Source organism: Lygodium microphyllum, chromosome 3 (assembly GCF_053477565.2).
Source record: "Lygodium microphyllum isolate KBCC chromosome 3, Lygodium_microphyllum_v1.1.10, whole genome shotgun sequence".
Lineage (NCBI taxonomy): Eukaryota > Viridiplantae > Streptophyta > Polypodiopsida > Schizaeales > Lygodiaceae > Lygodium > Lygodium microphyllum.
In genome coordinates, this window is record NC_141137.1 from 170,760,370 (window position 1) to 170,904,548 (window position 144,179).

The 144,179-nt window shown below is 43.4% G+C and overlaps 2 protein-coding genes across 2 annotated transcripts; one reads left to right on the forward strand and one right to left on the reverse strand.

Annotated features, from left to right (window-relative positions):
- The first annotated feature begins 1,615 nt into the window (after nt 1-1,615).
- Nucleotides 1,616-2,265, forward strand: LOC148039170 (histone H4). Its single transcript, XM_087675061.1, has one exon. The coding sequence runs from the start codon at nt 1,716-1,718 to the stop codon at nt 2,025-2,027; it is 312 nt and encodes a 103-aa protein (XP_087531187.1). The 5' UTR covers nt 1,616-1,715; the 3' UTR covers nt 2,028-2,265.
- Nucleotides 2,266-11,939: 9,674 nt separating this feature from the next.
- Nucleotides 11,940-80,050, reverse strand: LOC148039171 (Acyl transferase/acyl hydrolase/lysophospholipase superfamily protein). Its single transcript, XM_087675062.1, has 7 exons — nt 79,220-80,050; nt 78,774-78,917; nt 23,432-23,504; nt 14,896-15,001; nt 12,923-13,019; nt 12,725-12,823; nt 11,940-12,636 (listed from the first exon to the last, which is right to left on the reverse strand). Exons 1-7 carry the CDS (start codon nt 79,880-79,882, stop codon nt 12,511-12,513), a joined length of 1,308 nt encoding a protein of 435 aa, XP_087531188.1. The 5' UTR covers nt 79,883-80,050; the 3' UTR covers nt 11,940-12,510.
- Between the last annotated feature and the right edge of the window lie 64,129 nt (nt 80,051-144,179).

A 144,179-nucleotide genomic window follows, 5' to 3' on the forward strand; every position in this document is an offset into this window, starting at 1 on the left:
ATGTAGACCTAGCAAGTGTGGCTTGCATCTCTTACCATGCTATATAGCACTTGTTTTCTTACATTAGAGGAGAAACCCCTGACATTCCAAGAACAAAAGTTAATCTTTGTGGACGCCCTCATCTTCTTGGTGGAACGAATATAATTAAGCCAGCATCTCATGATCCCTGATTGGGGCATACAATTTTGATCCACCAATAGCATCATTGCGAGGTGCTTGAGAGAAGGTTTCGTCCTATGCTTCTTAGCATGACCCTTGTTAGGGGAAGACTTAGGATTGATATTCTCTTTTTATTAAGATTGGTAGCCTACTTCTCAGTTTGTGTGGTGGTCCCTTTGCCTTGTTGTGCCCCTCCCTTAGGGGCTACCATCCCTAGATTCGTCTGATTATGCTTTCCATACAAAACACCCATTAGCCTTGAAAAGATAGTGGCATTTGGGAAGGTAGCAAACTTTGACACTAAGGATGACGATCTCCAGGCTACTTGCATCTTTGAGATGTGATCAGTGAAGGGGAGTACAACACTTTTACCAATGTCGTAGCGATGTCTATAGCCTCCTCCACCAGCTAAGGGGGTAGATCAATGAGCTTGATATAGACAAGATAGTCACAAGCAAGGATACCATCCAGTGAGAATGACAACAACCAAGGGAGGATATAGACTAGATTACCTTTGAAGTTGATCACAGATGCCAATACCCAATCTCATTCAACCTTAGAGCCAAGAAGAGTAAGATAGAACCTTTTGCCCACAAACTTATCTTGAACCAAAGATGCTTTATCTTGTTGGTGAAGTCCTGCTTTTGACATGCGGCCTCCCCATGAAGTACACCTTGGTAACTATAAGGGTAGCATAGCGATGGCACACACGATTGAAGGCTAGAGAAATGGAAGCTCTATGAACCCGCGAGTGCTCTTGGGCCATTGGCCTTGCAGGCATGATTGTACCTTTGTTGGTCATCCTTCAATGCCTTCTTGATCTCAGACATATCAAAATCATAGATTGGAGAGCTTGCTTGTAATGGAGTGTTATTGTGTCTTGCACGTTGTGCATCTCCTCTGTGTGCTGCCTCTTGCTTAGCGAGACCTACATATGTTTTTGGCCACTACATGTCGCATTCAAATCACTTAGACCATAATTGATAGTCAGTTGCTTTGTTGACGAGGCGGCCAGGTTGGAGAGGTAATCCATGTTGTAGACCTCTCTCCAAGATAGTGCTTCAATCGATCAAAGTCAAAGCTCCATCTTTTCTTCCCACTTGGGTGTGTCCAAACATGCACATTTTGCAAATCCAACCATCTGTTGACACGTCAGCTCAGTAACCTTGCATTTTGCATGCTCCTTTGGACGGCCAAGCGTGTGTGTAACAACTACCTAGGTACCCTTGAGGAGGTAGCCTTTGCTTTGCTTTTGCAGGAAGAGAGAGGGGCGGGGGGAGAGGAACGTATTGTATTTGGTTTTTGTTCGGTGCGGAACTTGTGTTTATGCGTGTGTTTTCTGGGGTGCCATTTGGATCGATCCAGGGAGAAGAAAAAAGAACCGTCGATAACTACGGGATCGAACGGTAGGAAACGATCGCCGTAAGGCAAGAGGACTATATAAATGCCAGGAGCTTCCGTCTGTGAAGCACGTGATTGTTAAGTCGTTCTCACATTCCATTCGCACAGAAGTGTCAAGCAGATTCAGTCGCAGACGCAACTGCAGATAGACAGCCATGTCTGGAAGGGGCAAAGGAGGCAAGGGGCTTGGCAAAGGAGGTGCGAAGCGCCACCGCAAGGTCCTTCGCGACAATATCCAGGGTATCACCAAGCCTGCCATCCGCCGGCTTGCTCGCAGGGGCGGTGTGAAGCGTATCAGTGGCCTCATCTACGAAGAAACTCGTGGAGTCCTCAAGATCTTTCTGGAGAATGTTATCCGTGACGCTGTCACATACACTGAGCATGCCCGCCGCAAGACTGTCACAGCCATGGACGTTGTCTATGCCCTCAAGCGCCAGGGAAGGACCCTGTACGGCTTTGGTGGCTAGAGCCCCCTGCCTCTCATGAGTGTTTTACGCTTCTTCCAAGGTGTTTTTCAACACCACCTCTGTTCTGTGAATTGTGTCACCTTTGATTACAAACGTAGGTTGGGTTGCCGCTCTCTGTAATTGAGCCGTCTGCTAGCGGTGAGAGCCATCCGAAGTTGGGTGTGGTGGTGGACCTGCTTTTGGGGTAGTTCCGAACGATGCTAATTGTGCTTGTAAAAGGACTTTCTTCAGTTTTGCAGACTATGTTTGTTCAGTAAGGTGCCCCTTGTCTGGGTTCATGTTTAAGGGTCTCAGTATACTATCTGGTTGTCTTGGATGTGATTAGTCACACGATCGTACTTTACTATTAACGCTGGAAGCTGCTTGATTGAGGGCCTTAGCAGAGCATTGCCGTGTCCAGTGTGGGCGGTGCTCTTCTTATATTCTGTGGAGGTCCTTTCCGATTATTGGGCAGGGGCTGTGTGGGGGGCGTTATTGGGGTAATTTCTCTGTTTCAGGCTTAAGGGTACTATTCGTTCAGCAAATTGTGGTTGGGGTCAATTTGAGATTTTAGCCTCGCTGGCAAAGCTGTATATGTGAAGCATTACTTGTTGTGGTGGGCAGAGTTGTGTGGTTGTATGTAGGTTATCACTGTTAAGGTGTCTCTTGAGTGCATCACCATTCTTGAGTTGGAACGATTTTATTTTCTGTGCAGTGCCTAGTTCTATGGTTATCGGTGACCATTTAATTCTGTTTTAATTGGAGTCGCTCTGGTTGTTAGGTGTGACCTGTTGGATTTTTATTGGTCATACGAGCTGTATGCTGACCTCCAGTGGTCCTCCCCTGTTAATAGTACTGTACTGTGAAGAAGGAATCCGGTGGCACATTCCTAATGATGAGGGGAGTAATTCGTAGACTCAATGCTCGTTAGGTGGCTCTGCTCCATCTTCATGATTCTTAGAGACTTGAATCTCGATTAGTGACACCTAGATTATGAATCGAGTGATACTTCAAAGGTGTTTTTAAAGGTGGGGATGGATGTAAGGGACCTAGTAAGTGTGCAGATGGATTTAGAGAAATCGGTAGGTTGGTGTGGAGGTGGGTGGATGTATGGGTTTCAGCAAGTTTGCAGAGATTTGGATATGTGAGTAGGTTGATTTGAGTACCTGGCATTTCTCTATAAATCTGAGCCTGCGGAGAGTAATCAAATGTTGGGTGATCTCCTGAGCAAAAACCTTTAAAAGCTACGAAGAGAGAAAATGTTGATACCTGCAGCACTCGAGAAGGCAATGATGGCTGGTGTGAGGTTGATTACAGGGCAACTCGAGTACATGGAATTAAGTTTAGCTTGGAAGGTACCTCGCATCCGTGAAGATTGATGATGCGTTGACGGCTATTCTACTTGGAAAGCAACCCTGTTTTTTTATGCTCAATGCTTCGATGAGTAAATGAAATTGCAGTCAGTCTCTGACGGAAGTGTTTATACAAATTATATTAGCATGTCACTTAGAAGCTTGATTCAAATTTTCCTTGCTTGCAAGCTTGCAATCTCTTTTGAAAGTGACGGTAAACGCCCTTGTAAAGTCGTCCAGAAGGTAGATGCTTCTTGTTTGTTCTCTTTAGAAGAGGGGGTGTCACATTGTTCTGTATGAAGGGAGGAATCTGGCAAGGTTAGAAATAAGCGATTAGTATTTTCATTCTGAACGTCAGTCATTCGGATTGTTAAGGAGTATGAATGGAGTGCACATTTTGTAGTTGCATGGTATATCACTCAAATGCGTTGTTTTTGTTGAGGACTGAGGTACTGGTGTCTAAACGGTTCATAGGCACCCTCCTCTCACATGAAGAAGTTGAGTTAGGTTCAGAGTGTAGTTCGTTCATCTTTGGTCGTTGGTCTTGATGAACTCTTACCTTCCTTTGACATGAAGGGGTGAAGTTAGATCTTCCACACTACCATATCATATCATATGGTTAAATATGCATGTAGATGAGACTGAACACAATAGTAGAGTCGGCATGTTATTGTTCCTCTTTTCAGGCCACGTGAAAAGTCAATAAATTATAATGTGTACTGCCCTTTCACCTTGATCGCCAAGAACCTCCGTTCTGTAAATTAAATGGTGTAAGGGACTATGGCCTAAGGGAATAGGCAAAGGTTATAACACCTTCAAGAGAAGGGCGGAATCTTTGTCTCTACTAACTTTCAAATGTATAAGATGGATCATGTATGTTTAGTTTTGTCTCTACTAACTTTCAAGTATACAAGATGGATTATGCATGTTCAGCCTTAAGTTTGATGAGCAAACAACAATGCGCTTTGTGAGGCATGTCCACAGTATCCTAAGTTCACTTGAAGGATCTAGGTGCCATTTATCCCTTGTTAATGGCTTTGGTAGATACACATGCATATCCTTTTTTATGCACAAGGATAAAGTCCTAAATTTTTCCAAAAAGAGGTAGAAAGAGTTCAATCTACATTGTTTAAGATTGGATAGATTACATTAGACAATGGATGAGTGGTTGCTGGAAATAGAATCAAAAGACAGGTAGGTTATAATGCTTGTATTCTCCACAATTGAGTGTAGTGGAAAGAAAAGTACTTTTGCTTGAAAGAAAAGTACTTTTGCTTTCGAGGCAAACATTTGCCCAACTCTTCATGGGAAGTTGTGGAAATAGCCACTCCAATGCATGCTACCCTGTGGGAAACGCTTTGCAGAAGTAAATTGAATATTACCGGCATCAAATTTTGCTTGTATTGCGTATGTTTGTGGCTTGATAAAACCCAAGCAGCAACTTGGGTCCAAAAATGTATCTTCATTGGCTATGCTCTAGAATTAAAAGTGTACAAACTCTATAATCTTGTTTGTGATGAATTTGCATTATGGTTTACTCAACCAAGACTCGTTATTCAAATTGGTCCTTACGCAAGCTCAATTGCCAACAAAACCTATAATTTTGTCAAGGCCGTTGACGACACCTATTTTTAAGTTGTAATGTACAAAATCTTTGGAGGCAGCTACATAAAAAAGACCGATCTATTTCTTGAAAGTAGTAGAAATCCTGGTTGAAAGAGGGGAGAGCAATTCTAGGAAAGGGGAAGGAGAAAGTGTTGATCATCTACAACCAATTGATTTAGTGAGCCTCTACAAATTAATGATAAAAATAGGGGATATGCAAAAACAACTTTTTGAGCTTACCAAGGAAAAAGCCACACATGAAGTCATCACTACAAGTGAGGAGAAAGGCAACATCCGACAAAATCCACCAAGAATACAAAAGAGCAGCCCATAGGACTAAACACAAAAGGTAGATTATGGAGCCTTGGAAGAGCTATGTGAAGAACTCTAAAGGGATAATGCACTTAAAGAAGTCCTTGGACATATGAATTGAGAAATAGTCCATCTCATTCCATAGGCATTGTCATTGAGGTGGATAGATAAAGGAAAGGCAATAACAATTTATTAGAATCTTGGGCCCTCTAATATTGAGATCGACTCCTTTGAATCCAATAGTTTTTGCGAAGCTAAGCCAAATGTAAATCTTCTATAGTTGATTAAGTTGTCTCTAGGAGTATGCAACGAATTTAAGAAGATTCTATGTACTAGGTATATCATTGAGCCCTTGGGAATAGCACAAGTAGAAGATGATTGATTTGAGCATAGTGAAAAGCATTGTCCGAGGGTAGCAACATATGTTGATGGAATATTAGTGGACCATGCTATTGTGGACATAAGATTCTCTGTCAACATTATGAGTTCAAAATTGATGGAGAGATTGGGATTAGAAATAAAAAAGATTGAATGCAAAATGGCAATCCTATATGTAAGTACAACTAGAATTAGATAAAATAGATATAAGCCTCCACTTGCAAGAGCTTAATCCAACAATAATGCATCTCAATAACAAATATCTTGAAAGAATGAGCATCAAGTTGACAAGCTTATTTACAACTACTTTAGAGCAAAGCACTTTGCTTTTATGTTTGAGGTGAAGAAGCGCGAGTACTTGCTAGGTTTTGTGACATGAAAAAGTAACATGATAAGAAAATACCATGGATGAAGAAATGGACATGATAAGAAAATACCATGGATGAAGAAATGAATGTGTTAGCCTCAAATGACACTTGGAATTTTGTTTAAGTTCCATGGAAGAAAATAATTCTATAGGATGAAAATGGACTTACAAGCCTAAATGCATAGTTGAGAGAAATAAGGCAAGAGTAGTAGCCAAAGGATATGCATTACAATATGGTTTAGATTATGAAGAAACATTTTACCTTGTTGGTAGCATATGGTAACACTTAGGACCGCTATAGTCCTTATAGCTACAAAAGGTGCGATTTGTAATAGTGGGTGTCGAAATGCTTTCCTAAATGTTAACCTAATTAAAGAAAGTATATATGGATCAACCTAAAGATTGTGTGCACCCATTGCTATCAAGGACTTACAAAACCTAAAGTATTTTCATGACATTGAGGGTATTAGAACTTAATGTGATTTGTCCTTGGCAAGACCTAGAGTATTTTCATGGCATTGAGGTTATTAGAACCTAATGTGATCTGTCCTTGGCAAGACCTAGAGTATTTTCATGGCGTTGAGGTTATTGGAACTTGATGAGATTTGGATAATTCAAAGGTAATATGTGCTTGACATGATAATAAAACATGGTTTGTTGGAATGCAAACTTATGGACATTTTTGATCAAAATTCATCAATGGGACAACATAACATAGTTTGTATATTGATTATGGAAAGCCTATTGAGCTTATTGTTTACTGTGATGCTAAGTGGGTAGGATGAGCTTATGAGGAAGATCAATTGGGTGGATATGCATTTGGACTAGGAAGCAAGACCATTATCTTGAGTAGTGAAAATCAAACTCAATTTTCACGTCCAATATATAGAAGCAAAATATAGAGGTGTGGGAATAGTTGCATGTGAAATGCTTGGTTACTTAAGCTACTACATGACTCATCTTCATGATCGCAGATGAGTGTTAAGTTGTACTATGACAACATGAGTAGCACTTGACTTGCCAATAATCTAATTTATAATCGAGAACAAAGCATATTGATATACATTAGTATTCTATTAGAGAAGTGGTTTTAGTAGGAAATATAGATTTGATTCATGTAAATTCGTTGGGCAAAGAAAAGATTGTATGTTTCAAGAGTCTACTTGTTGTATCAATTGCTTGAGCTTTGAGGTGGAGAGTTGGGAAATCAAGCTTACACTAGACTTGTGGACTATGTAATGAATGCATTAGCACTAGAGGACTATGCAATGAATATGCTAGCACTTTAGGTACAATTAGCACGCAAGACAACCTTAGTCATATGAGTTCAATTCATTAGATGTGTTTACATCATTGATGATGTCATTTAGGTTGAATAGTTCAATTTTGTGCAACTTTACCTTGTAGTGGAGCTTGGAAATTCTATATAAACATGCTATTATGATTGTTCTTAGTACATCTAACTTTAGTGTGTTTTAGGACACTTTCACACACACACACACACACACACACACACACACACACACACACACACACACACACACACACACACACACACACACACACACACACGTAGGCACACTAACACGTCCACCCTTTCCCCACATACATATCTAAGTATCTCCCTCAAACAATTTCAAACCATGTATATTATATAAAAGTGTACCTAAAGTGTATCTAAAGTGCTAGCATATTCATTGCATATTTCAAAACCATGAATATCAAAGTGCTAGCATATTTCATCATTTGAAACCATGATATCAAAGTGTAAAACCTTGAAACTCTAAATGATGATCCCCAATGGCACTGTGGAAGAAAAACGGTGTAAAAGACATTATTTAGGGAGAAGAAATGGTTCAAAATGTAATAGATACAAGTGTTCCTTGTTGCAAGAAGGAAAAAATGAAAATTGTTGCTATTTGCATCAAAATAAAGATGCATCAATCTAAAATAGCTCAATGGACTACATAATTATCTCACCTACAACATAAGCTTTGGTGTTCCCACCCATTTCCATGATGTTGCATTCTCAACTAGTTGCACATGTTGAAATCTTGCAAAGATTACATACGCTTGGTTATTGCTAATAGACATCATAGTGGCTCCTATTGTCATGTGCAAAGGATTGTATTTATAATTTTCATGTTGACCATCTTCATGGTTAGTTGTATTTAAGTGCATATTTAGGGATTACCTTGAGGAACCAACATTTGGCTATCACCATTATGTTAGAATACTTGCACATGCTTATCATGAAGCCCTTGGAGATAAAAAATTTGAAGTCAATATTGATAATAAAAACAAGAAAGAAAAGAATGAAAAAATATTATCACTAGATTGAATAAAAAAACCTAAGACTATGGGATTTGGGTTGGTGCATTCAACTTGAAATGCATCTCAAATGCGAATGAGTAAAGCCATGTCATTCTAAACATTGTCTAGATGTTGGGTTGGATATATTTGAAGACCTTAGAATTAAGTTTCTTTGATCTCTTTTGAAAAGTAGGAGATTTGGGTCATCATTTTTTTCTGATTGTGAAGAGGTACCATAACAAAAGAAAAGAGAGAGATTTGATTTTGGATTGATGGGAACAAATTGATGCAATTGCTTCATGAAGATATGGATCATAGATGCTAATTGCTATAGAAGGAATGATTGGCTCATGGAGTATGGAAATTTGAAGCTCATGAGAACATATTTTTACTACGAGCAATTGCACATCACAATCATAGGGTTGTCAAAAGCATAAACTTAGCCCCACACACACACGCACACACACACACACACACACACACACACACACACACACACACACACACACACACACACACACATGCACACACATAAACTAGTTAAATGCTCAACCATGGTGGTGATAAAATCCCCCAAATACATGCTACACATCATTTTGATATATAAAGTAGTAAAATTATGGTATGAGGATTAGTAAAATGTATCATTTTTTAGATATGCTAGCAATATAATTCAATAAATACTAGCCACATATGTTCATAGACCAAGGATACTCCACAGACACCCTCACTACAGGAGTGATGATAAAACTACTGAGACATAAGATGCCAACATTGGCGAATTTGTATACTACAAAATCACTTGTGCTAGTGGAATCATCCATGTACACTTAGCGAGTCTCATACTAAAAAAGGACAGAGTCTCTATTAACTTTCTACATCAAAGGAGAACCATCTAAGGTCATCATCCCTTTGAGAACATACTCAACAAACACACAAACGGAAATCATCTAAGATCATTATCCCTTTGACACACAAATAATCATTTTTAAGGCCATCACCCCTCTAGCAAGCACACAAAAACATCACTAACTTTTGAAAAATGGGAGTTTTCTAAAGGAAAGGATACAAACATTGAAAACCTTTTTAAAGAAACTTTGGAAATTTTAATACTAAAGTCACATCATCACATGGATGCGCTCAAGAAAAACAAAAGTGTAGTGGCATGAATTAGTTGTGAAAAAGGTTGTGCATGATACAAATAGAACAAATTTTTAACTAAAAAATAGTACAAAGATTTTTGACCCCTTGAGACTTTTCATATTTCAAAGTAAAATTTAAAAATGTATTCCAATGATCTTCAATTATGTTTGATATCTTTTTTGCTTTCTCTACAACTGAAAAAGCATGGGAACCTTGAATAACATTCCCTTACAATCAACGTGTGACACAAATGAACCATACAAAAAGTATTTGCAGAGACTTTAAACAACTAGCCTTATTACACCAACAAGATACTACATGCATAGATTTCCACCTTTAAAGAAATGTGTGAATAAGTAACAAACTTTGGTCTCATTAAGTAGAGCCTACCAATATAATCATGGTCTTATTTGGACATTCAATATACTCTACAAATTCAATTAACTATAAATTGATTGACATGTATATGATAGTATATTTTTAGAGCAAAGTACCACTTAAGAGTGCAAAAATCAACGTGTATAGGAATTGAGGAACAAATTTCCAATTTAGATTCCCAAAACCTCATTCTAGAAAGACTGTGTAGAAAAAAAATGTTGCTAAACACAAACATAATAACACAACAAAAAAAACTACAAAGAACTAATAAATTATATCAAACAAAACTAAAACGAGGAAATACAACATGACATACGTACAAGCAGTAGTTAGAACAACTAGAAACCATTGCGAATGAATACATTTACATAAAAAAGCATGATAACAAGAAATACTAAAATTAACTAGCATTTTCACAAACTACTTAATGTCACATGTCGTATTATGCTATGCTAATATAGATATTCAATAAATACACAATGCTCATGGAGCACCTACTTATTGTATTTGATATATGACTAGACAAGATAACACAACATTAAAAGTAAAAAGAATTCAACCTGCTACATTGACCACAAACTATGTACATTTAGTAGATTAAGAAAAAGTAGGAAACAACATTAATACATAGCAAGTGCACAACAATTACCATGTTTAGCATTATAATTACTACTAACATAATCAACATGAACATTTGAATTGATAGAGCTAAATGAACCTTTGAAATGCACACTCACTAAATCAAAAGCACCCATTGTCACAATTATAAACTAAAACAAAAATATTTTTTCTTGATTTCACTAAAGGATATTGCACAAACCCATTCAACTTATTAACATATACGTTTGGTGTGCAAAATGCTCACCTACATTTTTAATTTACAAAAAACAACATAATAATGCACTTTGTACAATATGACTAAGACACATCCAAACAATGTTTACTATACCTCTTCATAATTTCAACACATCCTTCTAACATTAGCAAACTTTCATTTTACATCAACCACACACAATTAAGAAAAACTAATCAAGATAAATAAAAGCAACACCTTCAAAACCAATATCGCAATAGAATTTCATTTTACACTTACCACACAATTAAGAAAAGCTAATCAAGATATACAAAAGCAACACCATAAAGAAGTACTACAATAACAGCTCTTGATCATACAGATTGAAACAAACACGTTAGATAGTGAAGAAGGTTTACAAATACAACAATTATAGATCAATATATCCATGGATATAATGATGCATACAATGACAATATTGACTATTGCATAATCTTTTATGTCACATTGTTCCAAAAAAAAATCAAATCTTACAAAATATATAATTCATCATAGGTGGTGTTGACACAAGCCAAAAATTAATACTACTCACACTAATTCAAGGGCTTCAAAGTCATTCAAGCCGCTACATCCAAACTCGAATGGACATACCAATCTACACTACTAACAACATACACATGAAGAGCCACATTGAATATAGGTGGCACTACGCTACATTCAATGTTTATCTTCCTCTTGTTGCAAACAATCTAAGAAACCTATCAATGAGAAAATTAGACACTTTAGCATCATTGTGCAAAACCATACTACTGCCTGTAGTGGATGAAATATCTCTAGTTGGAAATAACATCCGTATAGTGATAGATAGACACCCATGTTCAACCAAATAGGACCATAACAACCCACCAGAAAACACACATTTTACACACACAGACTTATTCCAAGCAAGCCCCATCAAAGATGGCCAGACTTTGCAAACAAGTAAAAGGCCTTGACAAATAATTGGCTACTCATTCTAGCACACATTGATCAAAATATATGGATTAAAACCAATGAAACGAACTGAGATTGAAATCATAAGCACCGCATACATGCAATAATACTTGAGAGACCAATATAAAAACTAAAACACTGGTTACAAATATGTTTTTGAGTACCACAAGAACCCATAATTTTGAAAAGTGAAGACAAATTACTCTCGTGTTATAAATCAATATAAATCCTAACATACCCTAAAGTGATAGCAAGTTCTTTTCAATACAGATATCCATCTGCACAATACACATGCAATATTAAAAAATATAAAATGTTGAATTCAGCGAGTAAACCCTTGAAAGTTGATTAACCAATTGCTGGGAGGGAACATAGTGTACCTATACATTTTCTTCCACATACCCTCGACATGGTTTTATATAACCTGGTTTGCTTATCAGAAACTTTGTGTGAAACTTTACACTACAGCATTATACATATGTATATCAGTATGAACTAGAGTTCTGTTTTTTCCTTTTAATTCCAGACTGTGTCAGACTCGGTCTGCTGAACTCCACTGTACCCCAATCTCAGATATATGGCCAGCTTTTGCTATCTGGCAAAGGCCCCAATGTATGATGAGCTTTGCAATCTTGTACCTCCACCTCCGTTGCAACGTGTATAAGAAATTGCACCATACAGAAAATTATACTGCATGGTACAAACTGCATTTTGTAATCCTTCTTTTCTGTCTTGAGTGTGGAAACATGCATCAAGCTTGGGCTTAAAATGTGTGGCTTGAGCAGTTTAACACCAATCTCTCATGTATTTTATACCTTGTGTTCCTCTCAATTGTATAATGAGCTTTGCAAACGAGTGTGTTTCCAACACTTAAACCATTGAATGGACTTGGGTGGTGTTGTGTTCTTCGGCCCACACAGAGGCATCTCTGTAGCCCAAGTCAAATAGCTTATCTAAAACATCATCACTTGCAGGCTCTAATGCCCAATTCAGAAGCTGCAGGCCAACGCTAAATAGAGTCAGAAAGAATGGCAAGATAGTATGAGATATCACTTCACAACTATAGACTATTCAGTGTTCTTGCCTGCCGTGGCGAAGCTCTTCCTGGTGTTGGATTACAATCAGGGCTGATTCCAATGCCTTTCAAACCCAATTGAGCAGCTGGAAATGCACAAATCCGGACCTACATGGAAGAAATCGTAGGCTGTTTAATGATACCAAATCGAGCTTTCCTTTGATACATACTGATTCTTAAGTAACCAAATCATCAAGCAGTCTGTACCGTGGTCTCCGCAGATGTTGGTGGCATAAACAAGGTTAGTCCTCCATCCATACAAATTCGATTTTTGTAGAGTGTAACAGGCCGAGCTGCAAAGTAACTGCATCCCAATAAGCTTTGTTATTTGTGGAGTGTTAACAGGTCAAGCTGCAAAGTAACTGCAAATAGCTGTATCCCAATAATATTTTGTTACTTGTGCAGTCTGAAAAAATAACGGGCATGTAAAACTGTATCCCAATAATATTTTGTTACTTGTGCAGTCTGAAAAAATAACGGGCATGTAAAACTCTAAACTTAGTCGCCAAAGGCTTGAATAGAAGCCCGATTTTCACTGTTGAAACAAGGCAAGCTACCCTGTACTTCTCCTGTTCATGGCTTACTGTCAGGTCAACAGAAGCTTGGCCAGCAGGCCATGCAGATTTTGGTGTCTGAATCTTGGCCCATAATATACACTGCTTTCCCAACACCTTCTCAGCATAAAGCTCCACAGTTCCTTCAGGGAAATTGAACCTCTTCTGAACTACAGAAGTCAGTTCTCTGATTCTTTGTCCTTTCTTACCGAGAACATTCTGAGTCCTGGTGGCATGGATGATGATCTCTGTGCGCCTGGGAGTGACACAAACCTCGACGCCTGAGTATCCATCTTCTTGGAACCTTCATCAACCCCAAGGCTGCATCCGAGGCCAAGCAAGAGGCAAATACAAAATCGAGTACAATTGAGAAGCCGACCGAGGAGCCTAAAGCTGTCGTGGCAGCTACGCCCTCAAAGGAAGTCGAGAAAGCGGAACGAGGCTGTAAAAGACCATGACACTGAAAATTGGTTTGATGATGCTGGTGATTCATTAGCAAAGATGAATGTGACTGAAGTTGCTAATGAATCACAAATAATCCCCATCCCTTATCTAAGGAAATGGAATATTCCTCCTCCAATATCATCTGGAGGTGAAGACTGAAGCCTGGGACTTGGTGGTGCAGAGTGAGAATTCCATGTTGCAGATCTCCAGTAAGTCTTCCTTACATAAGGGAACTTGCAATCTCCAGTAGCTGCCTCAAACTTTTCTCTCAAATAGCAAGAAATGGGACCAGAATGAGTTGATCTCTTTGTTCCTACTATACCGCTGGGTTCCCATATTGTCTGTGTTGAAAAAGTGCACAACTTTTTAATTTGCCTTGAACCTTTTTTTCTCAGTTATCTAGAGATATCCATACAGTTGCAGGTTCAGCCACAAATATCAGTAATTGTGAATGAAGGCCAATCAAAAGGATGGCGGTGAGATTTGGTTTTTCTTCTAGTTGACCTTTCCATTTGATGTTAAGTTGAAGAAAAAGACCATGAATAACCAGTCCTTCAGTTTTCAGCAACACCCCAGCCATGGAGAGCCCTAAATCATGATAGCAGTGACAAAACCACATATTGCAAACATTCACAAGTGGTTATGCAGCACAGTTAAAAAGGAAAATTTCACAGATCCACCACGTTCTACATGATGAAAGCTCAAGTGTGAGCTATGTTTAGTCAACTTCGACAAATGGTCACTTGGATGTGTCAGAAACACTAAGCCATCTAGCTTGTCCCCTCATGTTTTTGAACAGCAGAGATACCCTTAACAATACAATTCAACGATGTCATTTCAAGTGGTTGGCTACTTGATGGCACCTTTGAGTAAGGTGCCATCTTGCTTGAGGAGTAACATGTTAACAAGAACAATCATTACTTCATGACACAGATATAACTCAACCCCCAAAGCTGAGTCCAGCTAGATGTCTTCAGATAAATCATTTAGATTAATTATTATAGATGATTAAAGTTTTTGGAACTTTTAAAAAATTCAACTAAACAAAAGGCTACATGGTCTATTACAAAAAAACCTGCAGATATTGAGTACAAGGAGTATTTAGATAGCATGAACAGATTTTCCCCTTTGTTAAGATATGATAAAATTCAGTAAAGTTGTAAAAACTCATATTCATCATACCCAGGAATAAAAGAGGATGTGTGAAGTGCATCAATCAAGTCGCTCTTGGAGTCAAATTGATCTACAAGCAATGCTCTAGGTGAGCGGAACACTTGTGTTATAGCAACTGCAAGAATCAAGATTGATTTTAGCATCTATTTAGGTCATTCAACACAACTATTTAAAAAAAAGTTTTGAAAGTCAATTGTAAAACTTATTCTAGTTAGCACATCCTCAAAATTCTTTGTTTTATTCCATTGCACAACTCTCAACTTGTGTCATTGCATCAAAATGCATCAAGAAGTCATAGTGTATGGCACATCTCAAGTTGAAAGTGAGAAAACCTGGACAACATTTGGCATGTGACAAAGAAAAAAAGAAAGAAGCTCTATTAATGACTTCGAAAGGACAAAGTAGACCTACAAGTAACAATATCAAAATGTGAAGCATTTGATCCATGGTATATCTTATTGTGACAGAAGTTAGAAACAACAAAAAATGATAAATACAAGATTATATCAATCTGTGTACAAGAAGCTTGTGGACTCCTACTATCCCAAAAGATCCAACATAGTTATGGTGAAAAGATTGCAAAACGTCCATGATATCCTTCTACAAATGTGGGTCTCTATGTGGAAGTGCCATGACGGCCTAAATCCTCATCTAGAAGTTCAGACACCACCCAGCCCTATCACTGAAGCAAAGGGACAATGTGGAGCTCTAATACTCTATTTAATCTATTTGTGGCCAGTTGTATTATGGCCCGCCACCATCCCAGACTTAGGGGTGAGCCCATTGGGCTTTATGGCTGGGAGATGAGTCTAATGTCCAATCCCTTTCATTGTGAATGCAGCTTATTCATATCTCATGTGCATGTTGGATCCAAGGGGGACATTTCACGCCGCCTCTTTGGGACACTACCATCTAGCGTAGGAGGTGGAACCATAAGACCTGCACTTTGCCACAGAGTATCATCCTTATTTGCCACATTGATCACAAGGCGTTGCCACCTCCAATGCTCTAAAGAAGCAAACATATCATTGGGCACATCAGGGCAATTATCAATATCCTTACCACTAACACGAGCAAGATGATCCATCACTCGTGTAATGCTCCTCCTGCATATGACATGGTAGTAGTTGCATTCCCACCGCTTCAAGCCACAACTACCTTCATAGTTACTAACAATGTGCATGTGGCTCCAAAATGTGTCCTTCACCGCAGCTGTACTTTGTTGGAAATACAGAAGACCAGTATCAAGAAAGGGGGGGGGGGGACGGAGGGGGGGACCAAGTGCTAACCAATGTGGACAGCAAAGGATGAAGAGAGGAGAGGGATTGCTTGCTGGAAACAATGAAAAAACAGCTGCAAATAGTGTGGATAGGAAAGAAAAATGATTAGCCAGCTGAAGGATAAGGGATTTAGGGTTTAAGGGGCTTTAGATAGCAGTAGATGTGCAAGGGGGGAAGTGAACAAACAAGTAATGAGAGTGAGCAGCAGGAAAACAGGGTGGAGAGGAGAGCAAAGGACATGCAAACTGCCTGAAAAGGGGCGGAATGCCTGAAACGTTTTTCCATAGGATACATTTCAAGTCTGAAATGTTTTCATTTCCGGCACGCTGAAATGCCATTTCAGGCAACTATGGCTAGGAGAGAGCACTCTGGTTGGCTGAAGGAGAGAGATGTATACTGATCACACAACTACTATGCTAGGCAGCTAGCAACAGTGTATTGGCATCAAGTGACTGATTTTTGAGAATCCTAGTGGTAGACGACTGCTGTAATTGATGTCACCTGACCTACAAATGCTGATTTTCTCCCTCATATTCAACATCTTCTCTCTCTCTCTCTCTCTCTCTCTCTCTCTCTCTCTCTCTCTCGCCAATTGATGCTGAACACTTAATCTCAGCCATTCAGCAGTGAATTTACTGACTGTAACCAGAATTGTGACAGAGATTAGGGTTTCTTAGCTGTCTTGCATGGTGCGCCAACAAATCTCTGCCATGAATGAAAGGAATTTGCTGTTTTACAGCAAATCTACAAAGAAATTTTCATCCACAGCGAGGATGGCTTGCATGCAAGTGAAGAAGACCCAATTTGTACCCTCAAGCACTTCAAATTAAGGGGAAATTTTGGGGATTTTGCTATTGGCATTTCAGACATCCACTTAATCCACATTTTGTGGGAGAATTGGTTCCATTAATAGAGAGATTGGAGACTTGACGTTGCATATCTTGAGTTTGTGGCAAGGCCTTTCATCTTCCTAGGGATTCAATCTTCTTCTCCATTGTACTACAAGATCTTGCAACACAATCTAAAGAAATACCACAAGGGGTGCCAATCATGTGTTGGCTGTCTCTATTAAAATGGTGAAAGTGTTAAATTCACTTTTATGTTAAATTATTGCTTGCTGTAAATTTCTGGATGATCAAGTATATCACCACCTCTCCATCAAGGAAGGCTAGTTTTAGACTACATGGTGCTCCCTCTACAACCATTGTCATCATCATTCCAACCTAGTGGACTGCTACTGTGGCATTTTGGGATCATGAGTACAAGACACACACACAATTGTTCCCAAGGCTTTCAACACCACTCTCAGCTCACCTCATCCCCAGTTCGTGATACATGAAGGTTTGAGGCCCCTTATATCATATTCAACATATCATCATTCATTCTTTATTCATTCCTTTGAGTTCTCTACATCTTGAATTTCACATACATTGTGTTTGTCGTACACGTGTGTTTTTCTATTTGTGCTTGAGCATCTACCAATAGCTTAGCCCACGATATTGTCAAAAGTGGAGCAATCAATGGAAGCGTAAACATATGCTGTAATAAACTGCTGAAACACAAGACAAAAGAGAAAGGGAAAGAAAGAACACTAAAGAACACAATACAGATGAGAACTCAGATGTATGCTCACGAAATGGAATCCATATATCCAACATGAGACAGTTGCATACAATAGCGAGTCATTCGCTATGTGGACATTGATATTGGTCCCTAGCAAAAGATCCACAAGTGATGATGAGTGACTAACTGACTGAGGAGAAAGAGCCTGAATAAATAGGACAAAAATATGTCCTCAAAATGATAAAGTCGACCAGCATTTAATGCTAGTCCGGCAACACAATAAATACGCAATATGACCATTAAATGACACAAATAAAAATGCCTAAATATCCGAAATAATGTGCCCAACCTCTGCATGCACAGACTCATGTGCATGAGCTGACATATTTGCTAACACCATCTCTCAGATCATGGGTGATCTGATATAATACAATGGTACAAGGATAATGAATCATAAACCATACAACATAGAACCACCAAGTAGAACCATGGATACCCAAGGAGTGGGTGATCAAGCCACCACCAAGGTGCCTTAGAGAGAACCTAATGTCAATATTGATTGTATCAGCTCCTGAAAATAGAAAACATCATAGCATATCTCTGTCTCTGTCCCAATGTCTCTCAGTAGCATACATGACCACCTTGTCAAAAATGCCTCCGAAACATACGTGACCATGGATTCCTTGCCTTTGGCCAGACCGCCAAAGTGTCCCCTCATGTGAGCCCATGACTAGGAACAAACCTGCTCTCTGTTAATGAAATAGCTCATCATGAACCTAGATGTCAATCCTAGCTCAAGGGTTTGTACCTGCTAGACTTCAATTAATGTGTCAAGAAAGTCCCTCTCTTGATCCTATGCATTTGTATAAATGTATAGATAAGGCACAGCTGCCCTATCTCACCACCCTCTCACACTCCCTCTTTGGCACTGGAGAGTTGTGAGGGATGACTTCATCACCATCACTAGAAAGCAGCTGAGGAAGGAGCCATTGATTCGTTCCCATGATCCTAAAAAGTAGATCCTTTCCATGCCTTGGACATCTACTTGGCTGGAGGATTGGAGTTTGAGTCTAAGACAGATGATGACTCGTCATCAGAGTCCACATCCCACTTCGTCTTCTTCTCCTTCTTATTCCTGGAAGCCGCTAACTCTTCACACTCCTTCCGTAAATGGCCTTTCTTCCCAAAGTGGTAACACTGGATCTTCAACTTCTTCTTCTTTGAACCCCTCTTTGAAGCTGCAAAAGTCTCACTGGAATCTCTATGTAATGTATCATCAGTGGATGTGCACGGAGGAGCTATCTATAGAGGATTTAGAAGAGAAGTAGAGAAAAGAAGGTATTTTGAGAGAGAACATAGCCAAACTACAAGCACAAACTGCAGAAAATGAGCGTTCGCATGCAATATTCACCAAAATTTGACCAAAACAAGAAGAAAACTACTGCGAAGAGTCAAAAAAGCAGCTAGAAACTGACTAAAACAACAAAAACGGTCTAATAATGCAATCGCCTAGTCGAGAGGAGATGCAAAAACACCAAAACGCAAGTTGGAACTAACATGTAGGCAGTAGAGGGGCTGTTGCAGGCTGTACGGATGCTAATGTCAACGAAAACGCAGATAAAACAAGTCGCTTAGTTGGAGCAGTAGTTGCCTGATCAGCAATGGTCAAAACAGTCTTGAAATCAACAAATAAAATATAGCGGGAGCATAGAACTTGAGATCTGATACCATGTCACAAGTGGAGCACTTAATGGAAGCATTAACATATGTTGTAATAAACTGCTGAAACACAAGACAACAAAGAAAGGGAAAGAAATAACATTGAAGATACAATACAGATGAGAACTCAGATGTATGCTTGGAAAATGGAATCCATATATCAAACACGAGACAGTCGCATACAACAGTGAGTCACTGGCTGTGTGGGTGCTGGCACTAGCTCCTCTCCCTAGTAGAAGATCCACAAGTGATGATGAGTGACTAACGGATTGAGGAGGAAGAGCTTGAATAAATAGGACAAAAATATGTCCTCAAAATGATCAGGTCGGCCAACATGCTAGTTGGTGAACAATTAATGCCCAATATGACTATAAAATGGCACAAATAAAAATGCCTAAATATCCAAAATAATGTGCCCAGCTTTGTATGCACAGACTCACACATGAACTGACATATTTGCTAGCAAATACTAGTGGTTCTAGTACTAGAGGCACAAGGTCTAACAGTGAAGATGGGTCATATGTCTCACCCCACAAGAGGGAAATTGTTTGGTAAGCTTGGAATCTGATATTTTGTTATGTTGTATATTCACATACTAGTCTTTTGGTTACACAAAATTAAATGTTTTAAGTTTAAGTGCAAAAGGAACTTTCATGCTTAAATTGGGAAGTTATGTATATTGATTCCATGATATCTACTAGGATGGCAAAAGTGTTGACATGGATGAGAGAGGTAAGACCACCATGGGCCAAATAAACCAACTCTTGTCGGTGTACTTTATGGATCACTTCATGAGAAATTGGTGCAACCAAAAGGATGCATCCCAAAAAGCCAATTTTGTACACCAACAAGGATCATGCCTGGTTTGTTGAGACGTGGATATTGCAGTAATATGTGTTAAGAAGCTAGTCCATGCCCACTAGCTTGTAACATTTTGGGTTGAACATGTAGTCCAAGTATATGCAATAATGTAAATTTTCTTTGTACAATCAATGAGGCCTACTATTAATTTGTGACTTTCTAACCAAAAAAATACACAAGTTAATTAATGAAAACTAGTTTCAAAATTTCTATGTATTTATAATTTAATGGTTGATGTCATGTATGTAAGAATTAGTAGGAATCATATATCCAGAATGCTACAATTTTCATGTAACATTCTATATCCAATGTTTTTCCTCTTAAACCAACAATGCTGCCAAAACTACAGGCAGTTCTTAAAACCTATCCTTGTCGGTCTTTTTGGCAATTGCAAGATTTAGGCCCTTCAATATTTTCAACAGCAAATAAAATGTCGTAATGCCGGCATTTTCAGTGTTTATTTACCATGAAATACCTACAAAATTGCAACTGTTGTGGTTATATCGGTGCTTGTCAAAATAGAGCATTTTCTAGCTAGATCAATAGTGCCAGCATATGGCTCATACATTGTAGTGATATACACATTCTAAAGGAGAGGAGGGGAAGTACCGCATTTCCATCAGCAATAACCAAACCACCCAAAGACATTAACTCAATGATCCTAAGTCTAGGCAGCTTATAGTTAGCATGATGTTATCTTCCTTGAAGATGTTTTTCTAGATAATCCCTTTTCATCAACAAGTGGTGCATCTAAGAGCCACAACCCATTGCAACATTATCCACACCTTTCACCTTGTCTTAAACCTTTGCTTCCTACTCCACAAAGGATTCCTTTGCCACTCCCACCTTCACCATAGGTAGCTATCCTCACCACAAGTACAAGTTTGCAAATGCATGAGAACCAAATGCAATCATGCCAAAGCCAAAAGAGGTTGATGATATTGCATGTCATCAAGGATCAGCTCATATGACAAGTTGATACCCTAGCTCAAGGTTTTGGAGTACTAATCAAATGTTACATGCCAACTACCATACATGGATGATAGATGATGGATTGTGTCTATATCTCTATTTATTAGCATTGCTTGTTAGGTAGATCTAGCCTATTCTTGAGGAGAGAGATATCCCTAGTTAACTAGCACTTTGTTCATTTATTTTCTTTTTCCTTTTCTTTTATTTTCTTTTTTTAAAGGGCTTATTCTTTCTCTTGTCAAGCATAAAAAATAGTACAAGAGAAAAACAAAACCAGCAGAAGTGTGCTGTATTTCTTTTGTGCTAATCTTGTGTAACTTACTTTGTGCATGTAATTATGAGGTAGATTGCAACAAGCATCATAAAAATGACATTAGAGAGCTAGACCCTATTACTATATCGCACACTCATGCATGGTTGTGTCACAAATTCCTAGTATTAGCATAGTCCACTACTCCAATCCCAAGTGTCGAAGATCTAATTTTCCCTTTGCATAAGATAGTGCACGTTAAAAATCCACAGAGCTGCGCAAGGGGGAATAAATTTTGTCGAGAGGGAAAACCTAGTGTAGTTGTATATGCATGCGTGTATCTGCCATGTTTAATAGATAAAAAGATGTAAAGCGACATAGAGCAAGATTGATATGCTATTGTACAGAACAAGAACTAAACTCTCCTACATTACTAGAATGAAAAATAAACTTAATGATTCAATTAAACTTTATCAAATTTCTTTTAATTAGAACGAACTTTAATTCTCGTACCCCAAGCTCTTGCCATAGTGACCACTACACTGGCAGTGAAGGATTTGACACCAAGATGCAGTAGCCAAGTGTAAAGGCTATGTGCTACAAGAGCAAGGCAAAAGGAAGAAGGTGCAATGTCAAACTTTCATTAAATTGACAGTTTGCACCTCAAAATTGAAAGTTTTACCCAATAACCGACTCACAAAAGTTGTAAAGCAAGCCTAGTGCTTAAGTTTGATCTTGGGAGTAATTAAATTAACCACTTAAGCATTAAGTAGCTCTTAATCAAATTCAAGTTTTGATCAAGAGCAATTGGTTACCCATTAGAAGATTGGTCTAGGCTACTTGGAGTCTCTCTCTCTCTCTCTCTCTCTCTCTCTCGACCAGCTCAAGTTTGGAGATAACCGTTCTTCTCTTCTTTGCTGCAAAAATTGCAGGTTTCAATTATGGAGCATGAGCTAACAGCATATATGGAGTCATGACAACAGCTAATCTTCCCCTCCCTATATGGGGAATCCACTCGGCATATCTAAAACTTGATTTGCAATTTTTATGGTCTAAATTTCATCAAAACATGCTATTATAAAATAAAGGGTTGAGACCCTCTCTTCTTTGAGAGCTCAAGCCTTGTGAACTCTCTAGACAAGGTCACAAAGAAGAAAGTGATGTATTCACAATTTCATCATAAAAAATCCCTCTGTTTGTGGAGGAACAATGTGGGAGTGCCTGGGAACTATGCAGGACAATTAATAGCTCCACAAAATTGGGCTCAAATATTAGCTGCCAATTTTAGGGTTTAGCAAACTTAAGTGTTCGTAGGCATTTTTGAACACTCTACAGTTGGTTGGAGGCCAACATTTAAGGTGCCAAATCATTGTACACCCATGGATTAATTGTGCCACAAGAAATCGTTGAAACTACTGCTATTTGCAATTAATTTTGAGCATACATCGGTAATCTAAATACCGAAAGGGGTGCAAAGCTTTGGGGCACACGTGCTTTTCTCCTCTCTTATGTACAACTTCTTGCCAGATTTTCTTTACATATGAAAACAAGGATGTGTTAAGCACTGACTTTCTACTTTGATAATGAGTAATTGGTGGCATTTGACACCACTTGACAGATGACTATTCCTTTGACCTCAAGGATGACGTTTTGTTGTTTTATTCTATGTGTCATTCCTGGGTTTTAGAAAGTGAAGTTTGGTTAAAAAGGATTCTGATGTAATGTCCTCCTACTTTTCCCTTTAAGGAGTAAAAGTTGGATTGCTTGGACTCACCTTGAGGAAGGGCTTGAACAAGTAAAGGATAGGCTCACAAAACGGTATATCCGTGATTATGCCACAGCCTCATCAAACTCACAACTTAAAAGACATTCTTATGAAGCCTCATGGTCAAGTTTTCACCTTGTATTCTCCCATTACACTCGATGTGAGCATTGTCAGGTAAGCATTTCTCGAGTGACCCCCTTAGAACCACCTGTCCAATTTCAGAAACATAGAGAATATTTATCCCTGCACAATACTGTATGCACATTTACACATTATACAAAGGCAATCAGTGCCAGACACATATGTGAAATCACAAATATTTGCAATACAGAGTCACCGGCATCTCATTTTCTATGAAAGCTCAGCAAACATGCCATCCTGCAAACATGAAAAATATCACAATACAGTTGAGCCAAAAAGTTTTTCCTCAAGCTGTCTACAACATCAAGGAGCACTGGAAGAGCACCAGGCTGGAAATGCATGTGCTTCTGCTTAAAAGCAGGAACCCCTTAAAATTGAGTTCCATCAGTATTACATAATATAGACCTTTCTTCCAAATTGTAGTGATACATTGCAAGAGAAAAACTTGTTAGATAAAAAAATGCCCACTTACAAGCATGAGTATCAGTCTGAGAATGTGTCTGCTTCAGATTAAGAGCACAACCTTCAAAATACATTTGCCATTATTAATATGCCTCTTTCTTCCTAAAGAGTGGTAATGAGAGAGCCATTAGAACTTACAAAAGTAGAAGATGAAAGACTGTGTGCTTGATGAATTAATGGTGGAGAAGAATAGAAAGACAGGAAACAAAGTAGAAAAAAGGCTTTTAAAGAAGGGATTTATGCTTAGCCCATGGCCATGGTGATTGAAATGCTAGGTCTCAAGCCATATGGGTGTATAGGCCTCCAGTCACCAATGCAACATGTAGTCACACCAAGTGTGTAAACCAGAAGTCATATGGGTGTTATGTAATCACACGAGATGGCCATGCTTGGTTTCTATCACCCAAGTTATTGATGCATTAAGTATGACAACCAATGCAACATGTAGTCACACCAAGTGTGTAAACCAGAAGTCATATGGGTGTTATGTAATCACACGAGATGGCCATGCTTGGTTTCTATCACCCAAGTTATTGATGCATTATGTAGTCATACTTGACCATGCAAGCTGGAAGGAAGAGGGAAGGTGTTTCTGTCTTTGCTGTAACTCTGTTTTCTTTGGCGTCTAGCAAGGTGAAGGCTTTTTAAAGCCCTTGATAAACATGTCGTTTCCTTTCACCTTTATGACCTAATGGCCTTCCAAATGTTGAAACCATAATGTAAGGCTTACCTTTTGTGAATCTGACAGTTTGTTACTCAAAAACAACTAGGAAGGATCTTCACTAGTCTAGGGCCTCCTCCACTTTCATTCCCCCACATGGCATGTAGTCCAGTCAGTGTTCAATAGACTTACTTTTTGAACATGTGACTATGTTTAATGTATTGTTGCAAACTTTATGACTATTATCATTTTGCATTGCAGTGTAACTGCAGTGTAACAAGATCACTCAACTTATCTTTAAAACCTTAGATCAATTTCGATCATTCTGCCTCTTTAAGTTATGGCAATAATATGTAGTAGCACAAGGTGTGTCACCTGTGCTAGGTTTGAGCCAAGCAATATGCTCTCTTCTTCTTGACCACACTTCCACCATATATGTGCGAAGAGAAAGCTAAGGCAAGACTGAGGGTTTCAGTACAGCAAAAACCAGAGAAAGACTATGGCAAGCTTAGAATACATCTGTTGGTAGAAGTGAGCATTGAGTGCCTGGAGTGGCCAGGACCATGAGAAACAATGAGACAAAGTGAGGGAAAGAAGGGAGTAAGACACAGAGAGAGAGAGAGAGAGAGAGAGAGAGAGAGAGTGTTCTATGAATATATACTAGGGTTTATGCTGAGGAAACACAGAAAGTATGACCACAATTGAGATACAAAGACTCAAACTCTGACATGCAAAACTCAAACCCTAAATGCAAAATGCAAAACACAAAACACACAAACACAAATGGAGCAAAGAGGGAACTCTAAAGTGAATGAATGAATGCTATAAATGAATAAAAGAATGTACAAGATGCTCAAGGGAAGAGCTGTCCAACAGCCAATGGCTCCAGTGGGAGTGGGCAGAGGGTGTCAATGTGTATCATCCACCAGAGAAAGATCCCAAGTGCAGAAACCACCAATCAGAATAGAAAAGTGCTAAAAACACAAAAATGACCTAATGTAGATGATGGAAGCTGATCACCAGCAGCAATGGGACATTGGACGACAGCTACAGACCATGTAGCAGTAGTCACTCGGGGTTGGACAACTAGTGGAAGAGGGATGATGGCTGAAATAGGGATGAATGATGGGGAACCTATCTATGTCTAGACACGGAAGGATTGTCCAAACTTAGGGTTTTGCATGTGGGACATAAACACTCTCTAGAACCACTCCCTATTTAATGAAACTTTTGGTAATTTGTTGTTTTGGGGCTATTTTAAAGAGCTAATCAAGATGTAATGATTTTTTGGCTCAACATCCCCTCTCAAGCCCAAAATTGGAATCAAAAAGGAATTGGAAAAGAAGTTCAAGCTCACTTTTACCCCAAGGCATCCCACCCCAAAGTAGCTAGGGCATTGGACAAAGGATGCATGTCGACTGCCCAATGGCCTACTAAGACTACAAAGGCGATGGTTATCTTACTAAAGGAGTCCAAGTAGTCACCCCAGAGAGGAGAGGGCATCGGATAGAGGGTGTTTATCAAGCACCAAATGGCTTACTAAGTCCTACAAAGGCGAATGAAACCATATTGAACTTAAAAAAGAAGAAGAATAAATACGGTTTGCAACCGTTCAAGTAACAGTGCTCCATAGGGAGAATGAAAAAGGATGGTTAGATCCAATACACCACAAAACAAACAAGCTAACCCAACCACTCGAGCGTGTCGCAATGAGGAAAAGGGTAATGGAGGAGTAAGGTAATGAGGAACTGCTGATGGAGATAGCTCAAGATCCACCCAAGTGTGCTCTATACAATGAGATGCATAAAGTAGTGTGCTACATGATGAGAATGTGCATGCAATAGGTGCAACTTGGACAGTGTCGCTCAAGATCCACCCAAGTGTGCTCTATACAATGAGATGCATAAAGTAGTGTGCTACATGATGAGAATGTGTATGCAATAGGTGCGACTTGGACAGTGTCCCTTGTGCGGAAATTGTTTGCTTACTGGAGTGCTCTTTACAAACTTTACAAAGATGATGAAATCATGCAATACAAAGGAGAAGATACAACAAGGGGGGGGAAGGGGGGGGGCCAAGAAGCTAATGTCAAAGACAAGTGCTAAAACCTGTAGACTACCATGAAAGGATAGGAATCCATCTCAACCTTGGATGTAGATGCCGAAGAAGGAAGAGAAGCCTGATGTTGGTCTTCATGTGGTGCCAATTACAAAAATGGTGAAGATGAAGATGAGGATGAAGCACCCCAACTAGAACAGCAAGTTAGAGGTCACTGCCATAATAACAAGAAGAGAGATGATGCACGATCTACCTAGGGAGGGAAAGCCCGCATATTGAGAGAAGAGCAAATCTCCTAGGAAGAGGTAACCATAAAACAAATGGTACACATTCCATGTCTCTAACCCATAAAGGACGATTGCAAACCTACATGTTAGCCCTATACTAAAATACAAAACTTTGCAAGAGAGATCAGAATTTTCAAGATAGAGGTCAATAGTGAGATGCTCCAAAGCAAAACAAAATAGATAAGTAAAGCTAAATGAAAGAACGTGCAATGATTGAGTGTGTATGGATGAGTGAATAAAGCGGAAGACTAAAGAAGGGGCCATCATTGCATACCTCTGTTAATAGGTCAATGCCGATGAAATGCTTGACAAGGTTTTTAAGAATTGGTCGTAGACAAAGGTGTAGAGGATGACCTAGGAATGGATGCAAAGAGTGCGACGGATGGGAAGCTAGTAGATCAATCAGCTAATCCTTTAGGAGTACTAAAAGATATAGGTTGCTGAGGCTGTCCATGTGCCACATGTCTAGTAGCTCCTGTTGAAGATGGAGTAGATGGGGTAGCAATGGGAGGTGTAGCCCTATTGGGACTATCCAGTAGGAGTGGAGACAATTGTAGCGGTCTACTAGGGTTTCTTAGAAGGAAGACCCTGGGCCTTGGTACGACACTTCTTGACCACATGGCCCAATCTCTATTGGCATGTACAAAACCTATTTTTCTTAGGGAGTTGTCGCATGGATTTTGTCTCTTTGGTTCCGTTAGAGGAAGGGGGGTTACCCTTGCTTTGTCTTGTCTTCGCATCTTGCAAGTTCTTGCCATCTCTCGTTTTTCCATGTGAAAGGAGGCAACTGGACCCCTCTTTGAATAAGAGTATGTGGGGGACTTCTTGTGGACTTGATCGTGCAGCCTTGCATAACATGAGAACTAACACTCAAACTCATAGAAGGTTAACCATTGGGGCAATAAGATAATGTACTAAATGAAATGGAAATATTTTTTAGATAGCTTATTCAAAAAGAAGCAATCCCTGCATTGACTCGACATTGCTATGGCATTGCAAACTCGCCATTGATGTATGTGCTCAAGATGAGCTAGTTGAGGGCCTGGCATATGCTCTAGACCAATGATGAGATCCCAAAGTCTCGAAGATTCAAGCACCTTTTTGCATGAAGTTCCATCAAGTGATGAAATTCGACCCGTGAAAACGAGTCTTATCCGTGAAGCCATTCTTAGCCGTAGCAATAGTAGTAGTAGTGATGGAGAAGGGAAAAGGTGGGTAAGATGGAGGAAGCAAAGTACACTTGGGAATTAATCCCAGAGTGCCCACCATGCATGCGGGAAGGGTACACAATGGATTCAAAGGTGGTAATGGATTGATGAGGCATGGGCATGGTGCCCACATTACCACCCATGAAGCAGAGAGACGTAGAGCAAAAGATGAAAATCCTTGCATAGAATGACTGATTAGATGTGCGATGGCACACCATAAGCAAAGGATGGAAATTCCTACATTTGAGAGACAAATAAATGGAGAGGTAAGTGATTAGGAGTAGTAAGGGGGATTCCCACCACAACTGTCCTAGGGTGCAAATAAGTACTCAATTGTGGGTATGTGGAAAGCAAAGTGTTAAAATGTGATATTTTCCCTAACGATGTAGGATGGTCTATAAAGAGGTAGTGAAGTGTAGGTAGGTAGAATATGGTGTGGAGAAAGAGAAAGTGCTAGAAGCAAAGATGAAGGATCTAACTCCAAGGCAAAAGTGGAGTGCAATCCAAGGTTTTGAAATGAAGAGAGAAAATTGAGGTGTGAATCAAAAGAGTGTGGAAAGGGAGAGATTGAGCAAACACCCAAGCATGTCAAATGAATCCGTTAGTAAGCTGGTACACCCCCTGTGTAATAGGGCAAAGTGTACACAACACTGGCAAGACCTGACATAAAGAGGTGTATGCTCAGGGAGCGCAAAGCCCAAATCAGCCCAAATACATCTGTGAGGACTACCGCATATCAACCATGCAACATCCAAGTGAAGATCCCAGTCTCAAGTATCCGAATGCTCAAGTAGCATAAATCACCTGCTCAATGTCTGTCAAGCGTATCAAGACGCTCCCACTAGCACAAAAGCCGTAAATATCAAGCAAAGAAGCTCAACAAGGGCATATAATAGCACCAGTGCTAGAAGATCCAAGATCAAGCATCAATAAGACCTCATGAGCATATAGGCCGTGTAGCATCCGTACATAGCATCCATAGACTTGGTCAAGTACATCCAAACTGTAACTCTGGCAAGCCGAGAAATAGCCAAAGTAAGCTCCGGGCAATCAAATGTCAAGCCAAAGCAAGACTCGGTAGCATCCAACTCCAAACAATGTAACAGGCATGTAGTAGTGGCATAGGCCAAGCATGTCAAGACCAGTCAGACATAAGCAAAGTACATGCCATAAGTACATCAAAGATAAAGATCCCAATGCTATGCGAAACAAGCTCAAGCTCAATCAATGATTCGAGAGCAAATCCAAGCTCTATGTTGATCCCCGAGAGTCACTACATCAATATATACATCCAAGACATAGCCCGAATCCAACAGGCATATCCAAACATAAGCAAATAAGCTTCAGCCCTGAATATTCCAGCAGCAAATAAACGTCCAAAACTGAGCAAACAGTGGCTCAATCCAAGCTCAAAACCATAGACAAACCATAGGCATACTTTCCCATATGTATAGGCACTAATCAGGCATAATCGGGCTTCAAATGACGACATAGCATGAGCATAAAGTGTAATGACAAGGGGCTGCTCTGTTTTGGGTTGCCTAAGGACTGTGTAAAACAGTCAATGACTAAGCAAATTCAGCCCCAAAAGCATCTCATATCATAGGCATACATTCCCCTAGCATTCGGGGAGCATTCGAAACCAACCGAGCAACCAATGTCAATGCCAACCAAGCATAAACATAAAGTGTTGATGTAGTATTGTTTGTAGCTGCTTGTGGAATATGGAAAACAATCATGGACTGAGGTAAATCAGTCCACAAATCAATGCCAATGATAACCACCGATGTCAAGCATCAAGGGGGTGTTCCCAAGTGCCAAATGAAGTGTTTTCAAGCTGCCAATGAGTGCCAAGGGAGGGCTAAAGTAAAAACCGAATTTTTTTGTAGGTCTTCAAGCTGGCCCAAACTGATCTGGGGCCTGTGGAAGGGATGGGCAAGGTCAAGGCAAGGTTGGGGGAGTAGTCAAGGATCCCCAGGAACTCCCTCTTGAAGGGCAAAGTCACTTATAGAGAGTAGGCATCACAAGAAGCAAGAGGACATGGCTGTCTTGCTTCACAAAACCTGTGGACTGAAGTAAAATAACAAAAGAGAGCTCCAATATCTCTGAAGGAATGCCCTAAGGGTGCCCAAATGGGCCGGATAGATGCTTGGGAAGCCAGGGAGTGACGGAAGCTCGGAAGAGTCAGCTATAGCTGCTGGGAAGGAGACCCAATGAGTGTGAGTAATCGATAGGAAGCTGAAGGAGTCACGAACCAAGTCCGAATGCTCGATCAACCATGCACTGATACTAGTTGAAAGGTGAGAAGGATCGAAGCTTGCACGGGAGAGCTATGGCGGGAGAGCAAGAGCACGAGAGAGATAGACTCACAATGTGGAAACTCCAACAGTCACAATGTGTGATCGGGCCTTCCTTTATTCAAGCTGTCACTAAAAGAATAAAGAATAAAGTGACGATGACGAGTGCCCGCCACCTGCAGTGGCAGATACTGTCAGTGTAGTAATACACGGGCGGCGAGGCAGAGGCTTCTTTACTCCCAACAGCCTCCCACTTAAAGGCGAATCTGCCCCAGTGAAAAGTGAAAAAAAAAAGATAGTACAATGTACACATGTATAACAGGATGAGGAAAAATGTCATCTCATCCAACACCCATTATTCTAATGGGGCCCCTATCCCTCCACCCTTAGAAAGGGGCCCTACTTCTCATGATGTTCGTCACCCACCATTTACTCTTTTGAAATGGCCGTCTTTGAGCAGCCATTTCTTCTATTGATACCCAGGATCTTTAGAGACTGCCTAGATTACGGTCTTGGAGGTTTAGCCGCGACTTGGTGATGAGACCTTCGAATTCTTTCCAACATGGAGTTATGGAGCTAGTGGCTTCTCTCCCAAGGTGGAGTAGAGTTCTATAGTTCATCTCGTGTATTGTTCCTTACTACAGGTTACCTTTCAGGTGGAAATCTTGAATCTCTAGGATCCTCTTATTCTTTATTGTATCTCTCCTCACTCCTCTCTCTTCATCCCTTTTTGGGCCTGAGAGGGGGTGTTGAGAAACCACTTCTTCAATTCACATACTTCATTTAGGGTTTCGCACCAACAGTCCCAAAAAGGGCTGGTGTCTACATTTTGGTTACCTTTTTAGTGGGTGCAAACACAATGATGCACCACCCTAAACAGCTTATGCTTATAAATAGACAATAACTTCATTCTTCACTACTTTCTTCGGTTATTCTTCACCATCACTTCCCTTCTTTCACTAGCCCCTTCCACTACCCTCACACCCCCTTTAGGAGGACATTGCAGTTCGTGACTCGTGGCCTTCAATCTTTCTCTTTTGCTTCACGCGCCCTATGCCATCATCAAGCCTTGCATTTGGAGCATCTTTCACCTAGTGTCACTATCATTTGCTTGGCGTCAGCACCCTTCTCCTTCAGGCTTCACCTTCACTTACGTTTTACAGTCAATATCTTCTCCTTACCTAGAGACATCATCTCCAACTTGGTGTTAGCATCCTAGCCTCCGGTGGCAATCTACATCATCTAGCGTCAGTGATTTCATCACTCGTCTATCATAGTGGTTGGTAGACCTTGTTTTTGCAATCTAGCTCCTCCTCAATCACCTAGAGTCACTTGTGTGTCACAGAGACTGCTAGGACCTGCGTTTTTGCAGCTCGGCTCATCCTTCATCATCTGGCGTCATCATTATCCACTTAGCATCAGCATCTAGGTTGCTCTCGTGACATTTGACAGCTCCCATACTTAGGGATTTGAGTTTTGTTGCCTATGTCACTCTCCAACATCAAAGGACTGTGGTTCACTCCCCCTCGACAGCTGGTGATTATCTTGCATATCTCTGATAATATCAAAGGATTGTGGTTCGCTCCCTTAATAGATATCTTTCACCTTCCAGTGATTACTTCAATAGCGCATTGCCCAGAGAATTGCATTTCGCTCCCTTCACTGTGCACATTCCTCGCACATTCCCACACGTGTTGTCGCCTGATTCAAACATGACAATGCAGTTATCTTTTGAGCTTTGGCTCCGTTGTATCAGCTTTTCTTCTCATAGCATGCTTCAATGCATCATCATCGTATTCTTCTTGTGTTTCTGAGTTTCTCTTCTCTCTCAACTTTTGCCACACACACACTGTCATTGCCCGCAAACCCTACTGTCTCTCTACACTATCGCTTCTTTTTGACATGGTATTAGAGCATACTTGTTATTTTGACATGGTATCAGAGTATAACTATTATTTTGGCACAACCAACATTGAATTTGTAGCTGAATTCTCTATCCAAGGAGCAAGGTGAAGATCGATTCCTTGTTAGATCACGAGGCAAATTGTAGTATGGGCTAGCTCTTGATATCTCTAGCAATTCTTCAAATTCCAGCTATCGATTTTAGTCTTCACATGCTCTAATTGTTGGCATGGGTCTGAAGGTGGCTGCTAAACCCAATTTTTTGCTGTAAATTAGGGTTTACAACAGAAATTCCCTTGCTATCCACCAATATGGCTGAGATCTGCTCCAAATGGCTGAGAATTTCTGAAAATGGATGAGCATAGGCTGGAGAAGATGAGAGAATGTTGTAAAGAGAGAAATTTTAGAGTTTCATCACGGAAACCCTCCAAATAGCTGCTGCCCTGTCAAATCTTTCCTAAGAGTTATCGCCTACTCCCTGGGAGGCTAGGAAATGTTGTTGCCAGCTCCTAACTGCTATTGCCATTTCCAAGAGGTATCATAAATTCTGTCGCCCTCAGAGGGTCTCCAACAACAAGAAATTTGACTAGTAGCGTCTTCTTTCTCTCTCTCCCAACTTTCCATCCCCAAAATGAGCCTCTACCAGCCCAAAACAACCTTCTCCCCTCTTGCATAGAAAGTTATTGCCAAGTGACAGCCTTCCTAATCCATTTTCCAGCAATTTTCAGTCATTTAGTTAATTTTCAGATTTAATTAATTTAGCCCTTCGCACCTTGCCCAATATTAGATGTGCCCATCCACAAATTAATTGGCTTCCCAAGCTTTAATCGATCCATGGACAAGCATTAATTTATTAATTAATGCCTGGTCCCTAGTGTTGCCATTAACACTTATGAGCCAATTAATTGTGCTAGGGCCAAATTGACATTGACATTCAGCTAACATAACTTGTTACAACTTTTGCCTTTGACACCCACTGTTTCCCTAGGATCCTTAGCCTATTACCATGAAATATTTGCTTACACATCACATGTGCATCTCAATATTGCACATTTGATTATTAAATTAATCAAATCTCTATCTAACATAAGCAAAGCATCCAAAAATCTCACGTCTCTGTGACACCAACCAACCAATATCACATTTAGAGCCGAATTTGTCTTTCATGAAGTATAGTAAAGGCCAATCCCAAAGCAAACCAAGGGGCAAATTGGTTTGGAGGCTTGTTGGTCACTTTTGACAACAAGAGGCACTTCAATTAGCGAAGATCAAAGAATCTCAGTTATACTCCATCCATTTGCAATAAAAGTTAAAGAAATACCACAAGGGGCACCAGTTTTGGGGCCAACAAGCTGTCCATTGTCCAAGATTAAAGTGGTAAAGTGTGCATTTTCAATTTATTTGAATTAATTACTTGTTGTAATTATTGACTAATCAAGTCATTACCATCCTCTCCGAGGAGGAAGGCTTGTTTCAATTAATGTCTATGTTCAAAATTGATTAGTGTCACTTCTAAAGCTAATAAATACTTAGGATGGCTTGGATGACAAATTGGCCTAGCCAATTGATTTGTTGGCTAGTACAAATAATTTTTTAAGCAAGAATCAATAGTAAATTTAATTTAGTTGGGCTTTAAAAACACTGCCAATTGGCAAAACCTGAGCATACAAGTAAGGAAAAGGCTATTGGAGGATATTGGAACGTGATCTCAACATTATGGAGGTTAGGAGAGGACTAAGAGAGTTACTATTGCAAATTTCCAGGCATTAGTGATCAACCCAACCATTGGCAGTTGTCAAAGAGCTATCCTCAACTAATCAAGAGGCCATTGGAGGCAAATGACAGCTTTTGTAGGTTGTCTACAAGCAGGCGAGAGCAATTCTGGGGGCCACAAGGACAAGCAACTACATGTGGGACTCCTATTGATGGTGGACTATGGTCAATTAGCCATTCATAGCACTGCAACATTAAATTTCAGTCAATTTTGGCAATAAAACTTTGAATCTCTCTCTCTCTCTCTTTCAAAGTGGAGCATCAATGGAAGCGTAAACATATGCTGTAATAAGCTGCTGAACACAAGACAAAAGAGAAAGGAAAAGAAAGAACACAATACAAATGAGAACTCAAATGTATGCTCAGGAAATGGAATCCATATATCAGACACGAGACTGTCGCATACAATAGTGAGTCACTGGCAGCGTGGGCACCGGCACCGGCTCCTCTCTCCACGTGACCTCCAAGTGGTGAACTGAACTGACTGAGGAGGAGGAGCCCAAAATATATATAGGCATAAATAATGCCATAAAATATGTCAGGTCGGCCAACATTTAATGCCGACCAGCATTTAATATTGGCCGACTGGCAACAATAAATGCAACAATAGCATAAAATGCTACACACTAAAAATGCCTACAATAACTACATAAAGTACCCAACCATAATACATACTCACACTCACACATGAGCTGACATACTCTGCTAACATCCTCTCTCAGATCATGGGTGATCTGATATAATACAATGGTACAATGAGAATGAATCAAAAACCATACAACATAGGACCACCAAGTAGAACCATGGATACCCAAGCAGTGGGTGATCAAGCCACCACCAAGGTGCCTCGAAGAGAACCTGATGTTGATGTCGATCGTACCAGCTCCTAAAGATAGAGAAGATCATAGCAACTCTCAATGTCTGTCAACAATGCCACTGATGTAGCACACGTGACCATCTTGTCACCAATGCCGCAACGCGTAAATGACCATGAATTCCCCTCCTTTGGCCAGACCACCAAAGTGTCCCCTCATGTAAGCTCCAGACAAAAGCCACCCACTCTCTGTCAAAAAACCAGCCCATCATGAACCTGGATGTCAATCCTAGCTCTAGGATTTGTACCTGCTAGACTACAGTTGATGCGTCAAGGATGTCCCTATCCGGATCCTGTGCATCCGTATAGAAATATAGATGAGGCACGGCTGCCCCATCTCACCACCCTCTCACACTTTCTCTCTGGCACGGGAGAGTCGTGAGAGATGACCTCATCACCATACTAAAAAGCAATTGAGGAGGGGCCACCAAGCCCTTCCCACGATCCGAAAAAGAGGATCCCTTCCACGCCTTGGACTTTGCCTTGGCCGAAGGATCGGAGTCGAAATCTGAGGGGCAAATGATGACTAGTTGGAGGAGTCTGCATCCCACTTCGTCTTCTGCTTCTTTTTCTTCGCGAAACCGGCTAACTCTTTGTAGTCCTTTCGTAAGTGGCCCTTCTTGCAATAGTGGTAACACTGGGCCTTCGACTTCTTCATCTTCGAACCCCGTTCTCAAGCCGCAAGAGCCTCACCTAAACCTCCATAATGTAACGAAAGCCACCCTTGTAGTCGCAAAGTCGCCTCATGCTCAAGCAGCATCGAGGACATATAAAGAAAATTGACAAGAGTCGTAGGTGTCTACGCCCGTAAAGCATTTACCACTCCATCAAACTCCTGAGGAAACTTGTAGAGTACTGTACCAACAAGATGTGCCTCTGAAAAGGCAGACTGCAGAGTGCAAAGCTGATCCTGGATTTGGGTAACTTGAAATAGGAATGATTGGATCATATCTTTGGTTTTAAACTTTTATTGTTGGAGCTGGCCATAGAGTGTAATGGCCCTCATGGTGGAAGAAGCCTTGTACATCAACTGCAACTTTGATCATACGTCTAAAGCTGTCCTACAAGAGGTGACCGCCGATAGGACTTCTTTGGAAATACACCAAAGTAAGGCCGAATAAGCACGGGCATCATCCGAATCCCATGTAAGCACTACTTCCTCATGGTTGTCTTCATCAAAATCAGCTGGAACAAGAGAAGGCTGTTGAGGACGTGCAATAGCTCCGCCAACCACGTACCATAACCGCTTCCGGACAAACCAAGCCTTCATCACCACACTCGTGTAATAATCTGGTCCATGGAACTTGCCATCAATGGATGTGCATGGAGGAGCCATCTGTAGAGGATTTAGAAGAGAAGTAGAGAAAAGAAGGTATTTGGAGAGGGAACACAGCCAAAACACGAGCACAAACTGCAAAAAACAAGAGTTCACATACAATATAACCCAAAATCTGACCAAAAGAAGACAAAAACTACTGCAAAAAGTCAAAAAAATCAGTCAAAAACTGCCATAAACAGCAAAAACGATCTGAAGGTACAATTGCCTAGCCAAGAAGCAAGCAGGAACACCAAATCGCAGGCTGAGTACTGCCACAAATAGGCTAGAAAACTATCGTAGCAGCCTGAAAACTGAAAACCTAGGCAGCAGAGGGGCTGTAGACAGCAGGCCATGGCAAATCTGCAAAAAACGCAAGGAAAACAAGTCGCCTGTATGGAGCAACAATCACCTGATCAGCAAGGGTGAAAACGGTCCTAAAATCAGCAAGAAAACACACTAGGAGCACAAATCCTAAAATCTGATACCATGTCAAAAGTGGAGCAGCAATGGAAGCACAAACATATGATGTAATAAACTGCTGAAACACAAGACCAAAGAGAAAGAAAAAGAAAGAACACAATACAGATGAGAACTCAGATTTATGCTTGGGAAATGGAATCCATGTATCAAACACGAGACTATTGCATACAAAAGTGAGTCACTGGTTGCGTGGACACCGTCACCAACTCCTCTCTCCACGGGATCTCCAAGTGGTGAACTGAACTGACTGCGGAGGAGGAGCCCAAGATACATATAGGTATGAACAACACCATAAAATATATCAGGTTGGCCAGCATTTAATGTTGGCCGATTGGCAGTAATAAACAACACAATAGCATAAAATGCTACACACTAAAAATGCCTAAAATAACTACATAAAGTGCCCAGCCATAATACATGCTCAATCTCACACATGAGCTGACATACTCTGCTAACATCTCTCTTTTTTTTTTTTTTCGTAATGGATTTATATTTATAAAGTACTAAACAACAAAAGAGTTACAAAAGTCATGGCAAAGACGCAGAGGAAATTGCCATATGCCAAGGAAGTAAGTCCTTCCGAGGGAGTAAGTCAGATCTCTCTCTTTTTTTTTTTTTCGTAAAAGGTAATTGTATTAATTACGAAAAAAATACAAGATTACTTGATTACAAGATACATGACGACAATGCAAGTCATCATGCGACGAGGTGCTAAGTACTACAAGTTACAATTTCATGGCAAGGATGCGGAGGAAATTGCCATATGCCAAGGACGGAAGTCCTCCGTAGAGAGCAAATCAGAACGATGGAGAAGAGCTAACTGCCAATACAAGAGGCCCTTAAGCCTCACAATATATCGCTGAACATTATGGGCTGAGTCAAACAGAAAAGCATTCCGAATGGTCCAGTTATGCCAACAGCCCCAGTATCGAAGAAAGTGATACATGAGCTTCATATGTGGCTGTGCGGGAGAAGGGTATTTGGGCTGGCCCAAAACCCAATCAAAGGGGCGCAGTGTGATACCAACCACCCCTCGCCAAACGGCCGACAAAAATAACCAGACCTTCTTAGCGACGGGGCAGGAAATAAATCGGTGGCGAGCGGTTTCCATAGTAGTGGTGCAAAAGAAACAGGTGCCATTGGAGATTCGTCGCTTGGAAAGAGCCGAAGCAAGCGGAAGACCCCCAATGATCACTCTCCAAAGAAAGACTTTATATTTAAAGGGTGTCTTGTTGACCCAGCCCTCCATCACAGTGACCCTCCACCAGGAGCGAGATTTACGCAATCCCCATAAAGCATTCGCTTTAGTAACCAGCCATTGATTATCTTTAATCAGGAGATGATACACTTGATTAGCAGAAGCTTTGCTCAAAGGCAGCCGGCCTTGTAGGTCCCAATCCTGCCAGGGATGATCCAAAGCAAGAGCAGGAAAGGGTTGTCTGTTCTGGAGCACCGTCACGAGCTGATCCCATAAAGGCCTATATCCACGAGGGATCCGGAAAATCCTCCTAGCAGTACGAAAGGAGATAAGCACATTGCGACTGGCAAGGGTGGCATCCGCAACTGAAGACAAGCCCAACCGTGCCATCCGGTTGAATTGTGGTCTAAGCTCATGTTTACCTTCCCACGAAAGTAGACGCGAGACTGCCAGTAATTCCAATTGAAAAGAGTTAGTAGCCAGGCGATCCTCCGTTGGGTGCCACTGAGCCTTTCGAAGGACGTGTTTCCAGGAACACACCAAATGAGTAAGCAGCGATGAAGAAGAACTGGAAAACCGCGAATCCGCATTAAGAACGTGCCACCAAGAACTCCGGAGTCGGGTATTGCCATGCCGAAGCCCATGACCCTCAAGGAAAGAACGGGCGATAGCGACCCACGGATGATGATCATCCGAGCACATGGCGCGGAAAAGGGACCAACGGAGTGCCTGCATGTGAGTTTGGGCATCTAAAATAGCTCCACCACCCATGCTTTTGGGGGTACACGCATGTGACCACGAGATCCAGGAAATACCTGCCTTCAATGAGTCCTTCTTCCAGAGCATGAAGCGAATAGACTGAGTGAGAGCATTCAGGGTCGTAGGAGTCCAGGGCAACAATGGCAAGAAATATGTGATCATTGGCAACATAATTATCTAGGCTACTTTGAGGCGGACATGAAAAGGCCAGGCCTGAGACTTCCAGTACATAAACTTGGCCATCATCTTCTGAGAAATCCACTGCAGAAACTGCTTTGGGGGAACATCAACCCCCAATGGGTATCCAAGATGCCTGACAATGGAACCTCGAGGAACAACCAGACCTTGCCAGTCCAAGGACTGCAAGTCCGACTCCGCGCAGCTTAGAATGGCTGATTTGAGCGGATTGATACGAAGGCCTGACGCCTGGCCAAAGAGACCCCAAACATCCAATGCTTTTTGAAGGTTATCCTTGTCCGCACGCAAAATCATAAAAGTATCATCCGCCAGGGATTGGCTAATGAAATGTTGCCCTGTAGGAAGCGACAGTCCGGCCAACTGGGAAGAGGCGGCCATATGTGATAACATGGAAAGAACTGGATGTGTCGCAAGGGCAAAGAATAAAGGGCTCAAAGGACACCCCTGTCTGACCGAACGGGCAAGGACAAATGGCTCAGTAACACCTCCGTTCAGCATGACTCGCGAAGACGCCGCAGCACTAATGGTGTAGATCAGACGAGACATCCGAGCACCAAAGCCCATAGCAGACATAAGGTCAGCAACAAAAGACCAATCCAGATAGTCAAAAGCCTTTTCCAGGTCCAGTTGAATCAACACCACCTCCTGATTAGAATGCCGGGCATAATCAATGGCCAATTGGGCATTCAAAACATTGTGTAGAATATTTCGGCCCTTAATGAAACCGTACTGGAGAGGGTGCACAAGGGCAGGGAGATGCTTATGGAGCCGATTCGCCATTACTTTGGAAAAGATTTTGTACATGGAACCCATCAAAGAAATGGGGCGCCAGTGTGTCAACTTAGATGGCGAAGGAACTTTTGGAAGTAGTTTAATAAGTCCTTGTTTCCATGAGGGAGGCATGATCCCCGTTTCCCACACCTGCTGAAACAGAGCCTGCAATGGTTTCGCCAGTTGGGTAGCGAAAGCTTCAAAGAACTCATTGGTGAGACCATCCCAACCCGGACTTTTATCTTTGGGCAAGTGTAACAAGACATCCATAACCTCTACTTCACCAATATCTGACTCCAGAGTAGCTTGCATGTCCTGGGGTAACTGATTGCGGACCAGGTCATAAAAGACCGAACGGGCCTGAGTAATTTGGGCTGAAGGAGGAGAAGCGGAACCGAGAAGGTCACGGAAATAATTCCTGCACATATGCACAATAGTCTGTGGATCCAAGATAAGGTGGCCTTGTGCATCCTCGAGTCTGGTCAAATTCTCTCGAGCAGGAGAGGCATGGAGGGCTCGAAAGAACTTGTGGGTCTGACATGCGCTATCTTGCAAAGTCTCTGTTAGATGTTGCAATTTGGCCTGCTGATACGATTTTAACTGGAATTCTTTAACAAGATCGGCCACCCGCAGGGCCAGTGCAAGCAGAAATGCATCATCCGGAGTGTCCATCAGCAAAGAGCGAACCAAAAGCAACAGGTCCTCCGCTGCCTGTCGACGGCGCCGAGAGGCATGATAGATCCCATATTGCCGAGCAACCCGCTGCACATTAGAGAGCAATCGGTCAAATGAGGCAGTGCCCTGAGAGGAAAAGTCCAAGGAGAATCTGTCAAGCATTTGCTGCATATAGCCCTGAAAAATTGTATGCTTTAAGTAGGAGGAGTTGAAACGCAAAGGGAGTCTCTCCAGAAATTGCTTGAAGGGGGCAATGGGTTGTGCAAGCAACTCGAACTGCAGAGGGAAATGGTCCGACAAGACATATTGCTGCAACACTTTTATTTCAAGCATCTCAGGCAGAAAATCATCATTCTGCATGATATATATGCGGTCCAACCGCGACCATGTTGTGGCATACTGGGCCGAATGGAAAGTAAAGCCTGGAGAAGACGGGTGTAGCCAGGACCAAAGATCTTGCTTAAGAACAGCAAGAGCCAAGTCGTGCCACATACGACTTTCTGGCGCATCCATGGCCGAGTGCTCCGATGTAGACTGGGAAGAATCAACACACATATTGAAATCCCCCATGAAGAAGCCGCGTCTGCCAAGTGACAAGGAAGTCTGCAAAGTGTGCCAAAGCTCCTGGCGAGATAACGAATCATTCGGAGCATAGAGGCCAAGTAACCATAGGATTTCCCCTTCAAATAAGATTTTGACCACCAAAAAGCGGCCATGAACATCATTTTTAATAAGAACCGGCTGATATTTGGCATGTACAATCATGAGCACACCCGAATAATGCATGGCCTGTGTTCCTGCATAGAACAAACGAAAGCCATGGCAATCCACAACTTTACTGGCGTCACTGTGACTCTTGTGCTCAACAGCACACAGGACATCCCACTGATTCTCATACAATGCAGTCCACATGGCATGTTGCTTGTGGCGAGAACAAATTCCTCGCACATTCCACGTGGCTATTTTCATGTGTATACAAAACACAATCAGGTACGAGGCACAGCTTGCCTCGATTTGACTTTGTTGGCGAGAATGTCCAAGACTCCCTCATCCAAGAAATCTGCCAACACCGCAAAAGAGTTCTGGGGACCAAATTTGGAAGTTGAGGGCATATCAGCTTGCTTGGGGTTGGAACGTGGGTAACGACGGTCCCACGGAGTAATGACATTGCCTCTGGTATCAAAAGCCAGCTGTGTAGGTGGACCCTTGAGACGATCCGAATACATTTTCCTGGCGGGCTGGTGGCGGGGAGTTGAAGAAACCATAGCAGGAGCAGAGCACTCTGACGACATCATTTCCTTCCTGCGTATATATGTTCGCATGGAATCGTGTGAGGTAGGAGGCCCAGTACTCTCCATGCCAGCACCAATCCTGTTGCCTTTTTTGGCGCGTACTTCAACCCAATCAGTAGCACGGGAATCCAGACCCGAAACCTGTTGTTTACCTTTGGCCAGAACTTGGGGCGGGTGGGTAGGATCCAGCGGCGGAGCATCACACACCATATCTTCCATGGGCGGAGCAACATGAGCTGTATCTGAAACGTGTTGTTGCTCGGGGCATTCAGCCATAAAGTGCCCCAACTATCCACAGGAAAAGCAATGGCCAGCAAAATTGCCCCATTTCAAACGAAAGTGTAACGGATGCATGCCGGAGCAATTGAGGCGTAACCATGCAGGCCGTTTCCGCGCAGTATCCCATAACATGCACAAGCGGTTGCGATTCACAGCCCTGAGACTGGGAGGGACCAGAACCGTGCCCACAGCGGCCATAGCATCCTTTAATAGCGGCCAATAAACAGCCGGACAATTTTCCACTTCTACCCACACAGGGCATTCACGTTGCAGGAGGCGCTGAAAATCTGCCATCGGGCGCCATGGAACCACATGAACCAAGCGACGATCAAAAAACAAAGGCAGTTTAGACAGAAGAGCAGCACGGTGCGTCTCTGTTTTCAAGAGGACCTCAAAAAAACCCCGGGATCCAACAAAAATCTCTTCAACACATTCCCCTTGTAGCAGACTCTGCAGCCATTGGCGAATACGGGAAAGCAGCGGGATGCGACCGGTAAAGAAGAGTATCACCGCGCGATCATAAAATACCGAAAAGCAGCGTAGGACAGTTTTTGGCTCGACGGTAGCTTCCAGAACATCATCTGGAGCAGAGGCAGAGAAGGCTTCCTGGTTGTGTTGAACATATTCACCAAGCAGCGTGTTAGCAAATTCCAACAGATGCTCCCAGTCCACCTCCTGAGAGTCCACCAGATCCAAAGCAACCTGCGCATAGGAACGATCGGGAGTAACGCCTATCTCTTCCAGGGTGTGCTTGGTACGTTTTCCCGCAGGCTGGATGTCAGGACCCGGGGGCAATTCTTCAGTGCACGGAACCATATCCTCGGATTCCTCAGCATCAGAGTCCGGGCCAAGTGCTGCCACCGTTTGGTCTAGGAAATCCAGATCCAAACCAGCCATTGTGTATGACGAACTGATCTCACAGAAGGACTGACCGACAGTCTCTCTCTCTCTCTCTCTCTTTCTGTGTACAGAGCAGAGGGCACGCAATTCCGGACGCTGCCTCTCTGACGAAGGTCAGGTTTAGGGTTTCACAGGAGCTGGGAAACAGGGCATCTGGACAGCTCCGGGAGCAGGCGCAACAGTCAGCAACCGACGTCGATGCAGCCCTCGACGATGGTGGACAGATGCGACTTGTAAAGGGGCTGAAATCTGGCAAGGCGCACCTCTGCAGGATGTGCGGGCGGAGCTGGGGCAGGGGGGGCACTCGGGCGAGGTGTTTTTGGCGAGGCCTTCAGGCGACGGCGGCGGGACCTGCAGGCGAAGGCGACGGGACCTGCAGGCGAAGGCGACAGCAGCAGGGCCTACAGGCGCAGGCGACGGCGGCGGGGCCTGCAGGCGCAGGCGATGGCGACCAGGTCTCTCCGTCCCCAACAGCTCTCTTCTTCTCTCTCTCTCTGTCAGATCTCTCTCTCTCTCTCTCTCTCTCTCTCTCTCTCTCTCTCTCTCTCTCTCTCTCTCTCTCTCTCTCTCTCTCTCAACCAATTCACAACTTCCCTTGAGATCTTAGCAAAATTCAATCCCGATGGTGCAATTAAAGAAATATTATTGCTAAATCCTAATTTAAAGAAAAATTTACGGTTTGATGGCCAGCTGGAGAAGAGTGCTAAAAAATTGGGAGCCTAGTATTTGAAATTCAACAACTGAAAATTTGGGATCTCAAAGAGTTTCAAGACACCAACCAATCAACATTAAGTTTGGGGCAGAATTTGTCTTCCAAGGAGCAAATTGAAGGCTAACCCCCAAGCAACACAAGGGGCAAATTGGTTTGAAGGCTTGCTAGTTGCTCTGGACAGCAAGATGTATTGAAGATTGAAGGAGATTAGGCTAGATCTCAATGTCCTTCAAAACAAGTTAAAGAAATGCTGCAAGGGGCACTAGTTTTGGGGCCAATCAGGTATCTAGTGTGCAGGATTAAGTAGTAACATTTGTATTTCAGTTTACGTGAATTTTATTGCTTGTTGAGTGCTTAATCAGGTTATTTACCACCCTGTCCGAGAAAGAAGGTGAGTCAAAAAAGTGAAACATGGCAATAATTTTAAAAGAGAATCTCTCATGTGCCCTAAAATGAGCTCAAATGCATATTCACCACCTTCTTGTCTCATACTTATCTCATTCTCACAAAAAATACTACCAAATTGACCATTGTGATGTATCACAAGTGGTTGCACAATCTAGCACTAGTGTGATCAAAGTATATACAACACATTTTTAAGATGGTTTTACCATGGAAGAGAACAAAGTGCTTAATCCCACATTCTTGTATTTCTCTCCTCAATCTTGTTATTTTATATTTGACCAATCTGCATAGTAGTCATATCAAGCAGGATCCCACACATTGAGCAATTTGCTCATCAAATATATCGGGCAAAACCATATTGGAGAAAGGTGGTTCCTCAAAGACTTTGTTCAAACAATTTCATTCAACAAGACAAAAACGAATGGACTCCATATCTTCAATAACTAATTATCAACTACGATGAGAGAGAGAGAGAGAGAAGAAAGAAGAAGAAGAAGAAGAAAGAAAGATATATTAACATCTGCCAAAGGCCAATGTGGCCTATGAGACAAAAATCAATACATCTATATCCAATGTCATCTCATTACAGGAAAGTTGAAGTGAAGTAACATGAAATAAATGTATCCTAATATCAGGCTTAGATCTACTAAAATCAAAATGAATCTAAAAACTAAAGACTATATCTATGTATACAAGTCCCTAGCTGCCCTGCCCACTAAAAATGGCTTGGCCCTCCAAATCCTAGTAATATCTTCCCTCAATTCCTCCTCATAATACAAGTGTAAAGAAATTCTAATATAGTTGGTTCCTATGGCTCCCTCCATAAGAACCAACTATACACCGATGTGTGATCTGATAAAGTGGTTCTTGGAACAATACTCACTAGGCCCCGCTTGTCACAAGCCCAGTCATCTATATAAAGTCTGTTGAACCAGGAGAAGATCCTAGCACCAGATGTCCTATCTCTTCTTGATAATTGCAAGGAACATGTAGATCTACCAAACTCTACCATGAACCAAGGGTCCTATCCTCTAATACAGAAATAGTATCTATACATCTACCCCTTCTATCCTCCAAAGCTCAACCATATTAAAATCCCCACCTACAATCCAGTGGTTAACATGAGGTAGAAACTGAGTGAGTGTAGTCCAAAAGAGTCCTCTCTCCCTCTGGCAATTTGGAGTGTATATGACCAGCAAGCCTATTAATACCTCCTCCACTAACAGATACCCAAAGTGTTCTCCCTGCTATAAGGATGCCCCAATCCTATGCTCCATGAAGCCAATGCTCACCAACACAAAGGCATACATCTACCTATATCTTTGAGACTCCTATAGCGGGCGCCCAATACATGAAACTTCGTCCACGCAACAGCTTCTTGCTGAACCAGGAGATCCTCTCATTCGAAAGGTGATGCCCCTGTAGCATAAGAAAATCCACTAATCCTCCAAGCAGTGCTCTATGGAGATCATATCTCATGCGGCTTCATCCTTGGTGGAAAATTCTTCCACCAAAGTTTCGAATGTTCCATGAGAGGATCCTCATGGAGATCTTCTAAGTCTCTCAAACCCGCATGGCTCCATGGACCATGCCTCTCTTTTGTCGCCTAGTGTATACTCTATCCTATCTCATCACTGCAATTGCAACCTTGTGAAGAGATGGGAACTCGATGGAGTCTAAAGAATCATCTGAATCTGTGCCAAACTCCTTGCTCCCTCCCTCCCTCTGATGAGTAACTGGATCCTGTTGAGAAACCCTTCACCCTTCACCTGCAGTTTGCGTTTTTGCGTTTCTACGTTTTGCATTTAGGGTTTGGAAAACAATCTCGTTTTTGCAGTTTACAAGTATTTCAGCTTGTTGCGCACACCCCAGATGCGGAGGACATCGCGGTCCAAGCTGGCCATTGCTGTCTACAATAGTCTGGCACCTGTTCTCAGCCTACCCCACACTATTCGGAGCTGATTTCAGCATACTAGCTGCTGCTATTGGTTTTTCCTGCGTTTTTAGTCTTTCTCTCTCCTGCAGCCTACGTTCGCTGTTTTCTCTCCTACAATCTGCGTTTTTAGTATTTCTCTCTCCTGGAGCCTACGCTTTTAGTATTTCTCTCTCCTCACTTGCGTTTTTAGTCTTTCTCTCTCCTCACCTGTGTTTTTCTACTGGTTGCAACCTCTTACGACTGGCCACATTCTCCTCCCACTAGCAACTCACTTCCAGCCCTTCCATTGCCCTCCTAGCCCTTGAGGCAAACATTGCAGTTTATGGTTTGTGGCTGACCTCTACCTTCTTTAACAAGGCACGTTGGTACCCATGGCTTCTTTACCAATAGATGTGACCAAACTACTTGGTGCTCCTACTGTGGCATCACCGGACACACCACCGATGCTTGCCAACTTCAACCTTTGCTCCCCACCCCCCCAGAGTATATGTGTCTTCCACCAGACACTCCTTGTGCCACCTCTCCTTTCTAGGCCACAGAGATCGTTCTGCATCGGCTATCAAAGTACTATGCTCAAGGCAATAAGAAGCATCCCATGCACACTAAGTCCTTTCAAGCACATGGAGGATCGATTGGTGCTACGACCTCCTGGAGATCGTTGCAATACCAGCGGCAATCTTCCTCCACCTATTTTCGGGTACAGTGGCTACCACAGCCTACGGTTCTACAATCCGCTCCATCGAGAGACGGTGATTGTTTGATACCGTCTCCTCGTCAATCCGCTCCTTCGAGAGACAGTGGTTGCTCGACTCCTTCCTCTTCTTCAGCTTCCCGAGTGCTTCCTGGGACATATAGGATACTAGTGGCACTTTGTCAGAAATAGTGTATTGATTGCTAGACCACTTTACAAGTTGATGATCATATTTGAGTGGACCGATTAATCAACCTATGGGTCCAGGATAATAACGGTAAATTGGTCTCGGCTACTCTTTGCATCACCTATATCAACCATCGTCTGCCATATATAGCCGACATCCCCAGCAGTGTCGTACACTTCTCTGCTCGTAGATTACAGACCGGTGACACGCGCAGATTCCGTCTCTGTTCGCAGATTTCAGACAACAGACAGTGCAGACTGCAGCGGACTTCGAGGTGAACAGCAGGTTGCATTGTCGAGGTGGAGACACGTAGTCCAGCGCACTGCGCCCGTGTATATATCTGCATATCTTTGTATTCAGCATTCTTTATATAGCAGATCTTCATCGTCCACTGTCTCTTTCTCTCTCTTCTCTCTCTGCGTTCTCTCTCTCTCAGTCCTACGCTTCCGCACCGTTGCACTCTGACATGGTATCAGAGCAGTGTTTGAGGGCTGACTGAGCGCAGAATCAATCTGAAGAGGAGTTTCCATCGCAACACAAATTTGTGTTTTTTGCGTTTAAGGGCAGACAGGAGGGCTGCGCCTTGGAACAAGGCTGAAACGAGTGTGGGCGCACAGGAAAGGAGTACAGGTGGTGGATTTGCTGCTGTTTATTGCTGTTTGACGCGGAGGAAGTTTGAGTTTTCAGCCTACAAGTGCAGGTTTTGCTTTTTCATCGCCTCCGGCGGGTGAAGAAGGTTCAGGACGCGGAAGAGCCTTAGCAGGCTGAGTTTTCCCAGTCAGAGGGGGCTGCTTTTGCGGTTGTGAAGGCATTGCAGGTGAAGATGTCTACAGAGATTGACTTGGAGTTCCAGGCGATTATGGACCCGAAGGTGCCTGTCTTACCGGCTCTTCCTACAGATCAGAAGCTCGACGGCGACAACTATCGCATTTGGCGCGTCATGATGTTGGCCATTCTTGAGTCCTATGATTTGGCGGAGTTGGTACAGGAGGAGATTGACCGGCCCTCGGTAAGAGATGAGTCCAAACTCTCTTCCGATGCTCGTGCGGAGTTGGCCAAGGCCCAGTCTCATTGGGACAAACTGAATGCCAGGATTCGATCCTTTCTCTTTCTATCATGCACTACAGCCGTGATCGCTCACATCGAGCACTTGACGGTGGCTCGAGAGATATGGCTGGAGCTTGATCAAATGTGCAATCGGATGACCCTAATGAAGAGGGTTTCTTTGGAGGTACAGATGCGGACTTTGTCCGTAAATAAGTCTTCTTCGCTGCAAGAGCACATTAACAAGCTAAGGCAGCTTCAGATGCAGGTTCAGAATGCGGGGAAGCCGATTTCCTCCGAAGACATGGCGATCACACTATTGTCCCAGTTGCCGCCACGATTCGGTACATTTTACTCTACCCTTATTGCTTCGGGGCGAGAGTCTACTCTTTGGTGGGAAGAGTTGGTTCCTATGGTCTTAGACCAAGAGGAATAGTTAAAGGGACAGAATGCTTCCAAGTCGGAGGCGTTGACAGGTCAAGCCTCTCAAAAGAAGGGGAAGGACCAAAAGAGAAGAAGGGGGATAACAAGTCCAAGAAGGACAAGGAGAAGGACAAGGACAAAGATTCCACATGCCATATTTGTGGAAAGACTGGCCATTGGAAGAAGGATTGCCCTGACAAAGACACGAAGGACACCAAGGATTCTGGAGCGGTGGCTGCACCCTCATCAGCTGTATTTCTTCATCTAGCTGTCATTGAGGACGCTTCACCGAATGCTTCTGATGCTGCGATGACGGCTCCCCTGGCTCGAGAGTGGATTGTTGATAGTGGTGCCTCACAGCACATGACTCCTTCATCAGATGGTGTTGCCCAGCTGCGACCCTCGCGTGGGCAAATTCTCATTGGAGACAACTCTTCAGTTTGTATTGCAGGTCAGGGTAAGATGCAGCTTATTCCGGATGGACGAGGTGGTACCCATACCTCAGAGGTTTTGCATGTACCAGGATTAGGATATCATCTCCTTTCAGTTCATAAGATTTGCTCCCTTGGCCTTTTGGTGGAGTTTGACAGTACTACGGTGCGAGTCCTTGATCGTGGATCGAGGAAGGTTCTCTCATCCGGATATGAGGAGAACGGCATTTACAAACTGAAGTCTTCCACCGCCCTCTCTACTCTTCATCTTACCTCACAGTCACAGTCAGAATTATGGCATGCTCGGTTTGGTCACCTGAACTATGACTATCTTTGGAGGGCATCACGTGGACAGCTTGTTCAAGGGTTGCCGGATATAGTGGTGAGCCAACAGCCATGTGTCTCCTGCATTCGGGGGAAGCAACATAGGGATGCCATTCCCCACACAGCTTTGCGGTGGTCTACTTCACCGATGGAGCTCGTATCTACGGATCTATGTGGCCCTATGAGGAATGAGTCCCTGCGTGGGAGCTCGTACTTCATGCTGATCGTGGATGACTATAGCAGGATGACATGGGCCTATTTTTTGGCACTAAGGTCAGAAGCTTTCTCGCACTTCAAGGATTGGCTTCTCTTTGAGGAGAACCGATCAGGCCGGAAGATGAAGACCTTGCGATCCGACAAGGGAGGTGAATTTGTTTCTAATGAGTTTGCTCGATTTTGTGCAGATAGAGGAATTCACCAGGAGTTTGCCAATACCAACACTCCTCAAGAAAATGGTATTCTTGAACGGAAGAACCGTAGTGTGATCGAGATGGCGCGCACCATGATGGAGCACCGACAGACCCCTCAGGTTCTGTGGGCCGAGACTGTGGCTACCGCAGTTCACATCCTTAATCGATCCCCTACTTCAGCCGTGGACGGGATGACCCCATTTGAGGCTTATTTTGGGACGAAGCCAAATGTTTATTACTTTCGGGTCTTTGGGTGTGATGCCTATGTTCACATCCCCAAGGCTCACCGTGATAAATTTGAAGCAGCTTCCCGAAAACAGGTATTTGTTGGCTACAACTCCCAGTCCCAGGGCTACCGACTGTATGATCCCGTCAAGTGGGATGTATACACTAGCCGTGATGTGCGGTTTGTGGAGGTTCCGGCTACTTCAACAGGTGAGGAGCATCCCGTTCTTGGAGATCCAGGGGAGAGTTGGGCTCCTTCTACCGTTCCACTAGAGCCCGTGCCTTTTGATTATGATTCTGTTTCTGACACAAAGTCTACTGTTCCACCGGACACCTCTGAGGAGTTACCGCCGGTGGATATTCCAGAGTCTTCTGCTGATGGAGAAAGACGAGGGGAGGTTCGGCCTCCTCCTCGCTGGGCCCGTGACACACTCCGTGATTCAGGGATCGAGGGGGTTCCTAAGGAGTGGGGACCGTAGGATGGTCCGCGACGGTCGCAGAGGCACCAGGCACATTCTACGGAGCTTGTTTGCTCCAACTATTGTTTGATGACCCGTGTTATGCAGGATCGAGAGCCCACCTCCGTGAAGGAGGCTTTACAATCCGCACCATGGAAGAAAGCTATGGAAGCTGAGTTGGAGGCTATTGAGAGGAATGGCACTTGGTCACTCGTGCCTCGCCCCCCGAAGAAGAAGGTGATTGGAGTCAAGTGGGTCTTCAAGACCAAATACCTCAACGATGGTACTTTGGATAAGCACAAGGCTCGCCTTGTTGCTAAAGGTTTTGCACAGCGCCCAGGTATTGACTGTCATGATACTTTTGCCCCCACAGCTCGTATGGCGACCATTAGAGCTGTTCTGGCTTTGGCTGGCCATAGGAGATGGCCTGTTTATCAGTTGGATGTGAAGTCGGCCTTCCTTAATGGTGATTTGAAGGAGGAGATCTATGTTGAGTAGCCTCCTGGCTTTGGTTCTTCAGATGGGAAAGTCTACAGGTTGAAGAAGGCCTTGTATGGCCTCAAGCAGGCTCCGCGTGCATGGAACGAGAAGATTGATTCGTTCCTCCAGACTCGGGATATCGGCGGTCCAAAGCCGATCCGCAGCTGTATGTTCACACTTCCGAGGATGGTTGTGTGCTGTTTGTCTTATATGTTGATGATTTGATTGTCACAGGTGATGATGCACAACAAGTCCAAGAGACGAAGTCAGCTTTACATCGGACGTTCGAGATGACGGACTTGGGTCTACTCCATTTCTTTTTGGGCCATGAGATTTATCAGTCTCAGAGGGGGATCTTTATCTCTCAACAGAGATATGTACAGGAGCTCTTGGTGTCTTTTGAGATGGAGGATTGTCGGGCCCTATCTACTCCTATGGATCCGAATTGGAAGGCCACTTCCCATTCAGCTTCTCCTTTGGCGGATGCGTCCCACTATCGACAGTTGATTGGTTCCTTGATTTGGCTTCTCAACACCAGGGTTGATCTATATTTTGCTATTGGGCTCTTAGCAGGGTTCATGAGTGAACCTAAGACAGTGCATTGGCAGGCTGCTCAGAGGATACTTCGGTATCTGAGGGGGACGTCTGATTTAGGGATTCATTACCCCGCAGGGACAGATGGCTCAGATCTTGTACTTGCAGGTTGGAGCGACTCGGATTGGGCCGGTGATGTGGACCACAGGCGGTCTACTACAGGTTACTGTTTTACTTTGGGTGCAGGTGTTATTTCATGGAGTAGCAAGAAGCAGCCCACGGTAGCCCTTTCGTCTACTGAGGCGGAGTATCGGGCCGCGTCTTCCACCACATGCGAGGTTGTGTGGCTTCGGCGGTTATTGGAGGAGCTTGGGTGCCCCCAGACTCGTCCTACATTGCTACAATGAGACAATGAGAGTTGCATTGCCTTGGCAAGGAACCCTGTTTTTCATGCCCGGACGAAGCACATAGAGATCCAGTACCACTTCATCCGCGAGAAGCTTCTAGATGAGACTATCACTGTGGAGTACTGCAAGACGGAGGACAATCTTGCGGATTTGTTTACGAAGGCACTTCCCCAGGCTCTACTTCGGAGACATTCCAAATCCCTCAGGCTTTTGCCCTGCCCAGGCTCTGGGAGGGGGTGTTAGAGATCACAGCTAGGCAAGAGGCAGAGTGCAGTTGGACAGGTGTGCAGTCGGACTGCCACGTGGCAGTCCGACCTGTACAGTCAGTCGGCTGCATTTAATGCAGCCGACAGGGTATTTCTGGCGCCCTATTTTCTGGCAGATTCTGGCTATAAATAGCCGACATCCCCAGCAGTCTCGTACACTTCTCTGCTCGCAGATTACAGACCGGTGACGCGCAGATTCCGTCTCTGTTCGCAGATTTCAGATAGCAGACAGTGCAGACTGCAGCGGACTTCGAGGTGAACAGCAGGTTGCATCGTCGAGGTGGAGACACGCAGTCCAGCGCACTGCACCCGTGTATATATCTGCATATCTTTGTATTCAGCATTCTTTATATAGCAGATCTTCATCGTCCACTGTCTCTTTCTCTCTCTGCGTTCTCTCTCTCTCAGTCCTACGCTTCCGCACCGCTGCACTCTGACACCATTCACTATTCAGCACTCCTACACTCCGACTAGTGGTCACAGACTTGGGATCTGTCTTCGGTGGATGTCACACTCCAACATTGCTCTACCCTTGAGCACACTGTATACTCTTACATTCATTTACAGCATTCATTCACTTCAGAGTTGTGTTCTCTCTCTCCCTTCTTCTGTTTGTGTTTGAGTTTTGAATTTTGCGTTTAGGGTTTGAGTTTTTCCCTCCGTGTCTGTGTCTGTGTCTGTGTCTTTGTGTCTCTGTCATGGTCGTACACTCTGTGTGTCCTCAGTGCAAACCCTAGCAATCTTCTTAACAGGGTTTGCACTCGGGACACAGTGTACGACCACCACAGAAACACAAAGAGACAGACACAAACACAGAGGGCAAAACTCAAACCCTAAATGCAAAACTCAAAACTCAAACACAAACAGAAGAAGGGAGAGAGAGAACACAACTCTGAAGTGAATGAATCCTGTAAATAAATGTAAGTGTACAGTGTGCTCAAGGGCAGAGCAATGTCAGAGTGTGACATCCACCGAAGATGGATCCCAAGTCTGTGACCACCAATCGGAGAGTGAAGAGAGAGGAAACTGCAAAACGATGGTACTAGAGGCTGCTGGAGAACCAAACGCAAGCTGTAGAAGATGCAAAGGGGAAAGGGCAGAGGTCGTCCCTAGAAGGCTGCAAACGCAGCAGACAAAGTGTCGCGTGATGGAGGAGAGCATCAACCAGCAATCACCTAGCAGTGGATGACCAAAACGCAGGGTACTAAAGGTCGCCTAATGGAGGAGGAGTGATGCCTACGGTCGCCAACAGCCAGAAGTTGCATACGCAAAGAACATATGAGGGTGGAGGTGTTGGCAATGAGGAACAAGGCCAAACGCAGCAGGAGGCGCTAGACAGTGGCCGACAACTAGAAGAAGGCGCCAGGGCATTGCAAGGTTGGATGGAGAGGTGGCAGTAGTTGCGAAGGCTCGACAGCCACGTGGAGGTAGACTGATGGCTGAAATTTGCACTCGAGAGTGTGAAACCTGCACAAAGAGAATTAGGCTGAATGGGGGCAGCCTGTCTATTGATAGATGTGGAAGGGCGCCCCAAGAATTAGGGTTTCCACTGAACCCTCTCAAACCGCTCCCTGTTTTAGGGTTTCCACTGAACTCTCTCGAACCACTCCCCATTTTAGGATTTTTACTCTAAAAGAGCATTTTTTAGTGTGTTTTGGGGCTATTTAAGAGGCTAATCAGCAAGTAATGCATGTTTTAGCTCAACACTTCCCTCTCACTACCCCCGAACACTCACAAACCCCCCACATGACCTTTCACACACAAGGTTATCCCTCCTCTACTTACGGACTATCGTTACACATCCCTTTGGTCACTCCTACACAAGGATTTCCATCCTCTACTCCCCATGTCCCTATCCCTCCACCTTGCGCTTCACAGGCAATTACCATGCCCATACCAGTCCACCCTTGTCCATATTTGGATCCGCTATATACACTTCTCGTATGCATGGTGGGCACTCTAGGATTCCTTCCCAAGTGTACTTTTCTCCCCCACCCTATCCCCCTTATTCACCCTACTACCATTACATACCTTCTCCATCTCCTAGCACTACCACTCCTGTTGCAATAGCCAAGAATGCCTTCATAGTTAAGATTCGTTTTAACTGGTTGAATTTCACCACTTGGTCGAACTTCATGCAACAAATGCTTGAATCTCAAGGACTTTAGAACCTTGTCATTGATACCAAGACCCTCGATTAGCTCACCCTAATTACATCCATCAATGGAGAGCCCACAATGCCATAGCCAATGTTGAGTTAATGCAAGGGTTGCTTCTTGAGTTCCACTCTCGATTACAACATTTTTCCCTCATTAGAGGGTTGGAGTCATCTCATTGACCAATATGTGGCACGAGATTGCACTCCACGTATCAATTTCGATTTTGAGCTTCAAGAGTTTTCCACTAAGGAGATGATCTGAAAGTCAAGTTGGCCAAATATCAATGTTTACTAGTTGAGTTTGCCACTAGTGGCTCGCCGAAGTCAAACGACGATCAAGTCACGTTCTTCTTGAACAAGTTGCCTGAAAAATACTTCCATTTTAACTAACATATTATCTCACTACCTAGATTGCCAACCTTCTACAAGTTTTGTGTGTCACTTCTTGCATTATGTGAGGCTGCATTATCAAGTCCACAAGAAGTCCTCCACACACATCCACTCAAAGAAGCGAGGATTGGTTGCCTCTTCTTCGGGAGGAAAAACCACCAATGGTAAGAACTCACAAAATGCGAAGGCAAACCAAAACAAGGGTGACACCACTCCCTCCAATGGAACCAAGGAAACACGATCCCTTTAGCAACAAATTCTTGAGAAAAATAAATTTTGCACACTGTCAGAGATTAGGCCATGTGGACGAAGAGTGTCATACCAAGGCCCAAGGTCTTCCTCCTAGAAAACCAACATAAACTACTGCGATTGCCTCCACTCTCACTCGCCAGTTCAGTGGGGCTACACCTACTGCTGCTGCACCATCTATTCCATTTGCCCCAACGGCTACTAGATATGTGGTATGCGGACAGTGTCACCAAACTATCTCCTTCACTACTCCTGAAGGATTGGCTGTTGGTCTACTAATGGCTTCCCTATTGCACTTTACACATCCATTTCTAGGGCATCCATTGCATGTTCTAAGTCCACTTCCCCACCTTGGCATAAGCAATGGTGGCCACATACTTAGACTTACCCTTTTTTTACTTCCACTGCATACTTACATACTCATTGCATTGCACTTAGCTTTGCTTTCTTTTATTTTTAGTTTTGTTTTTTCGAGCATCTCATTTCTTACCTCTGTGCTTACAGATCTTTTCTCTCTTTTGCAAGGTTTTGTATTTCAATGTAGGGCTAACATATAGGCTTGCACTAGTCCTTCCTGAGCTGGAGAAAGGAGATGCGCCATTCCTTTCATGGTTTCATCTACTTGAAGTTTTACTCTTCTACCAGCATGGAGGCTTCCCCTCCCACAGCAAATCGTGCAGCATCTCTTGATGCTATTATGGCATAACATACAAGCTTGCACTAGTCCTTTCTAAGTTGGCGAAAGAAGATGCGCGTCGTTCCTTTCATGGTTCCATCTACTTGGAGTTTTTACTCTTCTACCAGCATGGAGGCTTCCCCTACCGCGGCGGACCGTGCAGCATCTCTCTTGATGCTATTATGGCGGTGACTTCTATCCTTGCTCTTCCAATAGGGATGCTTCATCATTTTCACACCCATGGTTCTCGACACCACATGAAGACCAACATCCTCAAGCTTCTCTTCATTCTTTGGCATTGACATCCAAGTTGAGAAAAGGTTCATACCCTTCTTGGTATTTTGCAAGTTTTGGCGCTAGACTTCGTTCTCCTATATATTGCATGATTTTATCATCTTCGTACTAGGGCACTTGTGCAAATATACATTTCCCTACGAGAAGCAATGTCCAAGTGGCACTTGCTGCATAAGCATTCTTCAGCATGTAGCACACTATGCATCCCATTATACAAAGCATCATTGGATGGATCCTAAGTTGTTTCCATCAATGGATTACACCACCACCCTTATTCCCATGATACTTCACCACCACAAAAAAAGAGTTCAATGTGGTTCCATCCGATGCCTTTGTAGGGCTTGGCGTGCCACTAGGAAGCCGACGAGCACCCTTTGTCTAATGCCTTATCCAATTTGTGGTGACTATTTGGACTCCCTTGGTAAGATAATCATCGCCTCTATAGTCTTACTAAGCCACTACTCAACCGTGGTGCACCCTTTGTCCGATGCCCTGACTACTTTGGGGTGGGACGCCTTGGGATAAACATTGTCAGCCTTCCCTTTTAGACTCAATTTTGGGTCTGAGAGGAGATATTGAGCTAAAATACGCTTTACAACTAATTAGAATTTTCAAACAGCCCCAAAAAACACACTTAATTAATGAAAAACACAAATTTGATGCACGGTTCAAGAGAGTTTCAATGGTCCTCCAAAACCCTAATTTTTTAGAACACCCTTCAACATCTATAAATAGACAGGCTGCCCACCTTTCAATCTTATCCTTTTGTGTAGCTTTCTTACTCTACCATGCAAATTTCAACCATCAGCCACCTACCATCTACTATCCAACTACCATCACCGATTGCAGCGCATCACTGTTAACCCCAAGTCAAGATAGCAAAGCCAAGATGGCGAAAAATGGAGGAAAAGCAAAGGAAGATGAAGAAAAAAAGTGAAGACACGCAAGCGGCCCCTAAAGATGGACCGGGGCAAAAAGCGCAACCATAAAAGAAAAGGCGTCTCAAAAAACTCGAAAAATCTTTGTAAAAGAGCGCCAGGCTCCCTCCTGTGCCCATTGTAAAATATTAGACGGGTGTAAGCTAGAGACATGGGGCTAAAAGAGGAAAATGGAAAAAGGACCTTGCCACAATGGCCGCTCATGTAAAAAAGGGATGGGTGCCCATGGGATTTTAGGGTTTGTATATAAAGTTTAAAAAGTGAATAAGAGATCATTCTTTGGTGTGTGGCAAAATGAGTCTTCTTCTTCTTCTCTCCTTCTCACCTTCTTGCTTGTGTGTACTCTTGAGAGAGGGAGTGTGAGAGTGTGAGGGAGTGAGTGTGTATGAGAGTGAGGGATCAAGAAGGTGAAGCTCTTCACCATCTCCTCTTCTTCTTCTTCTCTCCCCTTCTCTCTCTTCTTGCGCGCACGGCTATGGAGGATGGAGCTTGGAGGTGGAGGAGGCTTGAGGATGCTTGAGCTAGCATCTAGGATCGTGAAGCTACCGGTGTGTGAAAGAGAGGAGGCAACTCATATCGGCGCTAAGGTAAGCTCACTACACCCATAGAATCGACGGCGCGTCGGCTAGGTGAGAGATAGCCATTAGAGCTCGCTTGGAATGCTTGAAACAATAAGCGGTCCGTGGGTCTTGGCAGTTGAGCGAAAGCTCCCACATTTTGGTTCCGTTGCCGGGACCAACAAATTCAAGCTTGAGCACTTGCGCACCTCATATCGAGCATCGAAGTAAGCGATCCATCCCCGAAACAGAGCTTGAGATAGGTAGGAAGTTGGGTGTTTTTTATCTTCAAAACAAGTAAGTATTTTGGGTTATTTTGTTCATTTGATGATTAGGAAACATGGAGAAATCAGTTCAGTATTTGGCTTTCGATTCGTGTTGCATTTAGAGTAGGATAGGATTAGGAAATCACACTGGAGAAGGTTAGGGTTTACTGTTGCAAAACAGGGCAAACAGGGCAAAAAAATCGTGTAGAAATGGCAAAAAGCTCGCTTGCGATGCTTAAGAGTGGTAAGTGAGTGATTCGGGGCGTCAACACCATACCCAGAAAAGGATATAAGAGCCAAAAGGCCAAGGAAACACTCATTTGCAACAATTCAGTGTGAAAGAGAGAGAGAGAGAGAGAGAGAGAGAGAGAGAGAGCTACCGGCAGATTCGATTCGATCGCACCAACGACGAGCCCGTCACTCCATCCAGGTATATGAATCCCTTCTCTTACTTCCCTAGGTCGGATCTAGAAGGTTGTGCCTAGTATGATTGAGTGAAGCACGAGAAACGATCGAAATCGAGTTTCCGTTGTTTACGTACGCCGCGCTCGGCCTGTCCGAGTGACCACTCCTGGGCCGAGTCCCAGAATCGGTCCTCGGCCACGTGTCAAATTCAGCCCATCCGACCAAAACCCTAATCGGCCCGTCCAAGTCTATAATTCAGACCATGGACAAACTCGGCCCTCGGCCATGTGTCAAATTCGGCCCTCGACCCTCTTGCCTCGGCCCGTCCGAACAACCTTGTCCGAATCAACCGCTCGGCCCGTCCGAGTGACACTCTGTCCGAGTCCACCCTGTCTAAGTCCCCGGATTCAGCCCTCGGCCCGTCCGAGTAACCCATTTGGACCATGCAATTCGGACCAATTGGACCGAGTGTAGATTTTTGCCAAATCTTCAAAAAATTGACCTGACCCGGCTAGGACTCAGCAGCTCAGACCGTCGAGAGCCCGTAGGGCGCTCAGAACTTGATTCTGGCACGCGGAATAGGCAAATAGGAGGGTGCCGCTGCTTAGCAGCTAGGAATGGGCCGTTGCGAGACCTAGAGGCTTAGATGCGACCCGCTGAGCTGTAAGCATAGTTACCAGGAACGGGGAACGGGAACGGGACCCCCTGGAACGGGGGGAACGTCCAAAGTGAGGGAACGGGAACGGAGGAAACGGTGTATATATATATATATATATATATATATATATAGAGAGAGAGAGAGAGAGAGAGAGAGAGAGAGAGAGAGTCAACACTTGTCTTAGAATCTAGAGAGAGAGATCATATCAACCATAATTCATGAAATTAGACTCTAGAGACATAATAATCAAGTTTCAACAATAATAAAGATTCAAAACATTGTAACTAGCAATGGATTGTCGCATTCATAATTCAACATTCTAATCAACATAGTGCATAAGTCCAACTGGCAACAAGTGTGCATTGCAAAAACACAAAATATGCACTAAACTTTAAAGCCTAAATAGTAAAGATCCAAGTTACAAGAGCTCCAATTTCCAAGTCAATACTCTAAAGTTCCAAAAGGCTAGCTACTAAGTGCTCTGATTCATGGAAGATGGCTCCACTGTGCCTGAATGCTCATCCTGCTGAACAACATCCTGCCCATCATCATCACCATCATTATCATCATCATCTTTTTCCCAGCATACAAAAGAATCAGCCTTTGCAACTGATGTACGAGCTAGCAAGCGAAGATTGGAGCTTACATAAACTAGGTCATTCGTCTTCATTGTACCAAGACGATTTCTCTTCTTTGAGTGAATGTGATTGAATGAGCTCCATAGTTGCTCTAAACAAGAAGAGCTAATTGTTTGGCTAAGAATACGAATAGCCAAACTCTGCAACTCTGGAGCTTCTGCCCCGTAGTCCTCCCACCATAAAGCAGCCCCAATATTTATCCTGTCCTCTAGTGCATCCTCTGTACCAAACATCCCTAATGTTTGCCGATATATAGAGAGCTGATTTTTAATTTTGCGTTGCATTTCACAACTGGGATAAAGCCTTGCAAGCAATGTGTTCCAAGCCTTGACCACCTCAAGGTCTCTTTCTTGCATCTTTCCTTGAAACTCAGGATCAAGCACATATGCTGCAGCATGCATAGGAGAGTCGTACTCATTCCATCTACTGATGCATAACTCCTTGATCTGCTCATACCTATCTGCATTTGGTTCCAAACTCTCCAACCTCTCAATCATGCGATCCATACCTTCATAGATCTTCCCAATGCATGGATCCATGCCATCTGCAAGCCTCAACATGTACATAATAGGATCAACCATTTGGTTGGTGCGATTAACCTCATCCCAAAAATCTCTATCAGAAACATATGCATTACATAACACAGCAGTAGCAGTGGCAGCCCCAATCCAATTTTCATACTCATCACTAGCAAATAGCTCCCGAATTGCACCTTTACAATAGTGCAATCGACCAAGCATAAGAAAGTTATATGCAAATCGTGTATCCGAGTATTTAAGAAGTTCTTTGTCACTTCTCTTGCGAAACTCAGCATGCAAGTACTGATGATTACATATAAAAGTGATAATCTTGTTGCCTTTCGCAACAAGGGATGCAATCCATGGCAAGTCTCCAATATCCTTCAACAAGTTATTCAAGCAATGTGCCATGCATGGACTAAAGGTGATATGTGGATACATTGCCATTAAAATGTTTCCTGCTGCCCTATTTGTAGGTTTTCACCGTCTGCCACAAACTGCACTACATTTTCTGCCTCAACAGCCTGCACTGCCTCGCACCACTCGGATGCCAATACATCTACACTCTTTCCAGTCTCTGAAGCATCATGACTACCAATGAAGTATACATCTCTACGAGAATATGCAACAACACCATGTATGGACCTATGGCGTGTGTCACTCCATCCATCTGCTATCAATGTCACTCCATTTCTTGCCCATTGATTGCGAATATTTGCTGTTGCAATCTCTATGGCTACTTTCTCCTTTTGAAGCAATGTAGTCCTGATAGTTTCTGATGAAGGGGGCTTATATGTGGGTCCATACTCTGCAATCTTTGTCACCATATTTAAAAAATAAGGTGACCTGGCTGATTTGAATGCAATATGGTCATGGTAAAAAAAGCGTGCCACTGCTGCATCTGTTTCCTCTTTTTTCTTTGGTTCCCATGAAGTGTGCAATGAACTCTGTTTAACACCACGACCTGTTGCCATTGATGGCCCACGAGAAGGCTGCGTAGCCACTAATCCTGGTGGTCTTCTGCATGAAGCACCATGCCCTGCTGGCCTTGGAGTCCATGTTGTTGGATCCACTGCTATATTTGGCGTCCTCCTGGCATGTGAATTCCCCATAGAAGTGGCTATGCAGTCAAGTAACTCCTGCCTTTTCTCAATTGATACATTGGTGCAAAAACGCACATCTTTCCCCTCATGTAGAAGATGGGCTCTCACTTTATCAGCCCCACTAGTGCGAGCATAAGGGCAAAGTTTGCATTTCCAAGGGCGAGCCCCTCCACCTCTCAATGGCACCCCTGCATCTGTCAGAAGTGGAGCAGCGGTGGAAGCATAAACATGTGCTGAAATAAACTGCTGAAACACAAGACAAAAAGAGAAAAGAAAATAACACGATACAGATGAGAACTCAGATGTATGCGCGGGAAATGGAATCCATATATCTGAACACGAGACAGTCGCATACAACAGTGAGTCACTGGCTGCGTGGGCACTGGCACTGGCTCCTCTCTCCACAGAGTCTGCAGATGGTGAAATGAAGTGACTGACTGAGGAGGAGCCACTGAGTATAAATAGGCTGAAAAAGTGGGGAGCAATAATGCTGGTCGGACAGCATTAATACTGGCCGACTGGTGCATAAAATGCTCCACTGGCATAAAATGCCACACCAAAAAATACCTAAAATACCTAATAAAAATGCCCAGCCCAGATCAAGCTCAGACTCACACATGAGCTGACAAATACTCTGCTAACACCCTCTCTCAGATCATGAGTGATCTGATACAAGACAACAGTACAATGAAAAGGGATCAGAAACTATACAACATAGAACCACCAAGTAGAACCATGGATACCCAAGCAGTGGGTGATCAAGCCACCACCAAGGTGCCTCGGAGAGAACCTGATGTCGATGTCGGTCGTACCAAACACCTGAAAATAGAGAAGATCATAGCATGTCTATGTGTCCATCATCAATGTCTCGCAGGAGATACAAGACCATCCTGTCAAAAATGCCTCTGAACATAGGTGACCATGGATTCCCCGCCTTCGGCCAGACCGCCAAAGTGTCCCCTCATGTGAGCTCCAGACGAAAGCCTCCCGCTCTCTGTCAGATAACTAGCTCAGCATGAACTTGGATGTCAATCCCAGCTCCAGGATGTGATTCCGCCAGACTAAAGTCGATGCGTCAGGGACGTCCCTCTCTGGAACCTGTGCACCTGTATAAAAATATAGATGAGGCGCGGCTGCCCCATCTGAACACCCGCTCACACTCCCTCTCTGGCACAAGAGAGTCATGAGGGATGACCTCATCACCACTACTAGAAAGCAACCGAGGAAGGGGCAACCAAGCCCTTCCCGCAATCCAAAGAAGAGGATCCCTTCCGCGCCTTGGACTTCACCTTGGTCGGAGGATCGGAGTCGGAGACTGATGAAGGAGAGGACTCATCGGTAGAGTCAGCATCCCGCTTCGTCTTCTGCTCCTTCTTCCTGGAAGCCGCTAACTTCTTGCAGTCCTTCCGCAAATGTCCCTTCTTGCCACAGTGGTAACACTGGACCTTCGACTTCTTCTTCCCGTTACCCCTCTCTGAAGCTACATAAGCCTCACCTCCATAATGTGCCGGAAGCCGCCCCTGTAATCTCAAGGATGTCTCATGCTTAAGAAGCATCGAGGTCATATGTGTAAAACTGACAGGAGTCGATGATGTCTGCGCCCGCAAAGCATTGGCCACTCCATCAAACTCCGGGGGGAGCTTGTAGAGGACCGTCCCGACAAGATGCACCTTGGGAAGAGCAGATTGCATGTGCCGAAGCTGGTCCTGTACCTGCGTAACACGAAGAAGAAAAGCTGAATAGTATCTTTCGGCTCAAACTTCATCTGCTGGAGCTGGCCATAAAGTGTGACGGTCCGCATGGTGGAAGGTGCCTCGTACATCTGCTGCAACTTCTGCCATACTTCAGGAGACGTCCTACAGGAGGTAACCGCCGATAAGACCGCTTTAGAAATACACCGAAGCAACGCCGAGTAAGCACGGGCATCGTCCGAGTCCCATGTGAGCATCGCTTCCTCATGGTTGTCCTCATCAAAATCTTCAGGAAGAGAAGGACAGAGAGGTCGAGCAATAGCTCCACAGACGATGTACCATAGCCGCTTCTGCACAAACCAAGCTTTCATGACAGCACTCCATGTGAGATAATCAGGTCCATGTAACTTATCATCAGTGGAAATGCACGGAGGAGCCATATGGAGAGGATAAGAAGAGAAGTAGAGAAGAGATGGAATTTAGAGAGAAAACACAGCCAAAACACAAGCACAGACTACAGAAAATGAGAGTTCACATGCAATATAACCCAAAATCTGATCAATAGAAGACAAAATCTGCTGCAGAAAGTTAAAAAATCAGTCAAAAACTGCCAAAAACAGCAAAAACGGCCTGAAATAACAGCCACCCAGTCACGAGAGATGCTGAATCAGCAAAACGCAGGCTGTAAACTGGAGAAAAACAGGTAGAAAACTGTCACCAGCAGCTGCAGATGAAAAACGCAGGCAGCAGAGGGTGCGTAGGCAGCAGGCGATGGCAAAACTGCAAAAAACGCAGGCTGAAAACAGCCCCAAAACAGGTCGCCTGGCTGCGACAGCAGTCGTCTGATCAGCAGGGGTACAAAACAGTCCTGAAATCAGCAAGAAAACACAGCAGAAACACAAATCCTGAAAACTGATACCATGTCAGAAGTGGAGCAGCGGTGGAAGCATAAACATGTGCTGAAATAAACTGCTGAAACACAAGACAAAAAGAGAAAAGAAAATAACACGATACAGATGAGAACTCAAATGTATGCACGGGAAATGGAATCCATATATCTGAACACGAGACAGTCGCATACAACAGTGAGTCAGTGGCTGCATGGACACTGGCACTGGCTCCTCTCTCCACAGAGTCTGCAGATGGTGAAATGAAGTGACTGACTGAGGAGGAGCCACTGAGTATAAATAGGCTGAAAAAGTGGGGAGCAATAATGCTGGTCAGACAGCATTAATGCTGGCCGACTGGTGCATAAAATGCTCCACTGGCATAAAATGCCACACCAGAAAACCCTAAAATACCTAATAAAAATGCCCAGCCCAGATCAAGCTCAGACTCACACATGAGCTGACAAATACTCTGCTAACAGCATCTACCTCATCCCACCATGACCAAGTAGTGCTTCGACTTCGTCCAGTTGTTGACGAAGTACCTGCTGAGGATGATGAAGATCCCATAGATGTCAATGCTGCCATCTATATAGAAGTGACAAATAATCAGTAAACTGTAAACTTCAATGAAATTAGTAATTACAAAAATTTGCAGCCAACATTTCAACATCCATGCGTCAAAGTTCAATGAAATTGCAAAAATTTCAACCAAGGTCCAAAGTGTACCGTGTGCCGCACGCGACGTAGGCGGGAGACTCAGAGGCAGGTGGGAGAGTTAGATGCGCAGAAGTAGGCACGGCGCACGCCCACGGCCTTGGCGAGGTAGGTGTGGCAGGCCGAGCAGCCTACAGGCGAAGGAGCAGGAGCAGGCGGAGGAGCAAGAGCAAGCGGGGGAGCAGGCGGGGGAGCAGGAGGGGGAGCAGGAGCAGGCGGGGCAGGTGCACGGAGCAGGCGGAGGAGCACGAGCAGGCGAGGCAGGCGGCCGCAGGCGCAGGGGATAGGCGCAGGCGCAGGCGCAGAGGACAGGCGCAGGCGACAGGGGACAGGCGCAAGCGCAGGGGACAGGGGACAAGCGACAGGCGACAGGCGGGAGCGAAACGTCAAACAAGAGTTTTTTTTTTTTTAATTAAAAAATTACATGGCTGGGCTAGAACAGCCGTTCCAAACAGGGAACAGCCAGGGAACGGCCAAGGAACGGGATGGAACGGGCCAGGGAACGGGCTGGAACGTTTCACTAGCGTTTCCTAGGCTCGTACCTCCCGGAACGCGTTAATCCGTTCCTATGCGCCGGAACGGGCGTTCCCTGTTTCTATGGTTGTAAGGCTTGATCGGACCAGAAACGAACGAGGCAACATCTTAGGGAAACCCTAAACCCTGACAAGATGGCCAAGAAGTTGACCAACAAGCCTATTCGGCCCAAAACAACGCGAGAGTACGTAAGACGACTAGGAAGTGGTTGCTGCACTCACCCTGAATTTTTACACTTAAAGTACACTTAAGGAAACTGAAAGCCTGATTGAGCACAAGTGCACGAGGAAAGACACATTGAGTGGCCATGAATTGAGGACTGTATTAAATAACTGAAGGAACTCACCCAGATAAACCACTCAAGGAACCCACCGATAGGAGAAAACCCAATACAGAGACAAACCGTCAACGCTCAGAGGTAGGACCAAGCAAGGGACGCCGACGAAGTGGATCTGCCGAGCCTACTGAACCTAATCGATAGCTTGGTGGAGCACGACAACTCGACAATGGCAGAGGAAATTTCAAACAACAGATACAACGAGAAATTCGACTTAGAAGCCTTTCCAGATTCAGTTCAGCAGCTGGTCAGTAGTTACGACGCTCATGCTCGGTACGAGCACCGCGGTAGGACGGCGGACGCTATCATTGCAGATCTAGAAGAGAAGAGAAAGCTGGCCCGCAAGGCATTGCAAAGCATGGCTGAGTACAATAGGGATCAGCGGGCAAGGAATCAAAGACAAGGCATGGAGTTGCGAGAGGTGCAGCGGGTACTGAACTTGGCTGGCAAGAATCGAACGGACCATGAGAGGGCACTAGAAGGAGACTTAACGCTGAGTGAGCTTCTGATGAAGCGACTGCTCGATAACACGACTGCAGAGCAAAGTGCCACGGCTCTAGCGACATCGTTGCTCGCAGGATTAGGAGCAAACCAAGGCTCAAAGAGCCAGGCTAAAATCCCTATTGTTGCCAAGCAACTCGATAAGTACCAACCCCATGACGATCCCTATAGCTTTGTCGAGCAGTTCGAGCAAGTCTGCGAAGCCAACGGCCTCAACGACCTGACTCAACGCTAGCAAGCGTTCGAGCTTTGCTTGGGCGACAAGGGTAGGACGTGGTATACAAGCTTAGATAACCCGGAGCGAGCCAACTTCGATGGCCTCAAGGATCTCTTCATTAAGAGATTTGCCGAGCCCGAATACTCCAATAATCTACTCATACGCTTGATGAACGTCAAGCAGAAAGAGAAAGAGGATATTCGCGACTACGTGACCCATGTACGGAGTCTCTTTAAGAGAATCCCTACTGGAGAGCGACCGACTAAAAGAGCAGTGTCAACTGTATTCATCAGCGAGATTCAGAACGAGGAGCTATACAAGGCTTTGGCAAGCAACTCGAGCTTACAGCGGGACATGCTAGCCAAGGTCTTTGAGGAGGCCATCCAAGTGGACGATCAGCTGAAGGAGCGGAGCTCCAAAAGCGCGAACATAGAAGAGACTACTTCGCGAAGCTCCGAGAGGCTGTCAGCCTCGAGTGAGCAATCAGCACCATCAGCCCAGGATAAGGGAAAAGCCACCGAAACGAATCAAGACTTGGCTGATGTTAGAATGGAACTAGCCAAGTTGCAAGAAATGTTGAGACGACCAACGCGTCCACACATCCAATGCATGTACTGTGGCGGAAACCACATGCCAGCCAAGTGTCAAGACCCTAGGTCACGACCTTGCACTAACTGCGGTAGGTTCAATCATGGCGTCGCGCATTGTAGACTGCCAAGGAAACTTCCATACTCACAACCATACGGCCAGCCTTACCTAGTGAGCACGCCGCAACCATTCTTCGGAAGGGGAGCCCCATTGGCCCTTCCCGTGCCCAACGACATTAAGTCGGCCGTTCCTAGGATGGAGATAAATCCTACATGCATTCCTAAGCCGCCTGGTCCTTACGTAACCCACCCACCGAGTGACGCTCCTATCCACTATGTGGAAGAACCAAATGAGGAGGAAGCTTACATATACCCTTATGTTTCGCATGACGACGAGAGCAACGCTGTCCTCATGGACTATCGACCAGTCCCGGTGATGGCGTTGGGAAGAGAACGAGGTAAGGGCCTAGGAGGGCAGGCACAGGACCCAATTACCTGTTGGACCTGTGGCCACCCAGGTCATGTCTCGTCGCGCTGCCCTGAGAGGAAGCAACAAAACAGAGATAAGGCCGACCAAAGGTGCGCTGAGTGCGGAATCACCCATCTTTTCGTCGATTGCCCAAGGAGAAAACCATCACCTAGTTCAGCCAATGGGCCGTCTGTCCCATTGGGGCTGTTCAGAGTCGAGAACCACGACGGGGAGGCCACGCCTATCCCGTTGCGGGTCATGACCCGTGCCCAAGCGAGGCAAGCTAGCATCTCTCTGCCAAGACCTAGCAATCTGGATGCAGCCTCAATAGGGAAGAAGAGCCGTAGACGGCGGAAGAGGAAGTCGGAAGCTAAAATCACACTAAAGACTGAGAGTGTTACAACTTTGCCCCCGCTGAAAAGAAGGTCTCCGACGCAGAAGCAGAGACGTCAGTCCCTAAGACGACCGAAAAGGGAAGCGCTAAGGTAGGGGAGTACCCGCAACCGAAGCAACAATTAGAGGCCATAGAGAAGGTGAGGGAATGGGTGAAAGAAGCCTAAGAACACCTAAAGGACGCTGAGCCCATCATAGAGAATGGGATCGATGACCTCTCCAACGTAAGTACGCCGACCTCACTCCCATAACCAAAGTCCAGAGAAGTAACTGCACCACAAGCGGTGCCGTTAAGGCCAAGCTCGACGCTGCTACAGGGCCGCGGTTCAATCATGGCCACTGGTCAGGACAATCCAGGTTAGGAGAGAGACGAACACCCAATGATCTCTTAACCACACTAGTGACTACCCCTGTAACACTCAGTCTGGGAGATCTGCTTAGGCAGCACCCCACCCTATGGCAGGACCTTAAGCAGTGGGTTGAAGGGACACAAGAGCAGGTCACGACAGACCCTCATGACCATGAGGCAGAAACGCAAATACCAAGTTTGACGCTGCACACTGCGCCTAAGTCCTTGCACGTCAATGCCTTTTGGGAAGGCTCCGAGATGCATGCAATCTTGCCAGTTTTAGCCCTAGGCGACACGAGGAAGGGAATCATAGACACGGGAGCCGAGGTTAGTGTGCTTAGCCACACAGTGCTTCAGACTTGGGGAAATCCACCTATTGAGACTACTAGGTTTAATGTCACGCTAGCGAACGGTATGAAAGTTAAGCCATTCGGGGTGCTTAAGAATTGGCCAGTGAAGATCACAGGTGTCCAGTTCTCTGTTGACTTTATAGTCATGAAGGGAGTGGACTACGACATCCTATTAGGCCGCCCCTAGATACGCAACGCTAGGGTCATCGAAGATTGGGGCAACGGCTTGATCTTCCTTGGCAATAGGACGGACGCTGTGAGAGTGGAAATTGACACTTGGAAAACTTCACCCGTCGACTTAGATGCCATCTCTGCTATGCTCAAGGGTAATGCTCAGGCCAAGAAGTCCTGAGGGCCCTTGACCAGGTATATCCCATGCCCAGAGGACAAGCGGGATTGGATGCGTGTCCTTGCTACAATCGACCTGCCATTCTCTGATCACGAAGCATATGAGCAAGCCATCAAAACAATCGGCAAAGCTGAGGACACACCCTCCGTGCCAGTCTACATGATGGCAGGAAGCCTTCAAGGGAAGCCAAAGCCCGTCAACTCCCACGTTCCAACCAACAAAAGGAAACTCCAGGAGATACTGGAATATCTATTGGACAAGCTAACTGGAAGTCCAGCTGCAAATCTCAAATCACTCCAGGACCTCTTAAATGAATCCAAGTGGCAATGGACCAGAGTGCATGACTTAAACCTCATGTATAACTGGGCCCTAGTGCCTAACCAACGACCAAGGACAGACCGAGTCCTAGGAGATGACGAGCAGTTTGATGAAGGAAATTTGAACGATGAATACGAAGACTACCAATCCTTCAATGATGAAAGTGAGGGTGAGGTAGATACTGTGGAATACGACACTGAAGGACAAGAAATAGAGCAAATACGAGCAGACTCCAAGCCGCAGAGAATGAGTATCTTCCGAAGGGAACGAGGAGTCATGGGCGTGGAATGTGACCGCGCCTAGTTGGAACACGTAGAAGCCATAGACCTCGAGCAAGCGGGACTAGCCCAGCCAGGAATGACGTCGGTATTGAGAACTGAATCACCACCTGAACTGCACCCACTAGGAGAAACCACCTCTTCTAGCGAAGGAAGGGGATTCGACTCTGAATCAGAGGTTAGCTTGGAGAGTGATCCAGAGATCCCTAGGCCACCCACAACCAAAAAACGCACCAAGGGGGACCTACTGGTCCACCTGAGGCGCAGGCGATTGAGACAAGAGAAGGCAAAACAACCCAGGGAGGATCGAATGGAAGAACAGCGGAAGTCGCAAGACCTCCCTAAACGATTCACGAAATTCAAAAAGGGGAATAGGGTGGTAGTGCTATTAGGTGCCAAACGTCAAGCACAAACAAGCGAACCAATCGAGGGACCAGCCAGGGTCAAGGAGATGGACCTAGCCCAAGAGGGGGAACCACCCCGACTAATCTTCATTGCTGATGATTTGACTAATAAAGAAGAAACGAGTCTTGTCGCTCTCTTGCCAGAGTACATAGATGTGTTCGCCTGGTCCTTAGGAGAGCTTAAGGGGGTAGACACAAGTGTTGTGACCCACGACATACCCATGACGTCGGACGCAATACCGGTCAAGCAGCGACCGTACCCTATGAATCCTAAACATGCTCATGCTATCAAGGAGGAGATTGATAAGCTAATGAGAGCAAGATTCATTTATGAAATTGAGCACACGGACTGGGTATCGCCCATAGTCATCGTGATGAAGAAAAATGGAAAAATCCGAGTGTGCGTCAATTACAAGAAAGTGAACGTTGCCACCAAGAGGGACAACTATCCGTTGCCGTACACCGAGCACATGCTGGAGAGAGTAGCAGGCAAGGAAGCCTACAGTTTCTTGGACGGCTTCTCAGGGTACAACCAAGTGCAAGTGCATCCTGCTAACAGGCATAAGACTGCCTTCGCCACTGAGTGGGGTGTCTTTGCTTACATAGTCATGGCCTTCGGGTTGACTAATGCCCCTGCCACTTTCCAATGCCTCATGTGCACCATCTTTAAGGACATGCTTCGCAAGGAGTTAGAAGTCTTTGTCGACAACCTCTGTGTCCATTCGACATGGGTCGAACACTTAGACAAACTCCGAGCAGTCTTTAAGCGGTGTCGTTTATACCACCTCTCCTTGAACCCCTTAAAGTGCCAGTTTTGGGTGAAGCATGGATGCATTCTAGGGCACGTGGTGTCAAAGAACGGCATTGCCACTGACTTCTCGAAGGTCAGGGTCATCGTTGACCTTCCACCCCCGAGCAACTACAAAGGAGTTCAATGCTTCCTAGGCCGTTTGTACTCAATTATGCGATGATCGCCAGACCATTTTACACTGCTTATAGTCTTCGAATGAACTGAAGCATGCCAAAGGGCATACGAAGAGTTGAAGAAGGCTCTAACCACAGCACCAATCCTACGAGCCCCCAATTGGACCATCACCTTCCACGTGCATATCGACGCTTCTAAGTTTGCCGTGGGGGCAGTGTTGTGCCAGCCTGGCGAACACAATTTAGACTATCCAGTGAGCTTTGCTAGCAGACAACTCACTGAGACAGAAATGAATTACTCAACGAAGGAAAGAGAAGGACTAGCCATGGTATTCACAGTGAAGAAATTCCGGCATTACCTCTTGGTCACGCCCTTCACCTTCTTTGTGGACCATCAAGCCTTGCTATATCTAGTAAACAAACCTTGTGCTACAGGATGCATAGCTCGATGGCTCCTGCTTTTAGAGTTCGACTTCTCCGTAGTGGTACGGAAGGGAAAGCAGTATTACATGGCTGATCACATGTCGCGCGTCCCCACCGGAGAAGCCACTGAACAAGGTGTTATTGATGAACTGTCCGACGCCCATCTATTTAACCTCTCCAGCAAGAGAGACCTATTTAAAGCTGATCTAACACCGTATTGGGTAGATGACATAGTCCAAGTGCTTGAGCATGGACTGCCTGACCGACCAATAGAAAAAGCCCGGCTTAGGAGATTAATCCTTAAGATCCAACCCTATCAACTGATTGCAGGCCAACTCTACAGGCTGGGGCAAGACGGATTGTTGCGCAGATACGTGTGCGAATATGAGGTGCACGATGTGCTCTCAGAAGCGCACGGCGGCATTGCTGGAGGGCATTTTAGCGGAGACACGACAGCACAAAAAGTGTTGCAGTCTCAACTATGGTGGCCCACGTTTTTCCGCGACGCAGCACGATTCGTCAAGCACTGTGACGAGTGACAGCGGACGAAGGTTCCAATTCGCAAAGATCGAATGGAATTAACCGGTTATTGCTCGACAATCCTTCGAAAAATGGGGAATTGATTTTATTGGGCCCATCAGTCCTGCAACACAGTATTCGCAGGTTAAGTACATCATTGTGGCCACGGATTACCTCACTAAGTGGGCAGAAACACGAGCCACACGAAAAAACGACGCTAGAACGACGGCTAAGTTCTTATGGGACCAAGTAATCTCACGATTCGGTTGCCCCATCGAATTGGTCAGTGACCAAGGCACGCACTTCATCATGAAGTGATCGCACACCTCCTGTCCACCTTCCTCATCATCCATCGCAAGTCCTCGCCATACTACCCTCAGGCAAACGGCCAGGCCGAATCAACAAATAAGGTTCTCATCAATGTCCTAACCAAGGTCGTTTCTGCTTCACGCAGCGACTGGGACAACAAGTTGATGGCAGCTCTGTGGGCTAACCGAACCGCATATAAAACGGCTGTCGATCAAAACCCCTTTAGGCTGACATATGGGACAGAAGCGATTCTACCGGTAGAGTTCTTCGTCCCTAGCCTGAGAATAGCGCTTCAAGAGCGATGGGAAGGGAAGGAGGCATAGACACAGCGACTAGTTGAGCTCGAACATCTCTCAAAGACTCGTCTTCTTGCCACCCATGCACTGATTTGCGAAAAAGCCCAACGCAAGAGCTGGTTCAACAAGCATGTCAAGCAGCGCGAGTTCGAGCAAGGTGACTTAGTGCTCCTCTACTCAGTTAAAGGGCATAAGCAAAAGATGAAATTTAGAGGTCTTGGACCATTCAAGGTTCGTGCAATCAGCTGAACAGGCAATGTCGAACTCAAGACCCTAAATGGTGAAGAAATAGGCTTCTTCAATGGCAGCCGTGTCAAAAAGTACTACCCTCCTACGCATCCTTTGCATGAACCGCCAATGTTAGAACCGCCTGTCAGAGTCCGAGTAGCCACAATCACTGAAATCGACGACGAGGACGAGGATGAGGAAGCCGTGGAACCCGCATACCTTTGTATCACGGTCACGGCCAAACAAACATGTACTTTCACCGCCTTGATCGACGAGGGAGCAGACTTCAACGTCCTGACCTACGATCATTGGACTCAACTTGGCCAGCCACAACTTCAACCCACCACTACAAAATTAAGCCCATATGGGGCTCATTCCTACGCACTACTCGGCAAGTGCAAGGCAGCCATTTCTATCGAGTCTGAGACAATTCCAATGCTTTTCTACGTGCTGCCAAATGCTAAAAACGCAGGCACAGAGTCACTACTAGGGCGCACCTTCAAAAAGCAGACCCATTGCAATGTCGACTACGCATCGCAGCGCATCCACCTAGCAATAGGCAATGTTCGCATTGTTACAGCTTTCAGCAAGGACTGCGCGACCTCATCCCAGGCCACCCAACCACCAATAGAAACACCCATAGACAATTCTAAGGAACCTCTTACGAGAGGAAATCCTTTCTCTCACTAGCAGCTGATTTAGCTTAGGAAACAAGGGATGATGTGGTGGATTGCATTAAACGATTGGACGCTACTTTTGTGTCGCTAGCTCTGAGCTACAATCGCCTCAACTTAGGCCTATTGGATGAATCCTTCACAGCCGAAGTTCAAACGATGCCTTGTTCTTGGGAAACGTGATGAGGCGTGGTGAGATCTCAAAAGAGCAAGCAATCAAACAACGCCTCATCACGTCGTATGATCAACGAACCACCTCCGCCATCACTGACCAAGAGGTGGCAGAGTTGTCAAAACTGGCTGAGACGAAATCCCAGTTCTTAAGGCATTGGTACGATCTTAGACTGCAATGGGAAGTCGAAGGATGCCGAGTAATGACCAACGCCGAGCAGCGACGCGCTATCAAGATGGCAGAGTACGACCCCACATACATCGCGCCAACATCATATCGAGTGTTAATCATGCTGTGAGGCCGTCCTATACAAGACCACATCAAGGGACACCCCTACCTCGACCGCCTATTGACTGAAGAAGAGTTACACATCGCTAGCCGAGTCAACTCGGGCAACTTCCTGACTGATGTTCTCACATACATCACTCAAGTGGAGATTAAACCCTCCGACCTGGACCGCAAAGCCCATTTAGAGTACAACCCCAATTTTTATACTTGGCTCCTTCACAAGTAGCCGTCTATGACGAAAGACCTACACCTTTTAACCCTCATCCTAGAAAGGATTCTTCTCAGACAAAAAGGGGAAGGGGTAAGGTGAATCAGATCAAAAGTAATAAAGCAAATCAAAGCCATGAAGTATGTAGACATGCATTATGAAAAACGGATGGGGTAGGAAAGAGGACACAAAAACTTTGAATTAAAAGGCAAAAAGTCAAAGTCTAAAAAGCGAACCTGTACTAGACTTTAATGAGTTCATTCAGAAGCATAAAGTTTTTTCTGTTTTAACAATTACTATGTCATAAGCACTAACGAAAATTACGGTTATGACAGGAATAAAAGATGTCACAGCAGGACCAAGCCCACCAACTCCCCTTTATAGAGGAAGAGAGAACGTGGTACAACATCAACCTGGAGAACCGCACCTATAATCAGCTGAAATTCCGAACTATCCACAATTTGGAAAAATTAGTAGCCAAGGAAGAGGCGGCCAAGAGCATTGTGGAAAGTTGCAACCTTAAAAAGTACCTGGAAAGTTTCTCACAAGAACCTAAGCACACGAGCTGTGTGGAATTCCTCGGGACCTACAATCTCGACAGAGAGTGCGGCATTGTCACAGTGGAGAGAGGACAAAATGCTAAGCATGTGCTGGTCCCGGCCTTGGTGGAAAAGGCACTGGGGCTAGAACCGAAGGTGGAGAAGAAGCAAAAGAGGGACGTGTATGCCATGCTGGGGATGAGGAAGGAGGAGGTGCTAACGAACGATGACATCAGTATCCAAGACATCCCCAGCACAGAGACCAGGCTACAAGCGAAGCTCGTACATGCGCTTTTCTCCGGCCAGCGCTATAACGCGCTGATGCACAGGATCAACGTACCAATCCTGGAAAATGTAGCGGCCCAGACCCTGCATGAAGTTGACTCGAACGGCTACGTGTGCAAGACTATCGATCAGGCAGCCCAAGCTCTAGCATTAGGAAGCCTGCCAACAGGAGGAGAATCACCGATGTCGAAGGCCGCAGAAAGAAAAAGGGCTTTCTCCAAAGCCTCATTCATCGCATACAAGGGCATTTTAACGGTGCTTATCCAGGAGGCCGTAAAGGAAGCAAAAGAGGGGGAGGGAGAAACACCCGACCGCCGATCACCGCCCCATCAACACCAGGACAGGTCTAGCAATAGGACGGAGACAGAGGAAGAAGGGGAAGAGCAGAAGAGCAAAAAGCAAGTTAAGAAGACTAAGGAAAAAGTAGCACAGAAGAAGAAGAAACAGGATGAAGGCTGTAGAAAGGAGAGAGAGGACTTGGAGAAAGCGAAACGACAATCCCTCAAGGAGGCAGAGGAGAGAGAAAGGAAGAAGAAGCAGGAAGAAGAAGAGACAACGGAACAAGTAAGGCAGGCTAAAAAGGCGTCCAAGCGAGAAGCCGAAAGGAGAAGAAAAGAAGAGCAGGAGGAAAAAGAAAAACTAGAGGAAGAATGCAAAAAGGCCGAGGAGGAAAGGAAAAGAAGAGTCGTGGAGGAGGACGAGGAGTTAAGAAGAAAGGAGGAGGACCTGGCAGAAGCTACCCGCTGGTCCATCGAGCAGCAATGCAGGGCAGATGACCCATAAGCCTGGAATCAGCCCAGGGAAGAGAGGCCTAGCTCCAACATGCAGGCCCTAGAACCCGCGCCCCCCGCAGCTCCAGAAGGAAAAGGCAAAGCACCCCTACATCCCATCCCCACCCTCATGGCGCCCCCCACTGAACCCACTACGCCCACCCCTAGCATCCCCACCAGCTTGGAAGTGTCCAACCTGGTGGCCTAAATGCAATACTTCATCAACAAGAAAATGGCCCAAGGGAAAAGCACGGAGACGATGGCCACGAGACCAAAAAGGCCAGCTGCAGATGCTGAATCAAGGCAGGATCAAAAGCGCCCGCGCATAGAGGCCTCCACCACCCCCACCCACACAACAATGACGCCACCAGCCGGTTACGACGACTACGTCGCTGAGTTGCTCTCCCAACTGGAGAGAGCGAAGGAGGAGAAAAGGATGGTTGTGGCTGAGTTGATGGCAGAAAAAGAGTCAGTGGCGGCTTCCAATTGGAAAAAACCCACATCATCGCCATACAGCAACGCCAAAACTTCAAACTCAAGCAAGAGTAGAAGGCCAAAGAAAATAAGGAAGAGAGTTACAAGTAGCGGCTGGAGGACGAGAACCAGGAACTCATGCAGATGCAGCGGGAGTACATACTCCTGATGCAATATAAGGAATTGGAGTCAAAGCATAAGGAACCGGAGTCAAAGACCGCCACCATTGAGCAGATGATGGGGGACCCGTTGAACGCCAAGGAAGAGGAGAGAGCCAAGAGAGGGAGCAACAACAAAAGAAGATCGAGTCTATCTCCGATCAGCTACGTCTCGGGAAGACAGAACAAGACAACGTGAGCAGAGAGCTCAGGGCCCAGGAGCAGAAGCTTGTAACCCTAGCTCAAAAGCAGGGGGAGAGCATGGAAGGAATGAGCAAAAGGGCCGAGGAATGGGCTACGCAAAACGAGGCGCGGGTGAAGGCTCTGGCGCGGCGCCTCGCCTTGGCGGAGAAGGAAAAAATCTTGGCAGAAAGCAAAGCGGGAGCCATCCAGACAGCCTTCACCACCCAACAAGCCTTCCTCAATACGTTGCTGGATACAACTCAATCAGAGGGAGCAGAGCCATTGAAGGTGGTAAAGAAAAAATTAAGCGTCGCACGCAAAGCTCTGCACGCGGGGCTGCAGATGCCACCCCAAAATGCAAAGGTAAGGCTGGGCCTAGAGGAGCAGCGGAAGTATCTACTACTGGCCAGCCTAACTCCCCAGGAGGCAAATGCCCTCGGCTTTGAGGAAAGAACACTACAAGAAAACCGGCAGGGGGAGGAAGTCGAATTCAAAATTGACATGAACAGATTCAAAGAAGATGTAATCCCACAGCCCCCCTCGCCGCACAAACAAGATCAGCTCAACAACCCGACCCGCCCCTGGACAGACAGGCCATTCTTAAAGAGCGACGGAAAAAGCTAGTGGAAGAGGCCAAAAAACGGCTGCAGGCCAAGCCCGTCGTGTAGCCATCCGCTCCCCTCCCACCATGCCCTAAAGACCTACCTATGCAGTTCCACGCAGAACTGGTGGTCTGGGAACGGCAAGAACTGGAAATGACCCTTTCTCCTTCAGTTTCCTTATGCCTGATAGTCTGAGAAGGGTCCTGCCGATCAAGGCGGTGGAGGAGGTGATAGCGGCTGGCAGCTGACTAGGCCAAAGAGTGTTGGAGGACAGGGCAAGAACCCCCACCTTGTGGGGCACGGAAGAGGCTGAATTCTGGCAAGACAAGATATACGAGGTGCCACACACGGTGAGGGGCTACGACTGCCAACCCCTCTGGAGAAGGCGAAAATGTAATACCAACATGCTCGCCTGAATGGCTTTTTGTAATACCCTACCCCACGAGCGGAATGACCCCACGTTTATAGCGTATCCCCGTAGGGTAGGTGTGGATTTTGTCGCCACCCTCCATGGGAGGCACGACTTCCCTGTTATCTATAATGCTAATGCCACTTCCTTTGAAAACACTCTACTTTTTGATCTAGGGAGCCTGCCTGCCTCCATGACGCGTTTTCTTGCGGAGTTCTCCTTCTGCCCAGATCCCACATTCATAACCACCTGTAATTACCTTAGGCTCCTTAAACTTCTACTTAAGCAAGATCCGGCACCACAAGAAAGCGGCTTGCCTCCCCTCTTTTTTGATCCTAACGCTATCGGCACCATGATCCGCTTAATGATGCGGGCTAGCCTTCTACCTTCATTTTGCCTAGCGCTCCTAGAGGATATGAGCGACAGCCAATGCACTAGGTGCAACCACCCCTTCCTATCCACCACCTCTCTTCATGTCCGCATGAACCTGAAAGGGTACATGCAGAGCCATCAATTTTTACGCAAATCCATCCGCTCGCCCCCCCCTCATTCTGAAGACGAGAGCTAGCCTTGGTTGTCTTGCTCCTCATGTAATACTATCCTGCAAGGCCCAAAAAACAAAAACAAAAAAAAAAAAGATCATTGCACCTAGGGGTCCTTAAGTTAGACGTGTCCAGTGACCTCGGTCGGCTAGCTCCACTCCTAACCCCCTAGCCCTTTTTGATCCCCCACGTCACGCTTAGGGCACATCAACGGTAGGACACACCTAGGAAAGTAACACTCTCCTATGGTTCGACCTGTCACCCTAAGCCACTAGCACCACTCCCCCTTGGCACAAATGGGGTCCTCAAGTGTGGGACATCACCCGAGTCCAGACCCACTTCCCCATTTCACTAGCACGAGCACACCGCACCAACACGCTCACGACAGCACCCCCTAGGTAGAGCACCGCACCTTCTTCTTCAGATACACCACTTCCGCCCAACCACCAACTTCGGAGACCCTCATTCACCCATGCAATCCACTCAGCTGCTCCGACGACCTTCGTTCTTGAGTTTCCATAAACCCCTGAGTCTACATGTGGCCCTTAACCTTACACCCACGCCAAAAGTGCCGTGGGACTGGCACCTGTCTAGGAGGGGGGTAATGTTAACCCCAAGTCAAGATAGCAAAGCCAAGATGGCAAAAAGTGGAAGAGAGATGGTTCGTATCTACCGGTAGCTCCACGATCCTAGATGCTTGTCTCTGTCTAAGTCTTGGTGTTTCAATCTTGGTCATACATTCTGTGTTTCCTCAATGCAAACCCTAGCATATCTTCACATGTCCACTATAAGTGGCTACATATAAATAGCAGCACCAGCCAAAAACTAGCCAACCTGCTCCTGTAGGGGCCATAAATGCTGGCCAAGTACATTAAAAATAGGGAAATATAATAATCACCATCATAAATGCTGATCACCCCAGCTTGGATAGTAGTGTGAGCACAATTTAGACTCACCAAAAAAGAAATGCACTCTGCTGGAAAATAACCAGCCAGTGTGAACACTCCTAAGACCTAATTGTAAAAGAAATTCATGCTCTAAATAAAGCTGCCTTCTCCGTCAAAACATGTGACAGATTGAATGTTAGAGCTCCTAGTGTCCCCCATCTAACTCAGACTGAGGCTCACAACAAGAGATATTGTGCATGACAATCATGACTACTAACATTGGGAGCTACCTCTAAAGGTCCGACATTTCAAGAAAGTCAGTAGCTCTAAAAGGCTAAGGAAGTTCCAAGGAGGTCTACATTTTAAACTTTGAATTGCTCTTAATCATTATCATTGTTCTAGTCTCGAGGAACTCATTGACCATGCTAAGACATGGGAAATTGAGCATAATGACAACAAATCATTCCCAAAGAATGATAAGAAAAGAATGGTTTATTATGAGCAGTATTCAACTCCCAAAATAGGATGTTGTGTGCATGTATCAGATGATAATGTCAAGGAGGAGACGTGACCTATAAGTAGGCATAAATAAAGCAAAATAATGATCAAGTCAGCCAGCCATAAATGGCAACATAAATGCTGGTTGGCTAAGCAGAAAACTCACTGCTCGCTCTCTGCTAACACCATTAGGACCTTTTGGGATGTTCAATTTGATGTTACTGAGAATGTATTGCTGTCCTGAGAGGGAAGTTTCTGAGTGCATCTGTGTTTGTACATGTGCTATTTCATGCTACAGAAATGAGACAGCGTTCTCAAAAATGCATGAATTAACTAGGTAGGCTGTACATGCACGGAAATCATTTTTGATCCAAGCAGAGCAATTCACATACCCCGAGACGAAAGGCAGTGCCATTTGAACGACAATCAGCTGCAAGCTCCTTGGTGGCCAGCATTGCTTCCTGCATGCTCACGCCACTTGCAATAACTGCACAGACAATAGCCCCGGCTGAGGATCCAGCCAGGGGAGTCTTGTCCTGAAAGAAATGAGCCTTCGTAGTCAGGTGAGCAATGAATCGTATTTTCACGGCCAGATTTTTCACAGAAGAATTGCAATAATACGAGAGAATTCAGGTCTATTCTTCATCTAGGAGTCGGATGCACATTTCGACAATAGGGATTGAAAAGTGATTCAAAATTGAAGGTGGTGAACAGAATGTAAATTTTGAATGATAGTTGAAAAGTGATTCAAAATTTTAGGTGGTGAACAAAATGTCAATTTTGAACGATCGTTGAAATGCACGCTTGGAAGAATAAACGCAATAGCTGAATAAAATACCGTGATTAATCCACTCTCGATAAGGCATTGCGCTACGCCCAGATGGTAAGGAAAGAGAAGCCCTGCTGCTGAGAAGCTGAAACCTAATTTGGCTGGAGGATTCGGAGGTGCCGCTATGGTGCCTTCCCCGTTCTCAAGGACAATGAATTGGTCGACACCGTCTTCGGCCACACCGATCGTCTCCCTTGCTGCTGATTCGATCGGGTCGGGAGGAACCTGCGCAGAGCTGTTCTTCAACCTGGAAGCGCCAATGGCAGCCACAGCCTCGACAACACTGGCCCGGATGAGGGACAGGGTTTGGCGGCTACGGATAAAAGGACCAATGCGGGCGAGGAAGGGAGGGGCGGGCTGGTCTGGCAGGCGCTGCTGCGTGTCATCGAGACGGTCCTCGTCCTCTGTGTCCCGGTCTTCTTCTGCGGAGGCGCTATTCGGGCGGGCGGAGGCAACAATGAGGGAGCTCGAAATGGCATCATAAGAAGAAGAAGAAGGAGAAGAAGAGGGGAAGGGAGAGGAAGAGGAAGAGGAGGAGAGGATGCAGGGGCAATGGCGAGCTTGACGCAGGAGCAGGCGCGATGGCAAGGGCGACGGCGAGAGCCTGACGATGCGAGGCGCGCATTCGACCGTCCGAATGATGGCTGCCGGTCGCATCACCGTCGTCGTCATCGTTCTCGTTTTGTCATAACGCTGCGTTCCTGTTTATATATATCTATATATTATTCTGTGATAGAGAATCCGGACTCTTCCCGAATCCCGAGCTTTTACCTGCATGGCCGCACGGCTTTGGACAACAGTCCAACAAGCGAGAAGCGAGCCCTGTCTCTCGCCAGCTTTTGTAACGAGGAGCTCACCACATTTGACAGTCCCGCCAAGATGGAGGGTTATAACAGCCACCAGGGTTAGCCCTTCTAAAGGCATTTTTGCAAGTAAAAAAATTTGCCCTTCCTAGAAAAGGGCATGATTTTACAAACCTTGCTATAGAAGGGTAGTTATGGCATGCATGCTTGGTCATTGTTGCAAGCACAATTGATTGTGAGAGAGGTTTCTCCAAAATGAATCATATCAAGTCCAATGATCGCAATAGATATCACTCCAGAGCTTGAATCAACTCATGTTCCTTTCATACAATGGTGCTAAGGACCCTTCAGATATTGATTAGGATGCCATCTATGCAACGTGGGATGGATATAAGAAAGTATAAGTAATGGTGTGCTTTGATTGTATTGCTATTTCATTTGAGACTATGGATGATTGTAGAGCTATCTTATTGCCTTTCTAGACTATCTTAATTGATTGAGCTTTAGCCTCAACCTGGCATTGCAATTTTATTTTGGTGATAACATTATAATTTTTTTAATGCTTAGATAATTACTCATATGTTGTACTAAGTTTTAAATATTCTATCATCATATCATGTCAATATTATATTTTTCTAAATTAATGGATATGAAAAACCAACAAGATGGCTTATGTAAATGTCATAGTTTTTTTTTTCTCAAATACTATTCTATTAGCTAGAAATGCACATTTTAGAATACATGTCTATCGAAGGTCAAGTTTTTGAAAAAGCCCTTCCACAAGAAAGGCACTTGTTCACGAGCCCTTCAATGGAAAAAACCTAAGGGACTTGCAAAAATAAACACTGATGTCAACCACCAAGTGGTTAAAAGCTAGGACGTGTCCCGTCAATAGGTGGCTCCGGTGGAGGCATCCACAAGTACAATCATGTATCATTGGAACATTCAAAAATGTTTGGGGGTATCGAGCACACCTTTGTTGCATTGATTCGTTCCTGTGCCTCATCAGCATGTCAACAAATGGGAATTAATGAGTGGATATCCATATGTATAATCACGAAAGTCCAACATGTATGTACAATGTTTGCTTGAACTATCATCTCAAAGCATAAAGGGGCAAAACAGGTGCCAATAATGGAACATATTCTTGGTGCTTGCAAGATCAGTTGTAGAATATTTTGCACTTAATCCTAATATAATAATGTGTGAGGGATGATTGGCTTATAGCAATATTGGCATTCCTTTTGAGCAAGGACCAAGGTTCAAATCCTTGTTTTGTCATTGGACCCGCCGTGTGGTATGTTTCACCATAGTGTGTTTTCTATCGAAAGGTTCATTTTGTTTCACATGATTTCATGTTTGACCTTCCACACAACACCATGGTTCATCACATGAGTAAACTATTTTGTTACTTCACTTTTATATTGTGGACATATGTGAAGCAAGACGGCTCTAAAATTTTCATTGAAAAAAGAGAGAGCGTCGTGCACTAAGTTAAGTGTTCTATGACTACCCCCTCTATCCTAGTGTTTGCCAAAAGATTGAAGGTTCTCTTTAATGGTGTAGACAAACAACATGTGGCTAGAAGGTCTCAATATGAAGCACATGCGAGGCTCAAAAGGTCAACTATGCTTGCAATTTGATGATGTAGTAATGGTATATTCTCTATTATGGTGAAGGAAGGGTATTTCTGAACAACCATTAAATTTTTCAATGTTAGTTCTACTTCCACGATTTAACCACATTGGCGGCTTCACTTATTGAACCGGGTGGCGTTGACGGCTTCCCTCATTGGTCCATTACCTATGCCAGGTTTTTGGTGTTCATCAAATCTCACATACACAAAGACTTGTTTGCTAACAATAATAATGTCACCTCTAAGTGACCATAGTTGAGATTTTTAGACCTACGATCTTCCTCGTGTGTGCAAGGCTCGAGTGACTAGATTGTCAATACCACTCAATGGATTGGGTGGACATTCCCACAGTAAAGTGGGAGTATAACAGGCTCGACTCTATATGAGAGATGGGTGTAGGACTCCTATTATGGTCACTTATTCTTACACTAGCATTAGAGCCACTACAAGCTATGGGCAAGGAAGCTATAGTGTCACATAAAAGCTTTGGGAATTTGATCATGATGCATCCATAACTATAGTATCATGTAAAAGCTTTGGGAGTTTGATGATGATGGGTCCATAACTTTCCATTTTTTGCTCTTTCTAACCATTATCAACATCTACTTAGTACTAGCATAGCACAATCATTAGGAGCAAGCCCCAAACTTTGCTTATAGAGTGTAGTCTACACTACCCTCCTACCATGCAATTGGTGTGTTTTATGCTAAACACTAGCATTGCCACATCAAGCCACAACATAGAGTACTAGCACATCTAGCTATGCATCACTCCTTGGATGGTTCTACTTAGGTGTAGCTAGCTATGGCAACAAAAAGATGATGATGTGGGTTGAGATCTCAATTTGAATGGGATTAAAGAGAAATTTAGCAAATGTTCCCCTCTTATAAAACTTTTTGAGCCAGTTGTCCCACCAAAAAATCCAGAGTTTTACATTTAGATTAAGTTTCATTTAGAGAAAGTTTCGAGACTATACAAGAACTCTAAGAAATTAGCACATACTTTGGGATTAGCATCTAGGCTAAACTTGAGTAGCTTAGCACCCCCTCTAATGCCACAAATGAGATCCTAAGGGGGATCAAATCCAATGTCTTTTCTTAATCTCAATATTCCAACTACAAAGAGACTAATGCAAGAAATTCCACCTGTACCTAGAAGAAAACAGTAGCCTATAGTCGATCTCCTATGATCAACATCTCCAACCCTATCTGAGTTTGTGCAACCACATAATGCCAAAGCCGCAAACCATCTATACTTATTGGATGAAATAGGCCAAGATTGGGGTCCCCCTCACGAACCACAGTATTTGTAATGCAACTTGCCAATGAACCTTCTTAGGTTCACTCATAAAACTTGCAAGTAAACCAATTGGAAAGCACAAATCAATCCAAGTATTCAAAAGCCAAATCAATGACCCAATGAGCTAGTTGTCTATTGTGGGAAGCATCTACCAACAATGAATGAATTTGAAGCCATCTTCTCATTCCAAGCATGGGGAGCCTATTTGAGGCCATAGAGAGCCTTCTCCTTAACATGTATAATTTACCATTTGAGGAGGAAAAGCTAGGAGTTTGCTCAACATAGATCTCCTCCTTGAAGTCCTCGTCCAAGAACGTAGATTTGACATCCAACTACTAATTTGGCCATCCCCTATGACTACTGGCAAGAGCAAGTACTATCCAAATAGTGGCTATATGAGTTATTGGGTATAAATATGATGGAAGTCAACACCTAGCCTTTGTATAAAACCCTTAGCTACCAATCGTGCCTTATGCTTGTCAAGTATGCCATCACTAAGATACTTGATCTTAGAGACCCACTTGATTCCTATCATTGTTTTAATGAGCAAACCAAGGCACAAGGTACCAAGTTCCATTCCACTCAATAGATTCCAACTCTTGTTCCATAGCCTTCCGCTAACTATAGCACCTCCTTTACCTATGTCAACTCCCCATCCTACATGGCAACAATCATTAGAGCACAATTAGTACAAACAAGCTCGATGGAATGTGCATGGCTCCTCTAAGTTCTCCACAAGCCATCCTACATTGTTACCACTCCTTGAGAGGCCCTCAAGCCTTGCATTACGAAGTGTCTCACAAACCCAACAAGGAAGAGGCTAATACTCCCCTCGTCGCTCTACCTCTACCTTTATTGAAGTCTCTGAAACATCCACCAAACAAGGAATCCAATGGAGAAGCAATCTCCTCCTCTCTATAGATGGAGGCTCAAGAGGCATAGGCTCCAAAGGAACTAGCTCAAGTGCCCAACTATCACTTGGATCTTTGAGAATATGGTGCTTCTCACTCTCCTCTACAAAGTTAGAAACTCCACAAATCGCACATCTTGGCTTGTATAGACATCCTATCAGATGGGATCATAAATCTTCTACCCATATGATTCAAAGTTGTAGCCAATGAACATTTGTCTATTGGAACCCAACTCGAACTTATCTCTTTGCTTCTTTGGAATGTGGACATAGGCATCACACCCAAACACCTTGAAATAGAAAACATTAGGCTTTAGTCCAAACTATGCCTCAAAAGGAGTCTACCAGCAATGGCAAACATGGGTGACCGATTTAGGATATGAAGTACACTGGCCATTGCTTTGGGATCAGTCTATCGCAACTACATAAATGCTGCCCAACCTGTTTTTGAACGTGATGTGATTGCATAAATGCCTTATACATGCACGTGCTCATCTTGCAAATGACCATATCTCTAACACCAACTAGCCATATCACTTTGGTGACCAAACAAATGTCATGAAACTAAATGCATCTAACAAAAGGTCTCACTTTTTCCAAGGCAGTGTATAATCCTAGATTACATGCAAATGCATTGGGAAGGTCTTACTCCTAGAGTGGAGTAGTGTTTAGTTACACTATAAAAGAGAACCACTACTTTTAATGGAGGTTTAGAAGGGTGCAATAACTTAATGCTTGTACTTGCATAAAATTAGTCCCCCCGAATAGAAATCTTGGCATTTAACAAAGGAATGTAGGTGGATTATGACATGGAACATCCTAATAGAGTATAGACATTGGTGTTGACATAACTTGTCTAGTCAAGCAGAGAAAACTCAATGCATCATAACATTCTTTGAGTAACATGGATGGTGTGAGCCTCTATGACTTCTCAACAAGTCATAGGAACCCTAATTTGAGGTACTTTTCCAACCAAATACACATTTCCAAATCTTACGATTGTATGAAAGATGCAAAGGATAGGAAATGATGCTAAGGTATCTTCAAACTCCTTCACAATAGGCGATGACATTTTCTCCCTTTTTCCTTCTTTTTCTTTTATTGCTAATGCCACCTTGAATTTTTCCACATCCAAAAACTCATGTATCATTGCATAACCATTGATAGTTGAATGTTGGTTCCTCAAGATAGTCCCCAAATTTGCACTTAAATATGATAGTGTGTGGTCTTAGAGCCAAGTTGTCAGATTAACCCATACAAAGATATAAAAAATGAAAGAGAAACTCCCTCGAGAGGTGGGGATCAATTTGCTTAGTTATATTATGAAACTTTTAAACCCAACAACAAAGAAGAATTGTATTACAAATAGAAAACAATAAGTTATTATGACTATAAACAAAATCCATATGATTTTCAAAATAGTATGAGGATGGTTTCACCAGTGACTCATAACTCTTATTACATATAGACATTCAAATGGGGTCAAAATTATCATAATGGTGTACATTAGATTTCTTTACTACAAGCAATGAGGCAATTACCTATGCGAATAATTAAAAAACTCACACCTCACTATAAGCTTTGTTATCTTTGTTGGTATATGCATTGGCACTTTCTTCAATATAAGCTTTGGTAGGTTCCAATGCTTTTACTATTGAACATACCAACACAATAAAAATTAAATTTCAATGCATATACTATGGCTTATACCAATCAATTGAACAACAAATAATAGCTCTTAATTTGACTTTGTGGGATCTTCCTAAATTGAGACTTTCCCTACTCTTCTCATTTTGCACACGCATTTCCTCAAGAAGATGTAAGCTTCCATTGCTATTTTTGCTTTACTTATTTCCTTTCTCTTTTCCCAATCATCCTTGCCTTGTTGCCCATGCCTACTAGTCTACTTTCGACCCGATCATGTTAGGATAACTTAGGCTTTGGTGGTCGAACAAACTCAAGCTAGAGGTCATTCAGATTTTGCTTCGTAATGGATCCTATAATTAACTATTCCATGAGGCTCTTGAGAATCCTAGTAGTAGCTAAGGTTTTGGGCCCGATATATGTAAACATAATATGGAAGATTTGAGCTACTGCCCTTAGATCTTTGTCCACAATGGTAGTGAAGAGTAGCCCATCATTATTCAATTCCCCACTATCTTACCATGCATCTATCACAATAATGGCTCTCTTGGACCTCTCATATCTTTCATATTTTCTTCTTAACCCTAGGGCCCGCCGTTCCACTAGTCCCAAGGAGAGTTTCCCCTTTAGTAGCTCTCAAAGGTGTCACATTAGTAATGCATACCATGTAAGTTATTGTGTCTACCCTAAGCTCTAATGAAGACCATATAGCCCTTTAGCCATGCTACTTTAAAGGTCATGGAATTGATGTAAAGTCCTAGGCCACATTCTTGGGTCCATTGTTCGGCCTTAAGGCTAGTAATGGCTTTGCCTAGGCCATTGATTAACCCTGATACTTTAGCTTCCCTTCTATGACCCACACTGTAAAATATGGGTTGTAGATCATAGGTTACACGTTGCTTTATGGTGAACATGATAGTTTAGATAGAGGCTATGCAATAGTCAGAGTATTGAGGAAAAAGTATGCATATGCTCAATTTTAGGAACCCACACCAAAGTAGTGGATGTTTGATACATTGGTTACCCCAACCTTGCAATATGGATCTTCAATATGGAGCCCAAGTCTTTGCAAAAATACTTGGAAGACTATTGAGAGGACACTAATAATGATGATTGCTTACATGATATGGAGCAAATGTTAGATATGCTCAATGCCCCACCCTCATAAGGTGCCATCAATGATCCATGGTGCTCAAAGTTGTAAGGCCCCCATTATGAGGAGAAGCCATATGTGAGCCTGGAGATTGGTTGAGTCCTAACTTGTATGTTAGATGAGGTCTATGTGACTAGAATGGCAAAAAGGTGACCATTGTGGGTCTAATCTTTGGGTTAGACAGAGTAGTTAAGCTGGTAGCAAAAAGGGGCACATTGCATCCAATTGCAGGGTAAGGGAGTTATCAGGGGTCCTAGCCAATGGTAAAGGGAATATTCCCTAGCCAACTAGTGGATGTGCACATGGAAGGTCAATAGACACAAGTGCATATGGAAGGTCATCCATCATGACCCCCTTCATAGGCTATAAAAGCTAAACCCCTTCACATCCATCAATCATCTGTCTTTCGCCCAGTCACAGTTGTTCCAGCTAGCCTTAAGCTCTTCACCTATCTTCTGTCTAGATCGTCATCTAAGCTTCATAGTGGAAGCGCACGGGTGGGCAGAGCCATCTTTGTATCAATTGTTTGGAGCTAAAGAATTATTTTATTCTCCTCTTATCTATTGTGTACTCTCTATTTCTTTCTCAGATTATGTTCGTTGCACCATGTAATTTTTACGCAAACCACCAATACCCCATGAGATTATTAGAGCAAATATTGGAGCAAACACATGTGGTCACAAAGGCATTATTTCAGTCGATAACTTTCTTGCAAAGGATATGTGAGCTACTTAAACATATATATTTGTAACTAGCATTGACTTCCTCCATGCAATCAGTGGAGAGGGAAGACACATTGTTGGTATGTAGAGATGCAGTCATGGTTAAGGATACATGCATTAGAGATGGATCCACTTCATACATGTCAATAGAGGGATTCATGGTTGGGTCAATGTACATGGGTGTTGACCTTTCCCACGGTGTACATAGAGCTATTGAACAAACACAAACATCATCGAACTCACAATTGAGATGGGATGGTATACATACATATTCATTGAGATATCAAGCTCAACACAAGCTACCACTCACGTACTTGAATGACTAGTTCACATTCACATCACTAGCATGGTTGGTATCTAAAGTTGGCATATGCTTCTAGTGATACTTTACAGCTAGACCACCTACCCTAGTTATGGCATATCGATCTAATTATCTTGCACGTTAGTGTGTTCAACTATTGATAGCTTCTATATTATGTATGTTGTATTTTCCCTTTATCTTTTGTTGACTATTAGTTTGGAGGATGTTGTTGTTGTTGTTGTTGTGATTATTATTAAAGATAGGATTTTTAACTTCCTATCTTGAATGCATTCTTTGTGTGTCATGTGTGTTTTGTAAGAGCTCAAGCTTCATCTCTTTCCCCCTATCTTTTCACACTATTAGAGCCTTGCCCAAGAGACGAGTTTTGAGCTACAAGCATGAGTCTACAAGGAATCCTTGTTTTGTGGAGCACATCTATGGAGATCTCTCTCATAGAATCTTCGGTGATGAGCCATCTTTGTGAGCATTGGGTAGTTGAGGAAGTGTTACAAAGACTTCGGTCTAAGGCTATGTGGTCGACGGACCAAGGTCTCATAACTTAAGTACAAATCGCAATGGTTATGCTATTCATAAGTACAAGATGATATTTCTCTAACCACAAAAAAGTATATGTTTTTCTATGAATTTATAAATATCATCTTTGGCTTATACTTTTCGAGTTTCTTGGTAGATAGAGGGATCTTTGATTGCTCTTTGTTGGCTAGGGCTAAGACCTAGGCCACCTCACAAAGTTGTCTAATAACTTATGTTGCACAAGATCTACACGTTACGTATTAAAATTAATGGTGCTACATGTATTCCAACAAATTTATATATGCAATTATGCCCCAACTATGATAGCCACTCCCCCAAAGCTTATGGACCAAGGGTATATATAGATTCATGATGTCCAATATGTAGTGTTGAAAGACAATATCACCTCCTAAAGGAGCTATATATTATCTACATCAATGTTGGGCGTCTCCAACGTAAGTACAAAATGGACATGATGGGGGTATGAGTGCACTTGCATATGGCAATGGGATAGGGTTGTATTTTCTTTGAAAATGAGGTCTATGATGTCCTCCATTTGTGATGCCAATACCTGAAATTCATGCAAAAAGAAACTTTTTAATTATGCATTTGTATGATCAACAATCAAATGTTGCATTAATATTTATCACTCATACATTGTATCTTGGTTTGGGTAATAAAAGTTCCATGTTTTCTTCATGTCTTGTTAGGCATCTTCATGGAGATGATAATCAATATATACAAAACTTGCATGTATTCAAGGCCCCAACATATTACTTTGTAATAGAAATAGATACATATGTGCTAAAGCAACTCTCTATATATAGTGATTGTTCTTGGATGCAATGTGAGGTGCAAGTGAGTGATAGTAGGATCCAAATCCTCATCGATAATTTGAATATACTCATAACACATCCCTAATCTAATTCTTGTAGTATATGACCTTACAAAGAAGCTATAAACACCTATCTACCTACCCACATATCTATCTATCAATGTATCTATTTAGATATTCTTGATGTGGACCAAAAATGAGTCTATGGATCAATCTTCTCTTGTTGCATGATAATAGCTTCACAAGAGTTAAATTTTTTCATATTCTTATTTAAACAAAGCTTTTGCAAGCTTGACTGCTACCAGAATCGACATAATGCTTATGTTTCAAGCACTTCATCTGATTTTAGCAATGGCTATCTCTCACATAGCCAATACATTTATTGCACTCCATCGATCTATCCATTCTTCTCCCAAACCACACAAGAGTAAGACAAATGAATCGACAAGGGTGTAGTGAACACATTGTTGGTTGGGTGGGGTTGATTTGGCTAATGTGGGTAGTGGAATTGGATCAGGCTACGGTTTTGACTTCAGCTTGTGTGTTTTGGTATCAGCCCAGTGAGAAGGAGATTGTCACTTGGCAAAGATTGCCTATAGCCACCAAGGATGACAAAGAGATGTGAAGGTTCAGGTCATGCCTTGCTATTCTCACAGTGCATGACGTGATTGGTTGGTTTTTTCACTAAACCTTCAAATTTGGGTTTGTGATTTGTGCATTTGTCGAGTATTCTTGTGAGCTATCCAGTATGCTTATGACGATGAGATTAGGCATTTCAGTGGATAGTTTTGTCCTATATATCAATTCTTGTTTAGTAGGTGGAGCTTTGCACCTTAGCACATGTTTCTTAGATCTTATTGTAGTTGCACAATGATTAGCCCTAGTATAGCTTTGTGGAGGTTAACTATGGTAACTATGATAGTCATAGCCAAGAATTACTTGTATAATAATCCTACACCCACAAAAATTCATTTGGGACCCATCTACCTTGGGAAGTGTTGCAAGGATGATGCATTTGAGTCAAATGGCAGGAGGTAGATTTCCTTGGATATTTAACTTGAGCGGCTACAACACGTAGTAGTATGTTGTGGTCTACTTGTACTTGGAGTAGCTTATTGATTAGAGTTTTAACCCCCCCTCCTTAGGGATTGTGCTAGTTGAGGTTGAGCTTGTTAGTGATGTCACCTACTTTGAAGAAACAAGTGTGCCCTTGCTAGCCTTCTCCTCAAGAACGTGAAGTGAATGCTTGAGAGTGGCTCCAAGATCCATGTAATGTTACTCGATCTATCTTCTCTACTCCATAGCTCCCGATTTGATCTTCAAGCACTCGGTCTATGAGAGGAAACACGAAGAAGAAGAAGAGAAGCAATCCTATCTCTCCTCCATAGCTTCAATTTCGTAGGTCAATTTAAATGGAGTCTATTCCTGCAATTGTTTTGTACGCTGTCTTATATGCCCATAAAGCTACCATGAGCTTGTCATCCTAGTCACTGCGCGAGGCAAAGACCACTTTTGTTAGAACACCCACCAAGTCTTTGTTTGTGGATTCAACTTGACCATTGACTTGAGGATAATATGAAGAGGACTTTTTGTGGATTATTAAGAAGGTGGATAACAAGTGAGCGATCACTTTATTGATTAAGTGTGTGCCACCTTGGTCACTAACCAACTCTATGGCGCAACCAAACTGTGAGATTACTTGCTCCCAAAGAAACTTGGTCGTGGTCCTAGCATCATTTGCTCAAGCTTCCGTCCATTTGGTGAGATAGTCAATGGGCAACAATGATGTACTTGGCTTGGGAATATCGAGCTACAGGGCTAATTGGACCAATGAAATTGATTTCCCACTTCTTGAATGGTTGGTGCACAATCACCGAGGTCAACTCCATTTTGTCCTTATGAGTAGGGACTTTAGTTCATTGTCACTCATCTCAATGCTTCACAAACTTGGTTGCATCATGAAATAGTGTTGGCTACCACAATTTAGGACTGGACCACCTTGTGTGCTATAGTGTCTCCACACTAAAGTGCCCTCCAGCTATTCCACCATGTGATTCCTTGATCACTTCATACGCTTCGTGTTCATAGATACATCTCCTTAAAAGTCCATCTTGTCTTGCCCTATACAGGTGACCTGCAATCAACTGATAGGGTTGGATCTTCAAGATTAGTCTTTTCAATCTATCTTTCTCTATGGTCATTCTGATAGTCCATTCTTAAGTATGTGGACTATGTCATTTGCCCAATATGGTGTGAGGTTTGCTCTAAACAATTCTCATTTGCTAGACATTTCAAAAAGGTGTGCATCCGATAAGTCGTCATTGATTCCATGTCCAATGGCTTCTCCTGTGGATATGCAAGACAAATGATCTGCCATATAATGTTGTTTGTCCTTGCATATGAGCACAGAGAATTCAAATTCCAAAAGCAGAAGTAACCATCAAGCAAAGCATCCCATTGTGCAGGGTTTATTCACAAGATAAAGCAATGCTCAATGATCTAAAAAAGATGAAGGGTGTCGCTAGAACATAGTATCTGAACTTCTTTATGGTGAATACCATCGCTAACCCTTTCCTCTCCATTGTGAGTAGTTCATTTTTGTCTCAATGAGCTATCTACTAGCAAAGCTCACTGGATAGTCAAGGTTATGTTCACCAGGTTGACACAGCACTACCCCCATGATAAATTTTGATGCATTGATGTGCACATGAAAGGTAATGGACCAATCTAGGGCTCTTAAGATAGGAGCTGAAGTTAGAACTTGTTTAAGCCTTTCATAAGCCTGTTTACATTCTTGGGTCCACTTGAATACTGTTAGTAGCTTGTACAAAGGTCTTGCAATCAACACATAATTCAATACAAACTGCCGATAGTATCTTGTGTGGCCTAAGAAATATTGAACTCCATTAAAGTTGGTCAGAGGGGGAAGTTCTATAATCACCTTGACTTTAGAAAATTCTATGGCTATCCCATTCCTCAACACAACGTGCCCTAAGATGCAACCATGCTTCACTAGCTTGCTCTTCCCGTTTGGCTCCTACTACCAACACCATATTTTATCACCCCTTTTTATACTTCATGAAGTGCTTGGGTAGGTCCTAGGGTTTCTTTTGTCATTCAGCTTTTGAAGTCTTTGACTATTTCCTTTTCTCCTCCCTTAGCGTTCTATGCCTTAGGTAGACTGGAAGGTCCCCCTTAGTGTGTTGGGTCCCATGTGGTCAAGGTATCTCGAGATCACTATCAGAGCTCACCTCTAACTCAAAATCGTACTCATCATCCCCATTAGAAGAGGTTGTCTCCCCTAGTGCTTGCAACTCTAAAGCTAACTCTACTCCAAATAATGGTGTGGTGCAAGGATGAGCTAGTCCTGCTTTCTCATAATCTACCACCTCAAGAGGCATTCTAACCAAGCTCAGTCACAATCTACCTTGGCAATTCCTTTGCTCACTCAAATTGTGTTGATCTCTCGGGGTTTAGTGTCCACTCTGATTTGCTCAATTACTCTTTTTTCAATGTCATATTCTGTGGTCTCTGCTTCCTCTTTGCTCTCCTCACTAATGTAACAATAATCTTCATACTCGTCAAAATCCTCATACTACGAATGTATGTTGCTAGCATGGTTCCTTCTTCCGAGCTTTGCAACCCTTGTCATGAGAGTCCAGCTATATGACAAATTTAGGTAGTGCATCTTATTCCATTGCCACTCTCTGCTTTCCATAAGATCCTTGGGAGGCTTTAAATTGGTAGCTGGGTTACCTGCAAACTGACTTGACAAGTACTTGAGGATTTTGTGGAGTTCTAATTTGTTGGCTGGGGCACAATAAGTGATCGGTGTTGGTTGACCTATGGAACTCCTAGCCATCATGCATAAGGATACCATGGTGGGCAATCTTAGGTTTGTAGTTAAGTATATAGCTTACTTGGATCCATCTTCAATCCTTCGAGAATGGGAGATCAATTGTTGCCAATACATGCATCCAGTCTCACTCATCCTTAGGGCAGGGAATGTACCTTATTAGAGATCCATAATCACTTCTAAACCTCGGGTCATCCTTTAGCAAGATAGAGATGGCATCTATGTCCACTAGTGAGGTTTTTCATATGTCCATCTCTACTTGAATTGCTTGTGGTCTATTGCCCAAGAATATCAGGCCATTACCCTAGTCCTCTATTACTCTGTCATTTCTCATCCAAGGTCTGTTGAGCAAGGTATCATAATCCACCCCCTTCATAACTATGAAGTTCACTGAGAATTGGATTCCCGCTATCTTTTGTGGCTAGTCCTTTAGGACTCCGAAGGGTCTAATCTTCATCCCATTCACTAGAGTGACATTGAACCTTGCGGTCTCCACTGGTGGGTTTTCCAAATCTTGCAAGACTATGTGACTAAGCACACTAACCCTTACTGCCCTCTCTACTATCCCCTTTCATATAGCATTTCCTAAGGAAACTACAGGTAAGAATGCATACATCTTAGTGCCCTCCCAAAAGGCATTTACTTGTGGAGACTTAGACATTGGATTCAATGTTAGGCTTGTATGTGTGTCACGGCATCATGGTTTGGAAGGTCTTGCAGCTCATAGACATTATTATGTTCTATGCATCGCTTAAATTCTTGCCGAAGTGTGGAGTTTTACCGAAGCAATTCTCCCAATGAAAACGTCACACGAGTTGTTATTATTGAGATTAGAAATTTGCCACTGTCTTTACCTCCTCAACTCCATGCGCTTCCTGCCAATGCTTGTAAACCAGTTGTGCAATAACAACCCCTTCATCGTGCCCATGCAGTTGTTCACATGGTGGTATTGCCTCTCCTACCCTCAGATATACGGGAGAGGCTACTGGGCTCAAGGTTGAGAGTTCATTAATCTCATCCCTAAATGATAGATTCAGTGTGCTGGAAGTAAGCTTGTGCTTCTTTTATCCACTCCTTGACATTATCTGCTAACATCCCTAAAATGTTGTTTGGGGGGTTAGGGTACTCTCCATCCTTAGCACTTCCCTTCTCTCTCGTCTTAGGAGCAGATGTTTCTACTTCAGCATCCATGACGTGTTTTCTCTTGGTTAATGTGGTATCACTCTTGGTCTTGAGCTTTATTTTTGCCTCGATTCTATTTTTTCTCCGTCATTGACTCTCTTCCCTATATAGAGGATGCATCCAGGTTGCTTGGTCCAGGTAATGAGATACCGGACTGCTTCATTTGAGCTCCTATCATGACATTAGTGGAATAGGCATGGCATCATTGTTAGGTGACTTGACACAAAAGATTTCGAGCGGCACAAATGGCACGATTGCCGAGCTAGTGGAGGGTTTCCGCCTAGGGCAATCAGTAAACAGATGTGTGACTCCACATTGGGAGCACCTCAAGTTGGCCTTCTCTCTATTTACTTGCTCCTTTTCAGGGCAACGGGATGAGATATGCCCTAGATGACATGCTATGGGTTCCTAGTTTTGAGCTCATCCTAGGCCTCTACCTCTTCCTCTATCTAAGGCCATGATTGGCACAGGCCTATAGTCCATCAATATGGGATTGTCCTCTTCGTCGTCGTAAGAGACATAAGGGTTCAAGTAAGAATCTTCCTCTAGTGGTTCCTCCACAAAGTGCACTAGAGCTTTGCTTGGTGGATGGATCACAATAGGTGCTAGAGGTCTAGGCATTCCCGTTGGTTTTATAGGCGCAGGGAGAGCCAAAGGTGCTTCCCTTTCGAAATATGGTTGTCTAACTCCTCTGGATAGTACGGTTGCGGGTAAGGCAACCGTCTTGGCAATCAATAGTGCATGGTGTCATGCCCAAATCTTCCACAATTGGCACAAGGCCTTGATCTAGGATCGAGACATTTAGAAGGCAGGTGCTTCTCTCCACAATGCACACACTACACATGAGGTCATATCTTTCTTGTTCACTAGGGACTACTCGTTCAATAGTTGTTGTAGCTCTCTCACTGTTCCTAATTGCATTGCTACCTTGCTGCACAGCTCGAGAGTTTCTCTCCCTAAGCAAGTCATCTACCCATATGGCTTCCTTAAAGACTCTCACAAGCACATCCCTTTGCATGTTTGAGTTTCTTGCAAGGGCCTTATAGAGTTCTTCGTTGCGGATCCCATTAATGAATATAATAGAGGCCACTCTCTCATTGGGTCACTAAGCTATAGGTAGTATTCCCTTATAGAGACTCCTCACATGTGTGACGTAGTCTCGTATGTCCTGTTTGTCTTTCTAGCTGACATTCATCAGCTTAACAATGAGGTTGCCGGAGTATATTGTCTCTAAGAATCTCTTAATGAAGAGATCCTTCAGTTGGGTAAAGTCATTACGTTTCTCATTGTCTAGACTGGTGAACCAAGTCCATCCCTTATCTCCCAAGCAAAGATCAAATGCTTGCACTCGTTGAGTAAGGTCCATGAGGTTATTAGCCTCGCACACCTGCTCAAACTCCTCGATGAAGTTGTAGGGGTCATTTTTTCCCTGGTATTTATCAAGTTCCTTTGCAACTATGGGTATTTTCATTTGGCTCCTAGCATTTGGGGTGCCTCCCAACCCGACTAGCAATGATGCTGCCAAGGCTACCCACTTTGCTCAGTGTTAGTATTGTCCAGCAATCTTTTTGTGAGTATCTCACTTGTTATAAGGTTGGGTTCCAGGGCTCTCTCCCTATTGGCATTACCTCCTATTATGTTATTGCCTAAGATGGCTAGGATCCTATGAACCTCATTGAGCTCTCTCTCATGATGCAACCTCTAAGCTCTTTACTCCTGGCTATAACTCACAATGCGTTGTGATGCTATCCTTTCCAATCTCCTTTCTTCCTCAATATCGGCTATGACATCGGCTACTACTAGTCTCCCATGGTGTGTTATCCTCGTCTATTAGTTGTATTGTGTGATAAGTTGCCAGATGTTGTCTGGGTGCTTAGCCATGTTGAGGTCAAGGTTGAGGTTTAGACTGTTCTCATTTGAGCTAGTGCCTACCATAGTAGTTTCCTCCTAACCCACTAGTGCATCTATGAGGTCGACTAAGATGGCTAGAGATGTATTCATAATCTTGGCAAGACTTTCCTTCTCTTGGCAATGTGATGGTCCGTTCCCCTCTATGTCTTTATTCCTAGTTTTCTAGGTCCCTTATCCAAATCTTGGGTTGTACTCCTACTGGTGGGTTCATTTTTAGCTTAATTCCCTTTAGTGTGTTCCTTGTTAACCCAAGAATTTACAAATATACAACACTTATCCACCAACAGTGTGTCTCGATGTGCATTGTGCGAAATCAAGCTTTTCAACTTTCACATGTGCTTAAATGCCTTCACTACTGAGTGTGACCTTTGATGGAATCAAAGACTACATCAAGTAGGTTTCTATTCTTGATGCTTTTGAAAGGGGTTTTAATGACTCTTAATAGTTGAAATTGAGTTCTTTATGGGTCTTGACAGGTGGTTTGTTGTGCATCCAGCCAAGTGAGTCAGCTTGGGTCTCTACTCAAGTAGTGGCCAATTGTTGAATCTTTCAGTCCCCCACAAACTGCTAGGTTAGGTTTTTTTTTTTAAAAAAGCATAAACAATCCTATGGTTCATTAAGGGGTTTGGGGACTTTAGCCTGGCCACTTGTCAGTTGAGAGTAGGCCCTACAAGCCCTTGAAGGTCAAAAATCAGTCAAAATAGGATTTTAGACAATTGGTCTGAGTCCCACCCTCGATCATCTGAGTCGTGGGTTCAACCGTCTGAGTGGTCAAACACTCAGACTCGGACGAGGGGTGCCCATTTGAGCATCTAAGTGGCCATCCAAGGCCCCAAGTTTAGCCATCCGAGGCCAAGTGGGCAAGTATCTAAGTTGGACATCTGAGTGGATCACTCAAGTGGCTCGAATGTCCAAGTCAGGGTCATGACTCGTTCATTTGAGACCCGCGATCATCATCCGAGCAATGCCCAAGAGTCGCCGAATGGCACAAATATACTTTTTATAGCTTAATGCACACCATTTAATGTACCTAGGATTCTAGAACAATGCAACAATTAGCAACATGGATTCAGAGCATACGTGGAAGAGCTAGAAGCATCAAAGGCAAGAATCATTGGTACATCACCTTGTGGACCTGTCTCTCTCTCACTAGCTCTCTCTCAATCTCAGTGAATGCAAATGAGCTCTCTCTCCCTCCTTTTTCACCTTTTGTTTTCTCTCTTTCTCCCTTTACACTCTGTTTTCCTCCCTGGACATGAAAAATCTATTTCCTTTCTTTCCCTATTTCCTTGTTTCCTGGTTATCTAGAGAGTTATCTTTCCTTATTTTTTCCTTATTTTCCAAACCTTAATGTCTCAAGTCTGATCAAAATGCACAACTCCTACTCTAACTAATGCACAAAAAACTTCCTAAACCTAAACTAATCCACAAAAGAGATCGAATAGCCTCCGACTCCCTTACTTCCTACCTAAAATCAAGTGTTGTTTCGAAGTCAAACTCCTACTTTGTCACTCAATTTAGAGTACACAAGCACTCAAAGCTTGAATATATTGGTCCCAAAAACGGAATAAAAATGTGGGAGCTTCTTGCTCGACCGCCAAGACCCACAAAATCGCTTATTGTTTCAAGCATTTCAAGCCAAGTGCAATGGCTACCTCTTACATAGCTATGTATGCTCTTATACTTACGAGTGTAGTGAGCTTGCCTTCATGCTCGATCAAGTTGCCTTCCCCTACAAGCTCTTTGGTAGCTTTACAATCCAAGGTGCAAGCTCAAGCAATCTCGATCCTCAAGCTCCAAGCTCCAATCTTCATTGTCGTGCACGAGACAAGAGAAGAAGAAGAAGAAGAAGAAGAAGAAGAAGAAGAAGAAGAAGAAGAAGAAGAAGATGGAGAGCTTCTCCACCCCGGTCCCTCACCCTCACAAACTCACTTCCTCACACTCCCTCTCTCAAGCACAAGCACAAGCACAAGAAAGACCAAGAAAAAGAAGAAGAAGAAGAAGAAGAGAGCTAATTTTTGTCACACAAAAGAATGAGCTTCTTCATTCACTTTTTTCCTTTTTATACATGCCCTACTCCTCCTTGGTGTCCATCCCTTTTTTACATGATTTTTCATTTTAGCCTAGGTCCTCTTTCCTTATTCCTTCGTATTTACACGGTTCCTTCACCCATGCTCGTCTACATTTACAAATTTCACAAGAGGGAGCCTAGAGCTCTTCTACAAATTGAATTACAATGCACCCAGTGCTTTCCTTGCTAGAATATTCGATGTGCTTATCATTGTGTGCTTCCCTTTACATGTGAGGCTTTTCCTACATTTTTTCTAAGCTTGCCTTTCTCTTTCGTTTTTCTCGCTTTGGGACCAACTTCCATTTTTGAAAATTTCAAGATTTTTTATCTTGAACTTTCAAAGGTGGTGTAACAACTAGCTACAACATCTTAGTTAATATTGATGCAACATTATTTTGGTACTCAATTGATGTTGGAGATATTACAAATATTATTGGGTTGTCTTTAATAAATGAAAATTTTCAAATGATTAAATTCATATGCAACATTATTTTGGCACTTAATCTAAGGGGCTAGTAATTTTTTTTGTCTATACTCAATGATGTACATTTCGAGGTCCTCCTCATTCATGATGAGATGATGGAATTAATATTATGCGTAACATGATTGTGTTATGATTTTGTTGCTTGTTAGATTGTTCTCATATCTAAGCATAACTTGTTGTGCAATAATATGTTGAAGAAAAAACTTTCAGATTGATGGCATGAATGAAAATCAGTCAATCGTACTAGTCTTTTGTATTCTTGGATGATGTTTCCATAACCTTCTCATAGAGTGACTTCAAGATTAGATGTAGATGTGGCTTTGGTGATACTATAGTTTTTGTAGTGCTCATAGAATGTCAAACTGTCTAAGCATGATGGATGGGCACAGTATACATCCACATGATACATGATGATATTCCATGTCCTTGTGAGCTCTCGTTGTCATATGCTAGCAAGGGGAGGTATTTATGTATTCAATAGCCTTGCTTTTTAACACTGTTGAGATTTGAATATAGTTCAAGGCTACTTTGATGCGTGATACCATCCAAGATTGTGGCAAAGGCTAGTTTTTACTTATTCAAATCCAAGTCTTGCACACCGAGTTTCTTGGCATCTTCTATTGGAATGTTTAATTTATCCATCAAGTTTGGCTTTCATTGCACACTTAAGTAGGTAGAATGAGATAGATGAGTTCATTTCTCACTGAATGTTTACATGGGCTCCCCACAAGACTTTGAATATTAAGTGATGCGAGACAACATTGTGATGCTCATCTTCAAGATAGTAGTAGATGTACTATTGAGTCTCAAGATCTATTGTTAATTCTGGATTGTCGTATATGGCAAATGGAAATTCATGCTTGCATTTTCCATGGCTGCTACTACCAATTATATAGCACATGAGATGACATTTATAAATTTATTTTGCCAAGATGAGGGCTCTTAGTTTCTGTGTTGAGCTACATCACTCATCCTTCAATAGAACATATGCATAGATCATGTTTGATATATTGTTGATCTCTCCCTGGTACAACCACATCATGACATGTGCATAAAACAAGCCCCTATGTTGAATCTCATATCTGATCACATGATGCTAGACATGCCCCATGCAAGTGACTTTCCTAATGATGTACCGATTGAAAAACATGTGGAACATAGTATGAAAGAGAATAGTGCACATGATATAACAATCTTTCCATGAGAATTCTAGATTGAACTCCTTTGCAATGGCTTCCAATGTTAATTTGTCCCTTTCATTTTAAAAGTAAAGTAAATGTAAGCACATACTCCATGTGCTTGGTAGCAAATTTTTCACAAAGTAAGCCTCAAAACGTGCCATACAAAATACAACCAATGTAGCGGATCAATTAAGGATGTGGACAATGGTGGAGTAATCACATATGGCCCATAGAGACTTAGGTGACTGATGTTCCATCATAGTCACATGCCATCTCGATCGCATTATGGTTCTTTGCCTCCAATATACCTTTCTCCTGATGTATGTTTGTGTTAACAAACTCCTAGTGTATGCCAAAGTTTACACAAGACTGAGCAAGCTCATGGGAGACAAACTCCCCTCCCTTGTTGGAAAATAGGGTCTTGAGTTTCTTGCCAGACTTGTTCTCTTAAAAAATCAATCAGTCCTTACAATGTGAGAATGCTTTTAACTTCAGCTCCAAGAAATATATCCAAGTCATTGTGCTAAAATCATCAATAATTAGCATAAAGAATAAACTTCCATGAAGGGACTCCATCCTTATCAGGCCACATAAGTTTGTCAAAACAAGCTCCAATGACTCCTTATCCCTACATGAAGCCTTGCTAGAAATAGCATCTCTATGCTTCTTCCATGAATGCAAGATACACATATGGGTGGCTCACCCCAATATTTGGTAATCCACACACAAGTTAATCATGAGCTACCTTACAATGATACTTGTAGTTGAGGTGGCCAAATTGAGCATGCCATAGCTCAATCAAAGTTCGAGACAAATGAAGAAAATAATAAAAGGCTTATGAAGTCTGCATCTTGTAGACTCCATATGCTTCCACATTCATAGCACTCTTTACATTACTTTAAGGTCAGGGGCGGAAATCTTGATCATTGAAAGAAGATTATACCCTAAACTTGGCACACAAAATCTCTGGTATGTGGCATCATCTTTCGTATCTGGAATCAATTACATATCACCTTTGCCTTTAATTAGAGACCAAAGACTTGACACCTATGAGAATTTGCCATGCACTGGATGCATATGTGTAATACCATTTGAAGGAGTCATGTGGTGGGAAGCGCCACTATCCACAAGCCACTCACCATGAGACTAGGGACCAACATCATTGTATCTATGGCCATTGGAGAAGTATCCTCAATCACCTTCAAATGGAGGAAGGTGGCCAACAAAGGAGTAGCCATTGTTCTTGAGTCCTTCATATTTTTCTCCTTCTTAGTGTCCTTCTTGTCCATGTGTTAACCCTCAAACGAACAAGGTGGAAAATCGGGAAACTCTAAAGCAGAGGACAAGGCCAAGGCAAAAGTGAAACGAAAGATGAAAGCGTGCCAAGAAGAATCTAGAAACACAACAAGTGCAGAGAAGTTCTAAATCAAGGAGAAAGGCGAAAAAGTGCAAGTCAATACTTTTGTAAAAGAGTGCAATGCGCATCATGATTTATTTTAAGAGCGTTGAGGCTCTCATCCGTGCAAATTGTAAAGGTAGATGGGCGGTAAGAAGGAAGCTAGGAAGATAGGAGGACAATGGGAAAAAGGGCCTAAGGGGATGACCGCCCAAAAGGGATTTAGAGTTTTTTATATAAAGTTGAAAAGTAAATGAGAAGCTTATTCTTATGTATGGCCAAAAGTAGCTCCCTTCTTCTTCTTCTTCTTCTTGCTTGCTTGCTTGCTTACTTGCTTGCTTGCTTGAGAGAGGAAGTGTGAGAGTGTGAGGGTGAGGGACTGTGGTGGAGAGGCTCTCCCTCTTCTCCTCTCTTCTTCTCTTCTCTTCTCTTCACTTGTCTTGTTCACGGCAATGGAACTTGGAGCATGGAGCTTGAGGACGAAGCTTGTTTGAGGCTTGCACTTGGATCATGGCGCTATCGGAGTGCTCGGGAGAGGAGGCAACTAGATCAGGCATGGAGATAAGCTCACTACACTCGTAGAGAGAGATAGCACGTCGGCTATGTGAGAGGTAGCCATTAGTGCTCGGCTTGGAACTCTTGAAATAATAAGCGGTCCGTGGGTCTTGGCGGTTGTGAGCTCGCCTCTACATTTTGGTTCCGTTGTCAAGACCAACGAATTCAAGCCTTAAGCGCTTGCACGCTTCGAATTGAGCATTGAAGTAGCGTTTTCCCCGAAGGAGTTGATTTTAATATCTTGACGTATGAAGCATGGACCCTATTAGGCCAACCAGAGCTCACACCGACTAATGCAACTCTTAGTCCTTGCGAGGGACATCCACAAGCACTTATAGGGAAGTGCAAAATCCTTATAACTATTGAAACCGAAAGCTTGCCTATCCTATTCCATGTTTCCCCAAATAGTGCTGATTGTGTAAAGGAAATCCTCTTAGGAAGACCCTTCAAAAGGGCAATAAAGTGTGAGGCTGATAATGTAGCACAAAGGATACACTTGACACTATCGGGTGTGAGGATAATCACAACCTTTAGCAACGGTGAACTCATTAAACCTCAAGGGAAAGACAAGGAATGCTCTAACATACCAGGCAAGCCTAGTAACAAGAGCAAGGACTTATTGAAAGAGTTGATACAAGTGCATCTTAAACAGAGAAAACCAGTGAGCGAGGCCATACTTGAAACAAGAAGGTCAAGAGACAATGCCAAGGACAGCCTTTAGACTTACAAATATCATAGAAGAGCACAAAAGAAGCCCAAGTCTTACAGAAGAAGGTATCGATGGAGAGCCAACACAACGTTGTGATGGATATCCAAAGCGTTGCTACATGCTCAAGGGTATTACGCAGGTGACCGATGGATTTGGGTACCAAAGCCCCCTACTAAACCACCTCTGTCAGTTGAAGGCCAGGACATATCGAGAGTGAAGAAGCGTAGGAGGAAATCTAAATGAAAAAACAAGTCTCGAGTCAAAAACATTGGAGTGACTGAGCCCCTAATGATTGAAATCAATAAACCAAATGGGACTATTCGAAGGGTAGATCCTCAGCCTAATGTGCTTAACAAGCATATATCAGATGTAACTTTCAAGTGTGCACAAAAGCCACTAGTGCCCAAGGAGCCTTTGAATTCCCAAGAGAATAATGAGCACCACATGCGCAATGTTGCTCATGATAAGGCCAATTGCTCAATAAAGCAAATGGTAGAGTCATCTAATAGCCATGAGCAAATCTTTCAGCCACTGTCAAGTCCACCTAGGATTCCTAAACCTCGTAGATGCTCTTTCCCTAGATGGACACAAGAAGCACAATAGTAGTCATCAAGTGCGGCTACTCAATCCCAATCTCTATCTCCATTTGAGCTTCCAAATGTCCAAGATGTGGGACATGACACTACCCTTAGCTCTAAGCCCAAGGATATACCTATGCAATCCACCGTGACTAGCTCAGATCTGCACAAGCGAATACACAAAGGGCAACAAAAGACACGACCACTTCTGATCTGCTTAAGGACTTGACACCATAGTCTACCAATAGTGGTGGCCGTCCACCAGTGAACTGGCCACTGCTACTTCCAATCAAGAATCATAGCAGTCACATCCTTTGGCCATGATGATGCCCCTTGCGGAGCACGTCCTTAGCAATTCACCTGTGGAAGGGGTGTCACAACCAACATCCTTGACACCTCTAACACTTCCAAAGCACCTAAAACTTAGGAGGCTTGAGGAGAAATCTCTCAAAGATTTGGCCAAGGAGATGGCGCATCTGACCAATGAACTAGAGATGAAGTGCCTAATGAAGCTTGATCACAAGCTGACAGCCATTAGACATGTATACATCCATGTGGACATTGGAAGGACAACATTAGAGCATACATAGCTCATAGCTAAACCCCTGATTTGGGGCGAGCAACGACATGTTTGCTCCCACTATGTAGTTGTTGCTGAGGAAGTCATATAGGACATCCCAAAGGCCACAACTAGAAAATTGTGCTTGATACACTCACCCTATGCTACTCAATGTGAGACAAAGAAGGAAAATCTCGAAGCAATCAAATGAAAAGGAAAAGGACAAGGAACCTTTGTGCAGAAATGATACTCCAACCAAAGTTTGGCAGCCAAAATTGGCCACCGACTAATGACACTCGCTAAGCAAAGGAAAGCCCTTTTGACATCAAGACATGATCCATCCCATATACGTTGCTCTGACCTCATTAAGAGTGTTGGCAGTGGTCCATGAGGTCCAGCTTTCTGCCATTGTCAAAAGACATCCCTTGTACGATAAATTGCTTCTAGAAGAAGATCTACACGTGGCTAGCAGGGGCCAAGGGTAGGGAGCATGGTTCTTGATGCTAGTGCATACGACTTTTGCCTCACTCAAGACCCTGCAATCCTAGATCTCTACGCTTCCCATCAATACAACCCTGATTTCTTCAGCTGGTTTTGCCCAAGCCCACATGACAAGAACCCTAAACTGTCCCTTGATTCTACACAAGAGTCACTTGAACCTCCAGAGCAAGAGAAAAAAAGCTCTAAACACAACACCCCCTTTGATAAGAAGCAATGGAGGCATGTTCCAATGGGTAAGGACAAGAGTCTAGAGCAAATGCCCAACCAAAAGCAATTGCCAATGCAATTAGATGAGGAACTAAACGAAGGGGCATTAGCTGAAGAGCTAGACTCTCCAAAAAGCAGGACAGCCGTACCCTCACAACCTAGCAAGGCTGTCCCACAGGCCGCAGCTATGTCCCATGAAGACACACCAAAAACAGAGAATGTTGAGGCCCGACCAAGCACATCAATGACCGACCTAGTTGAAGTTCTTGAATCTTTAAAGGATACACCTCAATTGCAACAAAAACAACAAAAGAGGAGAAAACAACAAAAACAATAACGACAATTGCAAGTGGTTGTAGATGCCAAGAAGATTGAGACCAAGAGTGCTGAAGAGATGACGAATAAAGCATCGAGTCCATCCACCAAGGAACCCATTGCCATCTCTCCTAACAGCGGTGAAACCTCAAACACATCTGTGTGTTCTGATAAGTCAAAGCAACCATTACCATCAATGGTTGCTTGCAACACTCAATCCACCGACAACAGAACTTACATTGACCAATCAAGAGTGGATACAACACTGTCACAACAAGTTGATAGAACTATACCAGTCACATCCGAGGGAAACCATGACACAATAGCAGTAAAGCCTTAGGAGGAGAAAATGAAAACCCCGAGGACATAAGCAATCCTAGCATCGACCAATCTTCCTCATCTAGGCCTCAACCCCCAACTACGCTAAAGCCTAGAGAAACTCCCAGAACCTTGCATGAGATAGCAACCAAGCAAGCCCTCATTGAATATAGAAGTGTCACAGAGTGCTTGACTGAGTTGGATGCTACACTCAAATTATTCGCATGTGTCTACATCCTTATAGACACGAGCACACTCCCTAGGGAGCAGCTTGAGAAATGCTTGCCATATGCCATATCTTAATGAGCACTATGACAAGCTCCTACGTGAACACATGGAGCTCATCTCTAATGAGGAGGCCGACGAACTACGCTTAACTATGACATTCAATGAAGCGCTTTGCCAACCAAATCTCTTAGAGATAGAGCAATTAAAGCAACCATCAAAGGGTCAAAGTCAATTTGAAAAACGTTGGTTTGAAAACCGCGCTACAATAGCTAAACTTGGAGCCCAGATTATGACAGTATCAGAGGAGTGATTGGCCAAACGGTGGTCTCAAAGAGACCCAACCTATGTGGCGCCAACTTCCTTTCGAATATTGATTGTTGCTCAGGGTGTTGAGTTTGCTGGAACTAGCCAAGAAAACTCTCTGATTGATAAAATTCTCATTGAGGGAGCTGCATGTTGCAAGTAGACTTAGACAAGGTACCATGCTACTCGATGTTGCAAAATATTTGTTGTTATTGAGTAGGCTACCATGAGTACTGGATGCATGTGCCACACTCCAGTACAATCATGAGTTCTACAATTGATTTTTATCCTCACGAAGTGATGTGGATTCATAAATGTGTACATAAATAAACAATGAATTTTGTGACTATGCATAGATAATACAAAAAAAAAGCACATACAAGCGAAAGTTTTGGGCTGACAGGCTGAGCTCCTTAGGTCCTCCTCTCATCATGCATTTAGAAGTCGTGTGACCGTTCCCACCTCTAGGTGGAGAGCATGCAACCCTCATTGCTGCCATCGGAAGCCCTAGCCAACACCTCTAAGGGTGTGGATGAGGCATTGTCCCCTCCTACAAGCTTTTCCTCTTTTCGGACTATTCCTCTGGAGATGAGCCCTGCTCCGTTCAATCACAGCCAGTCCACACAACTTGGCATGAGTGAAGATCTGCTATTGGCTAGAATTCGTCGTCCCACACTTGAGACAGGACGAGTATCATCATAGGGGCCGTTCCCTCTACAACAAATACTACATGCCTTGCCTCACCGGTCCTCCTCATATGTGCATGTTAACCCACTATTTAATCTCTCTCATGCGAGTAGCTCTATCTTGCCTCAGGGTCTAACCTTTGGTTCACATTTTGTAGGTTCCTCAACAATGGCTAGTCATGGAGTACCCCATGTCGCTGGCCTGCATGACGGAAGCTCTCGTCTCTGCAGAAGGGAGCACATAGTGCAAGCTCTGCCGGTGGAATGCTACGTGCCCACCTTGAAGAAGTGTTTGCCAAGACGAGGCCCAAAGCAGAAATGCTCAGGACGCGGGCCAAACGTAAGAACTCCTCCCCAAGCTAAGAAGAGGAAGGCTCAAAGGAATGCCCAGAGGGTAGCGACCCACGAACTGCAGGCCTTCCACAGACACTCAGAAACCAGATGCTCAAAAGAGAAAAAAAAAGCAAAAATGAAGAATGAAATTGTTGAACTGTTCCAGAGCATTCTTAATACATCAACAACCATGGACTACACCATTTGGATTTCAGCCGCCGATGCCTCCTCTACCTTGCCTGATTAGAGCTCGCCACCAATAATAACTCTAGTCATTGGAAACCCCTCCACAAGGGTTAACACAATGGATCAACTTGATAGTAACCCTAATGACATCATCTCCAATAGCTCTCAGGATAGCCCGAATCAAGATACACAGCTCTCCCCGAGTACTCAGACTCTAGCCCCTCACATGATGGATCAGGATGATGATTCGCATGAAGTACCTTAGTCATCTGGTCACCTGAACTCACCCCACCTTATACAAGTGGAATAGCCCCAATTTTGTATAAGATGCTTACTGAGTGGCTATCTTTCCATGACTTTTAGTCTTTAGGTGGTTAAAAGAGGCAGGTTTCCCAACTATACAAACTTTCCTTACCTACTTCTAATACATTTCACGTCCTTAACGAAAAAGATAATCAAGTGCAAGTGATATGCATCGAAGTCAACACCATGGGATTCAGATAAGTGATGTCTCTTTGAGTTGCACCTGTTCATTATAGTTGAAGCATATGACTTGCATGTACTCTCACAAGTTGTCAAGTGGATACATGATGACACAGATCTCTGTATGAAAGCGTTCAATGTCCAAGTTACCACAAGACCACCAACTCCACAAAGAGCCATTATAGAAAAAGCAACATAAATACTAAGAACAAAGAGCCATGAGACGGAAGCCCCATTACTAGAAGAGAAAATCACCCTTGCAAAAATCCCACATTGCATTTGAGCATGGCTCAAAGCATAGTCATTGGCTACTCTCTCTTTCTTGGTTAAACTCTACATTTGGCTCACTACAGTTGCTACCTCAATTGTACTGATATCTCACATGTTACAAAGAAGTTTGCAAAATCTCAAGTGTATCTCTCCATCTCAACAACTATTCCTCTAGCATCAAGGCGAGTAACACAATCATTGTTGTAATATCCATTTTCACAGCCTTTGGACCTCGACATTTCCCAATCCAAATGAAAGACTAATAGCCTCAACGTATTGCAATGGTTGTATTCATGTTATTAAAAAAAATAAAATAAAAAAATAAAGAAAATAAAATAAAATAAAAAAAGAAAGGCACCCACGATCGCAACACAACACCTAGGGGTCCTCAAATTAGGTACATCTAGTGACCTTGGTTGGCTGGCTCCGTCCCTAGTCCCCTAGCCCTTTACACATCCCCCACAATTGTTCAAGGCACATCAAGGGCAGAATATACCTAGGGAGCTTGTCTCGCCTATGGTTAGACCTGTCACCCTGACCCATTTGCATGATTCTTTTTTACCACTCCATCTCAGTACCATTGCAATCAATAGTGGTAAGCAAGGCGCGAAAGACCATGGAAAGTATAATGTACTCTTTGAACAATACAAGTAGCCACAGCTACTAAAAGCTAAGGTGTCAATGAGCTCAATTATGCTACATCGTGTTGTCAAAATCACAATGATATCTCAAGAAGCCTTTGTGTATACTTCTCCTCAACATCAACAATTTTTTCCACCCCATTGAATCCTTGCTTCATCCACACATTGCTAAGAGGAACTAGACCAGCAGTCTTCTAAGTACGTAATATCTAAGTATGCACGAGCACTCACATAATATTTGAACCACAATCTACACATAATTTGGGTCCTCAAGTGCAGGACATTACTCCCAGCTTGCTTAGAGTTCGACCTGTCTCCCAAACTAATCAAACTATATCTTGTGCATACAATAAGAAGACTAGCACTAACCCTTAGGGAGAGACCATATGAGAGGTTTTCAATTGCAGGTATTGACGATTCCAACAAAAGTATCGTCAGCTCTTCATCAACATTCAACTTTGAACTATTGTCATTTATCATCATGCAAGCCCACCAAAGAATCATCATGTGCAAAATCCCCAAAAAAACACACCTATGCTAGTCATCAGTGCAATTCCCAACAAAGAACAGCCCTATCACAAACTTCAACAACCCTACCACCAGCCACCTAGGTCAACAATGTGCCCCCAATGACCTTCATCCGCATCACCACCAAAACTCCTCCAAGGCAAATCACAGATGTCCATTCCACCCACGTCTTCGGTGCATGCCAAAGCCTGCTACCTACGATGGTAAGTGCCATGGGACTGGCACTCGTCTAGGAGGAGGGTAATGTTAAGAACAAGGTGGAAAATCAAGAAAATCTAAAGCAGAGGACAAGGCCAATGCAAAAGTGAAACGGAAGACAAAGGCGCGCCAAGAAGAATTTGGAAACATAAGAAGTGCAGAAAAGTCCTAAATCAAGGAGAAATGTGCACAAGAAAAAGTGCAAGTTAATACGTTTGTAAAAGAGTGCAAGGCACACCATGATTTATTTTAAGAGCGTTAGGCTCTCACCCGTGCAAATTGTAAAGGTAGATGGGCCGGCCATGTAAAAAAAGGGGATAAGGGGATGACCGCCCAAAAGGGATTTAGGGTTTTGTATATAAAGTTAAAAAAGAGAATGAGAAGCTCATTCTTATGTGTGGCCAAAAGTAGCTCTCTTCTTCTTCTTCTTCTTCTTCTTCTTGCTTGCTTGCTTGAGCTTGTGCTTGAGAGAGGGAGTTTCAGAGAGTGAGGGAGTGAGTGTGTGAGGGTGAGGGTGAGGGACCGTGGTGGAGAAGCTCTCCATCTTTTCCTCTCTTCATCTTATCTCTTCTCTTCTCTTGCTTACTCGTGACAATGGAGCTTCAAGCATGGAGCTTGAGGAAGGAGCTTGCTTGAAGCTTGCACTTGGATCGTGGAGCTACCAGAGTGCTCAGGAGAGGAGGCAACTAAATCAGGCATGGAGGTAAGCTCACTACACTCATAGAGAGAGATAGCGCATCGACTATGTGAGAGGTATCCATTAGTGCTCGGCTTGGAATGCTTGAAACAATAAGCGGTCAGTGGGTCTTGGTGGTTAAACTTGAGCTCGAACTTGAGCTCAGCGCCTCTACACCATGCCAGGACAAATCTTCTTTCAATGACTTGTATTGCCATAAATGTGGCAAGTAGACTCCTTAGCTTTATCTTGCTTGGACTTCTTGTCCTTCTTCTTCTTGTTGTTCTTCCCCTTATAGTGAGAAGATTGACCTAACAATGCCTTTGATTTGGAAGTGTTTTAACCTTTGAGTTGTTTCTCTTAGTCCAAGACCATTGCGACCAACTCCTTCCAGTTACGAGTGTTTGTCCACCATGAAGCAATCAAGGCATAATAGAATGCATTGAATTGACATGGTAATTGTGAGAGAAGACTTATTGCCATGTCCTCCAAGGTAATCACCTTCATTGCATTCTAGATCTGCATCTACAACTACCAAAGCTTATTGACATGCTCTTGCATAGAAGAAGACTTATTGGGACTCAAAGTCAGCATTTGAATATCAAAAGACACCCGCTTCATAATGATCATCTGGTTGTGGATTTGATCCAACCCTAGCCATATCTCTTAAGTCATGATCATGTGCTTGATGATGTGAGCAAGAATAGCTAGAGTACAAGAGAGAAAGAGGAAAGAGTGCATGCGGGCATTCAATTTATCCTAATGTGCTCGTACATTGAGTAACTCGGCTTTATCATCTGCAGCGATCTTGGAGGCATCACAAGTTGTAGGAGGCTAGTCTATAGCCTTGGTCACAAGCTCCACCAAATCATAGGACTCCATGATGGCAAGCATCATTACCAACCAGATGATATAATTCTTTCCATAAAGCTTTTGATCTAAAGGAAGAACTAGTAACATAGGGACCTTCCAGTTCATAATAGCCTAAAACTCTCGAAAGACATTATCAACTAAATAACCTACACAAAAAACAAGGGCAACCCCCTTTGAGTTTGCACATGGAGCCTACTAGGGTCTCGTCCAATACATACTTCAACCACTTGAGGCAATAAAAACTTAAAATTTGCTCTGAAAAGTTGAAAACACAACCTTTCTCCTTCTCAAATAACAAAAACTTGCCAAAAAACAATGGCTTCACTTCTTTCTCATGCTTTACCTATTCGCCTCAACCTCCATATGCAAAAGTGCAAACTTTGTGGCATTAAAATCTCTCATTTAGGTTTTCCCATGATCAATTAGCTGTTCTACATTGCTCTGATACCATGTTAGAGTGCAGCAAATGTGGAAGTTATGGACAAGACCAAAATAAAATGAACATGAGAGAAGAGGGAAAGAGAAAAGAGACACTAGAATGTAGAAATCTCTAATAAATGGATGTTGAGATAAAGAAAATGAACATGAGAGAAGAGGGAAAGAGAAAAGAGACACTAGAATGTAGAAATCTCTAATAAATGGATGTTGAGATAAAGAAGGCAAATGTACAAATGGGCTATTGAAGTATCTTCTCAAGTTGATCTCTATCTCCACATGAAACATACAAGTGGAATGACCAATAGTAGGTAGCCTATAAATAGGCCTCAAATAATAAAATATAATAATTAGCTCGACCAATTTTTAATTGGCTAATTGCACCAAAACTAGAATCACTAAATAAAATAATGATAAAAATGATGTGCAATATAGTAACTACCATGTTTGCACAACATCTTGTGCATGTTTGCTATTGAGTAAAGCTGGAAAGCAATTGTAGGCCATGTAGAACTATCCAATTTGATAAAAAGAAACATGTAACTATGCTTAAGAGAGCTAAGTGTACAATAGTAGCCTGACAATACATGCCCAAGGAATGAATAAATCGCTAATAGTTTGTCAAAGAGATATCATTAAAAAAAAAAGCAAGTGTGTGATGTGTATACACGTTTACAATAGTATTATGGCATATTAAAATTTGTCAAATGAATGTGAGAGAGAGAGAAAGAGAGAGAGACAAGTGAGAGAAAAATAGCCTCATGTGTTTACATACCCCTATTAGCATATCATCGTGTTCTAGTTTTAAATTTGTGTGTGTGTGTGTGTGTGTGTGTGTGTGTGTGTGTGTGTAGTATGCTACACACACGCGCATTATCACACACACACACACACACTCTCTAAGATCACATAAAGCAATATAGGGTAGGTTAAGTTGGCAAGTTGCAGTGATGTGGAGAGAGAAAGAAAGAAAGAAAGTTATATTAACGTCTTCTAAAGACCAAAACTGGCCTATGAGACAAACTGTGATACAACTGATGAAGTCCAGCTATCCAAAATAAAAGTGCTAAATGAAAAGCTAAAAACTGGAAACTGAAAATACGGTGCTGTGAGTGTGATAGGTGTCGTGTATGTGTATGTGCGTATGTAGCTCTGGTACTCCAGATAATGGCTACAAAAGGGGAGCAAATGTCGGCTGTGATAGGGGAACAACTGTCGGCTGTGATAAAGTGGTGCGATGTATATATGTAACAGATGCAGGGAGATATACTATCCTAGGATGTAGTAGTAGTCATCGAAGTCGCTAATGGCAGGTGATCTCTCCTAGATGCAAGATGTGGTACATCGGCGGTGGAGAAAGAGCAAACTTGAGGTCTGAGATCCAATGTGTCGAGTGTCGTCGGATCTCAGTCTGTTGTCGATGTAGATCAAGAATCCTTCAGATCTCCTGTCGGTGTGGCTGTGGGGTCCGAAACCCACGGATCCTCGTGCGACGTCGGGTACGCTAGTCCTCAGCTTGCTGTAGTGTGAGCCCGGAGGTTTGGCTGGAGGCTGGTACAGTAGCTCTCACTCTGTCTATCTGAAAGAACTATGTAATAGTCATTTGGGTGGGCCCCTCTCTGACTAGGACCCGCTGTGTGCTCTACTCTCTGATGTGCCATGCCTCTCCCAGAAAACGGCCAAATGATCTCTGATCCATATGAGTCATATATCCCTGAAGTGAGCTGCTCAATGTGTATCTAGATCTCAACTATGAGTATGCCGGGCATCTGAGAACAAAATGCTCCTCACTCTCCACCTCTGATCTGCAAAGGGGGCATATCCTCTCCTCCCGTGGGATGCCACTGGCTCTGCCACTCTCAATCATAGGCTGATGTGATGATACCCTGAGCTGTCCAATAAGAACTCTCAATCGATGTGGCATATAGATCTGCATATATCTCGGATCTCTATGAATCCCTGCTCTGATATGCTCAAGAACTGTGTATAATAATGTGCCATCTTCGATGGCAGTGGCTGTGCAGGGCTGACCCATGTCCTATGTATATAAATATGCCATATCTCCTGTCTGATGGCTCTGTTCCTCTCAGAGAGAGAGAGGGTGTAAGTGGGAGCCTGAGTATCATATAGAAGAGGTGGGAGTCTATCAATGTCCAGCCCATGTCTGTCAAACCAAGCTCTAGTCTGTGCATACCATGATGTGGTATCCCCCGCTCGAGCCATCTCCTGAGATGCCATATATGCTCTGTTTGCAATGCGATCTCTGTCCATATCCTGAAATCTGTGTAGGAAGCAGACTGTCTGAAATAATGCCTCGACTAGCATGGGCGGTGTGGCAAGCTCTACTCGCACAATTTCATGTGAGACTGAGGCCTTGCTGCGAATCAATCTAGATATCATGATCACCTGAGGTCTCTCCATCAATGTCCATACATAATTGGCAAGGCTTGGCCCCCATATAGTTGCTCCATACATCAGTGCTGGAGTGACTAGAGTATCAAAGAGCCATCCCTTGGTGCGGGGCTCCTGGAAATGTGCTTGATGACACTGTCGCTCCATAAGAGCCAATGCTAAGTATCCTCTAGTGAGGCGGTCACGAGCTGCCTGTGTCATCGAGAAAATCCCTGAAGCTGCTGTAAAGGTGACTCCCAAATATATATATGATCCAGTGACCTCAATACTCCCTCCTGCTGCCATGAAAATACTCTTCTGCGTATCTGAGCTGATGTATGGAATATAAGAACCTTGGTTTTACCAAGGTTCACTGTCATGCCTCTCTGTATGCAAAAATCATCCAATGCTAATAAATGCTGCTGTAATCCCTGAGCTGAATCTGAGACCAACACAATGTCATCTGCATATAGTAAGATATGAACTGTGGCTCCACTGAGATCTATACCTCCATCGGCTCACTGTTGAATAAACTCTGCTATCTCATTAATGTATAGCCCAAATAGAGTCAGTGAGAGTGGGCATCCTTGTTTCACACCAATGGTGCTCACAAGGGGATCTGATATACCTCCCAGACATCTGATTCTTCCAGTAACCCGCTCATATAGTGCATAAATACCCCACATCATGTCATCATCCACTCCCAGATCAAGTAGGCGTCTGAAAAGCCTCTCTCTCGAAACTGTGTCAAAGGCTTTGCGGAAATCCACAAAGCAACAATACAATCTCTGTTTCTTCACTCGTGTCTGGTCAACCAGACAACGGAGAGTGAAGATGTGGTCTATGGTAGAAAATGCCCCTCTGAACCTTGCATGTCCGGGTGCGCGCATGCACTCTCTCTCTGCCAGCGTGCTGAGCTCCTCCTCCATCACCGTGCCATAAATTTTGGCCAAAACTGGCCCAATCATGAGGGTCCTATACATGTTAGGATCCATAGGATCCCCTGACTTGTGGATAGGTACAATGGTATGCTCTGTCCACGAGTCAGGGAACCCCTCAGACAATGCACGGTTGAAGAGGTGAGCAATGAGTGGAGCCAATGTGTCTCTGCCATATATAATATGCTCTGCCTGAAGATCAAACTGGTCTCGAGCATGGCCATGCTATAACCGTGAGATAGCATGTTTCACCATACTAGTGGTGAAAAAGGATGAAATACCTGGTCTCGGTATACATGGTGTGGGTATCAACGGTTGTGCGGGTACATGATATAAACTTTGTGTGTATCCATGCCATATTGCAGGGTCATGTATCGGTGTGGGTGAGCGTGGTTCTCTGATCTGCCTCCATGCCTCTGCACAATCTTTGCTCATAAGAAGGTGGTATATATCCCAATATCTCTCCTCCTCCCATTCCCGCTTTTTACGGCGGGTCAAGCGTTGCATGCGTCTCTGCTCCTGTCTATGTGTGATCTCTCCTCTAGCCTCCAAATCGCATAGCTGTCGACGTAGATCTCTGCACTCATCATCATACCACCTGTTCTGTGGCATGGTACTGGTCCAGGGGGGTGCGTGTATGTGTGATGTGGAAAACTGAGTGTAGCAGAATCATGCAGAATGCGTGTGATATCAGTGGTCAGTGTATCAAGTGGTGCGTATGGATCAAGTGACGTGATGTGCTCCTCCAGATGCTGTGAGTAAACATGTGAGAGCTCATGAGTGAAGTGTTTGGTAGTATGCATGTGGGGTATGATATATGCAGGTGGTGATGGTAATGAGGTGAGGAGTGAGAAATTGAGAAAGGTGTGATCGGCACTGAGTGGAAGTCTCCCAAGGCCGAAGGACTCGATAGTATGCATCCCATCGATCGGTCCGAGTAGATAATCTACAGTACTCTCGCCCCCCCATGTGGGAAGCATGTAAGACCTCCTGAATATGGCCATCGTGCCATCCCGTTATAAATAACGAGATGATGTCTACTACCAAGCTCAAGTAAATGCCCTCCATACCCTATGGCGTCTGGCCCAGTATCTACTGACTCCCGACTGATCCCCAACTCCTCAGGGTCTAATGCTCCCATTGCACCAAAGTCCGAATAGCCAGTTATTCGTCTGGGAGAAGCTGTCTTTCTCACCGCCGGGCCCCAAGCTGGAGATGCGCCACAGCTAGATCAACATCATTAGATTCACCATTTGAGAGGACGAGTTCAACAGTGGCGGCCCTATTGTGATGCTTCATCGTCTGAAGGATTCTCTGGACGTGCTGATTCTCTCTCTCTCTCTCTCTCTCTCTGTCAGGCCGAGATCGCAGCCAGGGAGGGCTCTGCAGGATGGAATGATGCACAACAGTTTACAAGACAGTTCGAGCAGGCTGTTTACAGATAGCGGAGGCTAGGGCTTGAGAAGGGAAGAAAAGACCTTGCGCTGGTCTGACGAGAGGTCTCAAACAGATCAAACGGTTGTTCACAAATAGACAAGGGCAGGGCTCAAATAGGGCAGAAGAGACCCTTCACTGGTCTGACGAAGGTGTCAAGCAATGCAGGAGGCAGGCGACATGCCGCTCGAGCTCCATAACGTGGAGCTTCTAATCAGCCAGGCTATCAAGGAGGTGAAGAAAGATTTCAGAGAGAGAGAGAGAGAGAGAGAGAGAGAGAGAGAGAGAGAGAGAGAGAGAAGAAAGAAAGAAAGTTATATTAACATCTAAAAAAGGCCAAGTTGGCCTATGAGACCAAAAGGTTACAAACAAAATGTCTGAGAAGTTTTCCAAGTCCCAATAAAGCTACTATCTAGTGTTATGGTGAACTAGGTGAGCAGGTACAAAATGGTATATAGACTCGATACAATCTAGATGCACTTCAAGTGCAGTGTGGAACTGCTCATGGAGCACGGTCATCTTAAGATGTCCCGCATGGGCCTATTTAGCATGGAGATGCTGAAGCGACGGGGTATGGCTCCCCGGTGGCACTATAGTATCTATTGTATCTATAGGTGATGTCTCCTCCTGCAGGGACGTGGGCCTGCTGGGTGAGGGCGGCGAGCTCTGCCTCTCTCTATAGCTCTATCCAAGATGACTCCTCGAGGTGGGGCCACTTGTCAGTTGGCTATTGTCCTCGTTGTAGAGGGGGTCACCGAGGGTATATAGAACTCTTGGAGGGTGCATTATTGTGTGTTCCTGATTGTTTGGTCCTAGACCTGTAGAAGGTGGTCTCTATGCTGGCGTAGCTCTAGGAGGAAGAGCTCGAGGCATTTCTGGTCGGGGAATTCTAGTGTTTGGGAGAGTGGCATGAATCCCTCCTTGAAGAGACAGTGGAAGCAGCGTCTGATCTCGTAGTACACTAGGCATCTACATATGTAACGTTCTTCTGTCTCTGGCTCCAGCTGATAGAGTTGGCAAATCGTGTCCTCTAGGGAGAGAGATTTCACTCTATATCTGTTGCATGTCTCGATCTGTAGCTAGTGTGATGACGTACGGAGTTTCCTGATGGGACAGGTGTACATCCATGTATCTCGGGCATATAATGAAGCCGTCATGTGTGAGGCATAGGAGGTGCTCTCGATAGAAGGCCATCTTCTTCCCCAGATCCTCGGCCGGTAACACCCATGTCCTAGCTATGTGCAGCTGAATAATATCCGCCCTAATGATGCGGTTTAGCTCTTTCTGGCTAATGTTTACGTGGGGGCAGCCCAAACTATATTACAGGGGTGGGAGGTGGTCCATGTGTAGCCCATGTAGTTGCAGCATGAGTACGGGTGTACCACCATTTAGTGTCCCCTTGCAATATGAGTTTTTTGGATGATTTTAGTGTGAGGCAAGAGTATCTGTGTCATAGTAGGCTCCAAAGCCTAGGCAAGAAGGTCACTGTCTGGGATAGGGCCTCTGCCACTATAGGTGGTGCTCCCAATTCTTGCTCCCATCCTTCGTATCTCTCCTCCCCTTTGGGTAGTGGTGGTGGTTGATCTTGTGTGGTTCGATTTGTATGGTAGAGGCTAGACCCCCATATCGGGACCCCATACAAAAGTGCAGGTGTGACCAAGGTATCAAAGAGCCATAGCTTCATCCGAGGTTCCTAAAATTGTAGACATGCACATTGGCTTTCCATCGACCCTAGGGCAACGTATCTATGTGTCAATCTCTGTCTGCCATGGCCTTCCTCATAGTGAATCTCGGCCCTGAGAATGTGATCCCCATGTAAACATATTTTTGGACCACCTCAACTATATCCTCTCCATATTTGAAGTGTGGCATTGACCGGTGGATCCATTGGGTGGATGTGTTGAATACCATGATCTTGGTTTTCTCTAGGTTCACTATGAGGTCCTTGTCCTGGCAGAAGGTCCGTAATGTGTTTAGGTGGCATTACAGTCCCTTCGGTGTGCTAGAGAGGAGAACTATATCCTCTACACATAGTAGCATGGGTATCAAAGTCCCCCCTAGGTAGGACCCCTCCCCTCCAAGTCTATCCACATAATCTGATATCTTGTCGATGTAGAGCCTAAACAGGGTGGGGGAGAGGGGGCATCCCTACTTTACCCTAATAGTGCTAATAATCTCCTCTAACAACCCTCCCGATGCTCGGACCTGATAGATTTGTATAAAGCCAGGATTCCCCATCTCATCTCTGTTGGGACTTCGAGCACCTACAGTCTCTACATGAGTTTGGCTCATGTAACTGTATCAAAGGCCTTGCGAAAGTCCACAAAGCAGCAGTACACCCACTTTCCTTGTGCCCTGTTCTCTTTAATGATGGCTCAGAGTGTGAGGATGTGGTTGTTTACTGGAACACCAGCAACAGGAAAAAGCAAAAAAATAGAAAGAAGCAGGAAAAGGCATAGGACAAGCATGGAGAAGGCGCCCAGAAGAATAATAAGTTCGAAAAAAATCCAAAAGCATGGAAACAACCGCCAAAAGTTAAGGGCGCAGCTGCCGAAGTCTAGAGGATTTAAAAGCAAGAAAGCGCACCTTTAAATGCAAAGGTGCTCTCAAATCCTTGTAAAAGAGTGCCAAGCTCCCTCCTGTGCAAATTGTGAACTTAGAAGGGTGGTAGGACTAGCTAGGAAGCAAAAGAATGGAGAAAAAGGGCCTAGGCCATGGCCGGCCACGTAAAAATTGAGGATGATTGCACGTGGGAAGTAGGGCATGTATATAAACTTGAAAAGTGAATGAGAAGCTCATTCTTGTGTGTGGCAAAAAGCTTCTTCTTCTTCTTCTCTTCTTCTTGCCTTCTTGCTTGTGCTTGAGAGAGGGAGTGAGTGAGTGTGAGGAAGTGAGGGAGGGAGTGTGTGAGAGTAAGGGATCGAGGAGAAGAAGCTCCACATCTCCCCTCTTCATCTTCTTCTCTTCTCTACGCTTCTCTTGTCTCGCGTGGCTATGGAGGATGGAGCTTGTTGGAGAGGGACTGAGGTTGCTTGAGCTTGCCTAAAGGATCGTGGAGCTACAGGCATGCATGGAAGAGGAGGGTACTCGATCGGGCATCAAGGTAAGCTCATTACACCCCATAGGTAGGGAGGGCATGTCAGCTATGTGAGAGGTAGCCATGGCCGCTCGGCTTGAAAGGCTTGACCAATAAGCAGTCCGTAGGTCTCGAGGTTGAGCTTGTAGCTCCCTTCATTTTGGTTCCGTTGCCGGGACCGAAGAATTGAACCTTGAGCACCACGCACTTCGAATCGAGCATAGAAGTAGGGTTTTCAGTCTGAACTAGTACTTGAGATAGATAGGAGATTTAGGTGGTTTGATTTTCGATACAAGTAAGTACTCTAGTTTGTTGTTGTGTAGGCAAGTAGGTAAATCAATCTCAGCCACTGTTTTTTATTTTTGTTGCATTAGGATAGGACTAGGACCAAGAAAATAAGGAAAACAAAAGGGTTTTCTGCTGCTGAAAACAGGCTGAAAATAGGGAGGAAGGGGCATAAAATCTAAATCTTGAGTAGATAGGTGCAAGAGGGGCAACCATAAGGTTGGAGACTTGAGCAGGGCAACAAGAGGCTCAAAAGGTTAGGAGAAGCCTCATTTTGCAGTTAGACATTGAGAGAGAGAGAGAGCTTGAGAGAGAGACTGTGAGTGCAGATACAGAAGGGATTCAATTTGGTCATTTTGCTATCGCCCAAACATTCCAGGTATTCCTTGACCTTCTCCGAGTTGTGCTTGTTTGATCTAGAAAGTTGGAGCTTGTACCAGGTTTCCCACATGTAGCATTCGTCATTCGCACCCTCGCGACTGCGCCGTAGAAAACGCAGTCGGATCAGGCTGCAGGTGTCCGACTCTTAGAATCGGACACTCGGACTGTCCAACTCTCGGAGTCGACCAGTCTGATCATCCGACTCGGACCACTCGGTCGGATCGTCCAATGCTACCAGTCGGACCCTGCCACGTGGCAGTAGGACCCATTTTGAGACTCAAACCACCCAGTCGGATCGAGAAGTCCAACTCTATCAATCGAACCAATTCCAATCGAACCACCTAGACTCGGACTGTCCGACTCCTAGAATCGGACTGTCCGACTCCTAGAATCGGACCACCAGGTTAGAAAATTTTAAACTAGTAAAGTGAGCCACCTCCTCAGGCCATGGCCATTCTGAACACATCCTCAAATATCCTTGAGTACCTAACCCGACTCTCATAAGCCAAAAATTGGAGAAGCCACACATGGGCAGCCTAGAGTCAACCTCTAGTAGCAGGCCATAGAACATACGAGTCTTAGAGCTGAAACTGACCCTCAGATTCCAATCCGGCCTTGACGAAGTGTAGAGTGTGTAGCATAGACCCTAGATAACACGAGAGGACAGCCAAGAAATGCGCTTAGAACCATATTAGGGTACGAACAAAAGGGGGAAAAGCGGAAATTGCATTGTTCATTTTGCGTTCGAACCCCATGCTGATTTCATAATTTAAAGTGCACTAAAAGGGAGAAAGCCTGATTTGGCACTATGCACTGGAAAGCACTGAGCACAAGTGTGAATAAAATTGACAGATGCTTTCAATAACACGGAACTCACATAGAATCATAATAATTCAAAGAACCCACCAGTAGGAGCAAACCCTGAGACGTAGCTGGGTGCCACAGAGCCCCATTAATAGGACTCTGAAGATCCCGAATAGTTCGAAGACGACAGGATTGAAGGCAAGTCGCTACCCAAACTGATTGGACTGATCGACAACCTGGTGGAGCGAGAGACTGTAGAAATGTTAAGAGCAAACGCGGACCGAGTGGATGACCAATTGGACTTGGGCGAGTTCCCAATCGAATTGCAGCATATAGTCGACCAATACAACTGGCTAACAAGGATCGTGATCCACGGCAGACTAATCGAGGAAGTAGTTACGAGCCTTGAGGAAGAGAGAAAGACAGCTAGGAAAGTGCTGCAAAGCATCACAGCATATAACCATGAGGAAAGGATGAGGAAATTGCGGCAAGACTTAGAGGTGCATGACACGACGCATTCTAGCCTTAGCAACTGGTAAGGCCACGACATGGCCAAATGTAGAGAGGAAGAGGGAGCTAGAGGTAGACCTGATGCTGAGCGAGCTTGTCAGCAAGCGGCTCATAGACAATACAGTTGCAGAACAGAGTGCAATTGCACTAGCCACCTCTTTGCTCACATGCTTAGGAGTCACGTAGGGGGCGAGGAGCCAAAACAAGATCCTTGCAATGGCTAAGCAGCTAGACAAGTATCAACCTAGCAACAACCCCTATAGCTTCATGGAGCAGTTCGAACAGGTTTGCGAAGCCAACGGTCTCACATACCTCACCCAACTCTTGCAGGCGTTTGGGCTTTGCTTGGGTGATAAGGGAAGGACTGGTACACCAACCTAGATGCAGTAGAGCGAATAGACTTCAATTGCCTGAAGGATCTCTTCATCAAGAGATTTTCAGAGACAGGGTATTTGGACAACCTCATAGTCCAACTGATGAATGTCAGTCAGAAGGACAAAGAGTACATTAGAGACTACGTCACTCATATACATAGCTTGTTTAAGAGAATCCTTACCAACGAACGACCAAACGAGAGAGCGGTCTCTACCATTTTTATAAATGGAATCCGCTGTGAGGAACTTTATAAGGCACTGGTAAGCAACTCGAGCTTGTAGAGAGATGTGCTCGCTAGGCTTTTCGATGAGGCAATAAGGGTAGATGACCAGCTTAGGGAGAGAAGCGCTAGAGGCTCGAATCAAGATGGCTTTAGCCAAAGAACCACAGAGAAAGCCACAACCTATAGTGAGAGATCATCCCCTAACATGCAAGATAAGGGCAAGAGTACGTCATAAGACCAAGAGCTAGCTGAAGTCAGGATAGCACGGTTGTAGGAGTTGGTTAAAGAGACCCACTAGACCACATGTCCAGTGTGTGCATTGTGGAAGCAACCATATCCTTGCCAAGTGCCAAGATCCAAGGTCCAAGCCTTATGCAAATTGTGGAAGGTTTGGCCACGACGCAATGCATTGTCGATTGCCAAGAAGGTTTCCCTATGCACATCAGTACAACTCACCATACTACGGGAATAGGCCGCCTAACTTCTTCGGAAGAGGAGCCCCATTGGTACTTCCAGCACCTAACGATGCAAAACCGGCTGTTCCTAGATTAGAGATCAATCCTAGTGGCATACCCAGACCGCCTGGACCCTTCGTGACACATCCACTGAGTGACACTCCCATCCACTACGTGGAAGAGCCCAACGATGAGGAGTCATATGTGAACCCTTACATCTTATATGATGAAGAAGGTAATCCGGTCCTCATGGACTATTGGCCAGTGTTGGTGATGGCGTTAGGAAGGGGAAGGGACAGAGGTTTTTCAGGGCCAACCCAAGACCCAGTCGCATGCTGGACTTGTGGTCACCCTGGTCACATATCGACACGATGCCTAGAAAAAGAGCAAGCTAATAGGGAGAGAGCTGATCTCAGGTGCGCTGAGTGTGGCATCACCCATCTCTTCAGGGAATGCCCCAGACAAAAGCCATCCTCGAGCTCATGTAATGTACCATCAGTACCTTTGGGGCTATTTGGCATTGAGACATTTGACAGCGAGGATACACCCATTCTGCTGCATTTCATGACACGTGCACAAACGTAGCAGGCCGGCATATCACTCCTGGGCCTAGCAACCTAGACGCTGCCTTAATAGGAAAGAAGAGTCGAAGGTGGAGAAAGAAGAAAACCGATGCTAAGATCACTCTCAAAACTGATGGAGAGACGATGCTAGTGAGTGGCAGGAAGGTAACTGATGTTGAGGATGAAACCACCACTCGGAAAATAATAGAGAATGGGAGTGCTAAGGTAGGGGAGTACCCCCATCCAAAGCGCCAATTAGAAGCAATTAAAAAGGTCAAGGAGTGGGTAAAAGAAGCCCAAGAGAACCTGAAGGATGCTAAGGCCATCATAGAAGACAAAACTAAGGACTTTTCTAGTGTGAGCACCCTAGTCTCACCCTCTCGACCAAGATCAAGAGATGTGCCTATGCCACAGGCAGCATCACCCAGGAGAAGCTTAGGAGCCACGACCAGCAAAAAACCCAAGGCCAATGGCCTAGAGGTGTGGGAATGGAGGAGAGACAAATGACGAGTAACCTCCTCATGACATTAGTAACCACGCTAGTAACCCTGAGCCTAGGAGACCTACTTAGGCAGTATCCAATGCTTTGGATGGAACTAAAGCATTGGGTGGAGGAACACCAACTGAGCAGATTGTTACTAACCTGTATAAGCATGATGCAGTCACACAGATACTGAGCTTGATGCTACACTCAATGTCTAAATCTTCGCATGTAAATGCCTTTTGGGAGGGCACCGAGATGCACGCTGTGCTACCTATCTTGGCCCTAGGAGACATGATGCGGAAAGGAATCATAGACACGGGTGCAGGGGTTAGTGTCTTGAGCCACACAGTCTTGTAGGCCTGGGAAAACCCTCCCATCAAGACTGCTAGGTTCAATGTCGCACTAGAGAATGGAATGAAGGTAAGGCCGTTCGGAGTTTTAAAGAATTGGCCAGTGAAGATTGTAGGTGTCCAGTTCTTTGTACACTTCATTGTTATGAAGGGAGTGGACTACGACAACTTGCTAGGCTGACCCTAGATGAGGAATGCACGAGTCATCGAGGATTGGGGCAACGGTCTAACCTTCTTAGGGAATCGGAAGGAAGCAGTAAGGGTGGAGATGGATACCTGGAAGACAACACCAGTTGATCTAGATGCCATCTTAGCCACATTGAGGGGTGACACACAACCAACCACATCATATGGGCCTTTTACCAAGTATATCCCTTGCCTTGAGGATGAGCGAGATTGGATGCATGTCCTTGCAACCATTGATCTCCCATTCTTAGACAATGAGGAAGACTATAAGCAAGTCGCACAAGCCATGTGCACACTAGATGAGGACCACTCAGTACCACTTTGCATGCTAGTAAGGAATGCGTGTGGTCGGCCCAAACCTGTCACTTTCCATGTCCCAAATAATAAGTAATGTATCCATCTAGTTCAGTTCCACCGCAGCCACCAGCAAGTCTTAGGCCTTCATATGAGCGACACTCATTTCTTGCTATGGCCAAGGACCTTGCTGCCAATTCAGGTGATGACTTGGTTACTTGCATTAAAATGCTGGATAGCACATTCACGACCTTCGCCCAAAGTTATGAACGACTAGACCTTGGCCTTCTTGATGAGCCACTTGCTTCTGAAGTCCATGCTTTACCATGCATCTGGGACGAGTACGAGATCATGACCATCAAATTCCCCAAGGTTGCAAACTGAGCTTATCACTAGTGGTGAAGTCTCAAAGGAGGAAGCAATCATCAAAAAGATGCTGACCTCATACCGAAAGCCTGCCGGCTCTACACCAGTCCAAGAGCTTGAAGAGCTCCTGAGTCTTGCAAACTCTACCTCTTCATTCTTACAGCAATGGTACGCCTTACACCTCCAATGGGAGCGAAAAGGTTGCTAAATTATGGCGAATGCCGAGCAACAACGTGCTATCAAGGCTAAGGATTATGACCCCATGTATGTAGCTCCCACTTCTTTTAAGGTTATGGCCATCCTGCGTAATAAACAGCTTGACGACCATTTATTGGCCCATCCTTACATCGACCAAGTCCTTACAAAAGAAGAGCTACACATTGCTAGCTGTCTCCAATCTCGAGATGTGCTACACGACCTCCTAATGTATATCACGCAAGCATCTATTAGACCGCATGACCTTGACCGTCATGCCCAATTGGAGTACAACCCCAATTTCTACCAATGGCTGTTGTCAAATCAAACACACCACACTGTTTTAACGCCCTTACCTCATCCTATTCAATCCTAGGAAGGATATTTATCTTTCCACGAGGGGGAGGGGATAAGGTGATCAAGAAAACATAATGAAGAGTTAAAATACTCATAAAAACTCAAGAGCAAAGTGCACTTGGAAAATTCATATCTCTTCTCTCATTTTGTTATTTCTCAAATTTCACGTTCTCGTGCAACTTTTCTAATTATTCAATTCTTTCATAATGCCATAATTCAGTCTTGCCTACACCATCAATACTAATTATGGGTACTGGTGCATGGCAGGTACCCACAATGGCAGGACAGGAAAAAGGCGATAAGCTTCTGTTCACGAAAGAAGAACAAATCAAGTACGGGATAAGTGTGGAGACATGAGGATTTAATGAGTTTACCTTCAAGCACACTCTAAACCTAGACGAAGCCATCCTAGAGGAGCCAACAGTAAAGCAGCTGGTGGACAAGTATACTCTTCGGAAGTATGTGGAGAAAGTGGGACAAGTAGTGGTTTATAGTGCCTGTGTAGAGTTCCTAAGGAGTTTTGATGCTTGTAGGAACTGTGGCACAGTGAAGTAAGAAAAGGGGATATTGCCCACTAGGTGGAGGTAGCGCTTAACACTGAAGTGGTGGAGAAGGCCCTTGGCTTGGTCCCCAAGGCTATAAAGCATCATAAAAGAGACGTATATGCCATGCTGGGGATGAATAGGAGTGAGGTGGGCACAAAGGATGGAGTAAGTTTGGCAGGCATCCCAAACCCGAAGGTAAAGATGCAAGCAAAGATGGTCCACGCCCTCTTCTTAGGACAGAGATACAATGATTTGATGAACAGGATTAGTGTCTCGGTGTTGGAAAGCATAGCAGCAGGGTCCCTCAAGGAAGTGGATTGAAATGGGTTCGTCATAAAGACCATCGAGACAGCAGCAAAGGGCCTTGCTACGGGTACATCAACAGTAGCTGGAGGAGAGTCCCCAGCCTCTACAACGAGATCAGCCCCCACAACAAGTCCTCTGCCAAGGCTTCTACCATTAGATACGGTGGTGTACTGACAACCATTATTCACAAGGCCACCAAGGAAGCAGGGGGAATTGAAGAGATAGTAGCACCCTCCTAGCCACCGCACCATTAGGAAGACAGATCCAGTGAACACACCATGAGTGACAGAGAAGTGCATGAAGCACCATCCACTCAAGTCGAAGCTAGAGCACAAGGAAAGGCAAAGACTGCCAAGATCCAAAAATGGAAGAAGGAAAAGATAAGCAAGGAAGAGAAAGCTAAGTTGAAAAGAGCACAAGAAGAGTCCAAGAGAATGGAGGAGGAACGAAGGAGAAAAGAAGAGGAAGAATTTGAAAGGATCAGAGAAGAGTCAAGAAGAGCCGAGGAGGAGAGGAAGAGAAGAGCTGAAGATGAAGCTGAAGAAACGAGGAGAAAGGAAGCTGTGAACTTGGCAGAGGCAGCTCATAGGTCCATGGAAGAGGCCCATGGAGGGGGAGAGATGAGCCCACTGAGCCTGCATGACGAGGCTGGAGTGAGTGGCAGTGTAGAAACAACCTCGGTGGTTGCATGAAAGGGCAAGGCCCCAATGCACCCCCTCCCCTCTTCCTTTATGCCACTCCCAACTTAAACCACACACCACGACACTATAGTCGGTGCCAGCTGTGGGCACGACTCAATTAATGGCAATCATACAACTCCCGGCTAACAAAGTGGCGGAGATTTCCCCCGAAGCGGGAATAAAGAGGCCACCTGCAGTAGACATAGAATCATAGTGAGACTCTAAGCAATAGAAGCTGGAAGCATCAACCACTATGGCCCCTCTCACAGCGTCATCAACAACAGACTACAACGCATATGTGACAGAACTCCTCACTCAGCTGAGCAAGGCCAGAGAGGAAAAGAAAGTGGCCTTGGCAGAGCTGGACGTTGAAAAGGAAACATCGGTAGCTTTGAGGCTCAACATGTCCAAGCAAGCCACAGATCGTCAAAAGGAGCTTAAGGCCCTAAAAGAGCAGTTGGATGCCAAGACCAAGGAAGCTCAAGAGAGTGAGGATCGTTTGAGGCGAAGATTGGAGGAGAAAGAACAGGATGCATTAGCTCTTGTAAAGAGTCACAAAATGTTAACTCAGCAGTATGATGAGCTAACAAAAAGGACTGCTCGCTTGGAGAAGCACTGGCACGAAGAAAGCCAGGAGTCAAAAGAGCAATGTCAGGAGCAAGAGGACGCCTTGGCGTTCCGGCTATGGTATGAAATAGAGGAGCAAGGAAGTCTAGAAAGAGAGATCCAAGTTCTAGAGCAAGAAAGGTAGGATGCCACAACAAAAAGCATACAGGACCTGAAAGATGACTTGGAAAGCACAAAAAGCAATGTGGAAGCTCTCATGGCTATGGCAATAATAGAAAGAAGACTGCACTTTGCAGAGTTAGAAAGCCTTGAGCAGATATCTGGGAAGAATTGTTGGAGAGATTCGCAAAGGCAGAACTGTAGTTTACCATTGCAGAACAAGGAAGGAAAATAGCAGAAGAGCAATTGAACCGCCGCAATAAGGAGAAGGCGCGGATGCTAGACTTCGTGAATGAGCAGCAACAAGTGGTAGTGACGTTGTCTTGAGAAATGGAGAAGGGAAGGAAAAAGATGGAAGAAAAGGCATGGCAGTGGGAGCAGCACAATTTCAAAAGAGTGCATGGACTAACAGAATGCATGGTAGCGAGTGAATGCAAAAGAATGTTCGTGGAATCAAGAGCAAAGGCTGTCGAAGTGTGCTTAGACACTCAGAAACAAGCCTTCTTGAGCACGGTGCTAAATGTCACCCAAGTTGAAAGCGAAGACTCAATAGAAAGGATGAAGAGGAAGTTAGAATTGACATCTTGTGCCTTGAGATACAGCCTTCAAGAAGACACCCTTCCAACTAGCACATGTATTACTGCGGCACAACAATAGAGTTACCTACGACAAGCCGGCCTTTTTGTTGACGAGCTCAGGGAACTAGGGTTTGAAGTACAAGTGCAACAACCACCACCTGAAGACTAGCCAGGGGTAGAGCAAGCCACGGAAGAGGGGTTGGACTTTGAGCAAGAATTCGCGGAAGAATAGCACAGAGAGCCTAGTCTTCCCCTACCTAAATTGCCACCGGAAGAACCAGGGGCACAACTTGTTGAACATGTAATAGCAGCCCGAAGAAGAAGGCAAGAGCTTGCGGAGCAAGCCCAGAGGAGAGTGAGAGTACGGCCACAGCAACTCCCTGAAGAGCCCATGTCGATACGCGAGGATCCCCATCCCGTCAATTGGTCTCAGGAGTTGACTATATGGCGATAGCAAGAGTTCCAGACACGACCATTTAAGCTGTCATTTTCTTATCCACGAGCTTTGGATCGTGTTCTACCCCTCGAGACAGTGGCAAGAATCAACAAAATGGCTAATGACCTCGCCAACAAATGGATAGAGGCGAGAAACATTACGGTTACCAAATGGAGGCAGGAATCAACAGATTATTGGCAGGACAAAGTGAACCAAGTTTCCAAGACCATCCAAGGCTACGAGGCGTAGTCGAAGTGGAGGACGAGGATTTGGGATACCAACTCTGATGCCTAGACTGCTTTTTGCAGCTCATTGCCTGAAGAGCAGAACGACCCCATCTACATGGCTTACCCCCATAGACATGGAGTCGACCATGACAGGAACCTGCATGGCCCCCTAGACTTTCCAACAATCTACAATGTCAATGCACGGACTCCCGAGGGACGCTTGATTTTTAGATTGGAGGATATCCTCCCATCCATCAACTGTTTCCTCGAGGATTTCTCCTCATGTCCAGACCCAACCTTTATATAGTAACATGTAATTACCTTAGGCTCATTAAGTTCTTGCTTAAGCAAAAGCCTACAACTGAGGAAGCCCACCTTCCCTCTCTCTTTTTTTATATCAACTTGGGCATCGATAGTCACGCCATGGCTAGGCTCATGATGAGGGCGACCTTACTCCCCTCCTTCTGCATGGAATCCTAGAAGACATGAGTAATACCCACTCCACGAGGTGTAACCATCCCTTTTTGTCATCAACACCTCTGAAGGTAAGAGCTAGCATCAAAGAATATCTGCAAAGCCTAGAATTTTTGACTAAGTGCTCGTAAGAAAGCGCACCTTTAAATGCAAAGGCGCTCTCAAATCCTTGTAAAAGAGCGCTAGGCTGCCTCCTGTGCAAATTGTGAACTTAAAAGGGTGGTAGGACTAGTTAGGAAGCAAAAGAATGGAGAAAAAGGGCCTAGGCCATGGCCGGCCATGTAAAAATTGAGAATGACTTCCCGTGGGAAGTAGGGCATGTATATAAACTTGAAAAGTGAATAAGAAGCTCATTCTTGTGTGTGGCAAAAAGCTTCTTTTTCTTCTTCTTTTCTTCTTGCCTTCTTGCTTGTGCTTGAGAGAGGGAGTGAGTGAGTGTGAGGAAGTGAGGGAGGGAGTGTGTGAGAGTAAGGGATCGAGGAGAAGAAGCTCCACATCTCCCCTCTTCATTTTCTTCTCTTCTCTACTCTTCTCTTGTCTCGCATGGCTATGGAGGATGGAGCTTGTTGGAGAGGGACTGAGGTTGCTTGAGCTTGCCTCAAGAATCGCATAGCTACAGGCATGCATGGAAGAGGAGGGTATTCAATCGGGCATCAAGGTAAGCTCACTACACCCCATAGGTAGGGAGGGCACGTCGGCTATGTGAGAGGTAGCCATTGCCGCTCGGCTTGAAAGGCTTGACCAATAAGCAGTCCGTAGGTCTCGAGGGTTGAGCTTGTAGCTCCATTTAGTGGTCAAGTGTAGAGTAGCCTCTCCTAAATCCGGCTTGCCCCCATACTCGGTGTTGGTGTGTCTCGACCCATTTGCTTAGCTTATGCTCCACGATGGATCCATTGAGCTTAGCCAACACATAGCCGACCATGACCATTCGGTAGTTTGTGGGAACCATGGGGTCTCCGGCCTTTAGGATTGGGACTATTGTATTAGCTAACCAACTATGGAAAGCTTTTACGTAGTGCCCTATTGAATAGGTGGGCTAAGAGGGGGGCGATTGTATCTCTAGCGAATGAGAGGTGTTCTACTGCTATTCCCATGTGGTTCTGGGCCCAACCATTCTGGAGTCTATCAATGGCATCACGGACCATTTTGGTCCTGAAAAAGGTGGAGGTAGTTGGCTTGTCCTATGTGGTCGAGGAAGGGGGGTTGTCTTGGCACGTGGTACAGTGAGGTGGCGTAGCTATGCCACGTCTGTGGGGAGGTAATGGTTGTCTCTACTTAGGGTGCTTGGAATGCCTTCCACGCCTCCTTGCTGTCCTGCCCCCTAGGAATAGCTAATAAAACTCGTACTCTAGCCTAAATAGGTATGCCCGCTTCTTCCTTCACACTAGGCGATGGAAGATCATGCGAGCTTGGCGGTGTGTGCATGTCCCTTTGGCTTCCCCTTGTTGGAGGCAGAGGCGGGTTTCCTTACTAGCTATTCTGCAGGGCATTCTTGCTAGGAGAGGTGGAGTGGGGGACATGTGTGGGAGAAGTACGGGGCAACTAATGTGTTAAGGATCCTAGCCAGTTGTGTTGTGAGCTCCTCCAGGGGTGTGTGTGGGTCCATCTCATGTAGGCTCTAGTACAGATGATCTGAGTAGGCACTCGTTGTCATCCTAGTGAAGTGGTATCTGGGGAATCTTTGAGAGCTGCTCCTCTGTGGTGGGGTCCCCTCATAATTACATGTGATGCTAAATTGGAGGTATGTGTGGTCTGCTAGCTACCGCCAGTGGACGTGGTGAGATGCTAAAGGGGGGAGAGAGAGAGAGAGAGAGAGAGAGAGAGAGAGAGAGAGAGAGAGAGAGAGAGAGAGAGAGAGAGAGAGAGAGAGAGAGAGAGAGAGAGAGAGAGAGAGAGAGAGAGAGAGAGAGAGAGAGAGAGAGCATAATAAAATTTGTGGGGAGGAAGTCAGGGAAGTTAACACATGGCAACTTTGCTTCCCACATGAAGTTTATTCATGGCCTAGTGTTCATTGTACATGAAGTACACAAGGAACACTAATATTCTATTATAGAGAGAATCTTGAGCATTTACCTACATCGTTGCTTAGCTTTACAATAGTCCAATGTAAAAGAAGAGAGTCATCTCTCTCACAAGCTTGCGCAACAAGAAGGTAATCGCATTTGATAGTCCCACATAGGCACTTGGATGGAGGGTTAAAGTAAACCCATGACATTGTCTAATGAGATGTATCCTTTCTAAAATTTTCGAAGTTACCCAAGTACAATGTTGTGTTATGTTTAATCCCATTTCTTTGTAGCAAGCCTTGAGAACCAATTATTTCTTGGCTAACTCAAACTCGCTTTGTGTTACCTATACTCTGCGAAATTTGGTTGCAACCCAGGTAATTATTGAGCCCCTTAGGAAACTCCCAAACCTAGAATTTTGAATTTAGGGTAGATTTTTTATATTGCATCTAATAGGGACTATTTACTTATCTTTGTTTTTGGGTTTTTAAATTTTTATTAAGTATCTTGAATGCATTAATTATCATTCACACAAAAGCAAACGCAAACACTAAAACAAACATAAACACTATGCACATGTAAAAGCATTACGCTACAAATGATAAAAAGTAAAAGCAAAAAGTACTTGTTTAATTTTTTGTTCAACCAAATGAATAGACACTCTGCTCTACCTACTTCCATGTCATTGTTTCATATGCTAGCACTTACCATATCATTGTCTCTTATGCCAGCACTCATTGTATTATTATCTCTTATGCTAGCACTCATTACGTCGCTGCCTCATGTGCCAGTAGTGAGCCATTGCCACTCTAATAGCTACCTTGAGGTGTGAGAATCATTACTCTACTAGTTTGCCATGAGGGTATCACCAATTTGCTAGTTGTCGCCATGAGGCTATCACTATCCACTTTGCAAGTTGATGAGGGGTGTCGTTTGAGCCATGAGCCGACTTTGTCGCCACCATCAAGCTAGGTCCATTGTCAATTTGGGAAACTAAGTAATTCATTTAGTAACTAACCAATTCCTTAGTTTAACTAAGTTAGTAGTAGTTAGTAATTTCTTATTATGCCACTGTTAGGTCATGTCCAACTTAGTTTAACTAAGTTAGTAGTTAGTAATTTCTTATTATGCCACTATCAGGTTAGGTCAAACATCAATTTGTTAAACTAACTAATTGGTTAGTACTCATTAGTAACTAACTAATTTGTTAGATTAACTAAGTTATAGTCAATTGAGCTAAGTTAGAAATTCCATGTTTAACTAGGCTAGTGATTCCTACTTAGTAGTTGGTTTAATTGTTTATTGAACTAACTATTCCTCAATTAACTAACTTAATTTAATACTTAATTAATTAGTTAGTTAGTTAGTCTAATTCTTATATTACTAGCTAATTCCTTAACTAACTTAGTTTAATACTTAATTAGTTAATTAATTTAATTATTTATTGAATTAACTAATTCATTAGTTAACTAAATTAATGCATAGTTAGTTATTTAGTTTAATTCTTGGGTTTATTTCTTATTAGTTACTAATTTATTAACTAACTTAGTTTAATATTTAATTAATTACTATATTTAATTCCTTGCTACTCTTAATTGCTTAGTTTACCGAATTCCTTATTACTAGTTAGCAGTTAGTTTTATTGTAATCATTTTAACTATTTATTAAACTAATTAACTTAATGAATAGTTTAATTTCTTAACTAATTCATTAACCTTAATGAACTAATTAGTTAATTTTTTACTCGCCTTCCTTATTACTTAGTTAATTTCTAGTTAGTTAGTTAAATTCCTTATGAAGAGTTTAATTCCATAACTAATTGATTAAACTTAATGAATCAATTAGTTAGTTTAATACTTACCTTCATTACGTGTAATTCCTTATTAGTTAGTATTGTCAAATACTATCTTATTTTAGCTTGTGGGCTATGCATTACTTAGTTTAGGCATCATTAGTTTGGGTATGTGGAAAGAATGTCGTTAATTAGTATGTATTACTTAGTAGGTATGCGTCGTTAGTTTGGGTATGTAGAAAGAATATTATCATTAATTAGTATATATTTGTGGCTCTAAGGTTTAGTTTTAATTAAACTAATTAGGTTATATAGGCTATATGGAGATTGGTTAGATGTTAGTTTTAAGTAGTTAATTTAATTTATAAACTACCATTGTGAACTACTTAGAACTACAATAGTGTTAGTTCTAAATAAATGTAAATTTAAAATAGTAGTATTAGTTTTAAATAAGGATGTTAGTTAGGTGTTATGATAGTTAACACAAATATTGTTAGTTTTAATTGTTTTAAATGAGAATATTACTTAGTGATTAAGATAGTTACTATTAGTTTTAATTAAACTAATATAGTTATAAGGGCGTCAAGAAGGAGGGTTGAGGCATAAATGCTTGGAAGTGGTAATTACTTTTAGACTAGAGTTGAAACGCAATTTAAATTATACTTAAAATCCCAATATAAATATATGTATATTAACTATAGTTTCAATACCTATACTATTGTTATTTTCTATCATGAAACTAATCATTATTTTACTTGAAAGCAATTTAGTATGTTCATTTGCTTCTTTCCAATCATTATAGACTCTAGTTTAAGAAAGGCAAATACAATCTTCACACATACAATCTTTCATAACATTGGAATCTACATTTTCTACATTTGCTACCATCGATAGAAATGGAAGGTAAAGAAAAGCAAAGAAAAGTATACACCTTCTCAAAGGATAAGGAAATGACACTTTCTCTCATAATTATAAAACAATGAAGAGGCTTCTGCTAACCCTTTAGCATATTGCTTGTATAACATGTTTATGTGTTTTTTTGTCACTCCTTTACTTTTATGAAATTATAAGTCCAAGACATCTTAAATACAATGTATTTAAAAAAAACTGAAACGTAAAAACCACTAGATCTCAAACTTTCATTAAGTAAATTATTTGTTTTCAATTTTATATTTTGTAAGGTCCTCTTTATTGACAAAACAAAACATGCCAAGTTATTTTACAACAACTTTTAAACCAAATTAGGTTAGCTCAAAAGATTCATATTGTTCTTGTAATAAATATTTTAATAAAGATTATATTCAATCATACAATGGTACTATTGTGATGAATAGATATATATTATTATGCTAATTAGATACATAGTAATAATTCACTCCATACAGATGCCAGATCTCAAGATATCATTAAGCTATTCTAGGAAATGGCAAACCATGGCTTCTAGAAAAACATAACTAAAATCATGTGCCATAAGTTGGTATGATATATACAAATTTGAATCCTTTTGGTCAATGAAATGTGCAAGCAATATTGGCCTACTAACGATATGTTCAAATTGTGGAGTAGTTACAATGTAGCATCAAACCACTATCTTGCAAATAAGTAATAGATGTATGGAACAAATGCAACTTTCAATGGCTTTGTTAAGCACTATTCTCATTCTTGCATACCAAACATAGGATTGACATCAGAATAATAAAATGTGGACCATATCATGAACAAAGAGACCAGAACAAGCATGTAGTGACCCTACTTCCAGACTACACAAAAAGGATTCTCCATGTTGACTATTGCAAGTATAGCTTCTGAGCATCATTGATGTCACGATCTCACTCTCCAAAATGATAGCAATAATCACAAATGGAACATTGGATCAACAATCAATTCTTGATAATGCTTTATTGTCCTAGAATGATCCACCACTTGCTCAACCATCTACCAAAGTTAAGTTGACAATATCTACTATGGCTACTATGGTTGCTCTAATATGATACATAATCTAGTGATCCAAAAATACACATGATTAGAACATCCACATCCAAAGACGACCCTCTACATCCTTAGCAAGCAATCAATGGAAAGTATTCTAGAAATCCACCATGAAAAGTCCTCATTTGACCCAATCTTAGAAACATAAAATATGTTTGCCTTTTAATATGATGCATAATCTAGTGATCCAAAAATACATCACAATAGTAGAACATCCATATCCAAAGATAGGCCTCAGTGTCCTTAGTAAGCAATCAATTAAAAGTATTCTAGAAGTCCACCATGAAAAGTCCTCATTTGACCTAATCTTAGAAATAGAAAATGAAGGAGGTATACTTTACTCGACAACATAGTCAAGCCCATTCGATGATAGGCATTTGAAAGGGCCTCTCAACAAGAGTTTGCATGCATAATCTTGCGAGATAATAGCTAGCTTCTACAAAGAGCAAGAAAATTCAAAATAGATGACTTATCTACAATAGGCTTATCCTACCCGGATATTACATTGGAGAATGCACTCTTCCCATTTTTCTATCCACTTGATTATGGCACATATGATGGCAACATGCATCTCAATGAGTAAATCAAGATGCAATGTCAATATTGTTATGTGTCTATACCTTGCACAAGACTTACATCCTAATCTTATACCAACTAAAACAAGTTGGGTTAATCACGAACAACTTGTTTACAAAGAGACATTGATAACTGGGAAGAAATGAAATATAGATTTTGATTTAAAAAAGAAATCTGTTTGAAATGAAACATGGTGGCTTTCTCCTAAAAATAGAGAAAGTGTGATTCTCTCTCCCTCCTCCCTCTCTCACACTCATGTGTGGAGAGCGTGGTTGCTAAAGCAAACTATATTCTTCCTCTTTGTCCTTTCTTAGGATGTTTAGGTGTGATGGTTATGTTCACATCTCAAAGAAAAGAGGAATACGTTTGATCCAACTTCCAAAAGACACATGTTCATTGGTTATAGCTCAAAATCCCAAGGATACAGGCTTTATGATCCCATTTCAAAAGAGGTATACACGAGTCGAGATGCTTGATTTATGGAGTTTCCAACTCTACAGAGGGGGGTGTTGAGCATCCCGTCCTTGGAGATCTAGGTGACAATTGGACACTTACTCTAGTGCTTTAGAGTCTCTGTCCATTAAGGCTCCACCTCCATGGAGGAGTACTAGCCTCCTTCTCATTTTGCAAGTGATACACTTTGTGATTTAGGGATTGATGGAGTTCCTTAGGGGGTGGTAGCCATAGGATCATCCATAGCACTCTCAAAGGAAACAAGCATACTCCACCGAGTTTATTTATACTAATTATCTCATGCCATGTAAAATAGCGAGAGTCCACCTCCATGAAGGAGGCTTTATAATGACAACTTTTGAAGAAGGCTATGGAGTAGGAGTTGGATGCAATTGAGTGGAATGGCACTTGGGATCTTGTGTCTCCCTACTCATAGAAGGCGATTGTGGTTAAATAGGTCTTTAAGACCAAGTACCCCAGTGATCACTCTAGATAACCACAAGGTTGTCGGGAGGGGGGGGGGGGTTTAAGGCACCTGTGCCTAGCTGCTTGTGTATTACTACACTAACAATACCCACACACCTATACATAATAGATGGTGGGCACCCATCAGTATCACTTCATTCTTTATTCTTTCAGTGATATTTGAATAAATGAAAGGCCAGTCACACATTGTGACTATTGGACTTCCCACATCTTGTGTGTGTCTCTCTCTTGCTCTTACTCCTTCCACCGTAGCTCTTGCATCCACTCGTGTGCTTACACTCCAGGCTCACTCCCTTCAACTAGTATATGAGCCATTGCACTGGCATTGAGGAGCTCTTCTCTTCAGTTTGCCTCAGCTTGAAGGTTCCATGGCAACTCAGCCCTCTTCTTCTCAAGGTTTGAATCTTGCTCTTGCTTATTTTTTGATTGCTCCCTCCACTTGAAGCTTTTTCCATAGCTTGGGTAACCTTGTTTGAGCCTTAGTAAGTGCTCAAAAGCAATCGTTATAAGCAATAGGACCAACAACATCATTAGCATGATTTGAACCAATTTTCTAGCTCCTATCCCTGGCACTACTGCAAGCATTGGTAACTCCTTTAGCTTCTATAGCATCTGATAAAGCTTTGGCATCTCTTTTGGCATTGCTTGGGACCTATTAGAGCATTCTTTGCAAGTGCATACCTAAACAATTGTCTATACATTCAAGAAAATTTGTTGTAATACAAATAGGGGCAGCCATCACTCCACTGTTTGAGCTTCACTAATGCTCATACACCTATGTATTTTTTCCTCAGTTGTCGGCTTTTTGTGAGCATTCCTAGGCTAGTTTCTACTATCCACATTATGCATGTACCTGCTAGACATTGTCATTGCCATTTGGGATTTTTCTATGGCCTTCCCCTATTTTTTTGGCATTTTCTTTGGAAGTGACCAACATTAAATGCTAGTGGCTAGCTTTTTTGGCACCTATTGGTGCAAGTCGGTTAGATTTGGGCATTTATGGCTATTTATAGCCACCCCCCCACTTGGCAAATACACACTCTTTAGTCTTCAGTCTTTCATTTGTAGGTGTACACTCCAACGCTTTGATACTTCATGTTTGGTGTTGCTATTGTCATCAGCTTGATTTGGTGCCCTCGTTGATCTTGTGGGCTATGTGCAAGGACTGATCAGTCCATCCCCATTGTATCAACATTCTTCTTTAGTTAGTTAGTATTCTTCCTTCATCTTTTGCTTCCTCTGTGTGTGTGTGCGTGTGTGCATGTGCGCTTCTCTCTATATTCTTGTTTCTCTTCCCTTGCACACTCTCACATGGTATCATTATGCTGGGATGCTTGAGATGCTACTTGGATAGGTTTAAGCTTTCTTTACTCAATTTTAAGCAAGGTTCTTTGTTATATACACAGTGAGTAGCAAGTATTTCACTTAAAAGCTTTATGCATCGAAGGCTTATATGCTTATTAGGTCTACATACTTTGCATTAATGTATGGGCTTGGACATGTCTATGTGACATTTAAGGCTCTATTTTGAGCCACATTGGATGCTTTGGCACCTTGGTTTTATGCTTCAGTTGCTTCTCTCACTGCCATTACGGCGTTGAAGAATGCATATTGGGTTTTACGCTTCCGAATGTATGCTCTATGGATCTTGGATGTCATCACTGTGATGATGTGAGCTTTGCTTGCTCATTTGGCATTTGACTTTTGCTTCAGTGGGAGCTATTCGACTTTGTGTATTGAGCCACATTGGCACTTGGATATACTATAGAGAATTTGGTTTATTCAATTGAGCTTGAGCTTATTATAGTGAGACAATGGGACTCATTGTGACCTGTACATACTCTCTTGATATTTATTGGATGCAATTTTCCTATCATGGGCTAATTTGATCTCTTGGCTTGGACGTGGTACTTATGTATGTCAGGGTGTTATCAATGGTATTTATCTTCTGGGTTATGTATTGAGCCTTGTTCAATGGGTTATGCATCTAGTAGTTCTCTTTATTTATCCTTGAGACCTACCCTATGCATGACATTTATGCCTATTGCATGTATGGTTATTGACACACTATACTAGTGACAGTCTTGAATACTGATTGTTCATGGCTTCTTTCTTCTTGGTTGCTCATAGTTGGTTGTTGGCATATTACTAAATTTTATTACATTAGTCTATCATTTTAGTATTATGCATTCTATTTGAGGGAAGCCACTTGGACTTGACAGTTTTTACTTAGAGTATATGGACAACTCATTTTTAGTAGCGGTTTTGGGACTAATTTGCAAGGTATTACAACAACCTATTTTTCCCTTCTATGCACTTGCTTGGTCTCATTATATGACTAGTGGTTCTCACTACCATGCTATCTTCAATATTGAGAAAGTGGATGGGACCCCAACTATAGCTATTGGAAGATCCAAATACGGTAGGTTTTGGTGTAGAAATTGTAGATTAGACCACTCAAAAATGGGGGTGCCAAGCCAGAAAACATTGCAGCTGAGGATTGGGATGAACTGGATGAGTTATGCAAGTTGACAATCATTTTATCACTCTTTAAGCAGGTTCACTACAATATTGTAATAGAAAATTAGATTGCATATGAGCTTTGGACCCAAATTAAGAATCTTTATGATAAGCAAACTCTTGCATCTCAAATGTATTAGTTGAAATAGTTGATAGACCTTCTCATGAAGAAAGGGACTTTTATGTCTGCACACTTAAATGAGTTTCACTCCATCATCAACCATGTAGCTTTGCAGGAGATTGAGTTCAAGGATACTTTGCACCCTTTATTTCTACTTGATACTCTATTTGAGTCATGGGACACTTTTCGTATGGCTTTCTGGGCTAAGGATGGCCTGAAATTGCAGAATGTTAAGAGTGCCCTCTTCACAAAATTAGGTGAACAGAAAGAATGTGGATGCTTTCCATACATCACACGCTAAAGGGTAAAGTGCAAAAAAAGAACGATGATCGTAGCATTGTGCTTAGCAAGTCTAGCTTCAAGATTGAGGAGACTAATGTCGTGTAGCCTAATGTATGGGATGATCTTATCTTGGCAACTTCTTCTTTGGATGCTTCATAGCTAATAGATGCTTTGTAAGGATATACTTAGTGTTAGTTGATAGATTCATGAACTTCCTTTCATGTGACCCCTCATAGAGAGTGGTTTCACTTTTATCACAATATGACTAGATTTTTCCATTTGGATAATGACTTGGCATTGCAAATAGTTGGTATTGGTGATGTCCAACTGTGTTTTGGTTCAAGCAACATATTCACTCTTCATGATGTATATGATGGATAAGGCTCTCACAAAGAGCCTTATCTCTATTGGTACCTTAGATGATGCAAGTTATGTTGTCTCTTTTGGTGATTCCCCATTGGAGATTACTCGTGGGAATCTAGTTATTGCATGTGATGCTAAGTCTAGTACCCTCTATCCTTTGCTTATATCTATATTAGTTGACCATGTTATGGTTGTGGCAGTTCCATATATATCTCTTTAGTATTGTCATCTTAGGCATATGTCTTTGAAAGGAATAAAAATACTTGCTAGTTTGCAATATCTTCCACCTCTATACTATAAGTGTTTTGAGTCTTGTGATCATGATTTATATAACAGGTAGACATGTAGTACACATAAGAAGTCTGGCATAAAGCACATGGCTAAGCCTCTAACTCTTGTTCATTAGAATGTATGTGGTCCCATAGTTTGTCGATCACTAGGTGGTGTAAAATACTTTATCACATTCATTGATAATTGCTCACATAAGGTATGGGATTACTATATTAAGTAGAAATTAGATATCTTGTGTACCTTTTAGTATTGGCTTGCTCTTGTTGAGAACTAGTCTAGGTATAGGTTGAAATGCCTAAGGTCATATAATGGAGGTGAGTATATCTCGAAAGCTTTTGAGCAATTTTACGATGAGCGAGGTATTAAGCATCAATTGATCTCCCCTTACATCCCCTTCCCAAAATGGTATTGCCAAACGCATGAACATGATGATTAGAAGAGAGTCCATAATATGCTTAGCTAGGTAGACTTACCATAGCACTTTTGGGTTAGAGGCAGTTACTACTGCCATACACTTCATCAATCGATCCCCTTGTATTACTATTGATTGCCATGTTGCAAAGGAGGTATAGAGTGGGAAACCTCCATCGCATGCTCGTTTTCATGTCTTTGGGTTTGAGGCCTTGTGCCACGTTCCCAAGGACAAGCACAATAAGCTAGACCCTAAGTCCATGAAATGCATCTTTCTTAGTTATGGGGATGCATGTGAGATGCACTATCACCTATGGGATCTATAGGCTCGCAAGATTATTTGCAGCTATAATGTTGTTTTCCATGAGAAAAAGATACGTAACCAACTTGAGATGTATATAGCGTGATATTTCAAGAGGAGCCTTCTCCTCCCTTACAACCATCTAAAAAACCTGCAACATCAATTGATGCTCCAGTGGCCCAGGCCGCCCTACTGCATGTTGTGTAGGATCAGTTTACTTTAAACGCTCTACTAGAGCAAGACGTTAGCCTGAGTGCTTTATGCTCTCCATGGATTATGTTATGGTGACAAATGTAGGTGAGTCTCTCTTGTACGATGGGGCCATGCACATAGATGATAGTTACTCATGGGATAGGGATATGCACTTTGAGTTTGACAAACTAACCAGATGTGGGATTTGGTTCCTTTGCCTATTGAAAAGAAGGCATTGTCGTGCAAGTGGGTAAGCAAGTTGAAATTTATTCCTAGACACCCCAAGCTTGCTTATAAGGCCAGATTAGTAGCATGTTGACTTCGATGAAGTCTTTTCTCCTGTGGTCAAAATAACAACCCTGCGCTTGGTACTAGCATTAGTTTCTTAGCTAGATCTGGACCTTTATTAGATGAGTGTAAAGTTATCTTTTCTACATGGGGACTTGCATGATGAGATTTATATGCAATAGCCTAAGGGCTTTGAGGAGAAAGGCATGGAACACCTAGTATGCAAGTTATGAATGAGTCTTTATAGCCTTAAGCAGCACCTAGGAAACAATACCACAAGTTTGATGCTTTTACGCATTCACAGGGATACAACCATAGTGCTATGGATTCGTGTTTATACAGGAAGAAGGCTCGTGATGGCGGTCTTATGATTTTGATAATCTATGTGGATAATATGCTTATTGCTAGGAGTGCTCATGAGATGGATGCCTTGAAAACTCAGCTCAAGAAGAGCTTTGAGATATAGGACATGGGACAAGCCTCACATATTATTGGGATGCACATCACCCGTGATCGCTCTAAGGGGCTCCATTATCTGTCACACAGAAGGAGTATATCTAGAAAGTTCTTCAACAGTTTTTTATACAGTATGATAAGCCTATTGGTTGTCCTCTACCTTCTCATGTGAAGGTTAGTTAGACTGATTGTCCACGGTCTGATGAGTAGAAGGCCAAGATTGCCAAGTTCCCTTATGCATCCATAGTGGGCAATTTGATGTATACCATGATAGCCACTCGTCCTGACATAGCATTTGCAACGGGAGTTGTGATACATTGTATGACTACACTTGGCAAACAGTGTTGGAATGTCATGAACACTATCATGAGGTACCTAAAGGACATAGTAGCTATGTGCATATGTTATGGTGGCCAATATACAAGAGTCATGGGGTACACTGACTTCGATTATGCAGGGCATGTAGATAGTAGAAAGTCCATCTCTAGCTATGCCTTCACCTTTGTTGGAGGTGTTGTTTCTTGGATGTCCAAGGTGTAGAAATGCATGACCCTCTCTACTACTAAGACCGAGTATGTTGCAACCACTAAGACTTGCAAGGAGGCTCTCTGGTTAGGCCATTTGGTGGCATGCCTTGTGATTACTGATGTGGTCCCTACACTACATTTGGATTTTATGAGTGCTATCCAATTAGCCAAGAGTCCAGTCTTCCATGCAAAGATGGAACACATTGAGATGTGTTACCACTTCATTAGAGAGGTATTTGAGGATAGGTCTATTGAGCAGCCTACAGATCAAGTTACAAAAAGTCTACATATCTCAACTAACCAAAATCCTAAAGATCAACTTATGAAAAGTCTCTCAGTAGAGCGTTTTTCCTTCCTCAGGAAGTTGATGGATATTACGTGAGATGGCGTCCTTCTTCATCCTATTGTATTGATGTACATTTGCACTTTGTCACTTTTTTCTTGTTCTCTCCTCACTAGGGGCACATTTGCCTTTAAGTATGAGGTTGTCTGGGGTAAAGGCACTTGTGCTTAGCCACTTGTGTATTACTACACTGACCAATACCCGCATACTTGCACACTATAGGTGGTGGGCATCCATAATTGTCACTTCATTCTTTATTCTGTCAATGACATTTGAATAAAGGGAAGGCCGGTGGTCTCACATTGTGACTACTAGAGTTCCTACATCTTCTCTCTCTCCACCGCCGATGTACCACATCCTGCATCCAGGAGGGATCACCTGCTATTAGCGACTTCGACGACTGCTACTACATCCCAGGATAGTATATCTCCCTGCATCTATTACATATACACATCGCACCACTTTATCACAGCCGACCGTTGTTCCCCTATCATAGCCGACATTTGTTCCCCTTTTGTAGCCATTATCTGGAGTACCAGAGCTACATACGCACATACACATACACGACACTTATCACACTCACAGCACCGTATTTTTAGTTTCCAGTTTTTAGCTTTTCATTTAGCACTTTTATTTTGGATAGCTGGACCTCATTAGTTGTATCATAGTTTGTCTCATAGGCCAGTTTTGGTCTTTAAAAGACGTTAATATAACTTTCTTTCTTTCTTTCTTTCTCTCTCTCTCTCCTCTTCCACCATAGCTCTTGATTCGACTCGTGTGCTTCCACTCCAACCTCACTCCCTTCAAGGTATAGTGTTGTTGCAAAGGGCTTTGCACAATGGCTAGGAGTGATTGCTCAGATGGCTACCATTAGGGCCATTCCTACCTTGGCGAGCCATAGGAGATGACAAGTTTATTGTCTTGATATGAAATCTACTTTCCTTAATAGAGTTTTGAAAGAAAATATCTATGTTGAGCAGCCTCCTAGCTTTTCCTCATCCAATGGCGATGTGTACGTTGAAGAATACCCTTTATGGCCTCAAATAGGCTCCATGTGCTTAGAACAAGAAGATAAACTCATTTTTCCAAGGAAAGTTAGGGTATCAATGTTCCTCTTCTTATCCCCAGTTGTATGTTCACACCTCCCCATCAGAAGGCACACATTGTTCATTCTTTATTTGGATGATCTCATCTTGACAAATGACCGTGCCTAGAAGGTCAAGCAATTGAAGGACCTTCTCCACTTCTTTCTAGTTCATGAGATTTGATAGAATTGAAGGAGGCTTTTTATCTCCCAGTAGCAGTACATGCATGATCTTTTGACTACATTTGAGATGGAGGGGTGCAAGGCTATTTCTGCTCCTTTGAATACGAAAACTAAAAGGCTACAACCCATGCAAATTCACAGACAATGGATGCTACCTACTACATATAGTTGATTGGGTCATTGATATGGATCCTTAATGCTCAGATTGATTTGTGTTTCCTTATGCTTAGATTGATTTGTGTTTCCTTGCAGGTTTTCTTATAAGGTTCGTGAGTGAACCCAAGATGGTTCATTAGAAGGCTACTATGAGGATTTTGCAGTTCCTAAGGGGGACCCCCAACCTAGGTATTTATTATCTAGTAGATACAAGAAATTCAGCCTTGGTTCTACAATGTTGGGTTGACCATTAGAGGTCAACCACAATATATTGCTTCACTTTGGGTGTAGGTACTATCTCTTGGAGTAGCACGAAGTAGTCCACCATTGCCCTATTATCTATAGAGATGAAGTATTGAGCACCTTCTTTTACCACATGGGAGATTGTGTGGCTTTGATGATTGTTAGGAGAGATTGGCTATCCTTAGACAAGTCCTACTACATTGCATTGCAACAATGAGAGTTGTATTGCTTTGGTAGGGAATCATGTATTCCATGCTAGGTCAACGCACATTGAGATATAGTAACATTTCATCCGAGGGAAGATCTTAGATGACACTATTGATCTGGTCTACTGCAAGATATGTTGTAAGCCCTATGCCCCATCTAGGATGTGAGAGGGGGTGTTAGAGATTTATATTATCCCCTATACATGCATTATTAAGCTACTCTTGTATAGTTAGTTCCCTCGAGAATAGGTATGCATTTCTTTTATGCAATCCACAGGTGTTTTTCAACTTTACCAAGTAGTTGACTAGGCATAAGATATTGCACAATGTGCCACATGGTAGCTATTGTGTTGCATAACATTTTTATCATTACTTTATTTAGCAATTGCTATTTTGGTGCAGTCACTTAGTTTTAATTTGCCAACTTAATTATTATATTGTATTATTTGAGGTCTATTTACAGGCTACTTACTATTGGTCATTCCACTTGTTTGTTTCTACTTTGATTGCTCGTTTGTACATTTTCCTTCTTCATTTCGGGATCCATTTACTATAGATTTC

Coding starts and splice junctions, on each gene's coding strand:
- LOC148039170 (XM_087675061.1), top strand. CDS start 1,716: ATGTCTGGAAGGGGCAAAGGAGGCAAGGGGCTTGGCAAAGGAGGTGCG.
- LOC148039171 (XM_087675062.1), bottom strand. CDS start 79,882: ATGACGACGACGGTGATGCGACCGGCAGCCATCATTCGGACGGTCGAA. Junction 15,002..23,431: donor GTGTAATGGGAGAATACAAG/GTGAAAACTTGA, acceptor TGATTCTTGCAG/TTGCTATAACACAAGTGTTC. Junction 12,824..12,922: donor CAACATCTGCGGAGACCACG/GTACAGACTGCT, acceptor TCTTCCATGTAG/GTCCGGATTTGTGCATTTCC.